The sequence below is a fragment of the Callospermophilus lateralis genome, chromosome 10, assembly GCF_048772815.1.
Source record: "Callospermophilus lateralis isolate mCalLat2 chromosome 10, mCalLat2.hap1, whole genome shotgun sequence".
Lineage (NCBI taxonomy): Eukaryota > Metazoa > Chordata > Mammalia > Rodentia > Sciuridae > Callospermophilus > Callospermophilus lateralis.
This window is the reverse complement of record NC_135314.1, coordinates 125,345,009-125,489,187: the sequence shown is the minus strand read 5'-3', so window position 1 is coordinate 125,489,187 and position 144,179 is coordinate 125,345,009. Positions and strand designations below refer to the sequence as shown.

The 144,179-nt window shown below is 40.9% G+C and overlaps 2 protein-coding genes across 11 annotated transcripts; one reads left to right on the top strand and one right to left on the bottom strand.

Moving 5' to 3' along the window:
• Positions 1-78,823: 78,823 nt before the first annotated feature.
• Positions 78,824-87,118, bottom strand: Anapc13 (anaphase promoting complex subunit 13). Of its 4 annotated transcripts, none has more exons than XM_076868924.2 (3): positions 86,873-87,118; positions 83,318-83,443; positions 78,824-79,004 (listed from the first exon to the last, which is right to left on the bottom strand). In XM_076868924.2, the coding sequence occupies exons 2-3, from the start codon at positions 83,414-83,416 to the stop codon at positions 78,879-78,881; spliced, it is 225 nt and encodes a 74-aa protein (XP_076725039.1). In that variant the 5' UTR covers positions 83,417-83,443; positions 86,873-87,118; the 3' UTR covers positions 78,824-78,878. The 4 variants fall into 4 exon arrangements, with proteins under 4 accessions (XP_076725039.1, XP_076725036.1, XP_076725038.1 ...); XM_076868921.2 differs by lacking the exon at positions 86,873-87,118 and adding an exon at positions 86,692-86,798; XM_076868923.2 differs by lacking the exon at positions 86,873-87,118 and adding an exon at positions 85,841-86,075.
• Positions 86,503-141,748, top strand: Cep63 (centrosomal protein 63). 7 transcript variants are annotated; one of them, XM_076868914.2, is made up of 16 exons: positions 86,503-86,930; positions 89,911-89,948; positions 95,103-95,171; positions 96,277-96,454; positions 112,993-113,088; positions 113,895-114,017; positions 118,295-118,408; positions 126,074-126,307; positions 126,548-126,687; positions 127,425-127,562; positions 130,353-130,467; positions 132,585-132,782; positions 134,382-134,468; positions 138,289-138,491; positions 139,237-139,510; positions 141,372-141,748. In XM_076868914.2, the coding sequence occupies exons 2-16, from the start codon at positions 89,920-89,922 to the stop codon at positions 141,528-141,530; spliced, it is 2,157 nt and encodes a 718-aa protein (XP_076725029.1). In that variant the 5' UTR covers positions 86,503-86,930; positions 89,911-89,919; the 3' UTR covers positions 141,531-141,748. The 7 variants fall into 7 exon arrangements, with proteins under 7 accessions (XP_076725029.1, XP_076725033.1, XP_076725034.1 ...); XM_076868917.1 differs by lacking the exon at positions 86,503-86,930 and adding an exon at positions 86,992-87,215; XM_076868915.1 differs by lacking the exon at positions 86,503-86,930 and adding an exon at positions 87,133-87,237.
• Positions 141,749-144,179: the final 2,431 nt, after the last annotated feature.

Sequence of the window (144,179 nt, the reverse complement as noted above, 5' to 3'; positions counted from 1 at the left end):
ATTGATCCGCTCACCAGGGCTGCACCCTCGTGACTCTGCACCTCTCATTAGGATCCTCTCCCAGTGCCACACGGCTTGTGGGATTAAGCTTTCAACACATGCCCTTGGAGGACACATCCAAACCCTAGCAATCTGTTTCCAAACTCATGTGCTGTTGGCAGGATTCGGTTTCTTGCAGGCTGTTTGGACTGAGCACCTCGGTTCCTTGCTGGCCGTTGGCAGATTCTGCACTGCAGGTTGGCACTCGGGGTTCTTCATGGCGCAGCTCACAACATGGCAGCTGACTGCATAGAAGAAGGTAGGCAAGAGAGAGAGTGTGCACGAGAAGGAAGGGGATGTCTCTGGACTCAATGTTGGCCATGGCATTCCAGCACTTTCATATGAGGTCTGTTCACAGAAGCCAGTTAAGTAGGTCCATGCAAACTCAAGGTGGAAGCCCCAGGAAATGGGGCTGCAATTGCAGTTAAGGCTGCAACTGCATTTAACCTTCAGTTGGTGTTTGTTGAGCTTGTTACATGCTTCATTTTCAAGATTGGTCAACTTCCACATCCTCCTCCTTCACCCCCAAACGCATGTGTGCACACCATGTAGAAATGGAGGAGACAACTCACTCCCTTAGGGAGGTGAAGAAACTGGCGAGCACACACACTGGGCTCAGAGGTTTGTGCACTGCTTTGGGAGGAAAGGCTGGGGAATTTTTTAATTTTTTGGAAAAGCACATTTTTTTTCCCACTTGCACAACTCAAATAAGGCCGAATACTCCCATGCTGGAATTTTCCAAACCTTTTTCAAGTCTCAAATGGAAAGGAAGAAATCTGGACAAAGCAAGGCTTTGTTCTTAGGGGTGGAATGAGCTGGATCTGTGGTGCACCTTTTGTGTGCTCAGCGCGAGGCTTGGATTTCAAGGGTACAGAAGGAAAAAGGACATGGGAGGAACCTCGAAGATGGCTCGAGGGACCAGGTCAACCGTCAGGAGACAACAGTGGCACAGAGACACCACTCAGTCATGAGGTGCAGACCTCATCTGCTGTTGGAGATGGAGAAAAGGCGTTGGGGGGGGGGGTTCCTAGGCCTAATGTGGGCAGGGGAAGGACTTTAGACGTAGGTGGGTGAGAACTTCACCTTTGAGCATGAAAGACCGTGGGACCTGGAGGAAGGCATTCTAGGTGAGGAGCGTCTAGGGGAAGAGGCCATGAGAATTGGAACAGGAAGGAAATGGGAATCGGTGCCACATGCTCATGGTGGAGAAACAGCCCAGAATAAATGGAAGGTGCATGGCAGCAATAATGAGAGACTGTGGGGCAGGAACTTCCTAAGTGTAGGTGGTGAGATTAGGGGGTTCTTAGTAGGGACAGGAGGAAAGGACGCAAATCTGGGGGTAATTAGCTCTTTCTTGGTCCCAGGGATAAGCAGCCTGAAACAGTGGGTTGTTAGCGGGCCAGGGTGGGCCTGACTAGGAAGCTACTGAGAATGTGAGGGGGGTCTCAATACAGCATGGAGGGTGGGGGGGGTGCAACAAAGTTAACCCTGATTCTCTGCGATCTGCTGTAAGATCAGGGGTAGGTGGACCATCCTAGGGGATGAAAGAGGCCAGGTCTCCTTAGAAAGGTGGGATGCCATCTCCTCCCCCTCCCAGCTCTGCCCACACCCTATCCCCTGTCCTTGTCCCTGCTCCTCCTCTGACACATTGTACCTTCCCTTTTTCCGTCCTGTTTGTGGGCTGTTTTCCCTCTGGAATGCAAAGTCAGGATTCCCAGAGACTACAAGGGTGCCTGGCATACAGTAGTAGGCGGCTCAATATCGGACACAGAAAAAAGGGCTAGAGAATATCAAGGCCAAGTTACAAATTGACAGACTCTGCTGATAGAGTTCGATCTGGTGAGGAGAACAGCAGTAATCGTGACATTGGGCCGGGAGTGCCCACAGCCCAGCGGGGTAGCAGGGACGGTGTGTGTCAGGGTCCGGGGGTGTGTGAGGTGTGGGTGTGGCCTGCGGAGCAGAGCTTGCTAGGAACAGCCCTCAGCTCAGTCTGGCCACCGGGAAAGATTGCTGGTGACACAGGCCTCCTTCGGGTCACAGCTTCGAACGCCCCCCAACAGTCTAATTTCCTATGTCTCAGTTTGGGGCTTCGGCCAGCCTGTCCCTCACCTATTGGGATTGTCCATGGAGAATCTCCTGCCAGCCTCAGTGAGCACCGACCCTGACTGGAGAGGTCAGGTGGATCCGGAGCTTTCTCTTTCCAACACCCACCCCAGCCCAGGAGCACCAAGGAAAAGGCCTGGGGTGGGGGTGGGGGTGGGGGGGTGATGGCGCAGAGGTTCCTGGATTTCATCACAGACAGTTCATTTTTTTCTTTAGAAAATGAGCCACATTTTCCCTCTTCTATTTTCATATGGTGCCCAGAATCCCCTGGATTTCCTGGAATTTAGATGAAGAATTCCAGCTATTCCAGCCTTAATTTGCATCCACATAGCTCCTGCCAACAGACTCTGGCCATCTGGGGGTAGGGAGGCAGCCTGTGGGGGTGGCGAGGGCTTGTGCTCTGGTATTCTGGTGAGGGTCCTGACATTCCCTCTCACCCCTCGAGTGCTCCTGAGTATTTTCAGAAAAGGTTTTATTGGGTAAAAAGATTATTGGCATGCAATAAACAATTCAGGTTTTAATTTAATGCATACACCCACGAAGCCATTAGTACAGTTTGGATCCCGAATGTCCCTCAAAGGTTCATGTGTTAAAGGCTGGGTCCCCACAGTGGCGTTCTTGGGAGACTGTAAAGCCTAAAGAGACGTCTTCATGTCCTTCAAGGGGGAACTGTGGGACCCCGGTCTTTTCCTCACTCTCTTTTGCTTCTTGCCCACGAGGTGAGTGGTCTTTCTCCCTCTTGTGCTCCCACCACAATGTGCCATCTTGTCACAGTTTCAGAAAGTGGGGCCAAGTGTGAGCCAAAACAAACCTTTTGTCTTTATAAGTTGATTTGCTCATCTATTTATTATAGTAAAGGAAAGCTGACTAATAACAACAATCAAGGGAGTGAACATACCCATCACCTCCCAGTTTCTTTGTGCCTGGTTATGCTCCTTCCCTTACCCTCAACCCCTCATACCCAGATAACCACTGATATGCTTTCTGTTCCAAATTTATTTATGGTTTCTAAACCTTTACATAAGTGGAATCCAGTAGCACTCCTTTTTATCTATTTTTTCCCACCTAGCATAATTCTCTCTTTTTTAAAAAATATTTAGTTTTTTAGTTATAGGTGGAAACAATATCTTTATTTTATATTTATGTGGGGCTGAGGATCGAACCCAGTGCCTCACGCATGGTACATAGTAGGTCAGTGCTCTATCTCTGAGCCACAATCCCAGCCCCCAGGTCTTCAGCTTTGAACTTGGGATCCTCCTGCCTCAGCCTTCTGAAGACAGGCATGTACCACTGCACTTGGCTTTTGTGTGGGTGGGGTACTGGACTAGGATTGGAATCTATGCTCTAGTAGTATGCTCTACCACTGAGCTATATCATCTCTAGCCCTTTTCATTTTATTATGAGACAGGGTCACACTGAATTGCTGAGGCTGGCCTCAAACTTGTGATCTTCTTGCCTTAGTCTCCCAAGTAGCTGGGATCACAGGTGTGGGCCACTGAGGCCCGACTACAATAATTCTTTTTTTTTTTTTTAAAGAGAGAGTGAGAGAGGGAGAGAGAGAGAGAGAGAATTTTTTTAATATTTATTTTTTAGTTTTCGGCGGACACAACATCTTTGTTTGTATGTGGTGCTGAGGATCGAACCCGGGCCGCACGCATGCCAGGAGAGCGCGCTACAGCTTGAGCCACATCCCCAGCCCATACAATAATTCTTGAAATCAAGTGTTACTCCTCTCATTCCTAAGCACCTTTTGAAAGTTGTTTTGAGATTTCAGCCTTTCATATTTGCATAGGAACTTCAGAATCAGCTTGCCAGTTTATGTGTTAAAATGAAAAAAAAAAGAGAGTCAAGAAAGACCCTGCTGGGCTTGGGCAGGATTGCTTTGAGTCTGTAACTCTTGGGCATTTCCCTTCCCTGCCTTCCTGGGCTTCAGTTTCTCTTCTGTACTGTGAGCTGCTCTTCTGCAAGACCGTTGGGAGGGTCCCAGGGCAGACACTGAAACTTCTGGCATGGTGCCTGGAGCAAACTGTAGAAACTAAAAAGTGCTGACTCTTTTATAACTTCCCATATGGTGAGACCTCACATCTTGTTTGTTTTTGGGGGTACCAGGGGTTGAACTCAGGGGTACATCAACTACTGATCCTGGTCCCCAGCCCTATTTTGTATCTTATTTGGAGACAGGGTCTCACTGAGTTGCTGAGTGCCTTGCCATTGCTGAGGCTGGCTTTGAACTTGGGATCCTCCTGTCTCAGCCTCCCAAGCCGCTGGGGTTGCAGACATGTGCACCACCATGCCTGGCGGAGACCTCGCATCTTGTACCTTAACATTCTGTACAGGTTTCCTTGTCGCTTTTGGAAAACCCACCATCACATCCCAATCAGCAGAGGAAGTGACCTTTTGTGCCTTCTCATAAGTCATCTCACAAGTCGTGTCTTCGGGATCTGTTTAGTTTTCAGTTGCCATAACAAGATCTGGGCTTTCGTTCCAGTCCTGACACTGCTGCAGTTTCATGGTCACAACCTCCAGGCGGAATTCTTCCTCTCTAGGCTTGCTTCTCTTTTGAACTTATCTGAATCCCCTTCTACCAATTCAAATTGTGTTCTGCTGCAAGTGACTACAAATTTGGCTTAAACAAATAGGCCCTTATTTCATTCATGCAACAGAAAGATAGGAGGTCGATGGTTGCCTGTTGTCGATTCAACTGTTTAACCACGTGACCATAATATTCAAGCACTTCTTTCTTTCTGGTTTGTCATACTTAGATGGATTTTCTCCTTGGGCTTGGTTTTTCATGGTCACAAGATGGCTGCCATGGTTCCAGACAACACACCACTTTAAGGTAGAAAGAAAATGTGAGATGAGCAGAAGTATTCTCAGAATACCTCCACCTCCAACAGACTCCACTTCATTCACACTGTCCAGAAATGGCTCAAACAGTCACCCTGAGCTGCAAGGGAGTCCGGAAATACTTTGCTCCATCACCTAGGGCTGAGTACATTCAGAATCCTGTTAGTAGGGATGTGGAAAATGGATATTAGATAAACAACAGATAGCATTACTTACGCTTAGTTCTCTCACCTGAAAATAGAGATAATAAGAAGGTTATTGTGAAGATTCAATAGAAGGTGCTTAGCACCAGGCCCTGCCCATGTTAAATGCCAAATAAAAGATATATATGTTGTTTTTATTGCCAATAGTATCTCCCTTGACAAGGTTCAAGGAAATCCTCCTTCCATTGTTCAAAGAGCCCATTTGGTCTACAGTAAAATTAACGACTCCTCTCCCTGTGCATGAAATCCTTCCGACTCTCCCTTCTCCCTTCCTGACCACAAAACATTGCTTTAGCAGATACCGAAGAGCACCCGCGGTGGTGTAGGCTGGGATTGTGGTAGAAAAGAGGCAGACGTGGCTCCTGTGATTATGGGCAGCAAATAATAAACAAAGACACACGTTAGTGAAGAGTGGTGGGCCGGAAATCAACAGGCTGAGGGGCTGGAGCACTGGCCAGAAGCCTCTTGGAAGAGTGGCATGGAAAGGGTCTATGGAGGATATCATCTGAACTGAAACTCAGAGGAAGAGCAGGAGCCTTTAAGGAAAGTCAAGGAAAGAGTGAGAACAAAAACTAGAGGTATGAGAATGATGGGCGGAAGGGGTCAGGGGGCCCAGACTCAGTGAGAGTCAGGCTGGGGAGGCAGGCTTCAGAGACCAGGTGAGGAGTTTGGATTTTGTCTTAAGTACAATGTAGAGTGTTTTAGTCATCTCTTGTCACCATGACCAAAAGATTTTTTTTTTTTTTTTTAACAGAGAAGGAGGGAGAGAGAGAGAGAGAGAGAGAGAGAGAGAGAATTTTAATATTTATTTTTTAGTTTTCGGCGGACACAACATCTTTGTTTGTATGTGGTGCTGAGGATCGAACCCCAGGCCGCATGCATGCCAGGCGAGCGCGCTACCGCTTGAGCCACATCCCCAGCCCCAGACCAAAAGATTTGACAAGAAAAACTTAGAAGAGAAGAAGTTTATTTTGGCTCACGGTTTCAGAAGTTCCATCCAAGGCCGGCTGACTCCACAGCTCTGGGCCCAAGGTGAGGCAGACAGACCATCATGGTGGAAAGACATGGTGGAAGGAATTTATTTATTCAGTTCTCGACAGACAGTAAGGAATCAGAGAGAGAGAAAGAGAGAGAGAGACAGAGAGAGAGAGAGAGAGACCAGAAACACAAATAAATGCCAAAGGCTTCCTCCAGCCACACCCTACCTGCTTACAGTCACCACCCAGTTAATCCACTCAAGTGGATCAATCCACTTGGTTACAGTTCTCATAAACCCCGTTGCTTTGAACACACCTGCATTGTCTCCCACATGAACTTCTGGGGGACATCTCATATCCAAACAGTAACTTGGAGCCACTGAACAATTTTTAGCATAGCAGGGATATGTTCTGATTTACAATGGTTAGATGATTGTTCTAACTGTTCATTCATTCATTCATTCAACCACTACTTACTGAGTGCCAGTAAGCACCAGGGATAAGTGTAGAATAGTGACCAAAACAGAAAAATCTCTGCCTTCTTGATTACCAGCCATCCCAGGTTTCCAGAGATTTCTTAGGACATGGTCATTTCGGATTGCTCCTATACATGGAAAGGGCTCTATCCACACTAGACTCAGAAAATAAGGAAAAGAAGTTAACAAATTGTATCATGTGTTTGATGGTGATAAGAAAGGGGGTCTGGAAGTTTGGGTTGGGTGAGGTTTTGGATAATAAGGTGGCTCCAGAAGATTTTCCTGAGGAAGTGAAGCAAGGACACTGGCACTACAGATACTTGAGGAAGAGAATTCCAGGTAGAAGGAATGGTTAAAGCAAAGGCCCTGGGGTCAGGGGCACATGGTGGTGTTTGCAGAGTAGTAAGGGAGGCAGCAAGACTGGAACAGAGTGTGTGAGGACTGAGAACTAAGGAATGACATCCAAGTCGGGGGCAATTCAGGGTCTTCTAGCTGCATTATAAGGAATCTGGCTTTTCTCTGAGATGGGAGCTGTCAGAGGATTGGAGCTGAGGAGGTACATGATCTGACCTATAACTTATGAGTAGTCAGTGTGGTTGGGTGAGAAGAGACTGAAGGGAGTAGGGCAGAAGCAGGGGGCATGGATATGAAAAACGGAAGTTATTCAGGTGTGACATGCTGGAGGCTTGGACCAGGGAGAGGCACAATTTGGAGGAAGTGACCCTCTGCCTCTACTTTGAACAAGAAGGTAGAAGGAGGGACCACTGCTGAGATCAGACTTGGGTTAGGGCCAGGAAATCAAGACTTCTATCTAGAGAAGTCTGAGATGTGCAAATGGAGCTATTGGGGGGAGAGGGAATTGTGGGGTATTTGCAACTTCCAGGTTAGCTATAGGCTGGAATGTACATTAGGGAATCTTAGCAAGTAGGTGTGTTAGCTTTTCTCCACTATAACAAAATACCTGAGAAAATTAACTTACAAAGACAAAAGGTGTTTTGGGCTCATGGTTGTAGAATTTTCCAGTCCACGATGGGCTGACCCACTGCTTTTCCACCTGGCAGGTATGTGGTGGAGTAAAACTGCTTGCCTCATTATCCAGAAGCAAAAGAATGCACTAGGAGAGGTTGAAGTCTCACAGTCTCCTTCAAGGGCACATCCCCAATTATACCTCTCAATAGGCCTTACCTCCCAACAGAGCCAGCTTTGGAGATCAAGCCTTTAACATATGGGCCTTTGTGGGACATTCAAGAACCAAGCTATAACAATAGTATTTAAGGATGTAGAGATGAATGACATCATTTGAGAAGATAATATAAAGAGACTGAAATATTGCTTCCGAATCTTTGTTCCCTGGTAATATACAACTTTGCCACCATTTCATGGCAGGTGGACTGATCCCCTCTGGCTTTGGATTGGGTCGTATGACTTATTTGACCTGTAGAACATTAGGCAAATATCATGCTTGTATAGTACAGCTTGTCTTGGCCTCTCACACTTCAGTTCAGAAAATCCCCTAGAGAGCTGAGCCTCTTATTCCAGCTCCCAAATAAGACACAGGGGACAGAACCACCCCAGCCACCTCACAGACCCATAACCTGCAGCAGCCTGCAAAGGCAGAGCAAGAGAGAAGTGCTTGTTACTGTGCATGTTTTGCGGCTGTGCATGTTATAAAGCATAACCCAACTGACATTCCTCCAGAGCTCCATCTCTATCTCCCCCCTCAACTCCAGCTTGCCACTACTTACTTTCTTTCCTCTTTTCTTTTTGTACTGGGGATTAAACTCAGGGGGACTCAGTGAATGAGCCACATCCTTACCCCTTTTTATTTTGAGACAGGATCTTGCTAAGTCACCAGGCTGGCCTCAAACTTGCTATCCTCATTCCTCAGCCTCCTGAGTAGCTAGGATTAGGAGTAGGCACTTTCTAAGAACCTGTCACCTGTCAAACCTTTCCTTTCTTTACCCAAAACCTTTCAATCCCATCTCCTCAAACCCTGCCAGACAAGAGGAGGGGACAGATAAGAGTACTCTGGCTCACAGAGTGGTAACAGCACTTCCGTGGGCCTGGAACACATTTAACACTTTCTCAGTCCTAAAGCCTCAGCAGCAGACTCTTACCCTCACTTTACTGTGGAGGGCAAGTGGTGAGTGCTGATGAGGCTCCCACAGCTGGAGGCAATAATAAAGGAGCGCAGCATCTGAGATGGAAGTGTAAGGCCCCAGGAACAGAAAAGAAAAAAAAAAAATGACACCCAGGCAGGAGAGAGACTTGCTTGTTCACTGAATCGTTATGCTCCTTTTAATTCAGCTGTGTGTGTGTGTATGTTATCTACATGCACTACCGTGCGTGCACACACACACACTAGTGGTATGAACACACCATTTGTGAATTGAAGGCTATGGGAAGAGGGATGCAAAGATGCACTTCTATTTTTCCTTGTTTTCCCCAACTCTGTCCAAGAGGGATTTGCTACACTGTAATAGGGACTCAAAGCTTCCTGCATTCCTGGTTCTGAGTTCCAGAGCCATGACGACCCTTGCAGGACTTTCCCCAGCAGAGAATTGTAAACTGGAATCCAGTCCAAGAGGCAGAGGGCCCCAGTCTGTCTGGCAGAGCCCAGCAGTTCCTAGAACCACTGGGGTCTCACCCTCCCCTCTCAGGGCAGCCATCAAGAGACAACAGGAAGGGAGCTACAGCTGCATTGGGGTGTCACCCCAGAAAGACCAGCTTCAAATCTTCCCCCACTAGACTGCCTGACACCTGTCGTAGCTGGGAAATGCTAGTGGGTGATAGCAATCCAAATTGAGTGTGGATTGCTTTTGTTTTACAAGCACAAAGAGATAAGGTTCACATCTGCCCCTGGGCGCCTCCGGTATTGGGGTATTTGACCCTTTGTTTTCCCACCGGAGAGTTGATGTCCCTGTTGTGCCTGGGGGCAGCGGGCAGTGGGAACCCATGCCAGTCTTAAACTGGGATGGGAGATGCCTAGGAGGGGGAGGTGCCTGGGAGGGAGGTCGGAGTAGAATCCTGGAGGCGCACGGCTATGGTCGGTAAAGGCAAGCTCACCGCGACCTCACGACGACAAAGCCATTGCTTTGTCAGAATATGGCCAAGCGCTTGACAGGAAGGATGTGAGAGAGTAAACAAATATGGGCAAAATGCAGACTGCTGAGGCCGCAGACTGGCTCGGGGGTGGGGGGGTGGGGGGGTGGAGGGCTTGAAAGGGCTGCATTTGCAACTGCAGGAAAGAGAAGCTCCCCTTTCAGCCCAGCATCCTCAGAGGCGCGGACAATCGGGATGAACCCAGAGGATCAGGCTCCCGGGAGACAAAACCCACATCTGCATTCGAAACGGGCTCCCTCCCGGGGGGCGCCTCTTCGGGAAGCCAAGTGGCGCGATCTGCCCGCTGCAGGGCTCCTCCCGGAAAGAATAACACCCCAGACGTCCTCAACTGGGAGGATCCGGCTCAGATGGCCGACCCCCGGGTCCCCGTGCAGGAGAAGGTCCTAAAGAAACCCCGGAGGGCGGGAGCGGGCGGATGCTCCCGGCTTGGCTATTTTGTTCAAGGTCACCTCCAAATGGGGACTAGAATAAACCCTCCTTGTTTGCCTCCGGTCGGGCCTAAGCTCCGGGTCCCCTTGGGTGTCGTCCAGGACGCCAGGCGCGGCTGCTTACAATGGCGCTCAGACGACAGATGGCGGGCGGGCGGGCGGGTGGGGGCGCCGGGCAGGTGCGCGGGACGCCGGGCAGCCGGGTGAATGGATCTGCAGCCCGCCGGCCGCAGGCGGCGGCCACCGAGACTCGCGAACAATAAGAGAATTCTGCAAAACGACTGAAACCCCCCCGGGCTCGGCCACGCGCCAACCGCGGAGAGCCGGCCATTGTGCTGCTCTGGCCAAATGTGCCCGGCGTCCCCAGGAGCTAGGGGCGAGAGAGTGCTGGGCCAAAGCCGCGTGCGTGCTGGGACACACACACACACACACTCAACACACACTCACGCGGGGCCCTGGGCCAGTGAGCCCAAGTGCCCAGGGCACAGTGGCTTTCTTCAATGGCACACAGCTGACTTCAGTGCCCCCGGGTAGGGCAGGGACCCAAATCCCTGAATCAGAAGTGGACCACGGCTCAGCCACTTGGTGGAGGAGAGGGAATGCCCCCTCCCCTTCCCAGCACGGAAAGATGACCTGTTCCCCTACCTGTGCATTAGGTTCCAACTTCAGCAAAATGAACCTGAACCTGGTTGAGGCAGGTGACCTGAAAGCAGAGCTCTCAGGACAGAAAATTTCCTGAGGCCAGGAAGGCATTTTTGGGAGCCCCCAGCTAAGTGTCAACGTTGAAGCCAGATTTACAGGTAGGTAGTTAGCGTTGTTAGGTAAATCGGATCTAATTATTCAAGTAAGATAAAGAAAATGGAGGCCATTATAGAGAATGGAGTCCAGGAAACCAGAGCAGCCCTTGGGGAAATTGAAATGTTAATGTCCCCAAGGCCTGGAACCCATCCTAAGGAACTGTTAATGAAACAGCTCCCAGCAAACAGGGAAGTGCTAATCAAAAGCTGCTCCAGGCCCTTCCTGACCACATTACTCCTCCAGCCCACTTATCTCCCACCTTTTGGGCCTTCCCACCTGCATTTTATCATTGAAAGATAAAGGGAAACAAAAGACAGGAATGTGGGAAAGCTGAAAGAAGACCTTAGCTATAAAAAAGGGAAGACCTCCCCCTTCCACGGATTCTGCCTTTGGGGTCCTCTTCTTCCTGGAGGAAAAGTCTTTTCTGCTGTCCTTTAGTTAAAGCTTCTACTTTCCACTCTACACTTACCTTAGTGTGCTTCTCTGGTGTTATACTTCAGCATTCGGGGAAGTAAGGACTCAACAGTGAACAGTGGTAACAACATTTAGTCTTTTGGGAAGGTATAAAGCAACTGGGTGGGTCCAGGCCAGACTCACCAACATCAAGGGTCAGGACCCATTTGTTGCGGTAGAGATAATGGCAGCAGGAGTGACCTGGGGTTGCAAGTGCTTAAGGTACTTGTGTGTCTGTGGCTTTGAGAGATGTGTGTGTGCCAGCCGGGCCTTTAGAAGGTGCCACGCCTGGCATGCGTGAAGCACTGGGTTCGATTCTCAGCATCACATAAAAATAAAGATATTTAAAAAAATGAAAGAAAAATCTCCTTTATAGTAACCCAGACTCTCATGGAGAAGGAACCCTATGAGAGGATGTCCCTTAGAACAGTCAGAACTTCTCTCCTGCCTTTCCCTAGTAGTCCCAGGGTTCTGTGTCCTTGCTGCCATCACTCAACTGGACAGTTTCTAGAACATGACAATTCCTGCTTCCTTGCTTTCTTTAATTATCTACCTCTATTTTGAGGTCTGCCTATGCATGTGGTGCTCCTATGATAGAACTGTATGGTTTGTCCAGCCATGAAGAAAATCATTAAACTAGTTATTTGGCTAGCTTGATCATGATTGTGAGCCCTCTTTTTTTTTTTTTCCTTTTATTTTTCAGCCATAAACCCAACACACACCATTAGAACATTCTGGAAACTCTGTGTGAAGAGTAATCAAACACTAGAGGGGGAAGGGAAGCTGGACATTGTTCTGGTGTAGTCTTTCTCAAACTTTACTGTTTACATACCATCTTCGTGATTTCCGTCACAAAGTATTTTTTACAAATCTTTTTAAACTTAAATTTATTTTTTAAAATCTTTTTTTTTTTTTTTTTTTTTTTTTTTTTAGATATTTCATTGTCAGTGGTCCTTTATTTTATATGTTTGTACATGGTGCTGAGAATCGAACCCAGTCCCTCACACGTGCTAGGCAGGTGCTCTACCACTGAACTACAACCCCAGTCTGGGGATGTGGTAACCTGGATGTGCTTTCTTTTTTCTCCGTTTCCCTCTTGAGTCAAACAGTTGTAGAGACCAGTGAACTACCCCAGCAGCACACCCAGCACCTTCCAAGCCCCATTCACAGGGGGCCTGTGTGTGGCCTGGTCTCTAGCTCTTCACCATTAGTTCAACAAATACTGGGGAGGCTTGAAACAAGGGCTGAGAAGTGGATCCCAGGGAGCGCTTGGACCTCAAAGACTGAGATCCCCAAAGGGAGGATGACATTGCACTACATGAAGACACCGGGTCCCCTGTGCCTTATCTCAGGACTAAGAAGCCGTTGAACAAGTGGACCAGGTTTCCTTGTTTCTGATGTTGGGATACTTTCAGAACCCAGACCAGGGAGGCATTTTCCAGATGCTTCTGTGGGAGATAGGGAGCATGCCTGCAGCTGCCACGATTAGGACAGTCTTTCCTTGCTTTCTTTTTTTTTTTTTTTAAAGAGAGAGTGAGGGAGAGAGAGAGAGAGAGAGAAGTTTTAATATTTATTTATTTATTTTTAGTTATTGGCGGACACAACATCTTTGTCTGTATGTGGTGCTGAGGATGGAACCCGGCCCGCACGCATGCCAGGCGAGCGCGCTGCGCTACCGCTTGAGCCACATCCCCAGCCCCTTCCTTGCTTTCTCTACCAATAGAAAACTCATCCCTTCATCCCTTCGGGTTCCTCCGGGCTTAGACCTGAGCCCCAGTGAGCTGGCAGAGAGAGGGAGGTCAGGAGGGACAAACAACACACACACCCAATGACATAAAACTACTGAAAGAGAAAGATGACCACATAAATCTTAAAACAAAATGAAACAAAAAAAAAAACAACCCAGAAATTTAAATAGAGCAAAATGAGTACAGAGCTAAAAATATATGATTTTCCAACTAAATGGCTCATCGGATGAACTGAAGGAGAGAATGGTCATTATAGGGATTCAGATAAATAACAGAGAAAACTAAGGTTAAAAAATCCAGGTCCAGGGATGTAGCTCAGTGTAGAGCACTTGCCTCGCATGCACAAGGCCCTGAGTTCCATCCCCAGCACCACCAAAACACAACAACCCAGCAACAACAACAAAAAATACAGTCCACTGAAAGCAAAAAATATAGAGATAGAAATTAGAAGAAAAAATCAGTTTGGGAGGATAGATCTACGGCCTAAGGTGTGAATGAGACTTCCAGAAGCAAAAAAGGGTAGATAAAAAAGACACTTTTTTTGTGGGGAATTCTTTCACCATCAACAACTAAAAAAAAATTTTAAAAATAATAATATTGATTTAAAAAAAATTTTAAAAAGTAATAGTATTGATAAAGAGGTACTAAAAAAGATGAATACTATACTGGACAATACTAATTAATTAGCTATATTAATCAGACAAATTGGAATTTAAGGTTAAAAGTTTAGATAGAATAAGGAGGGAAATAAAGCACAATTAATGTAAACTTGCATGCTGGTTAACAACACAGTAGCTAGATATATCAAAATGCTTAGAAATGTGATTTAAAAAATATACTTCTTGGGGCTGGGGAGGTGGCTCAGTGGTAAAGCGCTTGTCTGGCAAGTGTGAGGCACTGGGTTCAATTCTCAGCACTGCATAAAAATAAATAAAATAAAGATCCAAGGGTGAGCAATAAAAAAAAAAATATATATATATATATATATATATATATATATATATATATATTTTTTTTTTTTTTTTTTTTTTAAACTAACAAATAAGCAAACACTTCTTGCGGGGTGTGGTGGTTCAAGCCTGTAATCCCAGATACTCAGGACATGAGGCATAATTATAAGAAATAATCATTTCTTATATTTTCCCCCACTTTTTTTGGCACTACTGGGGCTGTTATGGTGGGTAGGGTGTTAATACATATTCTTTGACCTATACAGATAAGATAGAAAAAAATTTAAAATGGCATTGTGTTATGCTCGAATTTGGGACTCCCAAAAGACCACCAGAGACCAAGATCGATGTAAGCAGCAAAGAGGTGTTTATTGCGAGCTAGCTGGGTCCTCTGTGCACACAACAACTGGTGACGCTGAGAGGCCCCGAGCCCAGGGTTTGCAGCAGTTTTATACATTCTTTGGAGAAGGCAGGGACTTCACATACATCATAGCATCTCTTAGCAAATCATCACACACCGCGGGAAAATCATAAAACAACTCTAAAACATGATTAGCACATTCACTGGTGGGAACAAGTGGGATTTGTTTGAACTGATTGATTTAAGCCAAGAGGGGTGTTCGTGCTGAACTACATGGTTTCCCAACACCATAAACTACTGGGGGGTCACCTGGCATCCCAGGTATTTCCCTGTCTCATGCTGTTGGTGGCTGCTAGGGGGTTGCTATGGGTCCCCACCTAGCCTGACTGAGTCAGGGACACCTGGCCCAGTAGATCTCTCCTGCTATTTGTAGATAAACCACTTAGCAAGGTGGGAATGTGCCTAGGAGTGCTCTGTGGGTCTTTCCAAGGACAAAGGTCACGCCCCCTTCCTTGGACAGGCTTTGCTCTGAAGTAGAGGCTGCTTTTTCAATTGTTTAAAAATTATTTTAAAAATTGGAAATAAAGTGGAAATTTGGTTATCATGTCTTTCTAAAGTCTTGTGGGGCACAAAATCATCTAAAGATCTTTTGATTAGAGGAGGAATGTACTGAGTCAAGTAGGGCTGTTGATTGACAATTCCACACATAGTATGACTTCATGTTCTCTTGTAGAATTTTTTTTTTTAAATAAATACCTTTATTTTACTTTTTTTTTTTTTTTTTAATGTGGTGCTGATGATCAAACCCTGGACCTCACCCATGCTAGGTGAGCACTCTACCGCTGAGCCACAACCCAGCCCCCACTTGTAGAATTTTTGTCCAGTAAACATGCCAATAATTTCTGAGTTTTAGAAAAGATAGCTCCCAAGTGTCCCCAGGTGGCAAAGATACTGGGACATAAAGCTCACTGCTCCAGAAACATTCAATTGGCAGGAAAACAGGTTTTATGCAAAGCCCACTTTGAAGGAAGTGGAAGAAATTTCATTGTTTTAAAAGTTCCACTTTAGAAAAGCTCTGGGACTAGGAAAGCTTTTATGAGGGGAAGGGACTTCGCAGGACAAAGGCCAGGAGCTTCACAGGTTCCGCCTCTTTCCAAGAGAGGATGTCACAGGTGTTTCACAGGTGGGAGGCCCTGGAGCCTCCTTATCATATCAAAAGTTGTCTCCACTTCTGAGGCCTCCATCTGTAGTTCCTTTTAAAGCAAACATTTGGTCTTTTTATGCTTTTTCTTTTTGGTACCGGGGATTGAGCTCAGGGGCACTGGACCATGAGCCACATCCCCAGCCCTATTTTGTATTTTGAGACAGGGTCTCACTGAGTTGCTTAGCCCTCGCTGAGTTGCTGGGCTGGTTTCGAAATCATGACTCTCCTGCCTCAGTCTCCACAGCTTCGCACCACCATGCCTGGCCAAACATTTTATCTTTTTAACTGCGGGGAAGAAAGGGTACCACAGGGGGCTTGCTGTAGAACTTAGAACACCAAGAGAGAGGATGTTAGGGTTGGAGGAATAGATTGGAGAAACAGTTGGGAAGAGGGTTGCAGCCTCTGCCGTCTTGGCTCTCAGCATGAGGAAGCCATTCCCAATTTCAAATTGGGGACAAATTCAGTCTGTTCCAAAAGGTTATGATTCACTGCCTCATAGGACGTTAACCAATTTTACCATCTAATCTGGCAATATTATTCTAACATGGATGGATCAAATTTCCTATACAAATCCAGCCTTCAAATTCCCTTTGAGTCATTTACCTATTTTGCCAATTACTAGTTAATCTGTTGAATAAAATCTTCCAGAGGTATTTATTCTGTGTTCCTATGAGTCATACTTTTAACTTGCTTCTTGACTTACGACGATGGGGTTATGTCACAATACACCCATTCTAATTGAAAGTGCATTTAATGCACCTGACTACTGAATGTCACAGCTCAGCACGTGGTCCACCACACAGAGCTTGTCGTTTGCCCTGTGATTGAGTGGATGACAGGGAGCTGCAGATCACTTGGCTACCCAATGTCACAAAAAGAGTCACCATCCTGTGTATTGCTAACCTGGGAAAAGATCAAAATTCAAAATTTGAAGTGCAGTTTTTATTGAATGAATATCACTTTCAAAACAAATCAAGTGAAAAAATGTACATCAAACCATTTTTAAATTGTTTATGTTTATTAATGTAGAGGAATCAACTAATATATTCAATAACCCTAATTTAATAGCCCAATGAACCCCCCCCCACACACACACACACTTTTTTTTTTGGTGCTGGGGATCAAATCCAAGGGCACTTTACCACTGAGTTATATATCCCTAGCCCCTGCCCACTTTTTTAAAATTTTGAGACAGGGTTTCACTAAGTTGCTGAGGCTGGCCTTGAACTTGTGATCTTCTTGCCTCAGCCTCCCAAGTGGCTGGGATGATTGTGCCATTGTGCCTGGTGAATCTTCCTTTCTTGAGTAAAGCATATCCATCTTCATAGAACAGGTGCAAAAACTTGTCATGTGCTTAATGAAAATCTTAACACATTTTAATAAGTAGTGGCCTTACCAACTATTCTTGATCATAATTATTTAAATCAGTGACCAATAATTATGAGGTGACCCCCCCCCCAGAAAATCGAACCCACTTGAAAGTTAGGAAGCATGCTCTTTGAAAATGCTTGTTTGTCACTGAGGATTTGCCAGTTGAAACCGCGAGGAAACACCACGGATGATGTACTATTCCAAATGGCTGGAATGCTGGCTTCACCGAACGCTAGCAGGGACTTGGAGCAAGGAACTCTCTTATTCCTTTCTGGGGAATGAAAAATGGCACAGCCACTTTGAAAGACGGTCTGGCAGTTTCATAGAAAAATTAAACACACTCTTGCCATACAATTCAGTGATCATGTTCCCTGGTATTTACACAAACGAGTTGAGAACTTCCTTCCACACAAAGACCTGCCTGTGGATGTTTCTAGTAGCTTTATGCAGCGTTGCCAAAATTTGAGAGCAACCCAGATGTCCCTCAGTATGTGAATGGTTAAGTAAACTGTGGAACATCGAGATGTACAATATGTATAGTACTATTCAGTGCTAAAAAGAAATGAGCCATCCAGCCATGAAAAGATATGGAGGAAACAATGCATATTTCTAAATGAAGAAGCCCATCTGAAGAGACTTCATCCGGGATTCTGGGGAGGGAGAGGGGAACAGGCAGTGCACAGAGGATTTTTAGGATTGTGAAACTACTCTAATATTAATAGTGGTTGACACATGTCAGTTATGCATTTGCCAAAACCCATAGAGCCTACAATACCCATGTGAACCCTGGTGTAAATGATGGACTTCAGGTGATAGTGATGTGTTGGCATGGGTTCTGCCATTACCCAAGGTAGCATGTGGGGTGGGAGATGATAGCAGGGGAGGCCATGTGACTAGGGTGGCTTGCAGGGGTGGCACATGTGAGAACTCTGTAATCTTCTCTCAATTTTTATCTAAATTATTTATTTATTTATTTATTTATTTTTAAAAATTTTTATTTATTTATTTTTTAGTCATACGTAACAGTAGAATGCATTTTGACATATAATACATACATGGAATGTACATACATCAATCATATTGTATTGTAATGAGAAAAATAAAAAAAAAGTGTGTCACATTAGATTGGATAGAGAGAAAGGATGGAAGAGGAGGGGAGGAGTAGGGAGGATAGGAAGGACAGCAGAATAGAATAGACAATATGATTCTAAATTTTTTTAGATGTAGTTGGACACAATACCTTTATTTTATTTATTTTTATGTGGTGCTGAGGATCGAACCCAGTAATTCACACGTGCTAGGCGAGCGCTCTATCACTGAGCCACAACCCCAGCCTTATTTTCCCAATTTTGCTGTGAACCTACAATTGCTCTACCATATCCCCCACCCCTTGGATAAAACCATGCAAAGGTATCTCACATACAATCCAGAAAGCAATAACCTATTTAGGTCACACCAAAGGCCGTGGGCACTGTGGATGCCACACTTAGAGGAAATTGTATAGCTTAAACTATCTTCATTATTTAAGAATAAAAGTAAAGAAACTAAAAACTAAAGGAATTAAATCTTCATCTTACAAGTTAGAAAAACAAAATAAATCAAAAGAAATAATAATAATAATAATAATAAAAACCCGGATCCTCCTTTTAAATAAAGAAATCGGGCAAGGGGGATTTGAAAGGAAATGAAAACTGAAATTAGTGAAATAGAAACAACAATAAAAGTGGTCAAAGGAGGAATAAATTTTAGAATGAGCCTTTTAAAAGGCAAAAGAGCCATGTATGTGGTACACATCTATAATCCCAGTGGCTCAGGAAGCTGAGACAGGAGAATTGCAAGTTCAAAGCCAGCCTCAGCATCTTAGCGAGGCACTAAGCAACTCAGTGAGACCCTGTCTCTAAATAAAATACAAAATAGGGCTGGAGATGTGGGTTAGTGTTTGAGTGCCCATGAGTTCAATTCCCATTAGCAAAAAAAAAGAAAGAAAAAGAAAAGAAAATGAGCCATGTGTGGTTGTGCACATCTATAATTCCAGCGATTTCGGAGGCTGAGGCAGGAGGATCACGGGTTCAAAGCCAGCCTCAGCAACTTAGGAAAACCCTAGACAACTTAGTGGGAAACTATCTCAAAGACAAACAAGCAAACAAAAGGGGTTGAGGGAGCTGGGGTTGTGGCTCAGTGGTAGAGCACTTGCCTAGCAGGAGTGAAGCACTGGGTTCAATTCTCAGCACCACATGAAAATAAGTAAATAAAATAAAGGTATTTTGTCCATCTACAACACACACACACACACACACACACACACACACACACACACATTTTTTTTAAGAGGTGGGGATGTACTCCTGGGTAAAGTGCTTATGGGTTCAAATCTCCAGTAACAAATAAGTAAATAACAAATAAATAAAAAGACAAATGAAATGGATAAATCATTTACAAACTTAATCCTTCAATCAAAGGGAGAGAGAACAGGCAAAAACATGATTAGGAATGAGAAAGGAAACCTAACTGCAAATGAAATTAGAATATTTGTCAAAAATACTAAATTCAAAAACTTAAAATGACTGATTCTCTACAAATATAAACTTTGGAAATTAGTCCTCAAAGAAATAGAACATTTGAAAGGAACCATTACCACAAATGACTGCAAAGGTGATGAAAGGTCTCCTGATATCAGCTGGGTAAACATCTGAGTTTTCTTCTGAACTTTAAAGAAAATCAGGAAAAAAAGATGGGATTTTTCTGGTTAATCAAGTTAGCTATATGAGTGAGGTTCTGCTGCTGTAATGCTGCATAGCAACTCAGAGCCAAACAAAATTTCAAATGGCCTTCATGACAAGCTGAAGATCTGGGGGTCAGCTTTGGGTTGATGGGCTTGGTTAAGATTGCCTGAAGGCTGTGTGTTGCTATGGGTGGGGGTTTGTTCTGCCCACATTTGCTACAATTTGGATCTTGAATGAACAGTCCCAAAGCAACAGAGCCAAGTGACCAGGAACTGAAATCTCGGAAACCATGAGACAAAATAAACCTTTTCTCCTTTATAAGGTGATTATCTCAGGTGTTTTGTCATAGTGACAGAAAGCCAATCAACTCAGCATGTCTTCTCTAGGGAAATGGATGCCACTGGATTAGGACAACAATGTAAAAAGTCAAGCCAAGCCTGAGTGAATGTGATATCTGATGTGTTTGCTCACATTTCATTGGCCAAAGTAACTCACATGACCCAGAGTAAGTGGAATGGGGGCACATACTCCATCCTCAACGTAGCCATAGCAAGGCAGGGGTGGTGTGGGGGGTAATGAAGGAACTGTAACTGTGCACAGATAATTGTATTTACTAGCCTGTATAACTTGTGCACCAAACTTTACTTTTTAATATAAATGCTAAACCCTGAAAATAATTAGCAAATAATAAAATATTCTCTACCTTGACTTGACTGATGGTTTCACAGTTCACTTACGATTTGTGGTTTTTCTGTGTTATAATCTTCCATTAAAAGCCTAAAAATGTATGCAAGAAAGTTAAATGGGGGCTGGGAATGTGGCTCAAGCTGTAACACGCTCGCCTGGCATGTGCGGGGCGCTGGGTTCGATCCTTAGCACCACATAAAAATAAAAAAATAAAGATGTTGTGTCCACTGAAAACTAAAAAATAAATATTAAAAAAAATTCTCTCTCTCTCTTTAAAAAAACAAAAAAGAAAGTTAAATGCAATTCCAGATAACCCACAGGTGACTCTCAGACCTGTGAGCAAGAAAGAAACTCTTTTTTTTTTTTGTTTGAAGTCACTTTTTTTTTTTTTTTTGCACTGGGGATTGAACTCGAGGATACTCCAATCACTGAGCCACACCTCAGCCCTATATTGTATTTATTCAGAGACAGGGTCTCACTGAATTGCTTAGTGCCTCGACATTACTAAATCTGTCTTTGAACTCGCAATCCTCCTGCCTCAGCCTCCCCAGCTGCTGGGATTACAGGTGTGCACCACCATGCCCCACTTTAAAGTCACTTTATTTTTGTTTATTTATTTATTTATTTATTTATTTTTTGGTGGTGCTGAGGATTGAACCCAGGGCGGTGTGCATGCAAGGCAAGCCCTCTTCCAACTGAGCCATATTCCCAGCCCTAAAGTCACTTTATTTTTTAATGGCTTGCTAAAAAGTAAGCTTCATGAGGTTAAGGACTTCGTACTTTTCATTCACTACTACGGATCTAAACAATGCCTATAACACAGTAAGCCGTGTATAAATATTTGTTTCTATTAAATAAAAAGATACCAAGCTGGGGATATAGCTCAATTAGTAGACAGCTTGCCTCGCATGCACAAGGCCATGGGTTCAATCCCCAGTACCACAAAAAAAAAAAAGAAAAAAATATATATATGTGTGTGTGTGTGTGTAAAAGATACCAAGTAGATCACAGTAAAATATGAACAAGTAGAATTTTGTCTAGGAATAAATATCAGGAACTCCATTCAACATAATTTGTTAAATTTTTTAATTAATTATTTTTATTTATATATGACAGTTGAGTGCATTATAATTCTTATTACACAAATAGAGCACAATTTTTCATATCTCTGGTTGTAAAAAAGTATATTCACTTCAATTAGTGTCTTCATACCTGTACTTTGGATAGTAAAGTCCATCACATTCCACCATCATTTCTAACCCAATGCCCCCTCACATCCCCTCCCACCCTTTTGCCCCATATAGAGTTCGTCTATTCCTCCCATGGTCCCCCTCCCTACCCGACTATGAATCAGCCTCCTTATATATCAGAATTTGTTATATTTTTAAGTTAAGGGTGGAAAATCACATGATTATATTAATAGATTGCTATGATTTGAACGTGGCCCCCTAAAGCTCATGGAAATCAGGATGGAGGATACTCAAAAGACTACTCATGGAACCACCATACAACCCAACTATATCACTCCTCAGTATTTATCTAAAGAATTAAAGTCAGGAGCTGGGTTTGTGGCTCAGTGGTAGAGCAATTGCCTAGCATGTGTGAGACACTGGGTTCGATTCTCAGCACCACATATACATAAATAAAATAATAAAGGTCCATTGACAACTAAAAAATATTTTAAAAAAAGAATTAAAGTCATTGCACTATGGTGAAATATGCATAAATCCATGTTTATATCAGCACAATTCACAATAGTCAAACTATGGAACCAACCTAGGTGTCCATCAACAGATAAATGGATAAGAAAATGTGGTGTGTATACACAATGGAGTTTTGTTCAGCCATAAGAAAAATAAAATTATGTTATTTTTTGGAAAATGGATAGGACTTGAGACCATTCAGTTAAGCTAAATAAGCCAGACTCAGAAAGTCAAGGGTTGTATGTTTTTTCTCATATAGAAACTAGAGAGGAAAAGGATAAGAAAGGTGGAAGGGGGGAATCTCATGAAAATCAAAGGGAGACCAGTAGAGGAAAGAGACCAGGGGGTAAAAAGATGGGAGGGAGGAGGTGGGAAATGCTGGGGAGCCATATTGGCCAAATTATATTGCTATATTATATGCATGCACCAATATGTAACTGTAATGCCAGATTCGTGGGACACCAGGAGATCTCCAGGAGCTGAATCCCATGCAATCACACAAGAGTCTTTATTGCAAGCTCGAGCCTGGACTCACAACCATTTCCGATGCAGCGGTCCCAGGGAGTGAGTCCCGGTCCATTGTTCAGTGAGATTTTATAGGTTTTGGGGGGATACTTTATGCATCACAACATCACACAGCAAATCATTCCATACCTCGGGAAAATCAAATAACAACTCTTAACATTGATTAGCACATTCACTGGTGGGAACAAGTTGGGTAGGGGTGATTGGTTAGTACAAGAGGGGGTTCCTTTGAACTGATTGGTTTAGGCCACGAGGGGTGTATGTGCTAAACTATATGGTTTCTCAGCATATTACCAACCACCACAAACTACTGGGGGGTCATCTGGCATCCCAGGTATTTTCCCTGTCTCATGCTGATTGGTAGTTGCTAGGGGGTTGCTATGGGTCCTCACCCAGCCTAACTGAGTCAGGGACACCTGGGGCAGCAGACCTCTCCTGTTATTTGCAGGCAAACAACTCAGCAGAGTGGGTCTGTGCTTAGGAGTGCTCTGTGGGTCTTCCCAAGGACAAGGGTCACGCCCCCTTCCTTGGACAGGCTTTGAGGTAGAAGCTGTTTTAAAAAATGGAGTCACATCAGTTTCTCATAACAATAGATCCCACCATTACGTACAACTATAATGCACCAATAAAAAATGTGGAAAGAGATAATAAAATTAAATAAATTGATTAATATTCTGAAGTCTATACTCTTTTTTTTTTGAACCAGGGGTTGAACCCAGGGGTGCTTAACCACTGAGCCACATCTCCAGCCCTTTTTATTTTTTTTGTTTGAGACAGGGTCTCCCTAAGTCACTTAGGGCCTTTCTAAATTGTAGAGGCTGGCCTTGAACTTGCAGTGTTCCTACTTCAGCATCCCAAATTGCTGGAATTACAGGTATATGTCACCGTGTCCGGGCCCAAGCTATGCTCTTTATCATATATGACTATTGAGGTCCGTACTTAGTTTATTTGTAAAATAATAATTATTGTTATTATTAAAAATAAATAATGTTTTATACAAATGGAATCAATAAATTTCCTAATATTTTGGGGGGAACAAGAAAAAGTTCATGTGTTGGCATCTTAATTCCCAATGTGACAGGGTTGGCAGTGCTCACTGAAGGTGTTTGGGTGATAAGGGCTCCACTCTCATGAACGGATTGAGGCCATTCTCTCTGGAGTGGGTGATTTATCCTAGGAGTGGCTTTGTTATGAAAGCAAGTCCCACTTATTTGGCTTTTTCTTTCTCTTGGCCTCTTGCCACGTGATCCCTTCGACCTTTGGGCCATGTTATGATGTGGCATGAGGCCCTTAGCAGAAGCCAAGCAGATGCAGGTGCCAGGCTGATGGGCTTTCCAGCTTCCAGAACCTTCAGCCAAAATAAATCTCCTTTCTTCGTAAATAACCCAGTCTGTGGTATTTTGTTATAGCAACACAAAACAGTCTTAGAGATGGAGACTGCAGACTTGCATTCCTGAAAGAATATTCCACAGTGGAGCCAGGTGCAGTGGCACATGCCTGTGATCCAGCAGCTCTGGAGACTGAGACAGGATTGTGAGTTCAAAGCCAGCCTCAGCAACATTGAGGTGCTAAGCAACTCAGTGAGACCCTTTCTCTAAATAAAATACAAAATAGGGCTGGGGATAGGGCTCAGTGGCCAGGTGCCCTTGAGTTCAATCCCTGGTACCAAAAAATAAAAAAATAAAAAAGAAGAAGAAGAAGAAGAAAAAAGAAAGAAATATTCCACAGTGAAACAGGAGTAGAAAGAAAACCACTGAAATATTAAAAAACATGAAAAAATCCAATAGCAAAGAGCATTCTAAATAGTGAAACACTGAAATAATTTCAATTAAAATTAGGAAATTGAAAAAAATGACTGCTCTCACTACTGCTTTCTAACTCAAAAAATACAATAATGCAAACAAACAAACCAACCTAAGTGGGCCTGGGGATGTGGCTCAAGCGGTAGCGCGCTCGCCTGGCATGCGTGCGGCCCACGTTCGATCCTCAGCACCACATACAAAGATGTTGTGCCTGCCGAAAAACTAAAAAATAAATGTTAAAAAATTCTCTCTCTCTCCCCACTCTCTAAAAAAAAAAAAACCAAAAACCTCAGTAATTGCTATAACATTGAGAAGGATAATTAAAACTTTTAATTTTCTGATTATATTATAGTTCACCTTATAAAAAATATTTTTTTTATAAAATAAAAAATAAAATCCAAAAAACTTTAGGGAAAAAATCCTGCTGCAATTAATAAGATAATTTAGAAGGTGGCTTGAGAGACGATACATATCTCCAAATAGTGTCTTCCTATTTTAGCAATGAGCATCTAGAAATAGAAGTAGGAAAAGTTTTTTTCATTACTAGGATGGCAAAAGTTACATGGTGCCTAGAATAAATTGACAATGAAAACCACAGGATCTATTTGTAGAAAACTATGAAGTCATATTGAAAGATATAACATATTCACATTTGGGATGGCAATACCATAAGCTATTAATTCTCCCCAAATTAATATATACATGTGATGCACTAAATTTCCTCAGGAATACTTGAATAGGATTAAATGATTATAGTGATTATAGATAAGGTTAAAAATGCATAAAAACTGGCAAGAAAACTATACATAGGAAAAAATAGGAATAGACAAAGAGAAAAGTAAAAGAGTCAGGATAGCATACACCTGTAATCCCAAACACTCAGGTTGAGGCAGGAGAATGGCAAGTTCAAGGTCACTCTGGCCAACCTAGTGAGACCTTGACTCAGAATAAAATATAAACAAGGCAGGGACTATAGCCCAGTAGTTGAGGACTCCTAGGTTCAATCCCCAGTAAACTGTAAAACTTTAGTGTGGTTAAAGATGATTGGCCGGGTGTGGTGGTGTATGCCTGTAATCCCAGCAGCTCGGGAGGCTGAGGCAGGAGGATAGCAGGTTCAAAGCCAGGCCAACAACTCAGCGAGGCACTAAGCAACCTGTCTCTAAATAAAATACAAAATAGGGCTGGGGATGTGGCTCAGTGGCCGAGCACCTGAGTTCAATCCCCAGTACCAAAAAAAAAAAAAAAAAAAAAAAAAAAAAGATGCTTCCAATGACAGATTCCGCCAACGTATTTGTAAAAAACTTTTATAATATATTTGCCAAAGGGTATTATATGCTACAAATTCATAAGATGACCCTGTGGAAAGAAAAAATGGGCAAGAGATATGAAGGTGAAATTTAAAATGGCCAAGAAACCAAAGATATTCAAATACTCCATCCATCTGTTAAGAAAATGAAAATTCAACCTAAAAAGTGAAATATCACTTTTTGCTCATTTAACTAGCAAAATTTAAAGAGATATGGCACCATATGCTAGAGAAGAATTTGGAAAGAATTACTCTCATGTTGCCCTAGAGGAAATTTGACTTGCTTCAGTTTTTCTGGAATGTAGTCTATGAACTTCTATTGAAATAGCAATTTAGTTCCCCTTGGATCAGTAATCCCATTCCCAAGAATCCTTCTAGCAATTAAACCATGAATGTGTAAAAATATGCATGTGGGCATGTTTATAGCGGTTTGGATTAGCAAGGGCAAGACTCAGAATGGGTGTGAATGACAGATCAGTAGGGGGACGGTTGGACAAACTGAGACATATCCACACTATGGTATATGCGAGGGATGGGTAGCATCTCAAGATGAATTAGAACAATAGCAATGGACTTAGAGGAATTTCTGAGGTATTTTTGAATGACTAAAGCAAAATGTGAGACAGTGTGTCCAAAAGAATTACTCTATTTTTTGTGGAGCAGTGCCAGAGCTCCCGTATGTAAAAATTTCTTTTAAGGAAAAGAAAAACCCAATGTGTGGTGATTGGGTGTGTGTGGGGGGCACACTAGGATAACAAAACAGTGGTCGAGTATTGGGCATTTACTGTGGGTTGTGCCTAAGGTTGGGTGTTATAAACCCCATCATTTCATCCTCCTGGCAACCCTGTAACCTGGTACATCTCCTTCTCTAACTCTACAAAATGAGGGAAATGAGAATCAGAGGTGAAAAGATTTCCCTGAGGACTCACAACTAAGAGGGAGTACAGCAGAGATTTAAATTCTGTTGTTTTTTAAAAAATTATTATTTGTTTAAATTCAGGTTTGGCTATAAAGCAACTTTGAATATTAAAAAGAAAAGAAAAGAAAAGAAAAACCCATCGAATTTTCAAATAAACCAAAACAGGAAAAAAACGAGAAAAAAAAAAAAAAAGAAATAAAGAAAACCCTTTGATTCCCTGTTAATAGTTAGAGGTGTTTATTTGTACTTAAGGTTCTTTCCGCCAAGTATCTGGACAGATAACCAAGCAGTTGAAGTCCAAGTTCAATTGCAGGTGCCTGAGTTTTTCTTGGTCTGACTCTTCTCATATCTGGAACAGTTAATCTAGACCTGTGTACTTAAAGGTTTCTCCCACCCCAACTCCTACTTTTTGACCTCAGTGCCAAAATGGAAGTCCTTTGTAATGAAAAACTAGATACTAAGAAAGAAACTACATTTTCACCATCAACAGGAAACCAAGTATACACTAAATAAATAGAAGGAAAGAAATAATAAGAAGTCAACGTTTGGGTATTCAATTCCAGCTCCTGTGCCAGCAGATGGCGTGGACCAAAGATGGCATGCTCTTTGATAAAGGGGGTCTGGACAATCATTAGAAAGGTGTTCAAGGCCACCCAGCGCCAAACTGACTTTCTCCCCTACAATATTAAAGGATAGAAAGCCATTTGCAAAAGAAATAGTTTTTCTTTTTTTGCTACCACACATCCCCTGCTGGCAGAGCTCCAGCCCTTGGGCAGATACTGCTTAAGTCCAATCCCTGTTTCTCTAGTTGGTCAACCACCTCCTGGAAAGGTGTGTTACCTCCTGTCAGGTCAAACATCTGGATGGTGACATGTTCTCTGCCACACCAGGTTGGCTCTTCCTGAAAATGCTAAGTTCTCTTTTAGACATTTTGAAGGAACAAAACCAGGCAATGCCACTTGGTTCTATTCTCGGCTGGCTGTGGAAAATATGTCCTTCCTCCTTTCTTTGGACTCCCTTAGAAAAACGATCTCACTTATAGGAAAGTTAAAATAGGTGTTCCGGGGACAACATGGAATATGAAAGGTCCGGGGAAAGAGAAAACTGTCCATCAAGAAATCATTTAAAGTGCTTTGTCTTCCTCTCAAGGTGGGGAAGGAATGTAAGAATAGAACTCAGGAGGAAGTAAGAATTCCAAATGGAAGAGCGGGTGACCGGGGGTAATTATAACGTGATGGGCGATTGCGGTTTTCCAGGAAGTGCCCAAATTACAGGGCAAATGTCATTTCCATGTTAGTTCCACCTGAGAAAAACAATGCAGCCATTTGACACCTGGACACATCTGGGCACCTCTTCCAAGATGAGGGCAGTTCTGTTGCACGGTTGTCTTCCTTCAGCCCCTTGTCACCTGGTGTGAGGGTGGCCTTAGTCACTCATCTTTCCCTTCCCATAGTGAAATGGCGCTGGTCACCAGTCTGTGCCTTCTCTCTGACTCCAAAGAGATGAAATGGTGAGCAAGTCAATGTGGATGAGGTCCTGGAGGACAGGCTGCCGTGAATAGCAGATCCTCATTCCCTCTCCTCTGTACAAAGACGACCTTTCATTCCCTTGGAAAAACCCATCCCAGGGCCCTCGTGAAGAAATGGCCGTCCCCAGGACTCCTGTTTACTTAGCTCTCGCCTGGGAGGCCAGGGCTGGCTAACATAAATGCCACCCTTTTAAAGCCACACTGACCTCAAGTTGGCAGTGGAGAAATAAGAGTTTGTGTGAGGGGCTCCTGCAGGGAAGGCCCATGGAATTTTCCTGCAGCCATTCTGACTGCAACCAGAGCCACTATTTCACACACAGTTGTTTTGATGTGGGGACAATTTGACTCAGCCTAAAACCTAACCATTAAACTTTAGGCTTAAAAAAAAATAATAATAAAATAAAGAGCATATACATAGAGAACCTTATCCTATTCCTGAGGCTCACTCCTGGAAAGGGTGAAAGTCAGGCATGGACTAGGAGTTTTGAAAAATCTGTTTTGTACATTAACTGATAGTCTTTAAGAAACAGAATTCTTGGGGATGGGGACATAGCTCAGTTGGTAGAATGCTTGCCTCGCATGCACAAGGCCCTGGGTTCAATCCCCAGCACCCTAATGAAAAAAACAAAACAACAACAAAAGCAGAAACAATTCTTGCTGCGCCTGTAATCCCAGCAGCTCAGGAGGCTGAGGCAGGAGGATCCCAGCAGTATAAGATTGCTAAACAATTCAGTGATAATCTATCTCTAAATAAAATACAAAATAGGGCTAGGGAGAGTCTGGGGTTCTGGCTCAGTAACAGAATGCTTGCTTCTCACATGTGAGGCACTGGGTTTGATCTTCAGCACCACATGAAAATAAATAAACAAAGATATTGTATCCATGTATACATTTAAAAAAAATGTTAAAAATAGGGCTGGGGATGTGGCTCCGTGGTTGAGTACCCAATTCAATTCCCAGTACCAAAAAAAAAAAAAAGAAAAGAAAGAAAGAAACATTTTGATGTAACCTGTCAACAGGCCATGAAGATGGTATCCAAATGGCCACATCAAAACATCCAGCCCTGGACTGGGGCCGTAGCTCAGTGGCAGAGCACTGGCCTAGCATGTGTGAGGCACTGGGTTCAATCCTCAGCACCACATAAAAATAAACAAATAAAATAAAGGCATTCTGTCCATCTACAACTACAAAAAAAAAAACCAAAAAAAACAAAAAAAAAACAAATAAACAAACAAAAAAACCCAGGCATGTGCCACCGTGCCCATCAACAATTACAATTTTATGCTTCCATATAACATGATGCAGCTATACTTATGACAACCAAAGATGCTCTCAGCCACCATCAAAGTGAGGTTACAAAACATGCCCCTGATTCTGGTAGCCGTCTCTGGGCAATGGTTGTGGGAAATGTTAGTTATTCCTGTCATTCAGTCCTTGTCCCATCTGTTTATTTTGTAATCTTTAACCAAACCAAATTTTACAGGTAACTACCAACAGCAATCCTTACATAAAATAAAATGGGAAGAAGAATGGAGGAACACACACACACACACACACACACACACACACACACACAGCTACAGTACAAGCATAGCTGTTACAGTCCTCATTTCCGTAGCTGATGATGAGGTTGTAGTTAAATGCAGTACTTCTCTCTTCTTTGACGAGCTGATGTTTTCAGATGGCTGGAGTTCTGACTTTTTTTTTTTTTTTTCTGGTTGCTGTAATTTTCCATGAACTTTTACTATTGAGCATAGGCATACTAATGACACTCTAGAGAGTCCTCTGGATTCCACATGGGGAGCACCTCCCCACCATTGTGTCCGATAACTCAATCTCCCCTGGGTTCTCAGGATCAGTCATCCCCCTTTGGGCCTGCTGGTTCCGTGGCACAGGACCCAGGTTGCAGTCTCATGGTTCATTTTGATGGAATCACTGCTTTTGCTCCCTGGTGAAGACATTCTCTCTTTGGGGGCTAAGACCTCCAAAGGATCAGAGCTCTAAGTTAATATGGGAAGCAAAATTCCTGAGTAGGTTATTAGCTGTAATAGTGAGAGCAGCCACTCCCCATTCCACCCCTTGATTCCCAGATCTGTGTATCCCGGTTATGGGAAAAACAGCTTCATACATTGGTTGCTGAGTCAAAGCCTAGGTTGCATCTTGAAGGACACAACCCTGTCATTTAGGGTGTTGTCTCCCAATTGCAGTTGGAACTGGGTCTTCAGAAGGCTTTTCCACGGATCCATCAGGAATGTTGCTTCTGGGTTCTGGGGCATGTGGTGAAACCAGTGGATTCCATGGGCGCCAAGCCATGGTTGCGTGTCTTTTGCTGTGAAATGGGTTTTTGCTATGCCTGCATTTCTCAAGAGGATGGGATAGAAAGGCTGAAGGGATGGGTGGGAGTCAGGAGGTCATGCCCCACTTCCAGAAAGAAGTCCACACCACTACACCCCACATTTAAGGTCTTCTCCTCCCTCAGACAGGCCCTGCTTTCCAGCGCTGGCCCGTCTCTGTGCACTAACTAGCCTCCCTGTTAATTAGCTATCTGTGAACCCCTCCACTTTTAGGACCGTCGTCTCCTGGACCCTGCTGTCTCTGACTGTCTCTGTGTGAAGCCCTTCCCAGATTGTACAAGCCCTTCTCCTCCAGGGCAGCACACCTGAGGTTCTGCTGCTTCTTTCCAGCCAATGGGCCTTTCTTAAGCTCCAGAGCCCTGACCTGACCTGTCCTCCAGAGTCTAGTTTCTGGAAGACTTACGGCTGCCATTTGGATCTGGGTTACCCCTGGGGAGACCAGACAGCTAGTCCCTTCAGGAAGACTAGTTGCTGCTCAGCGTGGTTGCCCACGTTGAAAACCCCAGAGACTTGGGAGGCCGAGGTCGAGGATGGAGAGTTCAAGGCCATTCTGGGCAACTTAGCAAGACCCTGACTCAAAATAAATAGAAACAAAAAGAGCTGAGGATGTAGTTCAGTGGTAGAGTACCCCTGGGTTCAATCTCTGGTTCTAAAAAGAAGAAAAAAAGGGGGGGGGACTTATTCCGGGCAGGGACAGAGCTGGCAGAGTGCCAACTATGTGAGTATGGGGTGTCCAGTCTGGCTCTGCTTGCTCAAGATGAGGCCCATTGGCCTGGCTGGGAGCTGGCCCCATGGAGGGTGCCTTGTGTGGACGGATAGGGGGAATGTCCACAGGCCAGGCTTGGGGCAGCATCTGACCTCCCATGGGGGTGTTGAGTGCTGGGTGACTGCCACAGCAGATGGTATTGGCTCAGCTCATGTGGACCTCAGAGCACAACGCAGGCCTCTGGATTCTGAGCAAAAACCAAGGCTCATCAAGATGGTGAGGATGAGGCAAGGGTGAGGGGCAGCCAGGGTGCCAACCTAGGTTGCACCCACAGGGTGGGGGTGAGAGGGGAAGGTGCCTTCACCTTGAGTACTCTGGCGGGGACAGTCTCTTCACATAGCCCTGTTGACAGGGGCCTTAGACACCAGGGATCCAGCTGAGGATATATTTCCCTGCCACAAACCCTGACCTGAGGGGAAAAGTCAGACCCATTGGCAGAAGAATATGGGAAGAAAGGGAGCTTGAAAGTAAAACCTAGAAGCCGGATGTGGTGGCGCACGCGCCTGTAATCCCTCCCAGTGGCTTGGGAGGCTGAAATAGGAGGATCCCAAGTTCAAAGCCAGCCTCAGCAATTTAGTGAGGCCCTAAGCAACTCAGTGAGGCCCTGTCTCTAAATAAAATACAAAAAGGGGCTGGGGATGGGGTTCAGTGGTTAATTGCCCCTGGATTCAATCTCCAATACCAAAAAAAAAAGTAGAAGCAACTCACTTCTGAAATAGAAAAGACAAACAGCCTTGTAAATAAAACCAAGAAATGCTCTCAGCTCTTTATTCTGTCCAGTGCATGCATTGGAGGGACAGAGAACCGGAAGGGGAGGAAGGCATTACCTGTTGGGAGGCTGAGATGGGAGGATTGCAACTTGGGCAATGTAGCAAGACTCTCAGGAACTTTGTGAGGCTCTGTATCAAAATTAAAAATAAAAAAGTCTGGGGATGTGGTGGAGTACTCCCTCTATGCACCGCCCTTTCACCTGCCTCCTTCTTTCAGTGGTACTGCAACATAAATAAATAAAAACAAGGAAAGAAAATTTAAGTCTAACCTGTTTTTTTTTTTTTTTTTTTTCACATGAAAATGTGTTCTCTGTCCCACTGTGCCCTCTCACTTAATCATGCAAAGCTCCAGGTGTGAGTTGCTTCTCCGGTCTGTTAAGTATTCAGGCTAGGAATGTGCTAATTAGCTCTTGCTCAGGGTTTCAAAGGAACACCTTACTTTGTCCTGCAGTGCAGAGCCCAAACATCCTTCCTTCTTAGGGCAAAGCCTCCCCCTCTCCCTTTTCCTTCTTTTGGAACTCGAATCTGGACCCTCTCAGGCAGGGCAAGGCACCTGTGACCTCTCTCACATACTTTGGGATACAGGCCTGCTTGCCACAGCTCACCCTTTCACTGCCAGTGTGACTTCAGTTTCCCCCTCTGTGGGATGCAGGACTGGCTCAGATCAGCATTTCCCTGGGTACTATCCATGGACAGTAGTCAGTCCTGTATGATGCTCTGGGGATAGTGATACTTTGGAGGATGAGTTTGCAAGCTGCTGACACTTGTAGGAGCATCCTAGGTGGTGGGTTGCATGCCCCACAGCCCAAAGCAGTGGCCACTCACCCTGTCTGGAGCATGGGGTCCTTTCCTCCTGGGCCCCTCCAGGCAGCTTTAGGGGAAACTAGATTGGAAAGGCCTTCCCATTTTGAGTTGCCTGGGGCAGGAGGAAAACAAGACAGGGTTAGGAAAATGCCATCCTGGGGACATGAGGGATGGAACACACGCTCTTGGACCCCAGACCTGGGGTCACTTCTCTGCCTGCACAGAGCTGCTCCGGCTGCAGTGGCCCTGACTTCGCAGGCTGGGGGTTAAGTGGGCAGATCTGTCTGGACACACAGTCATGGTTGATGAGCGATGAGCAAGCAGCTTTCCACTCTCAGGGGCTCAGCTGGGCCTTGCTCACGCCCTTGCTCAGTTTCCCCAAGGTTCCCTGGGGCAGTGAGACTCACAGTGACGCTCAGCCTGTCCCATGGGGCTGCGGGGAGACCTGCCTGCCTATGGGTCTCCCTTCCTGTCAGGGTCACAGAGGGCCTCCACCAAAGAGGAGGGCTGGGGGTAGAGCTCAGTTGGTAGCAGGCTTGCCTTGCATGCACAAGGCCCTGGGTTCAATCCCCAGCACCACACACACACACACACACACACACACACAACCAAAGAGGAGCAGCCTGGTTAAAGTAGTCTCTCCCTCTCTAGGCAAGAGTTGCCGCCTCCAAGAAAGAGGTGACAAGCTAGGTGCATTGAACCTCCGTAGTCCCAGCCCTCCAGAGGCTGAGGCAGGAGGATCAGTTAAGCCCAAGAGCTCAAGACCAGCCTGCAATATAGCAAGGCCCCATCTCAAAAAACAAAAAAAAAAAGGGACAAATTAGCCATTTTGGTGAAGGAGAGAAAGTTCCCAGTGGCTGAGACTGGAGGGCAGGACTGAGGTGCTGGTGTGGAGATGGTGACCTCAGCCCTCCATGGATGCAGTACTGAGGCCTTGGAGCCCAGTTGGCACGGTGGCAGGAGACAGCAGGAGGTCTGGCTGGAGCATAGACTGAGTCATCTCAGCCGCCAGAGGCTGGGGTAGTCTCGCCTATGAGTGATGAGCAGCTTGACGGAGGACAACGTCACTGCCACGTCTGGAAGGTGAGTCAGGGGCCCACAGAATAAAAGTCTCTACATTCCTGGGAATGGCTTCCTTTTCCTGTTTTGCCTCCCCCCTCCCCCAAGTGACCTCAAAGGAATGCCAGCTTTGGAATTGACATTTGCCATAGCAGAAGGAGCTGGCCCATGTGCTGGAGTGCAAAGGGCATGGTGGCCACTTCCAACCCCCAAACTCCCATGAGATGTCACAGAGTGATAATCCCTCCCTCCCTCTCCCCATCCCATCACGCCTGCATTCATCTTTCTCATACTTATTGAATACCTACTATGTGTCGGGCACCATGGGCTGGGGTCACAGTGATCACAGGACACACGATCGCTACTCTTAGGCGGGCGGACTCTACCATTGACACAAACAATTACCTGCATCTTGCTATGAACTATGAACCAATAGTCCAGGGGCTCTGAAGGCATCTAACAGGGGACCCGTGGGCTAGGGAGGGCTTCTTTGAAGAAGCTCATGTACGAGGAGATGATCAGGTGGAGAGTTCTCCAGGGAGGAGTGGACTATGCCGAGGGTGCAGAGGGAGCTGAGAGCACCGTGAATTCATTTTCAGAAGCAGCACGGTGGGCGTGGCCAGGGAGAGTGGATGGGGTGAGGGGCACAGGACCTGGAATGGAAGCTGCACTGAGGGTTTGAGGTTAACCCTCAAACATTTCATGGAAAACCTCTGATGTCTCCCCCACCCCCCCCCCCCCCCCCCCCCCGCCACCGCCCCCTGCCCAGGACCTCAGGAGGAAAGTTTTTGAGATTCTGCTTGTGGAGCGCTTGGACTCTGATCTCCTAACCATCAGCTGTACTGACTGTTGTTGGGAGGCTCAGGACACGGAGGTTCTAAGAGTCTGGCTTCCAGGTATTGTCCCACTCAGGCCCACTGCAGGGGACTGTGGGCAGGTGATTCAGTTTTCCTGCCTGTAAAATGGGTAGAATAAGTCTTGGATTAGTGTGTCGGGGGTTATAAATATTTACAATAATGGTGGATAGAAGGGAGATTGTGCTTTTTGGTGGGCTACTCAGGCCCAGGTGGACTCTGCTCATCTCTCCAAGCAAGCAAACCCTGGGATCACAGAAATATATTAGCCTTTCCATGGTGATAAAGCAAAAAAATGCCCCAAAAAGTCATCAAATAGCTCACAGATACTTTGATATTGTAGAAGGAGTCTGGGCTTTGGGGCCAGAAATACTTGAACCTATATTATGGATCTGTATAGCCTTGGGAAAGTCCCCTAAGCTCTCTGAGCCTCATTTCCTCATCTGTGGCCAGAGGACAATTGCAACAATCCACTTATTCAGCTGTTTGAAGGATTACAGATGGTGTTTATAAGACGTTTGGCAATAGTGGAAGTACTTGGAAAGCCGTAGGAAAATATTCAAACTACCTGAGAGAGGTGGGCTCTCACCTGTGCTCTGAACAAGGAGAAGCCCCATCTTCCAGCAATGTCCTAGAGTGGTCTTTATCAGCCAGCTTTTACTACTGGGCCTTGTGTCTAACCTGCACACCTTTCCTCATGGTAGCTGGAGCCCATCTCCCCGGCTCTGCCCTAAGTGGAGCATCTGAGAACACAGTGTAATGCCAAATTCATGGGACCCCAATAGACCTCCAGGAGCCGAATCCGATGCAGTCACACAAGAGTCTTTATGGCAAGCTGGAGCCTGGACTCACAACCGTTCCCAACGTAGCAATCCCAGGGAGTGAGTCCCGGTCCTTTGTTCAGTGAGATCTTATAGGTTTTGGGGGGATACTCTATGCGTCACGACATCACACAGCAAATCACTCCATACCGCAGGAAAACCAAACAACAACTCTGAACGTTGATTAGCACATTCACTGGAGAGAACAAGTTGGGTAGGGGTGATTGGTTAGTACAAGAAGGGGATTCGTTTGAACTGATTGGTTTAGGCCACGAGGGGGTGTACGTGCTAAACTACATGGTTTCCCAACATGTTATCAACCACATAAACTACTGGGGGGTCATCTGGCATCCCAGGTATTTTCCCTGTCTCATGCTGATTGGAGGTTGCTAGTGGGTTGCTATGGGTCCTCACCTAGCCTAACTGAATCAGGGACACGTGGGGCCACAGATCTCTCCTGTTATTTGTAGACAAACAACTCAGCAGGGTGGGTAGGTGCTTAAGAGTGCTCTGTGGGTTTTTCCCAGCACAAGGGTCATGCCCCCTTCCTTAGGACAGGCTTTGCTCTGAGGTAGAGGCTGGTTTCTCAAAAATGGAGTCACAGCAGTTTCTCAACAGGAGAGATGGACCAAGCTCCAACACCTGTGGGAAGCCACTCATGAGCTACGTGAGGAGTCTTTACTCCATACTGAGCCATGGAGACTTAGATTTCTTCTTTGAGAACGATCCCAGCTTTCCCGTGCATATCAGACCACCCAAGGCATGAGATCTCTCTCTGCTCTACTAGTGAGACAGCCCTAATAGCTCCAGAGTTGGGCGCAACCCACTGGGAACTGGACAGGCTACCCCCTATCTTATTTGGTAAAGAACATTTCATGGAAAACCTTTGATGTCCCCCATCCCCCCATATAAATAAAGCAAGTGTGGGCTCCATCATCTGTCTCTCTTTCCAGTGTGGCAGCTCAATCCCTAAGATCAGAGAGCCATTCACCCCACTCACCCCACTTTTAAAAAGTATTTCCTGTGTACTCTGGTGGTTTTTTTTTGGGGGGGGGCGTTTTCTCTTTATTAGCTTTTATTTTGCAGCCAGCCCACCTCATACAGAGGAACCCCAATTCCGTCGCCTGCATGGGATGTGGGTGAGAACCACCCACAGGGCTTCTCCCACCAACGTCCACAGAAAAGTGTCCAGAAGACCTGGGACCTCAGTCCTCCTGGGACAACATGAGCCGCCTGGCTTGATTGTGCCAGAAACACAGGTGCCAACAGCATCTTCCCCCATCACTGACTGGGGGCCATGCACCAAGACCTATCCCCTTCAACACTGTACCTTCCTAGATGCAGGCAGAGAGGACCGTGAGGTGAGCAAGGGGCCAGGATGAGGAAGTGGGTGTCTGGTGCTGTAGACACGCACATGCACATAGGGGTCATGATGCATGTAATTGGGTAACACAAAGAGATGTGTGTGAGAGGCCAAATCCACAGCCACCAGGCACTGGGTACATGGTGAAGTTATTTAGTTTCTCTCTATCTCAGGTCACTTTTCTGTAAAAAATAGAGATATAAAGCCATGGAAATATTGCAAGGATTATATAAAAGGTACTTGGGCACAGCCTGGCCCACCATGGGCGCTTGGAGTTTGTTTGCTAATGAACATCATTACACAGCCTGAAACCCTCACAGGACACATACAGGATACAGAAGCACACACCAATCTGTTGACTCAGCACAGCCACGTCACAAGCACACATATGCCCGAATCTGACCACTGCAAAGTACAGGTGCTCAAGCCGGGCCCAGCACCTGGCTGGGGGGTTCATGTGCTGTGACCTTGGCCAGATTAGGCCTGCTCAGTCAGTCAAACAAAGAGAATAAAATTGCTCTGCAAATTCTAATGGGCAGAATTTTTAAGATGGTGTTGTGGTTTAGATGTGAGGTGTCCCCCCAAAAGCTCATGGGGGAGACAATGCAAGAAAACTTAGATGTGAAAGGATTGGGTTATGAGAGCCTTAACTTAATCAGTGCATTGATCCTCTCATAGGGATTACTAGGTGGTACCTGGAGGCAGGTTGGGTGTGGCTGGAGGAGGTGGGTCACTGGTGTCATGTCTTTGGGTGAGGGTGATGTCCTGAGGTGGTATCCTCCTCCACATCCTTCCACCATCTCACCTAAGACCCCAGAGCAAGGAGCCTGCCATCTATGGACTGAGACCTCTGAAACCATAGATGCCAAAAATACCTTTTCTCTAAAGTTGTTCTTGACAGGTCTTTTGATCTCAGCAGTGAAAAAAACGATTAAAACAGATGGGTGTGTGAAGGGAGGCCCCGGACAGGGAAAGGGGACTGGAACTGCAAGTTCAAAGCCTCTTTTTAAGCAGTCAGTCACTTTTAAGCTACCTAAAGGCTGGTCCTGCATATGGCCCCCATTCCACCTGCTGAATATCCAACAGATGGTGCGTGGCTCCCAGTCTCTGATGTCACAAATACGTGGAGACGATCAAAGATCAGGGGCTGTGGTCCACATCTCAACTGGTCATGCTCGGAGGCAAGAGGGAAGAGATGTGGAACTCATTTGGAGCAGGAAATGAGAGCCAGCTGGTCAGGGGGAAGGGACGCCCCCCGGGGGCACTCCAAGATAGCATCATGGTGGACATGCTAATTACCCCTGATTTGATCATTACACATTGGAAACTGGTAGGGAAGTGTCTCACTGTTATCCTGACAATACGGTCAATGATGTGAATTTTTTAAAAGATAGTGTTGAGATGGGGAGGGAAGGCATAACAATGTCTAGTTATAAAAAGAGCAGAAATCTGAGCACCTATGTTCCCATTATCACCACCTTCTAAAAAAGACTAGAGGGTGGGGTTTGGGACTCCTATAGCATTGGTCAGGCCATGTGAAAATTGGGTGGTGGGTAGAGGAAAAGCTGTGTGTGTCTGGTGATCAACCTGAAGCAGGGGAGGGTTATATCTTGGACCTTCTCTAAGGAACTTTCTCTGCAATTCATCCAGTTTTCGGTGGCCCCCACCCTGATTATTGTGAAGAGGACGCTGTGAATGGCCCTGGGACAATCGGTCCCTGTCACTTTTCTCTGCAGGATGAAACCTTCTCTACCTCTGTGATTAACACTGGACGTCAGGGGAGATGAAAGGAGGGGATTGGGGGAGCCTTGGAAGAAAAGGTGGCCACCTGAATAGAGCAGGTGCAAGTGGGTAAGGCCAGAAGGTGGCAGATGGCTAGGAAGACAGAAGATGACAGACAGGCAGGTGCCGGGTCATTGTCAAAGGGATTTTCCCAGGTGAAACAAAGATCGCTGTTTTCTATTGAAGTTTGGGTTGAGCATGAGGATTTCATCGCTCTTTATTAGCCGCCTTTCAAACTTTGCCCACCAATGCCATAGGAATGTCTTTATGGCAGTTTGGGAAATAAGGTAAAACAGCTCTGACAACAGTTTTCCCCAAAAAATTTCTCAAAAAAAACTCCTTCGACACATTAAGGTGACCTGAACTGACCCGGAGATCTTTGTCTTCAGACCATCTGAGGTGGACATGTGGGTGTGTTTGTACTGCCCAGGCCACTGAGCTCTACAGAACCCAGGGAACAGGCTCTGTATTGCTCTTTTAAAATTAAAAAAAAATTCTGGACCCTGTGGTTTGTAGGCATATCCTACCTACCTCCAGGGACAGAGGGCCAGGAATGCTGAGCAGGCTGCCTGGAGACCTCAGCAAGGGGTGCGTGGTCAGGTGTCTTGGAGTGGAAGAGGCTCTTTCTTGTGTACAGGTGTTGGGGGGGCAGGGGCTGGGTCGTACCTGTTCAGGCCAGATTCACCTAAATCTGGATGTGAAATTAACAAAGGGAAAGAGAAAGACCTTAGGAAAGTCCTCTTCCTGGGTGAAATGGCTATTCACTGTGATACGATGCTAAGAAGTAAAACATTTTTATGGCATGAAAACAAAACAAAAAAATCCCCCCACGCCCCCAAAAAGAAAAAAAAAAAAAAAAAAAAACCCAACAGCCAGGCATGGTGGTGCACACCTGTAATCCTAACCACTCTGGCCTTATCCACTTGCACCTGCTCTATTCAGATGGTCACCTTTTCTTCAAAAGCTCCCCAATCCTCTCCTTTCATCTCCCCTGACATCCAGCCTCAGCAACTTACCAAGGCCCTAAGCAACTTAGCAAGACCCTGTCTCTAAATAAAATATAAAAAGGGCTGGGGATGTGGCTTAGTGGTTGAGTGCCCCTGGTCCAATCCCTGATATATATATAGAAGCAAACAACAACCCTCCCCCCTCCAAAAACAAACAAACAAAAACAAAAAAGCACACCCCAAACAGATCCCTTCAATGAGGCCCTCTCCTTTTAAAACACATTTCAGAAATCAGGGCTGTGAGTTTGCTGTCCCTGACTCTCCTTCCTCCTCTCCACCCGGTGGGTCCCCAGTCCCGCAGCCCTGCTCTCTGCAGGCCTCACGAGGACCCAGAGGAGGGAAGCTGTGGGCGGAAGGGAAGGGAGCAGGAGGGTGACCATAAATGGACTCTGCCCTTCCCCCATCCTAGTCAGAAAGCTGCTCCTGAGTTTCCCAAAACACCCACAGCAGCATTGCCACTAGGGCCACAGAAGCGCTGTTGTCACCAGGACACAGCATCAGGTAAAAGAAGGGAGGTGACTGAGAAATCAGAAATCTGGCTCTGAGTTTCAGACTCCCCCAGGCGAGAAAGGTGAGATAAGCAAATGAATATGTACCCAGAGAGATCTCATAATAAAGGGGAAACATCAGTTCACTGGGCTATTTTAAAAAACTAGAGCTGAGTTTTAAAAAGAGGTGCCTTCTGTGGAGTCTATCCTGCAGGGGTCATTTTTTTTTTTTTTTGATAATTTCTTTCACTGATGTCACTGTCAATAGAAGACTTTAAACGAGACTCCAAACCAGAGATTGACCACGATCATTCTCGCAGAAGCACTTCCTATTATGAAAGGGACAGGCTAGGAAGGCGATCTGGGGTCTCCTACCTGGGACACAGGAAGAGATGCTGATGGGGCGGGGACTTACAGGTGAGAAAGGAGAAAGCTCAGGGTCATCAGAGAGCCAAGACCATTGGACGGGGTCTTCACTGTCACCTTCTTTCTTATTTTATTGAAGGAAGATTGCTACCCAGTGGTGGATGGACCGGGGTGGGAAGTAATGCCTTCCTCAGCACCTCAGGTGGCTCAGAGGCTGGGAACTCTGTGCCAGGGACTCATGCATCAGATGGGGAAAGACACAGGAGAGAGTGTTTCTGAATCCTGGGGTGGAAGGAGGCAGCGATGACCTCTGTCTTTTGGAGCCACTGAATGTGCCCCTTCCTCAGATCTTGGCTAGCATGTCATGGCAGCTGGTGACCAAGCATTGGGCTCCTCAGGCTGTTGGGGAGGCGGGGTGAGGACCTCTGGGATAATGTTTTCTCCTGGGGGTACCTGAAGCCACAAGTCCTTGGGGGAACTGTAATGAACCAGAGAAAGACTCAGTAAGAGCGTCTAAGGAGGGTTGAGTCCAGAAAGGTGACTGAGCCCACGTTTGACTAAAGGCAGACTTTCCAAGGTTGATTGTTTCTTCCCACGCAGGCAGGACCTTGTACCGCATGGCATCCACCTGTCTGTCTGACTTCTGGTTTACATGTGATGGTATATGAAAGACTTTGGTGTTGCCAAGTATTTAAAACCAGAAAACGGGGCTGGGGATGTGGTTCAAGTGGTAGCGTGCTCGCCTGGCATGCGTGAGGCACTGGGTTCGATCCTCAGCACCACATAAAAATAAAATAAAGATGTTGTATCCACCTAAAACTAAAAAATAAACATTAAAAAATAAATAAATAAAACCAGAAAATGTGTTGAACTATCTCATTCAAGCGTATCTCACACTGCCTGTGTCCAAATTGCGATGGAACTATTCTGGGCTCTCCAACATTCTAGTTGTGAGCCACCTGTGGCTATGGGGGACTTGCAATGTGAATGAGGAACTGAAATTTTTGTATAATGCCGTTTTTGTGGATTTAAATGTTACATAGCCAATTGTAGCTAGCAGCTACCATGTTGGGCAACAGAGAACTGAACTATTCCTTCTTCCAAAGTAGGAATTGTATTTTCTTTAAAAAATCCTTTGTATCTCAGCTTCTTGTATAATGCCCATAAGTCAATATTCAATGAATAAACAATGCATGACTGTGAGGATGCTCTGGGTATTTGCTGGAGAGGGGATGAAGGAAATCTGAAGGCAAAGGACTGTTCTAAGTAGATTAATGGAGACTGCAAATGACCAGAGGTTGCTGGGCGGTGTGTCTGCAGTTTCATTCTTAAGAAGGAGGCCTAGGAGATTCTTCCAAGAAGAAGGCCTAGGAAGCCTGGCATGATGGCACAGGCCTGTAATCCCAGTGGCTTGGGATGCTGAGGCAGGAGGATCACAAGTTCAAAGCCAGCCTCTGCAAAAAGCACGGCACTAAGCAATTCAGTGAGACCCTGTCTCTAAATAAAATACAAAATAGGGCTGAGGATGGGGCTCAGGGATCGAGTGCCCCTGAGTTCAGTCCCTGGTATCAAAAAAAAAAAAAAAAAAATGAAGGCGGTCTAGAAAATTCCTGCCATTCCAACCATAGTTCCCTGTGTTTTTGACAAATGTGTAACCAACCACTCCTCAAATCAAGATATAGACCATTTCCATCATCACAGATATTTTCTTGTGCCCAGTGTGGGTTCCATGGATGTAACCTGTCTTCTCATACCCGTTCAGAGGGCCCCGTGCTTGGTTTGATGCTATTACCACTGCTTTGACATTCTTTTTTGGGGAGGAGGGCAGGTACTGGGGATTGAACCCAGGGCACTTTACCACTGAGTTATATCCTTAACCCTTTTTTATTTTGAGACAGGGTCTAGCTAAGTTGTTGAGGCTGGCTTTGAATTTGCAATCCTCCTGCCTCAGCCTTCCAAACCACTGGGATTACAGGCCTGCACCTCTGTGCCCGGCAATACTTTGACATTTTAATGTGTTCTTAGCAAGGGACCTTGCATTTTCATTTTGTACCAGGCCCCACAAATTATGTAGCTGATACTTCTTGTACCCTTAGAAATTGACCTCCTTCCACCACCCCAGCCTCTGACAGCTATCGATCTGCTTTTGTTACTATAGGTTAAATGTCTTTTTTTTTTTTTCTTTTGCAGTAATGGTGATGAACCCAGGGACTTGAGCAAGCTAGGCAAGGGCTCCACCACTGAACTAGCAACCCCTCACCCATTTTTGAGATGAGTCTCTATTAGTTGCCCAGGCTGGCCTCAAACTTGTGATATTTATACCTCAGTCTTCCAGGTAGTAGGAATTACAGGTATGCACCATCACCCAGCTCTAGTCCCCTTTTTTATAATTTCATATAAATGAAATCATAAAGTCTGTACTCCTTCATGTCTGGCTTCTTTTACTCAGAATAATGCCCTTGAGATTAATTTATTTGTATGTATGAGTGCGTGGTTAGCAATAGTCTATTCCTTTTTATTGTTTAGTAGTATTCCACTATGTGGGACACCATGATGGGGTTATCCATTCATTTGTTGATGGACATTTGGGTTGCTTATAGTATTTATTGCTTCTAAATAAACTTATCATAAGCTTTTGCATACAAGTGTTTGTGTGGATGCTGTTTCCACATCTTTTGTGCAAATACCTGGGAATAGGTTTACTAAATTTTAAGATACATTGATTTTTTTTTTTACTTCTCAGAAGTTGCAGAATTATTTCCCAAAGTGTTTGGATCACTTAACATTCCCTCAGCAGTGTCTGAGGGTTCCAGTTGTTCTGCCTTTTTTGCTAGCATTTTATGTTGTCTGTCTTAAATTTTAGCCGTCCTAATGAGGAGGCTGTATACCTCATGATTTTACTTGACATTTCTCAGTTACTAAAGATGTTGAGTAACATTTCATGTGGTTTCCGTCATTTGTATATCTTCTTTTGTAGTGTCTGTTCAAATCTTTGCCCATATTTGTTTGTTTTCTTATTACTGAGTTCTTTATATAGTGTGGATACTAGTCTTTGGTCAGGTGTGTGTGTGTGTGTGTGTGTGTGTGTGTGTTAAACCAATATATGTTGTCCTATTCTGGCTTATCTTGGTCATTTTCTTAATAGTGTCTTTCAAAAAGTAGAAGTATTTTTTAACTTTGATGAAGTCTAATTTATTAATTTTATCATTAATATGTGCTTTTTGGTGTCTAAGATATTTTGCCAACTCCAAGGTTATAGATATTTTTTATCAAATTTGGAGACACTTCAAACATTCCTTCAAGTATTTTTCTAACCTCTACCTTTTTATACATATGTTCAACCACTTGATATGTTTCCATAGCTCATAAACTCGATTAATTTTTTTTTTGCCTTTTCTTGTGTCCACTTGGAGAGTTTCTATTATGTTTTCAAATTCACTTGAATTCACTTTTTTTTCTTCTGCATTATTTAAGTTGTTGGCAATTCTTCCAATTTTTTTTTCATTTTATGTATCACATTTTTAATCCCAAGAGTTTCTGTTTGTTCTTTTTATATATTCCCATTTTATGGCATTGTTAGCATATTTGTAATAATGGTTTCAAGAGGCTGGGGATGTGGCTCAAGCGGTAGCGCGCTCGCCTGGCATGCGTGCAGCCGGGGTTCGATCCTCAGCACCACATACAAACAAAGATGTTGTGTCTGCCGAAAACTAAAAAATAAATATTAAAAAAAAATTCTCTCTCTCTCTCTTTAAAAAAAAATAAGAAGAATGATTTTAAGTCCTATTTTTGCCAAATCCAAAGTCTCTGTCTTTTATGGTATGTTTCTCTTGACTGTTTTTTTTTTTCTTTGGTACTGGGGATTGATCTCAAGAGCACTCGACCCCTGAGCCACATCCTCAGCCCTATTTTGTATTTCACTTAGAGACAGGGTCTCACGGAGTTGCTCAGTGCCTTGCTTTTTGCAGAGGCTGGCTTTGAACTCTCGATCCTCCTGCCTCAGCTTCCCGAGCTGCTGGGATTACAGTGTGTGCCACCATGCCCGGCTCTTTGTTTTTTTTTTCTTTCTTATAGTTATATGTCACATTCTCCTGCTTCCTTGAATGTCTTGTGATTTTTATTGTGTTGGACCTCATTAAAGTTACTTATTTGAGAGCTTTTTTTAAGTTCTAGCAGGGGAGCATAACTCCCTGTAGATCCTTGACTGAAGACCAGTCCTCCTTTAGAAGGGAAGATTTCCTCTTCCACCAAGCATGCAGCACACCTACTGGCCAGACCAGCCAAAAATCCCTGGAGAACAGCGGGGTGGCAGATGTCACAGTCTGATGGCCCTCACATCCAATTGTTACCTATTTGATTGAATAACTTTCATTTTTTTAAAAAAAATTTGTTCTTTTTAGATTTACATGACAGTAGAGTGTATTTGGACATATTATACATTCATGAGTATAACTTATTCTAATTAGGATCCCATTTTTGTGGTTGTATATGATGTGGAGTTACATTTGTCGTGTATTCATATATGGACATGGGAAAATCATATCTGATTTGATCTACTGTCTTTCCTATTTCCATCCCTCCTTCCTTCCCTTCATTCCTCTTTGTCTAATTCAGTGAACTTCTGTTCTTCCCTCCCCCACTGTCATGTGTTAGCATCCACATATCAGAACATTCGGCCTTTGGTTTTTTGGAATTGGCTTATTTTGCTTAGCATGATAGTCTCCAGTTCCATCCATTTACCGGCAAATACCATAATTTCATTCTTCTTTAAGGTTGAGTAATATTCCGTAGTGTACATGTACCACATTTTCTTTATCCATTCATTTGTTGAATGTCACCGAGATGGTTCCATAGCTTAGCTACTGTGATTTGAGCTGCTACAAACACTGATGTGGTTGTGTCACTGTGGTATGCTGATTTAAGTCTTTTGGGTATATATGGAGGAGTGGGATAACTGGGTCAAATGGTGGTTCTATTCCAAGTTTTCTAAGTAGTCTCCATACTGCTTTCCATAGTGGTTGCATCAACTTGCATTCCCATCAGCAATGTTTAAGTGAGCCTTTTTCCCCACATTCTCAACATTTATTGTTACTTATATTCTTGGTCATTGCCATTCTGACCAGAGTGAGATGAAATCTCAGTGTAGTTTTAATTTGCATTTCTCTAATTGCTAGAGATGTTGAATTTTTAAAACATATTTATTGATTAATCATATTTATTCTTCTGCAAAGTGGCTGCTCAGTTCCTTTGCCCCATTTATTGATTTGTGTGTGTTTGTGTGTGTGTGTATGTGTGTGTGTGTTAAGCTTTTTGAGTTCTTTGTGTTGCTTGAGATGTAATGCTCTATCTGAGGTGCAGGTGGCAAAGATTTTCTCCCATTCTGTAGGCTCTCTCTTCACATTCTTGATTGTTTCCTTTGCTGTGAAGAAACTTTTTAGTTTGATACCATCCCAATTATTGATTCTTGACTTTACTTCTTATGCTTTAGGGGTCTTGTTGAGGAAGTCAGTTCCTATGCTGACATGATGGAGAGTTGGGCCTACATTTTCTTCTAGTAGGCACAGGGTCTCTGGTCTCATGCCTAGGTCCTTGATCCACTTTGAGTTTTGTGCACAATGAGAGTTAGGGGTTAAATTTCGTTCTGCTACATATGTATTTCAGCACCATTTGTTGAAAGGCTATCTTTTTTCCAATGTATGTTTATGGCACCTTTGTCTAGTATGAGATATCTGTATTTATATAGATTTGTCTCTGTATCTTCAATTCTGTTCCATTGGTCTTCACGTCTGTTTTTGTGCCAATACCATGCTGTTTTTGTTACTATAGCTCTATAGTATCATTTAAGCTCTGGTATTATGATGTCTCCTGTGAATCACTTTTATTTATTTATTTTTTTTTAAGAGAGAGTGAGAGAGGAGAGAGAGAGAGAAAGAGAGAGAATTTTTTAATATTTATTTTTTAGTTATCGGCGGACACAACATCTTTGTACGTGGTGCTGAGAATCGAACCCGGGCCGCATGCATGCCAGGCGAGCGCGCTACCACTTGAGCCACATCCCCAGCCCCCACTTTTATTTTTTTTGTCTTAAAAGAGAACCAGCTTTCATTTTGACATGCAAGTAAGAAACTTTGGATCCGCTTATTTATTTATTTATTTTTTCCAGTTTACTTTTAGGTTTAGCTAAGGTAGGTCTAGAGTAGCCTTTGCTACTTTGCTATTTTATTTAGTCTTCTAGGATGAAACACTTCTACAATCTCCACTGAATCCCATGGACATTCAATGGCATCCCTTCTTTCTGACTGAATCTCTGCTATTCCACAGCCTACCTTAACTCTGAAGATGGTTCAGCATACAAACTCCAAGTGCATATAGATTCCAAGTACTTCTTTGCATAGATTTGTGGATTTTCATTCTTAAGTATCCACAGCTTAACTTTCAATAATACACTGGAGGGGAACTTGATGCAGATTCCTGGCTTTTTATCCACATGGTTCTATCTGTTCCATAAGCTCCAGCTTCTTTAGTCTCCTGAAACTCAGATCTCTACTTAACTTGGCAAGACTGCAAGGCTGGGCTTCTGTTTTCTTTCTTTCTTTATTTATTTTCCTTCTTCTTCTCTGCTACTATGTGAAAAGTAGCTCCTTGAAGAAATCCTGGGCAATTTAAGGATCAGTGTGTTGATTTCCTGACTCACCTTGACCATAGTCTTCCACTGCCCAGAATCTGGAATAACAAACTGTTTCCTACATATTGACTGCTTTTCTCTTCGTTTTAGAGCAGGATAACAAGTTTGGGAAAGATGGACTTTAAAAGAGAACACTTGACAACAATGGTCATTCTAAATTGTTTTTACAGAGCCCCACACCAAGGACTCTATGGAGAGCTGGAAAGGACTTTGGAGAATGTGAGGTCTGGAGACTTGACAGTGGAAGCAGAGGTCCACGATGCCAGGAAAGGGATCACAACAGGAAATCGGACAGATCAGACTGGAACAATTGGGATTTCTGGCGTGTGGGCTGGGAATAGGATGGGAACAGTATTTGTCTATTTTTTCTTCAACGATTCATGATTTGCGCTTCTTACTGAAGCAGAAAACCAATAGGAGATAAACTAGGACCTCCTCTTCTTAGAAGCGATGTCAACCTTGGCTAGATGAGAATCATCTATGGCGTTTTTATAAACCCTGATGCTTGGGTTGTACTGAAAAAATAAACTAGACTGAGGGGCCAGCCCAGTCATTTGTATTTTAAAGCTCCTTGGGTCATCTCAGCTTGCCAACAAAGATGAGGACCCCCCGTTCTGAGGTCCTCTGTGGCCTGCCTGGGGACTATAGAGCTTTCTCCCTGAGGACCTGTGTCAGGTTCTCTGTGTATCTTACCTCCTTCCCCGAGCGTCTTCTCCCCCTGCCCTGTTCTCAGAAGGAGACCCAGGTGACCCGACATTGGGGAAGGCCAGGCAGGAGGTGTTGTAGGGGGAAGAGGGGTTCGTGATTGCAGGAAGGGGAGGGTGGTGGGGACGGAGAGGGGAGGCTGCAGAGGCCCGGGCTGGGGAGTCCCCGTTGCCTTCTCTCTCTTCCTGCTCTCCCACTTCCTTCCTGCGCCGCAGGCCCAAACACGTCTGGAGTTAGCCAGTTCAGCTGGGGACTGTCCAAGATGTCCTGCTCACATTTCCTGGCCACAGTCCTCCTTTGGGGGTGAAGAAAAGGTCCTGGAAGTCCCTTCCTATCTATCAGGGATGTGTGGGCTTGTCTCCTGGGAACAGAGTCCACAGGTTTTCTGTGATGGAAAGTGCCACCGGCCACTGCTGACACTGTGCTGCCGACGTGCAGACTGACCCCAGGTGAAGATGCTTCTCTCCATCTTCCCCACCTGGAAAATGAGAGGATCGAACCCCTGGCTTCCTGGACACCTCTGGTGTGTGTGTGTGTGTGTGTGTGTGTGTGTGTGTGTGTGTGCAGGCAGCAGGTGTCCCATTGAGTAGGGCTGCTGCTGCAGTGGGCTTGGAGGACACTTTTGTCCCCAGAAGCAGGTGACATCTGGTGGATGTCGAGTCTTGCCCTCCCTCCTGAGCGAACCCAGCTATGACAGGTTGGAAATGGAGATGGCTTTGGTAGCTGAGAAGATGGCAGATGGGTTGGTTGTAGCTGAGAAGATGGCAAAGGGTTCACAGTGCCCTTTACGTCTTTGCTTTTTTGCCCCTAATGATGAGAAAAATGACCATTTCAAAAGGGTCATGTTGGAGGCAGATGGCATGGTTTTTTTTTTTTTTTTTTTGAAAGGTACCACTCAGCACTCCCTTGGTGGTGTGGGAAGGGAAAGGACTGCCCTCCGTGGGCTCAGCATGTGCCGTGGAGTTTCCTGGAGGCTGGGTGGGGTGAGGGTGGACAGCCGGATGGAGGAGGTCGGGGAGGAGCCTGTCGTGAGAGGATGTCTGGGAGCTGGGTGGACCTGGTACAGCAGGGGACTCTACAGAGTCCCGGAGGCTCTGTGAGGAGGTTCTTGGAGCAGTAGTGGGTGGGTAGGGGAATTTCTGTTTATGGACAGCAGGCCAAGTCCCCAGACTGGGCCCCAGAGCAGAGCCCAGTCTGTCATCAGCAGAGATGTCCTCGCAAGAACTCTGGGCAGAAGGGACAGTAGAAGGACCAGGGACAATTGTGGAGGTGGTCTGGGAGAGTGTTTGAGGCCTCCCTTTAGAGACCGCGTGGGATGGAGCCTGGAACCCTCTGGAAGCTTCTGAGAAGCAGACCTTCAGAGAGCTCAGAGTCTCTGAACTAGGATGAGGTTTTGGGGTAGAACAAGGAGTTGTTCTTCTTTAACAATGAGAGCCGCTGAGGTCTGGGGCTTGGAAGCTGCTCTTCACTGTGCTCGGCCTGCAGCCCACAGAGGCTTTTCAAGGACCAGGGCAAAGGCAGATTACAAGAGCAAAGTGTGCAGGACCCAGGGCCTTCCCGGTGTGCCGCTGTGACTGTCATCATTGCTAAAGATCCACAGGGGGATGCTTTCATGAATTGTGGCCTAATTGGCATTGAGCCTTTTATTGACTTCTGCTTGGTAACCAGGGTACTATGGTCCGGGCCCATCCCTAACATTTGTGGGGCTCAGGCTGAGAGTGCTGATGGAGGTCCATATTCTTTAACAGGATCAATTCAATTTACATCCAAATTTAAGAGCCTTGTGTATGGGCCGGGCCGCTGCGTCAGCGGTAGAGTGCTCACCTTGCATGTGCGAGGCCCTGGGTTCGATCCTCAGCACCACATAAAAATACAGAAATAAAATAAAGGTATTATGTCCAACTACAACTAAAAAAATTTTTTTAAAAAAGAGCAATGTGGCTTACTTAATATTGCAAAATATCACTTGGCCACCATATTCAAGTGCTAAGAATATAGCACTGATGAATGAGAGCCTGTCAAAACACACACTGGAACAGAAAGAGAAACAAGAAGGTAGGTGCTTGGCAGGGTTGGGAGAGCCCACTCTGCTGGATAAGTTATGTAACTTATTCCACTCGTGCTATCAGTGTGGAAGGACTGGGCAAGTGCATTTGCTTTTTCTTGGTTTAGACAGTTTTATCTCCAACTAAAAACACGGGTCCGTTTCCAAACCGTCCCCTTCCCAGCATTCACGTAGGCACCTTCGTCTGGAGAATACAAAGCCAAAACTCAGAAGACAGGGTTTCCTTGGTGCTAATCAAGAGGATGGGTATTTCAGTTTTGTGTCTGTCATATGTGAGGTGCTTGAGAGCATGGGGCCCTTCTTGCCGGGTCGTCATTATTTTATTTCATTTCATCTTTGGACACTAGATACAGAAACGCTAGCTCAGCATATTCTTCAGTGCATGACACGGTATGATCTTTGATATGTCCTAGGGCCTCTTAATAATGGATCTAGAATTCAGGATGAGATTTCGGAGCGATGAAGGGAACTATTCCATCAGACTAAATGTATTGCTACAGTGATGTTCCTCATCTATTTTGAGGAATGCAGCTTAAAACGAGTTTAAGTTAGTTTCAGCTTCATATCTTGATTTTTCACGAAAGGTGATTTCCAAATCTTCTTTCTCTAACCCCAGTTAATAACCTCTCGAAGATCAGAGGCATGAACATCATGGGGTGTAGATGAGTGTTTGTAGAGACAGGTGTCTAGATTTTACAGACACCTGTCTCTACAATATAGGGAATTATATAGGTCTGCTATGGTTGGGATCCCTAAGGCTCAAGTGCTGGGGGCTTTGTCCCCAGTGTGCTGATGTTTGGGTGGCAGAACCATTAAGAGATGGGGCACAGTGGAAGGTGCTCAGGTCACGGGGGCACTGACCTCAGAAGGGATTAATGCTGGTCTCACAGAATGAATTAGAGCCCCAAAGAGCAGGTTGATATAAAAAAAGTTAGCATGGCCCCTCCCTGGTCTCTTTCTTTCTGCCTCACCATGTGATCTCTTTTGAATGAACTTCCACCTAGGATGACACTATTCATCTGGCTCTCATCAGAGTCAAGCAAATGCTGGCACTGTGCTCTTGAACCGCTAGGACTATGAGCTAAATAAACTCCATTTCTTTAGAAAGTACCAGGGTTCAGATATGTTGTTATAGCGACTGAAAGCTGACTAAGACAAACTGCTAAACATGTAGGCAGGGCTATCTATAAGTGAGGAACAGGGGGTCCAGCTCAACCTACATCATCTTATCAACACTGAAGGCTTGTCCACTGAGGTGGTCCCTGGCAGTCAGTCCTTTTCTTTTTCCCTGGTCAGCACTCTCTGGGTTGGGCTCACTGGGCTTCCAATCCCTGTTTCCTGCCCTCAGCTGTCCATTCAGCCATAGCTGGTGCTGCTGGAATCTTGACAACATTTCTTGTTTCTTCAACCTCACCCCTACTCACTTCTCAGAGGCCAGAGGCTGTGCTGCTGGACACCCTCAGTTTGGCATAGGTCCTGGTGATGGAGAAGACTGAGTGCATAAGCACAAGTGGGCAGGTGTAGCAGCCATGGAAGTGTACCACTCTGCTCTCCCTCAAGAGGGCGCCAGTCAGCGAAAGCTAATGTGCCCACAGCCTGCAGGATCTGCTCCCCGGTAGCCAATGGCTGCTTACAGCAGAGGTACCAGGGTCTGAGAGCTCCTGTCCTGTCCTGTCCTGTGAAGGACTTCTCTAATAGGATCTGGATACACACAACTTGTGGGAAAGTGTCAGATGCCTGTAATCCCAGCAACCTGGGAGGCTGAGGCAGGAGGATCTCAAGTTCAAGGCCAGTCTCAGCATGGCTGGAGCAGGAAGTGGAGTAAGACAAAGGTGTGGGCCCTTGGTGGCTGTGCTTCTCAGTCTGTAAAGAGTACAGCTAGCCTGGGGATCCAGGCTCACCCATGAGCTCCATCACTGGCAACAGGAAAACATGGAGGTGAGGTCTCTTTCCATTTTCCTACACTAAATTCACGACTGTTGTTAACCCACTTGTACAAATATCTCTTCAATGTTTGTCTTCACCTCAAGAATGTAAGTCCTGTGAGTAAGAGGACCCTGTCTGCCCAGGTCAAAGTTGATTCTCTGGAAGCAAAATATGGTGTCTAAAACTTGACAGGTACTCAGTCTTATGAGTTGGTGAATAAATGAGCAAGGGAGAGAACATGCTGGACCACATTCTTATTCTCCCAGCAGCTATAAAAGCAAACCAAGAAATAAAAAGCATTCCAACCATTCCGTGTTCCAGCCAGAAATATACTTCCCATGAGCCCTGTGGTCCCTGCCTTAGAGATGGCATTCCTGTACGCAGGATGGTTCTTCTCTTTTCACCATAGGAAACCTGTTTCCACAACCCCTCCCCCAGACTTCCCCGGCCCTATCTGTTTCCCCTAAATCCAGTTCTATCCATGTTGGGCAACATATTTAGGGTGTCTGAGGTGGACTCCTAACTCCAGGAAAGCCTGTGAGATGACATTCCAAAGAGTATCCTCCCCTGTCTTCTTTTCATTTAAATAATTACAGGTTTCTTCCTGTCAGGTTCTGAAAGAAACTTCCCCACGGGGCAAAGTCGTTTGGAAGGTGGTTCAAGCCCAACTTTAATGATACGCACTTGGAACTTAAAAGTCCTCCTCTATCAATTATCTCAGGCACTGGGCAAGTTAGCAAGTTATTATTTGTCAATACTGGGAGGAAGAACCAATGGACATACTGTGTCAAGTTCAACTCAGGATTTCAAGATTTGCTGGGCTTTCATAGATTGGAGCAGGCCACCCTTGGGCTGGTTGTCACTGAACCATGGGCCACAGCTTTCTGTTTATTTATTTATTTTTTATTGGTGGTGCTGAGGAGGGAACCCAGGGCCTTGGTCATGCTAGGCAGGCACTTTACCACCCAGCCACATTCCCAGCTCCCATTGCATGTTTAAAAAATTAGATTAGCTGTTCATTGCAGAATGTATTAGACGTGCTTACAAAGGGGGTCGGGCTCCGAATAAAATCCTGGGTTCCCTTCCTTGTTGGTTTCTTGAGGACACAGAGACCATTGAAGGGCAAGTTGCCATACCAAGGATGAATTTTCAACAAGAGTCTCTTTCTCCATCTCTGAGTTTCACTCATTTACTCATTTTCTGTCTCCTCAAAAACATTATAGAAGAGTACATTTTTCCAAGGTTATATATTCAATCAATTATCGATTCATTCACAAACATACATGGCATATATACCAAATACCATTTGAAGAACTGAGGATGTGACAATGGACAGGCACAGTCCCTGCTCTCTCGTGGAGCTTCTGTTTAATGAAGGAGTGAGACAAGTATGATAAGTGACAAATGAATGGGAAAAATAATTTCTGACAGTGACGAGTTCCAGGAAGACAATAAGACAGGAATGTGAATGTGGAGGATGGGCTCTTTTTGAGTGCAGACCTGGGTTGCAGAGAGGGTTGCTAATCCAGTTTGATAGTCAGGAAAGAACACGCCAAGGAAATATTTGAGCGAATGCCTGAGCAACACCAAGAATCCAGCCATGAAAAGAGGTAGGGGCAGAACTTTCTGGAAAGCAGGATCCATCGTGGTAAAAATTCCTCATTTATTAATGAGGTGAATTTGAGGAATCAAAAGAAGGTCCAAGTGACCGAAATTCAAAGAACTGAGAGTGGGGAAAAGGACAAAGTCAAAGAAGAAGGGACAGATGAAGAGAACTTTTCAGTTTATGGAATCACCTCTGCTCATTGTCCCTAGTGATTGTTTCTTCCATTTTCTGTTGACTTTACATTCAGAAGCTTCATTCAGGATTCACACTTTCTACCCAGTTAAGGAATCTCAGACCTTTGCCTGGAATCTTGAGGGCCACCATATTGGAATCTAGAATCTATTGAAATCTACTCTTTCCACCAAGGGGTTTTAACCATCTTCTGAATAAATTGGTTCCTTTGTTGGACACTTTAGTTATTAAAAAAAAAAAAAATCAGAGGGCTGGGGTTGTGGCTCAGTGACAGAGCGCTTGCCTCGATCATCCACATAAAAATAAACAAAATAAGAATATTATATCTATGTATAACCAAAAAATATTTTAAAAAAATATTAGCTTATGGAGTTTATCTTCCAGTCTCATTCATCAAAATGATGTTTGAAGAGAATCATGGTCTTAGAGTCTTCTCTTTCCCAGGACAACATCACCAGTTCCTAAGCTATTCTCCTTGGTTTCTAGATTCTTAGAAGCCCTCAGATGCACTTGTATTAGTTAGAATTCTTTTGGTAAGAAATGATTGAAAAGTCCAAAGTGAATTTCTATAAGCCAAAAAAGAGATATATTGGCTCATGTAATTGAAAAGTTCCAGGGAATCCTACAGAAGTCTTGATTCAGAGGCGGGTTTCTCCGTGTCTTTGGTTCTTCCTTCGTTTGTGTTGGGTCCATTCTAGATTCCAATATGGTGGCCCTCAAGATTCCAGACTTGCATCAGAGTTTGTGATGCTGTGATGAGTTCCAGGAAGACAATAAGACGGGAATGTGAATGTGGAGGATGGGCCCTGATGGTACTCCTGCTGTTGGGGTTGGGAGAAGAGATTTACAGCATCAGGAACAGATATACTTGGTGTGGAGGAGAAGTGATTCTCTAACGGAAGAGTCTGGTACAGCTATTTGGAGGAAGAAGCAAGCAAAAATTTTAGGGAGCCAAACAATAGCACTCTAAGTGAACCACACATTTGAAAGTGACCAATCTATCTCACTCATCTGCTTGGGGGTACAATCCAGGTCTATTTCTTCATGCAGTATTTTAATTAAAGACCCCAACTCCCTGATCACAGCTCATCTTTTCTTTCTTTCTGGGTTCTACCCTGGAATCAAAGGAAGAGCCAAGAAGTATCCAAAGCGTTCATTTGTATTTATTTGTGGTTCATCTTTGGTGGAAACACTGCATGGTGTTTGGGGTGGAAGTTGAACTTGGACCTGTTCTGGGACTATCCAGAGCCGATGGATGCCTCTAAGGTTCATGGAGGTTTTCAGTGTGGCTACTGGTATTGCTGCTGCAGGGTGTCACATCACTGCTCATGGGCAGAAACCTGTGACCACCTGTCACTGGGCCTTTTGTTCAGGTTGCTGCATCTGGCAGAGACAGGAGTTCCTCTGGTTGGGCTGGAGGTGGATTTCCTGCTCCCTCCCTTCCCCCAACTAGCGCTCAGCCACTGGGGTCCTAACAAAGCATAGCCCAGGCTCCAGGCATGTGCTTGAACAAATCTTTAAAGTTTGAGAGCTTTTTGAGGATGGAGGAGGATGACTTTTTTTTTTTTTTTTTGAGAGAGAGAGAGAGAGAGAGAGAGAGAGAGAGAGAGAGAGAATTTTAATATTTATTTTTTATTTTTTGGCGGACACAACATCTTTGTTTGTATGTGGTGCTGAGGATCGAACCCGGGCCGCACGCGTGCCAGGCAAGCATGCTACCGCTTGAGCCACATCCCCAGCCTAGGATGACTCTTTCTTGTACTCTGTTTAATGATTCACTCATTAATGGTCTGAAGTTATCAAATGATTAACATTCTGTTAACTTTAAATGCGCCTTACCTCTCTACTTATTCATACAATTTACACAATCGTAAATCAAAACTTATTGACCTAAGTTTCTCCAATCGTTTTCCTGTTATTGAAAATTATTTAATCTTCTAAACATTTATGATGTTCTAAAATTATGAATCTATCACATCAGGTTTTCTTAAATGCTTTAAATATTTTAAGAAACAAAACACCCCAAATATCACAGTGACTTTAAAGCTGATTATTCAACTTATTTTAAAGCATTTGTGAAAGTACCAGCACCTGAATTTATTTTATCTGCTTTTTTTCCTCATTTGTACTTTCATTCTAATTATCTCATTTAAGTTATTTTTCATAGAATTTTAGCCCCCCCCCCCCAAAAAAAAGAGTAGCCAAGATTGTGCAAAGTGAGTTGAACGCAGTGGTGCCCATCTGTAATCCCAGTGGCTTGGGAGGCTGAGGCAGGAGGATCACGAGTTCAAAACCAGCCTCAGCAACGGCGAGGCGCTAAGCAACTCAGTGAGATCCTATCTCTAAATAAAATACAAAATAGGGCTGGGGATGTGGCTTAGTGGTTGAGTGTCCCTGAGTTCAATCATCAATACCCCCTCCCCCGGAAAAAAAAAAGATTGTGCAAAGTGAGCTGTGAATTCTGTATGTGTGTGTGTGTGTGTCACAGGAGATTAAGCCAGTGCTTTACCACTGAGCTATATATCCAGATCAATTTATTTATTTATTTTATTTTTAATTTTTTTAAAAATTTTTTTATTTTTTAAAAAATTTTTTAATAATTATTTTTTAGTTTGTTTTCGGCGGACACAACATCTTTGTCTGTATGTGGTGCTGAGGATCGAACCCAGGCTGTACACATGCCAGGCTAGTGCGCTACCACTTGAGCCACATCCCCAGCCCCTATTTATTTATTTTAAAAGTTGTTCTTTTTAGAGACACATGACAGTAGAGTGTAGTTTGACGTACTGCACATAGATAGAGCATAACTTATTCTAATTAGGATCCCATACCTGTGGTTGTACATGAGGTTTTGATTTTGAGAAAGGATTATGCTGAGTTGCCTCAGCCTCCCTGGGATCACGGGCATGCCCAACCACACCTGGATGTGACCTGTGAATTCTTAAACAGGATTAGGAATCGGGCCACAAATCCCAGTCCCTGAGGGTCAGACTGAAGCTCTGGGATGATCGACTTTTGATTTGAATTCCCTGGAATTGAGGCTTATTTTTACTTTCTGAAGGAAGGTGTCTTTTTCCAGAAGTGACGGAGCCTTAAATAATTTTGCCCACTGGCTCACCTGATCCTCTGCTCTGCACCCCACCCTTGTCTGATTGGGTTAGAATCCCTAAAGATTCGTCCTTATGGTAAACTCAGCCACCTGAGGGCAAGAGGTCGAGTATGGGCAGGGAGCATCACCTTTGGGACACTTGGTTCCATTGTTATATTGGAATCCACAGTGACCTCTTTGCAAATAGTCACTGTGAATGACCCTCAAGCCTGGTGAGTTTCAGGTGGCGTCTGGTCCTGGTGAGCTGGTCCTGCTCTTGATATAGCAACTTCTTTTTGTCCAGCTTTGCTTGGCTTAATCACAGTTTCTGTGTTTTAAAAAAATTTGTATTTGAAATACATAAACATCTGTTTAATAAAAGTAGGGAAATAACCCCATGCGTGTTTGTGGATGCATCCGTATGTGTGGCTGTGCATATGTCTGTGCATAGGTTCTCTCTCTCTCTTCCATAGCTGTTAAATCATTAAAAACACAATCCATTACATGACTTTCATTTTAAAAATTTGATGATTCTATTTGTGCACTCTATAGTAAGTTTTTCTTGAGTATGATTTCATCCTGGCCTTTCACGAGTCCAAACTGATCCCATCAGCTGTATTTATCCCTTTGCATTTGGTGCTCAGAGTCACAGCTCAGCCCACTGTGAGCCGGTCAAGCCAGCTCCTGTTCTCCCAGCACTGCCTCCAACATCTGTGAAAGTATCCTTGCTTTCTGGCAGCAGCTAGAGGATGTTCTAGATCCTTCCTGATTTTCTTTTTTTTTTAAGAGAGAGAGAGAGAGAGAGAGAGAGAATATATATATATATATATATATATATTTTTTTTTTAAAGAAAGAGTGAGAAAGAGGGAGAGAGAGAGAGAGAATTTTATATTTATTTTTCAGTTTTTGGCGGACACAACATCTTTGTCTGTATGTGGTGCTGAGGATCGAACCCGGGCCACACGCATGCCAGGCGAGCGCACTACTGCTTGAGCCACATCCCCAGCCCCCCCCCCTTTTTTTTTTTGTAGATGGACACAACACAATGCCTTTATTTTTATGTGGTGCTAAGAATCAAACCTGGGTCCTGCCCATCCTAGGCGAGCACTCTATCGCTGAGCCACAATTCCAGTCCCCTGATTTTTCCTCATTGTTCAGGATGGAAGTCTGGGCCCAGGGAATACATAGAAGATTTGGGAAATGACAAAAATATGGCTGTTATTTCATTTTTGGAAAAAAGTTTTTATTATTATTTTAAAGAATGTGCCTGCACTGGTTTTCCCAGTATGACATGTCATGTTATATTCTTGTCATAGTTTGTGTTCTCCTGTCACTGCCTGTGGTCTTGTCAGACACTAACTTGACAGGTTATAGCTCCTTTGGTTCACTCCTCCACCCACTGGCCCGTGACATAGGCCTATGCCTGCAAGGACTAGACCAGGACATACACCAGCATCCCTCACACTGCAGACCTCCGACTCCCTCCCTCTTTGGCCAGTTAACCCACTGCAGAAACCAGGCTACAGGTCCCATCTCTACCTATCTACAATGAGGGCAGTTTGGTTTCTTGATTCTGCATCATTAGAAATGTGCTCCATAGACATGTCATCTAAAAAAATGCATGTTTGGTGTAAGTAATTTGGAAAAGTCATTAAGTTACATACAGAAAACAAGAACCAAGTATGTTTCTAGCTTTCTCTTTAAAGACTACCTGAAACAAAGGATGCCTCTGGCTGGGTGTGGTGGTGCATGCCCATAATCCCAGTGAATGCAGAGGGTGAGGCAGGAGGATTGAGCAATTTAGCAAGGCCCCAAGCAACTCAGTGAGGCCCTGTCTAAATAAAATAGGAAAAAGGGCTGGGGTTGTGGTTCAGGGGTTAAGTGCCCCTGGATTCAAACTCCAGTGCCAACAACAACAACAACAACAACAAAACACAGGGTGCCAGAAAATTCAGCTTCAAACCTGGTAAAGTCTGAATTATTTCACAACATTAATAGAGGATATATCTGGGGACTGGCACTGGAAGTGAGAGAGGAGAAACTTTTTTTTTTTTTTAATATGCATTTTTTTTTTTTTTAGTTGTAAATGGACCCAATACCTTTTTTAAAAATTATGCGTTTATTTTTATGTGGTGCTGGGAACGAACCCAGTGCCTCATGCGTGCTAGGCAAGCACTGGGGCCACAACCAACCTTGGCCCGAGAGAGGAGAAACGTTGATTCTTACTGTTTATATTTGTGTATTGTTGGAGTTTTTAAAACCAAGCATTAACTTCCTTTGTAATAATAAATACAATTTTAAATACTTTAAATAATAATAAAAAAAAATAAACTCCCCCGTAAGCATGGTTAACACTTTGTGCTTCCTGTTAGTCTTATGTTTCCTCCTAGCACCTTTCTTTTTGCATATTTAGTGTCATAGCTGTACTTAATTCCTCCCCCCCCCCCCCGACACACACACTTTTTATTTTAACTTACATCATGTAGCAAGCGCTTTGTCATATTATCAAGTATTCTTGGGAAACACAGGACTTGTAACAGCTGCATGATATTTTATCATCAGGATGCCCCTTAATTTATTGGATCCTGCTATTGTTGGCAAAAAAATATATTGTTTTAAATCTGGAAAGTACATGGAAAGATCATTTCTGGAAGAAAAAATGGCAGTCCAACGATACTAGTCATTTGTTCAAGTGTGGCCAGCTGGCCGGAGGCTTGGCTGGGCGGGAACCTGGTTCTCCCCAGACCCAGGCTTGGGCTCTCTGACTACTGCTATCTGCCTCCCGGGCCTCTGCAAGGGCACTTTGGAATCCAGCTGTAGGACACTGCCTACATTCTTTCTAAATTACATTTTGTAATTTGGGGCACATTACTCCTGCCTGTCGAGATTTTTTTTTTTTTTAATCTTCTGCCATTAACCATTAGCTAATGAAAGACAACACAGCCAACTGTCAGAAGTCGTGACTTTTTCCTCTATCAAGATGTGCATCCTAAATCATCTATGTGCCGAGGAAGGGGAAATGTCATAACTTTGATCAGATAATTCCAATTGTCACCAGCAATTACAGGGAAAGGTGCTAATTAGCAGATCTCAGTCCTTGGGTCTCAGGGATCCCCTGGGTTCTGACATTCTGTTATCAGCACTCCAGCAGGATGCCTGCACTCTGCCCAAGGGCCGGTGCTCACAGGATGGAAGAGGGATAATTATTGGGTGGGGGAAATAAAGGAGAGGAGGGAACTAGCACTTGTGGCTAACTCTGTGCCCAGCTTGGGGTGCCAGGGCAGGCACGGATGCCAGAGCTCTGTAGGAGGTGGATCTTGGAGAATAGGATTGATGTGTTTTTGAGGAAGTTCAGGGGAATGTCCCTTTTACTTGGGTTATAGAATATCGTCTTGCCCTGAAGCTGTATTCAACTCTAAGCAGATATGGAGGAATTTTTATGATCACTCTCAAAAACTCGTTTATGGAGTTTTTTTTTTTTTTTTCTTTAACCAATGAGTCTTTAACATCTGTGTCTGTCATCACTACAACCACTTTTTTTTTTGAGTCATCTAATGTCATTTTTTTCCAGAGTATGTCATGTTTGCCCCCACCTAAGTTATGTGAAGTATAATCCCCTTTAAAATCTGGTCTTTAAAAATACTGTGGCTCAGGTTTACTCTGCATTGACTTTTTTCGTGTATGGGCTTTCAGAAACGACCTCATTCCTATGGATGTGATGGGCAGGCACCAGAGAATGTGATGGTTACTATTTATGGTTAATGTTAATCCATCCACCATATGGTAGTGTAAATTTCTAGTACAAATTCCATTTGCGTGATGTTACAGCTCATTCTTGGACGGCTATGATTGTGTAATTTATCATTGTGAAGAATGAACTTTGAAATGTAATAGTCCAGAGCTAAGATGGCCAGCAGCCTAAGTGTGTTTGGAGAGCACCTGTTTCCATGGGAACTAAATCTTTCAAGGAAGGCCCCTGGATCCCTGGCTGTGTGGGTGTGTGAGTCAAGCGTCCAGGTGATGCAGCCTGGGTTCCAAAGGCTCAGCTCCGACATGACTTGCCAGGTGCCATGGGCAAGTCCCTCAACCTCTTTGAGACTTAGCACTCTTCTCTACAAATTGAAGAAATCAGACTGGTTCTATGGTTAGTAGAGTTTGAAGTATCAATGATGAGTAATGTATTAAAATGTGTTTTTTAAAAAATTTTAGACTCACAGAGTTGGATGGGTAACTTCCCCTAATATTATACTTCACTAAGTTTCCCCTACATCTTGCAGAAGCATCGTGTATTTGTCAAAACTAAGAAATTAGTGCAGACTTTATTTGGATTTCACCAGTTTTTTTTTCATTAAGATCCTTTCTCTATTCCAGGATCTAAACCAAGGAACATTTAGTTATCCTGTCTCTTTAGTTTCCTTCAGTCTGTGAACATTTCTCAGTCTTTCTTTCCTTCCTTATTATGACCTCAATTAGTTTTAAAGACTACTGGTCAAGTATATTGTAAAAATGTCCCAATCGGAATTGGTGCAGAGGTGCATGTTTGTAATCCTTGCAGCTCGGAAGGCTAAAGCAGGAAGCTTGCAAGTTTGAGGTCAGCCTCACTTAGTGAGTCCTTTGGCAAAACTTAGTGAGACCCTTATATCTGTCTCAAAAAATAAAAAAGGTAGAGATACAGCACAGTAGTGAAGTGCCCCTGGGTACCAGAAAAAGAAGGAGGAGAAGAAGGAGGAGGAGGAGGAGGAGGAGGAGGAGGAGGAGGAGGAGGAGGAGAAGAAGAAGAAAAAAGTCCTAATTAGTATTTTTTTTTTTTTAAAAAAAAGCAAACAAGTAAATAAAATTGGATTCTACGGTTGGAAAATTTTTATTTTGACAAGTAAAGAGTATGAGTAAATTCCCAGGATCGCACATGACAGAAAACATGTTCAAAGAGGAAATTTATTAGCTCATGTCAATAAAATGTCCAGAGGCAGTTGTGGGTTCAGAATGCCATTCTTGTTCAGTTTCACCCTGTCTCTTGGCTTGGTTCTTATTTCTTCCAAACAGCTGGATCCTTGGATATGCATTCACCACCGAGTCACAAGATGGTTGCCAACAGCCCATAAGGCTGTATCCATCCTGGTGTGTGTGTGTGTGTGTGTGTGTATACACATGCTTGCCTCTGTTTCCTTGGCCCAACTAAGCTTTCATTCGTTCTGACTCAGCTGTTTGCCCAAACCCGAACCAACGGGGGATGATGATCCCTTTTCTCCTGCGATCTTGCCCAGAGATATGGCTTCCATCCTGTCCCCGTGAAGGGAACCAGCCCAGTGCTGAGAAGAATGCCCGAGCCCTTAAAGAGGACAAGAACCTGGATGCTGAATGCTGTCAGTCAGCTGCTGAACTAACCAGCCCTGGAGCTGGGTCATCACACAAAATAGCAATGTTCCTATTGTTTCAGCTACTTTCAGTTGGGCTTGATGTTACCTGCCACCAGAAGCACCCTAAGGGATACAACAATATCGTATTGCCCTTGTACCACATATCATACTGTTACTGTATACAGATATCATACTGAGCCTGTTTCCCTTGGCCGAGGCTTCTTTGTTGGGCATCTAGAATGGATGGCAGGACAGAGCGGAACTCCACAGATTCTGGTTCATAGATTTCATCCGGCTGCTCGTTGAAAACTTCAGCTCTGCCCAGGCATTTTTGGAAGCGAGACTCTTGAGTTTCATGCAACATGGAACATCCGAGCAATAGGGCCACTCTTTCCAATTGCTTCTTCTCGGGGTTGAGCCAGCGAGGGGAAGTGAAGGGGTCTCACCCAGAATGTATGTGCCCAGGCTTCTGCTCAACAGTTCCGGGATTGTTCAGAAAGGGACACCCGTGCCTGGAGAACACTTTCTCATGACATGCATGTGGGCAACCTGGGCTGAGGTGACCTGGTCTCCATGGCCCCTTTTATCTTAGGTGGGTATTGCGTGATGGACAGACTTGGCCATCCCCAGCTGCAGGAACCTTCCTCTCAGCCCAATGACCAGCCTGTGGCTTCCCATCAAGGAGCAACGCTTATAAGGACTAAAGGAAAGACAATTTGAAAATACATATCCTTCATTCCTCCTTACACCTGTCCACTCCCTTTTCTCCATGATGTATGTGATAGTTGGTGCTTATGCTTCCAACTTTTTAAAATGAAAACAGTCTTCTCCTCTATCCTTCCCTCCCACACACACTTTCTCACGAGCAGATACATACTTACACGAATATTCTCAGACCTCTTGCAGAACCACATATTTTGGGCATGTGCATAAAGCCATTTATAGGGATTTAATCATGAATCATAGACAGAAGATTCTCATTAGGCCTAAGCAGTGGCCTCTTGAAGCTTGTACAGTGCTTACAATATCTCAAGGTGGGAAACTGAACCTCTTAAGGGAGACCTACATTCATAGCACACTCTCTGCATCTTAGTACTAAAAACTCAGATAGAATCTCAAGCCCAATAATCTGACACAATAGCAGCATTCTGTTTAGGGCCTGGCAAATTGTGGGTTGTCAAAAAACATTTGCTGAGAAAATGAATGACACTCTCCCACCCTTGGGGTTTTCAGGATAAAAATGTACAAAGGAGGACTTTAGGGAAAAAATCAGTTATTTCAGGATGACTACTAGCAAGTATTCCTGGATCGCTAAGTGCTGAAACAAATTGAAAATTTTTCCACAGTTAAGCTTCAACAGGGCTGCGGACAATCGCTTGCAGATTTGCTATTTTTCTGTGACCGAAGTTGGGTCGTTAGTGTAAAATTGGCTCCATTTCTTGAGCCAGTTTTTAGGGGTTGGTGTTTGTCTTCTGCAGCCCACACAAAGCCCTCAGGGCCTGGGCACTCACACCACTACTTTTCCAAGGTCGCTCTTGGTCTCAAATTAGTTTTTACTGAAACTCTATCTTTATGTGGGTCAGGGCTTCCTTTTTCCTTAAAAAACGTTTCCCCCCACCACCAATTTTAGAAACAAACAAGGACAGCATCAACAACAAAAAAAAAAAACCCATCCTCCGGTTTCCAGAAATTCCTGCATTTCTTATTTCCGGTTGACTTATTTAGAAGCTTTTTTTTTTTTTTTTTTTTTTTTGCTAATGAAGTTTCAAGATGATTTCTTGAAACCACTCTACGCTTATGTAACTTTGCTGATTTAAAACTATCTCCTTTGCTAAATTCTAAACTGTCAAGTCTCTTTCTCCCTCCAGAACAGTGGAGGGTCATGGTGGTGAAGCTGGAGTGAATTTTACACCATGTTGATCGCAGGTTCAAAGAATGCCAATCCACTTTGCGTTTTTGTTTTCATCCTCTGACCCCAAATTTAACAATCTTCTGCTTTGTAGCAGTTGTTACTACCTCCAATTTTGATCCTTTGGATTCGCACTGTATCTTCAAGCTGCACTCTTAGACTCCAAGGCATGGACCTATGGGCTTGTTTCTGGGCTCCTGGGACACCCTGTCAAGAAAAGCACCTTGTACCAGTGGCTGCAACTTGAGGTTCCAGTCCACACTCTGCCCTGTCTCCCCATCTGGAGAACAAGGAGTCTCTAGGCTCCTTTATGTCTCTTTCAAGTCCTAGACCCTGGTCTGTTCTGGCATCCAAACAGATGATGCCTCCTTCACTAGGCTGTGGAGAAGAAAATTCTGAAGTCTATGCCTCTTTCTCTTAATATTTCTACTAGTAACTGTGGGGAAAAAAATGTCCTTCTATCACTATAGTCTTTCCCATTCATGCAAGGCCATGTCCCTGCTGTGGGGACACAAGCCTAATTCTGCAGCCGTGTGGATGTCGGCATTTGTGTGGTGATCAGTGTAGAATGTTTTGCTCTTCTTCAATCTCGGCTGCCTTATTATTCAGTTATTTCCTCTAGAGTAAAGATCGCAGGTTTTGACGACGTGTTTTGAGGAAGCCTCACTTACTTCTTCTTGGTACTCCTGGCTCTCTGAATTTTCTTCACCGCTCTGTGAGATGGGGACCTGGCCACCTGGGCTGCAGGGCTGTGGCCAGGATGAATTGAGATGATGTTCTGAAGTCCTGCAGAGAGTGGCTGTCACAATAAGTAACTCTGTAGCGTTTTTGTTGCAGGTCTGAGGACAGGGATTTGGTTCTGAAGTGAGACCCCCCATGGAATCTTGGGACGGATTGTGATGGACTATGAATAAATGAAGAAAATAAAATGATGACAGAAACTTCTAGAGGTTGCTTCCTGGGACTGGGTTGAGGTACTGGGAAGAGAGCACTTATTCCGAACTTTGAGGTTCTCTCCTTGTACCTTCCCCTGTTTCCAAGGAGGGTTAAAAAAGAAAAGAAAGAACTTTCCCCGAACTTTCCCATTCCTCCGTGGCCAGGCTGCAAAAGCTGAAATTCCATCCTGTGTTTGTTGTTGCCCTCAGGCCCGTTTCCATAGTTACCCGGATTCCAGGCACTGGCCCTGGGCCCACCACAACCCATCCCTCAAAGTCTCCCTGGCAGAGGAGAAGCGTTCCTTCTCCTTGTGACGCGTCAGAGCCAAGGGTGGGGGACTGCTCTCCTTCCCTCAAAGCCCCTGCCCCAGCCCCACTCACGTGGGACCTGCTTGGTCTAGGTGGTTCTGTTTGGTCTCATCTTGGAGGGTTAAACACAATATAACAGTGATTCTTACTTCTCCTGTCCTCCCTGGAGCTGAGGAATCGCTTTCTTGTACCAAACATGACACCCTTGGAAAACACTCCAGATGGTTCTCATTAAAATTCCAGTTTTTTTTTTTTTTTTTTTCTCCCCAGTTCCATTCTCCTCAAACTGCTATCTCAGAAGTCAATCCCAATGAATAGGGTCTTTCAGAGACCCTGGTGTGGCCCTCCAGGTCCAAGTCCTCTTGCCAGTGGCCACCTGGTCCTTCCCAGGGCTGCTGGAGGGAGCAGTCCCATGAGATGCTTTCTGTGTACAGGAGAATTCAAACACACCTGGGGAGCTTCAAGGGGCAGAAGTCCCTTCCTAAAGGGTTCTGGCCCTGATGGTGCCTGCAGAGGGACTGTCCCCAGGGTGTCAGTGCACATTATAGCCTCTGCAGGTACTGAAGACACTGGCTGCAGCTGGAGGGGGTACTTACTCCAAGAAGCTGGGTGGGGGTGGGGAGGAGGGCTGCCAATCCTTTGGCCATAATTGCAGCTGAGCAAGCCACAGACTGTGCTCCCACATCTGGAAAAATCTGCTTGTGCAGGAAAAGCATGCGTGTCCCAGGATGTGTCTTTAATGTGCTTTTATTTTCAACTTCATATTATGAAAAGAGAGTTTTAATGCAGAAAGGTTGGAATAAGACACAGTGAATAGTTTTACCCTGCTGCCTGGATTCAATAAGTGTCACATTTTTGTCACGTGTGCCTTCTCCCCCTGCCACCTTTGTTTCTCTTTCTAGACAGATACTTGTATATCTTTTCTTAGGTATTTGAAAGTTGGAATCTTGCTTCTATAATGTTCTCTAAATATTTAATATATATATATGTGTGTGTGTATGTGTGTGTGTGTGTGTGTGTGTGTGAGAGAGAGAGAGAGAGAGAGAGAGAGAGAGAATATATATCATTATACTATACATGCTGTTTTGTAATTTGCTTTCCACTTGGAAGTACATCTAAGATCTTTCCATACTATTACTAGCTCTGCCTCATTCTTTGATTACTGCAGAGTATTCCAAAGAATGGCTGTAAAATAATTAATTATACCCTCTTGATGAACATTTCAGCACTTTATTATTATTTTTCCATTACTCACAGTAGTGCAATTAATATCCTTGGGAAATATTTCCTTGAGAACATGTACCAGTAATTCTCTTTGACAGAAATCTTGGAATGAAATTGCTGGGTTGGATGTGATACACATTTTACATTTGGATAGATATTGCCAAATTGCTTTTTGTTTTGTTTTGTTTTTCTTTTTCCTTGGTACTGGGGAATGAACCCAGAGGCACTTTACCACTGATCTTTATCCCCAGCCCTTTTTATTTTTTATTTTGAGACAGGAACTCGTGAAGTTCGTAGGCTGGCCTCAAACTTGTGATTCTCCTGCTCAGCCTCCTGAGCCACTGTAATTACAGGTGTTTGCCACCACGTTAGGCTCAAACTGCCCCTGATAATGGCAGTTATGAGATATATTACCTCCAAGACAGCATTTTCTCTCACCCTCACCAATGCCAAAATTTTTTCCCCTTTTTTAGGTGTTAACATTCTGATGAATGAGAAATAATAACATTGATGCTGTAATTTGCCTTTCTTTGATTATTCATAATGTGTCAGAATTTAGCTACAGATGACAGAAGCCACTCCAGTTAGTTTAAGTAGAAAAAGACTTACTGCAGGGACTTGTGTTTTTAAAATTTTGCCAGATGAGGTAGAATGGAGTCAGGTGCCAGGGCACTTGCCTGTAATTCCAGCAACTTGGGAGGCTGAGGCAGGAGAATCACAAATTCAAGGCCAGCTTCAGCATCAGCAAAGCCCTAAGCAAAGTAAAAAAAGTATAGGGGCTGGGGAATATAGCTCAGTGGTAAAGCACCCCTAGGTTCTATCCCCAGTACAAAAAAAAAAAAAAAAAAAAGTGGAATGGAAGATTCCAGGTCTGACTCCTAGAACTCCAGCTTAGAACTGACCCACCAAGAAAGCTCCTCCTCCCCAGCAGCAGGACCTGGAATCTGGGGAGGAAGCTGGGACCCAGTTATAGACTTGGCAGCCAGGAAGTCTCAGTCATACCTGGTTTCCAGAACCACAGTGTCTCAGCTGCAGAATGGTTTCCCACATCCTGTCCATGACACCCACAAAGCTGGAGACAAGCTAGACACTGAGGTCATTACTATTGTTGGTGCAGGGAAAAGAGCTAAACCAAAACACTAATCAAGGACCCTCTCAATCCTGTTTGCCAACAGAGTTGTAGACCTTTGGAGAGTACGTCTAACTAGAAGCCAGGTCGCACGCAGAAACTCAGCTCAAAGGGAACTTGGAAATTCTAGGCTTTGGCTTTCCAGGCTCCAGCAGGCATCAAGGTCAAGTACGAGGTCAGCATGGAGCTTAGGAAGTCAGTCCGAAACCTAAACCATGATCATGTCTTTATGCTTTGAATCTTTTTTTGGCATGAACTTTCTGATTATCTCCATTGTCTATTTTTCTGTTGGGTTACATTTTTCCTGTTAATTGATAGAAATTTGCATGGGTTACTTGAAGAATAATTTTTTTGTTGTCTTCTATATATATTACGATCACCTTCTATTTTAATTTTATATATTTTTTTGTCATGTGCAAATTTATAATTTATTTTTATACTTTTGGGTTTTGTAGCTTACTTAAGAATTCTTTTCTACCTGAGTTTTCTAAAGCACTCAACTACTTTTTCTTATAATGTTCTTCTAAATTTTTTTATGGTTAATTCTTGAAACCATCTCTAATGTTTGGTGTGAGGTAGGGATCCAACTTTGTTTCCCACCACACAAATGGAAAACCAATCATCTCAGTACAAGCAGGCAGTGTTTTTTTTTTAACATATTTTAAATTTGGAAAATTTAAAAATAGAATGATCTCTTTCCTTTTTCTGAAGCAAACACAGGATTAAACTTTAAAAAGTGTTATTTCATATTTTTTTTTTTTTTTTTTTTTTGCTATCTAAAACCTTCAGAAAATAGGTGCTTGGCATTTCTCGCAGCACATATGCAATATAATCCCTAATCACAAACTTTGGGTCCCCTTCCCCTTGAGACCAAGGTTCAATTGCTGACTAGCTCTCTGCTCAGCACTCTGCCCCCCGAAGCCCCCTCCCGGGTTTGTGCAATCTTACTTCCCTGCTCCTTTGCTTAGAAGGGAGGTCACATCATTGGAATTAGCTGACAAAAGCAGAAAACATATGCCGATGTCTGTGTCAGCAATTTCTTTATGACATTGTAAATCTATTATGATGCTTCTCTCACCTACTGGTATTTCTCCTTGTGGTCACTATTAGTATTTGGATAGAATAATTCTTTGCTGCAGTGTATTTAATGATGTTGGCCAGGAGTCCACTAAATGCAGTAGTGTTCTCTGTCACCCACCCCCTAGTCCAGTCATTGTGATGACCAAAATAAATAAATAAATAAAAGGAAAAAAAAAAAAGAAAAGAAAAGCTTCCACTTATTTCCAAACATACCAGCCTTCCATCCCCATCATTAGTTGAGTGGAAGAAAGAGATCAAAGTAAAAACTGGAATTGAATCACAAGTGACACAATGCCATCAACTTAAAACACCTTCTCAACTCCCCTTCTAATCTCTAGATGTCCAAATCTAGCCTTTCAAAGGCTACTGTTTCCACAAGGCTTTCCTAAATTCCCTCAGCTGTATGTAGTAGATCCATTCCTTTTCTGACTCTGTCTTCCATCAATCCATCCATCGATCCATCCATCCAGTCGTCTATTTATCCAGTACACATTTGTTGAGCATTTATTGTGCATTAGACACATTGACTGCTTTCTTACAGCTTTTTACATGAGCATTTTATCTGCCTTAACACCTTGTGATCTTAGGCAGACTCTCATGTCTGATTCCACCTTCTCACCTCCCAAAATGCTTCGCCCAGAGCTGGTGCTCACTGCTGAGTAGTAGTGGAATGAAAATTATTGAAGGCAGGGGCCATCATTGATTGCAGTGCACCATGGCACTGTAATCCCTGCAGTTTGGGAGGCTGAGACAGGATGATCACGAATTCAAAGCCAACTTCAGCAATTTGGTAACACCCTAAGCAACTCAGCCAGACCTTGTCTCTAATAAAATATAAAACGGGCTAGGGATGTGGCTCATTGGTTAAGTCTCCCTGGGTTCCATCCTTGGTACCAAAAAAAGAAAAAAAGTTACTGGATGCAAACACAAGTTTTGACACACATCCCAGATCTTTACTCAAAGGGCGTAGAAGCTGGGTACAGTGGTGCATACTTGTAATCCCAGGTACTCAGGAGGTTGAGGTAGGAGGATCATGAGTTCAAGGCCAGCCTTGGCAACTTAGTAAGACCCTGTGTCAAAATAAAAATAAAAATGGCTATGGCTGTGGCTGTGGACCAGTGGTAGAGCTCCCTTGGGTTCAATCTCGGTGTACAAATAATTAAATAAATAAATAAATAAATAAATAAAATAATGAGAATGTTTCTTTTAAAACAATGGCTGGGTATGGTGGCACATGTTTATAATCCCAGGGATTCTGGAAGCTGAGGCAGGAGGATCACAAGTTCAAGTCCAGCCTCTGGTAAGTTAGGGAGACCCTAGGCAATTTAGTGAGAACGTCTCAAAATAAAAAATAAAAAGGGCTGGGGAGGTAGCACAGTGATAAAGTGTTTCTGGGTTCAATCCCCAGTACCAAAGGAATAGATAATAATAATAAACAGCAAGGTGTGGTGGTGCACACCTGTAATCCCAGCAATTTAGGAGGCTGAGGCAGGAGGATTGTGAGTTCAAAGCCAGACTCAGCAAAAACGAGGCTCTAAATAAAATACAAAATAGGGCTGGGGATCTTGCTTGGTGGTCGAGTGTCCCTGAGTTCAATCCTTGGTAACCTCCCAAAATAATAATAATAAACAATGTTTTTCTGATTTTCACAATATTTACATTATTATCTGAAAAAATTACCCACAATCTCACCACCTTTTTAGGACCTAAGTAAAAGGTGACATTTCTTTCCTCAGTCAGTCAAATCTTGTCCCAGATAATTACTGTCAACAATCTGTTGTCTTTCTTTGTAGACTTCATAAACATGTTTATGCGAATTCACAGATACCTATGCCCACATATATGTTTACCTAATTAGCACATATACTAAGAACCATATGAAACATGAATTTAAGAATAAAATTATTAACTTATGAAGTAAATATATTATGACATTTAACTAAAATGCATGTAGTCTTTAAAACTACAAAACATTTTTTTCACACATTTTTATCCCCCAACACTGGGAGGAAGGCTCAGAGAAGTTGGCAGACAGTTTCCTGGTCCCACAGTCATTCAGGGGTGGAACAGAACTTGAACCAAGGTCTTCTGTTTCTGAATTCCATGCTGTTTCTACCTTGAAAAGTAATTCTTGAAGGTTATTTGGGAATGTTCATTTAAATAATGAAATTATTCTTCGTTTGACTTCAGCATGTCAATGCAGAATTCCTTTGAAACACTCAAATATTTTATTTGATAACAAACAATAACTAATCTTTATAAAGTGCTTATGATGAGATAGATTTTGAACCCAGGCCTTACTGCCTTCAAGGTCCCTATATTTAACCATTGTACTTTTCAGCAGTTGAAAAATATATATATGTGTGTGTACATGTATGTATATGTGTCTATACATATATACACACATATGTATACATGTGTATATAGACACATATATACACATATGCACATATCATATATACATGATATATATGTATATATTACATAAAACATGTAATTTTAAATAAATGACTATTAGGTGAAACAAAACAAGGTGTGAATTTGACATGAATCCTACTTTAGAGATGTTTGTGATGGGAAAGGGAAACAAGTGTGATGTGTAGACTAAGATATTTAGATATATGCTTGAATATAAGAAAGGAAAAAAACCTTCAAGCAAGACAAATAGGAAGGTACAGTAAAATTGATTGGGAGAAAGAGAAGACAAGAACAGAGTCCGTGGGGAAGAGAGCGACCAGAGCTTTGGATTTCTCCACTTCCTTTCTCTTCCCGGGTACCAGGGATTGAATTTAGGGGTACTTTATGGGTACTCGACCACGGAGCCACACCCCAGCCTTATTTTGTATTTTATTTAGAGACAGGGTCTCACTGAGTTAGTTGCTTAGCGCTTTGCCATTGCTGAGGCTAACTTTGAACTTGTGAACCTCCTGCCTCAGCCTCCCCAGCGCCTGGAATTGCAGGAGTGCCCCATCGTGCCCAGCTGGCCTTCTCCAGGACTCTCTAATCCAGACCCGGTCTCTTTTTTTCTTGTCCTCTCCTAGGCTAAGAACTCAGACTCTTGATCCTGTCACCTCTGCAGTCAGAGGGCAGCCCTGGGCCAGCAGGAGCGCACGTGGAGTCTCTGTGAACCGCCACATAGCCCCGAGCGGAGGGGCTGGATGGAGAGAGCCAGACGCAAAAGCCAGGAAGGAATCCTCCCAGTGAGACTGGGCACCATTCTGTGGGCTTGGGGGTGGGGGCGGGGACCACTGGAGACCCAGACCAGAGGGAGCACGGGCAGAGACCTGGGGAGCAGACCCCAGCGCCGGCTAGAGAGACCTCTCTGCCCTTGGGTGGAAGCATCATTAGGAAGGGGGTCTGAGTAGTCACCAGGGAGGGTCAGGGAGAGCTGGGATGGGTTTGTACATCAACCTCTCTCACTTCCTCTGGAGTCATTTGGTTGTTTTCAAATTCTCCACCCTTGGCCTTCTTCCCCTCTCCCCAACAAATCTGGTCCACCGTGTATTGTGTTCGTGCATATTTATGTGTATATATGCACCATTGACCCTAGGTGAGAATCAGCTGAAAACACAGGAAATCGCAATTACCTGGCTATTTTTGACCTACAAAACCAGGCTTTTTGTGTGTGTGTGTGTGTGTGTGTGTGGTTCGACACAATTGGTACACTAGAATAAAAACCCAGGTAGAATCCTTTAAACTAACGAATACGACTAATGATATGAGTTGACCATTGTTCCCAGTTCTGCAACTGTGCTTCTTAACACTTTCTTTCCATCAGAGGCTCTATTCTGAGACGGGGATGTATAAATGTTGACTAAGAGCCAGATGAAATTGAGGTGAGGACATGCCCTGGGGCTGGGTAATAATCCTGCCTCAAGGACTCTTAGCTGTCGCAAAGCCTGTCTCAATGCACTTCCTGCATCTCTGCCCCTTGCCCTGTGGTCAGTTAGGCCAGCTTCCAGGAGGCAAGAACAATAGAGAGCCCTGGTCAAGGTGAGAAAAGGACCCAGCAGCTTGCCAGGAACTGGAACCCCCGTCCAGACGCCCGGCTTTCTCTTGCTGCATGCCCAGGCCCTGTCTGCCTTCTATCACCCTGAAGGCAGACACTCAGTGCCTTGAGCTGTGTCACTCGAGTTAGTCACTGGCCAATGTGGAATCCCGACAGATGGCTGCCATAGATTTGGGAGGACTGGCTGCATAATTCATGGGGCCCCATGCAAAATGAACATGTGGGCCCTTTGTTCAGAAATTCCTAAGGGTCTTGAGGCAGCAGCAGCAGAGCATTGTACCAAATGTGGCGCGGGTGTGCGAGTCATGCACTCACCAAGGCAGCCCTGGTGGGCGAGCGGCACAGGCCAGGGCCATCCATCATCTGGGCAGAGAAGGTTACAAGATCTGGCTGTCGCCAGCCCTTTCAGTCCAGACCCTGCACACCTTGCTGTTTCCCACAGAGCACACTGATGGCACAGCGGGAGACTGGGGCAGGAATTTTAACGTGGGTGAAACAGGATTAAAGAAAAGAAGCGTTAGAACACAGTCTTTCTAGAGCCTGATAGATCCTTTCAAGATGATGCCTAAATTATTCAAATGATTTCACCCCAAAAGCTGGAAAACAGCTAAATGAAAGCACCCCAGGTGTGAGTGTAAGTTGGGGTCACAAGCAGGCAAAAAAGGTGATCCTAATTGTAACCATCTTTTTCTGCAACCAGAGTTCTGACCCCATGGGCCCTTACCTGGTTCTCCTCAAGGCATGAATAATGGGCCCACAAGGTGGGCTGCCCAGTCCCAGGGAGACAGCACTTTCTTCACATAAATCCTCACCCAACATCCTTACCCAGATATGCAGAATCTCTTGCAAGTAAAAAACTGTGTTGATTGAGGATGCTTGGTTTTTTAGAGCTAACCAAAGATCCACTGGCGAGTCAACTTTCTAAAAGGAATTGAGCGCCCCCTGCTGGGAATTTATTGGCATTGACAATAAACTCTTAAAAATGCACCAATATCGGAAAATATACTTTAGGGATTTAATCTTGTGTAAAAACCAGTGACAACAATATGAGTTGTGTCGACGGAGTTCTATGACTTTGGTAATAGGTTGAACTTTTGAATGATTCATGTCTCCCAATTTCCTAATAAAAATTCTTTGGGTTCTCTGTCTCCATTATAGAGACAAATATTTGGAAATTCTGAGTGTTCTGATAGGATTTTCTTCCCATTTCAGAAAGAGGTGTCCACAGAGTCTTGCTAGAGGAGGTGACGTGGTACCGGGAGAGAGCACAGATTTTGAGACACAACAACCTATATTGGAATGCATTTGTGGCTTGAGTGACTTGGAATACAGAAGTCCTTTAACTTGAACAAGCCATTTAAATCACATCTCCTGATCCAGGAGGACAATGATATCTACCTCACAAGTGAATTCAAGGGCTTAGAGATCCTCAGCACTTAGAGGTGCCAGATTAATCATGGCACCTCTGCTATGTGTGGGTCTGAGTTGGGCTTCAAAGAATGGGTAGCTCCTGAACTCAGAATCAGTCTGGCCAACACAGGTTGTATCTGTTGTCCTATGTACAGCTCAGCAACTCCAGCCCTGGGTCATGAAGGAGTACTCGCCCTGAGCATATGAGTCTCTTCAGAGTTATTGGCTTCATGAAACTCCTTACAATGGGCAAAATGGGCATGTCTACCACTAAGGGACAACCCAAGTCCTTCTATACCCACCTCCATCTAGCTGGTCCAAGCTATCATCATCTCTCTCTTAAATCAATGCAAAGCTCTTTGTTTCCTGCCCAAATCCATCTTCCAGAACAACACCCACATTTAGAAATGTGTATATACGTGTGTGTGTGTGTGTGTGTGTGTGTGTGTGTGTGTGTTTCCTCTGTACTGGGAACTTAACCCAGGTCCTTGCACATGCTAGGCAAGCACTCTGCCTCTGAGCTGCATCCCCAACCCTTTTTTAAAAATTTTATTTTGAGACAGTGTCTAAAAAAGTTACCAAGACTGGCCTCAATCTTAAAATCATCCTGTTTTGGCCTCCAGAACAGCTGAGATCATAGGCATGTGCTACCATGTCCAGCTAGAGTGACTTGTACTTTTTAAAAAATTTGATTGGGCCATTCACCCATCACGGGTTAAACTCTTTTGATGACTAAGGAAAAGTTTTAACAAGATCCTTGTCTCCTCAGTCACCTTTCTTGTGATGCCAGTCCCACTTCTGGACTTCATGGGACTTTTCTTTCTGTGTAATCAGTTCTCACCTCCTGACACTTCTCCTGTCTACCCTTACTCATCTGTTACGCACACTAGAAGGGTGCAAAGAATATTTCAGCTGGGCTCATGGCATGTGCCTATAAACCCAGCCACTCTGGAGGCTGAGACAGGAGAATCATGAATTCAAAGCCAGCCTCAGTAAAGGCGAGGTGCTAAGCAACTCAGTGAGACCCTGTCTCTAAATAGAATACAAAATAGGGTTGGGGATGTGGCTCAATGGTCAAGTGCCCTGAGTTCAATCCCCAGTATTAAAAAAAAAAAAAAAAAAGAAGAATATGATATTTTTCTATTTTCTTCAAAGCAAATAAATCTATTTGGCGCTACTTTGCTACACTGAGGATTTAGGAGACACTGTCAAGGGAAAGAGTGTGTCTTTCAGAGAGAAGGATGGCATGTTCCTTGTGCCCTCCAGTTTTATTGGGGCTCCAGAGAAGTTTCCAGAGAGTCCCTCCCAAGTTCACCTCTTGACTTTTGAGTGACATCAAACTTTTGAGCCCCCTCACCCCTGTACAGAACAACTGTAGGTCATTTTAACCCACACTGACCAGTTCTAATTGGAACTTGTTCTTACAGATTTTATGGTTACGGAGAATTATCCTTATCTCTCTGAGTTCTGGAATCTGGTCTGTGTAAGGATCACAAAAATCTCCCTACACCCCCCAGGGTAACTTGTGTTGTTCCTACAGGCATCTTAGGCCTGCATTTCTCCTATAGATAACAGGTTGCTTGCTGAGGAATGTAATATTTTCTATTGAGTTAAGCCAGGCAGGGCTCTTGCTAAATTGCTTTTTTAATGAAAGCATGTGGTGGTCAGTATAGTGGGCCCGGTTTACAGAGTTACCCCCTTAACCTCATATTCCCACAGCTCACCTCTGACTCCTACCTACCCCCACCAGCAAGGGGACACACCTGGTGCTACTCCTGGCTTCAGATCCCCTTCCCTCCTACTCTCCCCTGCTTCCCAAACAAGATGTGGGGGTGTGTTCGAACATCTCTGCTTCCTGCTCTGCACAGGAAGCATAAAGGACTTGACCACTTCTTGGGATAGTGGAAAAAATTCAGAAACTAAATTAGTATATTAAATTTATGTGCCATAAAAGCTATTGATCACCAGGTCTCCCCTTGATTATAAATCAATATAAATATAAATCAGGTTCCCCCGGTCATACACTCCATACACTCAGCCGTGGGCACTGTTGGTACCCATTCCCCAGCTATTGAGTTGGCTGCCCAAAGACACCTAGCTCTATGTCCTCTAGAGAGGACAAAGAGTTATGCTGTTTCCTGGGGATGGCAGGAAGGGCGGACGAATGGCTGAGCATTTATACGATGAGTGCACTTGGCTTGTTTCCTCAATGTGGGGAAAACCTTGAGCTGAAACCATTTCTTTGCTCAACTTCTTTCCCACCTCCATCCTGCATTCCTCACATGGTCCTCCAGAGAGCACAACTTCCCTTGCACAAGAAAGCCCGTCTTAGGCTTTATCTCTAGGATTCCACACAAAGTCACATCCTCTATTTCTCTTTCTTAGCATGTCACGATCTGAAATCACAAATTCGTCTGGCTATTGGTTTAATACTTATGTCTCCCCACTGAGGAAAATCTAGATCTAGAATTGCAGAGGGTAGTTTATTGGGGGAACTTATTGACAGAAGTGTGGTCCTAGCAACAGCAAGACCAGCTGGATTCCTTCAATTCCAATCAGAAAGAGGCCTCATGCTTACAGGTTAGGACAGAAGTGACTCTGTCCTGGAGGGAATAAACCTGGTTTACCTTAGGATAATATCAGTCAGGTGCATGCCAGGAGCCAGGGGCTGGTTGTAAAGCTCCACACAGGACTCTAATGGGTATCTATTTACAGTTTGCTGGGGAATGTGTGGGGAAGACCAGCTAAGGTTATTCAGTGGCAATCACAGTAGTTATGCTCAGGATGGCTCAGTCATGTCAAGCTGAATTCATACAACATGCTGTTAACTGGGAAGCTGGCAGGAACCAGGTGCCTACATAGCCCTTTGACCTCCCTCTGCACCCACTTTCCTCTGGGTATTTTGGTAAGCACAGTTGAAGAAAGCCACTCTAGACCACAAGCTGGGCCTCTTGTGAGTCCATCATCCCCAAGCCAGTCCTATATGGACAGACTCCAAAGCTCCAGTTGACAGAATCTGAGTGGCCCAAGCTTAGGTGACTGAATTCCTGATACAATGAGCCACCCTTTTGATGCCACATTGCAGGTTACCACCTTAACTCATGAAATCATTCCTGGGCATGGAGGCAATTTATCAGGGTCTTAAGCAGAAAGAATAAGCGCTCTTATAGGCCTCATATTCCTTTTCAGATTCGGTCAAGACAGCTTTGTTTATCTGTTCCAAGGAAAGGCTTGGCTGGACTCATAATTCACCAAATTCCTAGATGTTAGTATGTTAACTATTACCACAGAGAAGTTGGAGGAAAGGTATCATTTAATGAGAATGTGAAAGAACTGTGGCTTTCTGGGTACTTTCATTTTTTGAAAGGCTTAGTTTTCTCTTGGTATAAAATCTTTTCCCTATGAGGTTGCATTTTTTTAGTTATTGAAGGAACTGGTGTCTTGAGAGGTCTTTCTGCTGAAGATAAGTGGCTTCTAGGTTGGGCTATGAATGGAGCAGACCAACCTGCTGTGTGGGTTGGTGGAGAGCTGCTAGGACCATGTTTCTGGTTGAAATCCTAAAAGCAACTCATTGTGATGTACTTCTTCCTCTTAAAAGCTGGGTAAAGCGGGGCTGAGGATGTAGGTCAGTGGCAGAGGGCTTGTCTAGCATGCATGATGAGGCCCCGGGGTTCAATCCCTAGCACCATACACACACACACACACACACACACACACACACACACACAAGGACACACAAAAAAATGAAATGAAATTGGGTAAACAAAAAGGACAAGATGAACTAATCCCAGGAGACAAACATATATCAATGTGTTTTGCAAATTATATCTTCTTTATAAAAATGTATGGCTAAATACTGACTTTGTGGTGTTTTGGTTCTATATGAAAGGGCTTTGGGAAATAAGAAATGCCACTATTGGATAAAACTAGTGGCCTATCTAGCCAGATGGTTTCCAGTTGTACCAAAGGCAGCTATAGGAGAGCAGAGGTAATGATCAGATAACTTTTTAATCTGTAAGTTTATTTGTAGTTTGAAAATGGCATGGAAAATCCCAGGAATCTCAGTAATGAGTAAATAGCACAGCCTCTGTGGAGCATATGCGCCCATAGGCCCAAAGCTCAGAAGGCTTCTCAAGGTGGGGAACTACGAGAAGGCATGGATCCTATGTCTGGCTTCCTGTTTCTTTGCTTTTCCCTCTCATATTTTCAACCACTTAAGTCACAGTACATATGTAAGTAGTTTCAAAGTGTTAAACTTTGATAGTAAAGCAAAACTGGAGTTAAAAGCAAATGTTTAATCAGTCACGCTCAAACACAAGTGAGTAAATGAAGAATTTAAGGTTTAAAGAGCCAAATATTCTGCATTCCTGAGAAATCTGTTTCCCATTCTGAATATTTTCACATTGCTCTTTGCTGCCTCACATTAAGAGGGTATACACTTTGTTGATTTATTACTCAAAGATCTGAATAAAGAGACTAAAAGAAAACATTTTATCTCTCTGTATTTTTGAAAATCCATCCATGAGAAAGGAGCCAAGAGTCAGTTTCCAACAGGGGGCACATTCTCATGGAGGTACTGCAAGGCCAAGTCTGTCCACTTCATTTCTTGTTCTTTCACGGATTCTGTGGTACCACCGTTGTCTTGTTCAGGTTCAGGAAGTTCATTCTGAAAAGGTACAGTGACATTCAGAACAATACTCTGCATTAATATCGTAAAACTCAAGAGTACTTAGAATTAAAACCTATGAGTTCCTAGGAATGTGTGGCACAATTGCTAGGTATATTCTAAGGAAAGAGCCAAAATAAATAGATTGGAGGAAAACATCGGAAGCGCTGCTCAAACGTGGCCAAGTCCATGGGAACAATGAAGGGAACAATGGAGGGAATAGCAGGCACCGTGACTCTGGCATTTGTGCAGCAGGCAGTGTGGCAAGGGGTGAGGGCAGAGCTTCTAGAAGTCAACCAGGACCTACGCTAGGATGCTACCATTTGCTGGGTTACCTGGGCAAGGTATTCAAACCTTCAGGGCCTTTGCTTCCTTTCTGGAAAATGGGAGGAAAAGGTCACCATAATGTCCTAGGACTTGGGTAAGTTAAATGAGATGATTTAGATCAAGTGCTCAGGACTGTTCAGGGCCTCCGTTGCTCCAGAGCCTTCGCTTGTATTATGAGTGGCCAGGACCACTGAAAGAGGAACACTAATCTTTTTTTGGGGGAGTATGTTTTAAAAGAACACTGGATTGGGCTGGGGATATAGCTCAGTTGGTAAAGTGCTTGCCTTGCATGCACAAGGCCCTGAGTTCAATCCCCAGCACCACATACACACACACACACACACACACACACACACACACACACACAAATAATACTGATACTGGATTTGCTGGCATATTCTGTAAATATAGGAAATTATCCCCAAACTATGCTGTTCTGAACATCTTATGTTAAAATGATGGCAGAGGCAGTGATGAGGGACACTGAAAATGTAACAGGAGGCCTTGGTTCAGTCCCCAGTGACTCAGGAGGCTGAGGCAGGAGGATAGCAAGTTTGAGAACCAGCCTGAGCAACTCAGGGAGACCCTGTTTCAAATAAAAAATTAGAAGTGCTGGGGATGTGGCTCACTGGTAGAGTGCCCTGAGTTCAATCTCTCTCATTGCAAAAACAAAAGAAAAAAATAACAAAAAATGCCTCACAGAGATCTCCCCCTAGTGGTGAAGTCGGGCAACGTAAAACACAGAAAGACAACAGTGAGCCATGGTGGGGTAGGTTTGGAGAAGAATCTGGAATTACTTTCTTAGACTTTATAGTTAAATTTATAGAGGTCTCTGATAACAATGTATTTCTTTTTCTTTTCTCCTCTTTGGTACCGTGAGAATTTAACCACTGAGCCACATCCCCAGTTCTTTTAATTTCTTTATTTGAAGTCATAGTTTCGCCAAGTTTCTGAGGCTATTTTGAACTTTTGATCCTCTTGCCTCAGATTCCCAAGTTTTTGGGATTACAGGCCATGTACCACTGCACCTGGCAACATATTTCTTTGTAATTACCTGAATTTAAGCTGTTTTAGGGTCAGCAAACTATTATGTACTATTCACACTTAACAATTTCTTGCTGAATTCCAATTTGTAATGCATGTTTTTCCCCATTAAGATTACATTTGATATTTATTAAATATTAACTTATAATGTATACAAGTGTTTTGGAATCACATCCATCTTGCTCTACAAATATAATACTGAGATTCAAACATACTTGCACAGATTGGAAAGTACGTACGATTAAGAGACTAGATTAAGAATATTTGGCCCTACTAACTAATAGCTGACAAAGAATAAAAAGGTCCTTGGTCATTGAAGTACTTAAGTCAGAGGCAGGTAATTCTGCTTAATTTCATCCCATCTGATACGCTTGTGTCTCCTTTGGTGACTATTGTCTCTGGTAATGAACACCAACACATAAAATTGCACAACTGCCTAGAAAACAGAAAGTATCATAAACACAACCATCCATGATGGTATACTGGAAAAATGGCTGGAGCTATTTTGCAACTATTTCTATCAAAAGGAGGTGTTTATTTCCCTAATCCGGGACTTGGACTGGCCATATGACTTGCTTTGGCCAGCAGAATGCAGCTGTGGAGCCTGTGGGTAAGTTCTTAGCCTAAGCTCTATAAGGCTCTGCAGTTCCCTCTGATGTTGCTCTTGGAACCTGAGTTTGAGGTATCTGGGCTGGCCTGCTGAATCATGAGAGACCAAGGCCCGGGTGCCCATCATCCAGGGACATCCTGCTAACTGCTGGATGTGTAAGACTGTCCTAGATTATTCAGTCTACTGGCTGTCAATCTACTGGCTGACCGTGCATCATAAGGAAGCCTAGCATTGATGAGCTGAGCTGGTGCAGCCAGAAGATCAGCCCAAATGAGTTTTAAAATCATGAGATAAATAGTTGTTTTAAGTCACTAAATTTTGGGGTGATGTGTTACGTAGCAAAAGCCAACTATACACACTGCTTTAGAATCACAAGACAAGGGGAAACATATAAATTAGCAACAGTGCAGGCTGTCACCTGCAAGTTGGCAGGGAAATTTCCCTTTCCTTCATCCCTTTCACATAAGATGGTCCCCAAATCTTGTCATTAACAATTCCAAAATTTGGGCTGGGGATGTGGCTCAAGTGGTAGTGTGCTCGCCTGGCATGCCTGCGGCCTGGGTTCGATCCTCAGCACCACATACAAACAAAGATGTTGTGTCCGCCAAAAACTAAGAAATAAATATTAAAAAATTCTCTCTCTCTTTCTAAGAAAAAAAAAATTCCAAAATTTGAGAAGTCTCCAATATTTTCGTGGTATACCGGGGGCCAGCCTTTTAAAATATTTTATTCTGAGATAGGGTCTCACTAAATTGCTTCAATGGGCAATCTTTCTGCCTCAGTCTCCCCAAACAGCTAGGATGACAGGTGTGCTCCGTTGCACCTGGCTCCGCTGTTTTCTCCACTCTGCTTCAGCCTACCTCCCTTATCTAGGTAACTGCAGTAGCTTCCTAATTGGTCTTGCCTGTCCTCTTCTTTGTATGGGGCCATCTCTAACAATGCGCTGTAATGATTTTCTGAAACCCAAATCTGAGCATGGCACGGAATGAAGATCATTCATTCCTAGGTCTCCAGAGTGGAAGACTTATGTGTGGCAAGAGATAATCTGTCAAAATTGATGTCCAGCTTTTCTGCCTACTTAAATGACAAGTGTCGTCTCCACGCACCCTGCACGTCAAGCCGTCTCGCGGAGTCTTTCAAGACTCTGGGCCTGCACACTTCTCTCCCCTCTGCTGCAGGGCCTTTTGGCCACTCTGAGTAAAATTCTGTTCTTTCCTAATAACCTATCTTAATCATGACAGCCCCTTTGACACCTTTCTGCTGCTTGCCAGGCAATCAGCCTTCTCTATGCTACATGGCTAGTCATGTGCCTACTTAGAACACTTTTATTACACTATTTACCTGCTGCCTCTCTAGCCCTCCCAGGGGTATGAACTGTATCTTACATTCAGAGTCTTAGGGCACAGAGTGGGCAAAAAGAAATGCTTGTTGAATGAATGAACGAACAAAATTTACAGGCCAGGATTTGGAGCTTTACAGACCAAGGTATGAAGTCCGACTTATCAGCTGCCAGATTCTGGACAAGTTCCCCCTCTCTGATTCTACTCTTTCCTGCAAAATGAAGATGTTATAAGAAGTTCCTTTCAGGGGAATTTTCCAGAGATTAGGAAAGGACAGTATTCTAGGAACCTATTGGCCTAAATGCAAATGAAGAAAAAGAAGAAAAGCCAGGTACCACCTGAATATTTTCCAGGGAACCTAGGGTAGGTGTATGTTCCAAGAACATGAGTTTCTCAAAACGTCAGCCGACTGACAAGCCCAAGGCAGGGAAGGAAGGAGCACCATGCTGCGGCTCCTATTCCTACCTCAGGCCCTAAACTGTTAGCTTAGTTCACATCTGGCTTTGGTGTGGTGGACAAAGGATGGTCCAGAAAAATCTGGATTCCTGTTTTGGTATGATCCCTAACAGAGCAGGGCATGTCAGCTCTCTGAACCACATTTCTTCTCAAATAAAGAGTTGGGTTATGGTGTGGTGATGCATGCCTGCAATCCCAGCGACTCAGGAGGCTGAGACAGGACGATTGCAAGTCCAAGGCTAGCCTTAGAAATTTAATGAGACCCTAAGCAATTTTGCAAGACCCTGTTCTGAAATAAAATTTTTTTAAAGAGGCTGGGGATGTGACCCAGTGGTAAAATCCCTTTGGGTTCAATGCCCATTTCCCCCCAAACAACAATAATAACTACAATGAGTTGGGCTAGATACCCTCCAGAGGCTTTGAGAGTTGAGAGAACGCTGATTTTCTCTGTCCTACTAGTTAATTTTAATATCTCACTGTCACTAAGTTTGCCAGCTAACTTTAACCCATCATGCTCAGCGCACATCACAACCTACCAGTGGTATTGCAACATCCTCATAAGGCAGCTTGTCTTCTCGCCAAGCATCGTCAATCAAATCCAAGATCCTTCCATCTCTCTGGACCTCACTGTCCATTTTCCCGTAGCTTTGATTTTGTCAGATCTATAAACCAAAGAGGTTATTTCTTCAACACGAAGACTGAGGCGCTGGTATAATTCAGTACTAGAATTCGTCAGGCTTTTTAGCCTGGACCTGTTTCTGGGCATGACATCACCCCAAGAAAGGCTCATTTGTATGGATCAGGTGACAACTTATTTATAAGATCACGGTTCTTTCCCCACCTCAGCTGACAATTGTTTTATAGTGAATATAGGGCGGACATAGCCCAGTGTCCCAGAGTCTGACAGGAGGCCAACACATTTCTAGAGAAAGCCCTTAAATACAATGTACCCAAATATAGCTTTTCTTTAACTTTCACATTCATCTTTCCCTGTTCGTGATGTCTTTGGTGAGTCTCTGATTCCTGCCTGCCAAGTCTCCTCTCAGCAGCTCTAGCTCTTCCTGTACTGTTTTTATACAAGTGCCTACCAGCCTTGGCTCAAACCTTGGCATTCTTGGGCACAGAGGCTAAATGAACATGAGTTAACACTGAGCTGGGCTAAGCAAAGTGACCAGCCAGAGGCCTGACAAAATTCCTCATAAGAACAATGAGGGTAGGTGAGGGTTTGAAAATAAAAGTACTCCCAGGCTGAGTTCCTGGTGAATAACAGTGGTTATTCATGATGCTCCAGTTCCTGCTTCCCTTTAGCATTCCTTATCTGATTCTTTTTTTTTTTTTTTCTTGGTACTGGGGATTTAACCCAGCGGTGCTTTACCACTGAGTTATAACCCTAGCTCCTTTTTTTAAGTTATCAATGGATCTTTTGTTTCATTTATTTATATGTGGTGCTGAGGATCGAACCCAGGGCTTCACACATGCCCGGTAAGTGCCACAAAGTGTCAATCTTGAGGTCCTGGAAACCCTTTGCACCAACAGCACCCTCAGTTACTCTTAGTTTCTGAGACTATGAACTCATGTGAAAAACAATCTTTTTTTTTTTTAAATATATATTTTTTATTTTAGTTTTAGGTGGACACAATATCTTTATTTTACATTTATGTGGTGCTAAGGATCGAACCCAGTGCCTTTTGCATGCTAGGTGAGCACTCTACCACTGAGCCCCGCCCCAGACCTACTCTTTGTGAGTAGAATTCAACTGTGTCATACTGTACTTCTGTACTTCTCTCCAATAGAACAAAAGTAAGATGCTTCTAATGCCTGGTAATAACTATACCCAAGTTAGAGTGGGGAAGGGTTTTTACTCTCAAGATAAGGATTCAGGTAAAATTTAAGCAAAAGATACCCACTACTTCTGCCACCAGTGAACCAAATGAGATCTTATTACTTCTCAGAATTAACCCAGAGTCCCAAGTTTTCAATTCCACAAGTATTTCAACAAAACTGGCACAGGTGCATTAAAATGGGTTGGAAATCATAATCTAGAGCTTGTATATTTACATGTATATAAATCTCTTATATATTCCATGTTGGGAAAACATAACAGCGGCAGCACCCCGGAAAAAAAACCCCAACATGGCGTCTAACTGACCCTCTTTCCCCTCTTTGTTTCTTTCACTGGTGCCAATGTTCAAACTCTGCTGGTGGGAAGCCTTAGCCCCAATTAGAATTAACTTCTTGGGCTCCGGAACTGACATATGGAAGAGCTTGCCAATAAAGGGGCAACCTGTTATCTACCTCAGCCCCTGCTACCTCTCCTAGACCTATATAAACACACAGCCTTTTGTAATAAAGTGGAAACCTCTTTGGTGATCTGTGTGGTGTGGTGCGGTGTCTGTTCCAGTCTTACATTCCATATTTATTTTCTAATGCTCTAATCATTCACCTATTACTTTATCAAAAGAACAGAACTCTAGAGACGTATTATTTCAAAAGTCGCCCAAAGTGTTGTATTTTTTTGTGCAATTTAAATTTTTATAGGTATCCTATATCTGGGATTATGGCATTTAATGGGTTAACCCACTACTACCCAGTGACTATTTCAATAGTAGCTGAGGGATCCTTTGTGTAGGAAATTTACAAACAGTCTCTACCTGTCAGCTTAGTTATCCTTTTGGAGTCTCTGTTTTACGAAAGCTCTCCATTACCTAATCTACTCCCATGTCCTTTCTGCTTTGTACCCCGGGATCCCCTTCACAATTTCCTCTGCTGATCCTTCCTGGTCCACAGAGATATCACCTTTATTTAAAATGTGTTCTCCAATCGCTCCAGCTTCAGCAGGGTTTCTATCCTGAATGGGATCCATTAAAGAAGTCTTGTTCCAATGGGATCCATTAAAGAAGTCAGCTCCGTGGCCAAGTAGTTTCACCTCTGATTGTTATGTCTGTTTCACACAGATGATTCCTTAACAGATATTCCCACAATTTGGCCTCAATCCCTTTTCACCTGTTCCTCTTCATGACACCTCCAACCCTGTCACTATTTCCAGCTTCTGCACTTACCCTTACCCCCGCGCCCCGCCCTTCCATCTCTTCCAAATTCAACGCAGGCCTAAGCTCTTTGGGGGTTAGGCCCATTTCCAGGGTCAGACACCAAAATGCTTTGCCTTTAACGGGCTGGAAAAGCAGGAAGCATTAAACAGGCAATGCCCGGCTCACGGCCGCTGTCCCTAGCACTTGCCATACAGTATGGTCATTCCCAGTTTTCTGAACAAACTTTTATTACACTTGTGAGTCTCAACGTCTGCCATAATACCCCCCGCCCCGTGTTTCCGGCTAACATCACTGTCGAAATCATTTCAGAGGTTGCCTTCTTCAGGAGGCGTTCTCCAAACCTCAGGGTGAGCGGGGTGCCAGAACCTAGTTCTCCACTGGTCCCACAGATCCCTGGGCGCAATGCACGGTACCAATTGGGGAAATAGTCACACTGTTCAGACGTCTTTCCAAACATGCAACGGGAGCGTTCCCAGGATCAGGGGCTCACTTTGTCCTGCTCTGTGTTTTACATGATTGTAAACATGTATTTCTACGACCCAAACAGGCAAAGCCGTTCGGTTTCTAGAATTGATCCTCGCAGGTTACCACCGTCGGTACGAGCGCGTAAAGCCGCCCACCGGCTCCACCCCTTCCGGTCCGGGGACTGGATATACCAAATGTGGAAGCAAAAAGGGGGAGGCTAGCATCGCCACTGGAAGTCCCTTTCCACCCGACACAGCGTGCAGCAAGGAAAATGGCTCAAAGGGTGAATGAGGGCCTCGGCCTCGTCCACCGGGACTGAGGAAAAGTCCGAAGCTAAGGAACCAAGGCGTTCCTGCTTCTCCAAGGAACAGGCTGGGGACGCGAGGATCCCTTACCGTAGGCGGGCCGCGGCAGCACCCTCTACTCTCAGACCACGCCCTCTGACCACGTGATCCACGAGCTCTTCTCTTAGATCCCCGGATGTGGGTGAACCCATTTGCTGGCGCGGAGGGGAAGTCAGGAAGAAGACATTTTTTTCAATTACAAGTGAGGAGGCAGTGGGCGGAACGAACGTACCGACGCCGAGGCTGGACGTAAGGTTGGCGGCGACGCACGTGCGCGCCTCCGGCCCGAGGTAACGGCGGGAAGGCTCGGGGGCGAGCTTCCTGCGGCCCTGTAACCGCTTGTGTGCACCGAGGGCCAGCGAGGGGCGGGCGACTCCTGGTCCGTAGGCGACGGCTACGCTGGCCGCCGTGGTGCCGCTGACCTCCCTACAGCATGGCTCGCGGCTGGATCCCGCAGCAGCCCGCAAGCCGCCAGGCTCGCTGCTGCTGGCCCGAATCCACGCCGGCGCTCCGCCCCTTGGCCTCTCCGCCGCCGCTGCTCCGCGGCTCCATCTAGACGGGCCTGGCCCCGCGCGGTGCGCCGCTCGGTCCCGCCAGGTGCCGGGCCGGCGGGAGGGCCAGCACAGGGTGCGGGGTGGGCGAGCTGCTTCTAGGCCCCCTCGTCCCCATCGGAGTCAGCCCCTAAAAGGTCGGGGCCTGCTGCAACCCCATTGCCTAGGCTGCAGGCAGCGTCTAGCTAGATCTCTGGCTCTCTGGGGACTTTTTCCATTTACCGCAAGTGATATTAGCTCCTTTCTGATGGGGCTTTAAAGTTAGTAACTTTTTTAAAAAAAAGAATGGAGTGGTTTAAGCGTAAATATTAGTACAGAAGATGCGGAAATATGGCAGAATTGAAGAGCTTTGATACCTCCTTGCATACAAAATGAGGGATGGGAAAAAATGATAAGTGAAGGTTTAAAGGGCAGTTTCTTGATAAACCGTGAATCATGAAGATGCTTGAGGACAGTTAATCTAGGCTCAGAATCTAGTTTTTCTTACATCCCTTACAGCATCAGGGGAGTAAAGATGAGTCTGATAGTCTAGCTTTCTTTTATAGTTGCATTGCAGTACACTAACTTTTAAAAAAAAAAAAAAAAAAAAAAATATATATATATATATATATATATATATATATATATATTTTAGTTATAGATGAGCACATTTCCTTTATTTTATTTATTTTTTATGTGGTTCTGAGGATTGAACCCAGTGCTTCTTAACATGTATGAAGCAGGCGCTTTACCACTGAGGCACAGCCCCAGCTTGCATTACAATACATTTATTTACAGATTTTTCTGAGCCTGGTCTGATTACTTATACCGACAACCTACCAACCCCACCCTACCAACCCCACCCGCCAGGGTTGATACCAGGAGTCCTCTCCCAAGGAACTACATATCCAGCCCTCCACTTATTATTTATTTATTTATTTTTTGGTGGTTGTTTGCTTTGTTTTGAGACAGAGTCTTGCTAAGTTGCCCTGGCTGGCATCCAACCTGGGATCCTCCTGCCTTAGCCTCCTGAATTCGCTGGAATCCCTGCAAGACACCACATTTTATGTCTTTAATAGAGCAGTATACGATGCCCTATATTTATAGTTAGATGCCCTGTATGTATACAGTTGCTTATATACTTGGGTTTTGTTTTATTTTTATATGAAGAGGAGACCAAGGATCATCGACTTCACATTGCCTTCAGATATTTACATTTATATTTAAGCTGTAGCTTAATGACACAATAAAGTGTATATTTCCTTATTTGGAATGAAGTACCATCTTGAGACTGATTTTTATCCTGGACTCCTTGCTTTTTGACTCTCATTATCAGTAATCAGTTAAAAGAGACTGTGAAACTTAAGTGGGTTAGATAGTTATAAACATTCAGTCACAGTGTCCTTCACAAGATATGTAGATTCAAGTTTTAAAAATTATTTGTAAAAATTGTACTGATGTCATTTTCTTCCTATTGAAAAGACCTTTGCTTAGTTGTCATTCCTGTCCTCATGCATGTTGTGGCAGGTGAGGACAACAACATCTGTGGTCCATTCTATCATAGCCAAGTTTCTCCTACTTCCAGCTAGGTTTGAATTTTTTTTTTTCAATTTTAAAATCACCGTAGTACTATCATTATACAAATTAGTGAACATTCTGTCAATATCCAGTCACGGGACAGATTTTTCTCAACTGGCCTGAAAGTGCTTTTACATTAGATTGTTCTAAAGAAAATCCGTCTGCTGTGTTAGGGTTTATACAACCTTTACCTGGGCATGGTGGCACAGGCCTGTAATCCCAGCAGTTTGGGAGGCCTCTGAGGCAGGGGGAAATTGCAAGGTCAAAGCCAGCTTCAGCAATTTAGGGAGGCCCTGTCTCAAAAAATAAAGGGCTGGGGATGTGGCTCAGTAGTTAAGCACCCCTGGGTTCAGACCCTGGTTACAGAACAAAACAAAAACATCCTTTAAATCTTTCAATCTGCAGCAGTTTCTTCAGCTCCCTTTTAACCCCTTACCATTTTAAATTTAACTGATTGTACCACATAATATTTTTTAATATGTAACTATTCCCTTTGTGTCCTCTCTGCCAGTGGTTAGATCTAGAATTGCACTGTTCAATATTGTAGCCATCAGCTAGTTGTAACTATTTAAGTTAATAAAATGAAACAGAAGTTTGGCTTTCTAGTTACATTACCCATATTTATTAGTTTGTCTAGTGGTTTACTGTTTGAACTGTGCAGATATAAAATAAGTCTATGATTTCAGAAAGTTCTGTTGAACCACTATAATTCGAATCTTGATGAGATCCAACTTTGATTTTTTTTTTTTTTTTTTTTTGATGGGGGCAGTGTAGGAACATTTCATATTATGAAAATTACTATCTTTTGCATTATCAGGGAGGCACATAATGTCTGAGTTTTCTCCTTTTGTGATGTTAAGATTTGAGCTGTGTAGTGGGTTCTGGTATTGCAAGCTAAATCCATCCACCATGAAATTATCAAAGAGACTGTCACTTAATGGGAAAATTCTTTCATTGATTTAGATTCCCTGAATCCATTAGATTGCCTAATCCATTGTATTAGGAGTGGCAAAGTGGTGATCTTCTAATTCTGTCATTCCCTCAGTATCTATTAGCTGGGAATCTTTTATGAAGAACTTGCCCTCATTAGCAATTTGCCTGAAATATAGTTTGTTTAGGAAAGGCCAGAAAAAATTCTTAATTTTTTTCCATCTATTTTCAGACTACAGTAATGAGTTGGTGGCCTAGCAACCTCCAAAGGTAACCATGCCTTCTTAAATTATTATCATGAACTTATAGACTAATAAAATAATATATTTTATTTCAGCATATATATATTTTTAATACTCACATTGTTTCCTTATTGACTAATGGGAGCACTTTTAAGTTGGCTCCTATTCCTTTTGGTATGACCAGTAGTTTTTATGATTTGCTTTTTGGTAAAATATGTTTCTGTCTCATAAATCTCTGGCTTCCTGAAAGCCCTGAAATAGGAAATGTATTTTTTTTTTTTTTAAAAAGGAGAAATATATGGAGTTCACACTATTTTCAACTTAACTTTAGTTTTGTGGATTCTTAAAACATTTTGTAATTTTGTTCCTCTTTTGTTGAGAATCTTATGCCTAATGCCATTAATATAATCACTTTTTCCCCTTATCCTATATATAATGATTTAAAATGAATGATACCAATTTTATTATTAATAATGATTCCTAATAGTACTTAGAATTTCTTTGCAGTTCCTTTTTATCCTTAATGTATATGCCACTAAGGATATATATGTAGTAAAATTATTGTACTTTAAAGGCATATGAAGTTATTCATTATGTGGTTTAACTGTCAACTTGATTATCTAATTGATTTATTTTATTTTGTTTATAGTTTTTCAGTACTACTTTTTAATTCTTGTTTTATTATGTGTAAAATATCAGCATAGCAGTTCCTATAAAACAAGTACCTAAAACAAAGTTTTTGCAGAGAAGTTCAGTTTTCATCCTAGTTTTTCTACCTCAACTACTTTCTCTCTTTATAGGTCTCATTTTTACTATCCTTCCATTAAAAAAAAAATGTACATAAGAGCAAAATGTGCGTGTGCACACACGCACAGGCGCACATACACTTCATCCTTCCTTAGTTACAAGGTATATTTAAATATGCTGTTTTGTGTCTTGCTTTTCCTACCCAATAGCATTGTAGCTCACTTCATAGAAGTATTATCCCTTTTTTCACTTCCATGATATTTTATTAATGGGATGGATATTCATTTGGTTTCTCTTGATAAGCATGTGTATTTCCTATTACAAATAGAAGTGCATGGATATCGTTCTCTGTATGTTAATTTGGATTTTGCCAGTGTATCTTTGGGATATAATTCTAGAGGCAGTATTGTTGGATATAGGGTAAATATATATCAGTTAATATTGCCAAAATCTGCCCTGTAGTAATTATACAATTTGCTTTCCTCCCTACAATGTATACAAGTACCTGTTTTCCTTGTCATTAACGTATATTGTCAAACTTGCAATTTTGGTTAATTTAATCTGAAGAAAAGGTAAGTTAGTAAAGTTTTAATTTATACTTCACTTATATATCTTTTTATATATTTAAGGCCATTTTTATGTACTATTTCTTCATATCTCTTGCCCATTTTTCTGTAGATTTATAGGTAACCACGTTATAATTTCATGTTAGTGGTATAAATTTTTTCATACATTTTTTAAGCTATTTATATAATTGCGTAATTAATCCTTTGTGATAAAATTTTTAAATACTGTTATCATTTCTCTTTTAACTTTGCTTATTTTTTTCCATGTAGAAGTTTATTTTTATATATTTCTATTTTTGAAACTTAATTCTTTTTTTTTTTTTTGGTGAGAAATTTCTCTGACATCTTAGCTACTATTTTTTCGCACTTCATTTTAAGTAGGAACCTTTCTGGGAAATGGCAGATACTATTGATTGTTCATTGGAGCAGCTATAGTTTATTAGCCATAGTCCTTCTGACATAGCCATAGGCCTTTGTAATTCAAGGGACACCAAGGCAGATAAGGATAGAGCCTCCTTTAAGCTAGGCTATGTCCTTTCTCTATGAGTATTCATAATTCTAGCCATAGCTTTTTCTTCCTGTGTTCCATTTTTGTAAGTAATTTAATTTTAGACATACTCTGGATGTTTTTTCTGATTTGTAAAATGAAGAGGTTAAATTAGAGGCCTGAAGTGCTTTCTGGTTCCTAAATTCCAGTATGTTAATGAGTTCCAAAGATCTGCTTATTATCAGACATCCTATTTATATTTTGTTTCTCTAAGATTTAAAGTGTTTTTCCTCCTGCCTAGACTTGATTTAAAAAAAAAAATCTGTATTTCCTTAAAAGCATTTAATTCCAGATTTTACTGATTTATAATAGCCTTCATTCCAAAGGCAAGTTGAAATTAATAAATTCTGCTTGTTTGTATCCTGTTCTAACAGCAGGCATAAGTATAGTTGTATCAGTTGTAGTGCAACACGGTTTCTATTTTACTACATCAGCATTTCAGGCTACTAGCAAGGAGTAGCAGATTAGGAAACAGTTTTTACTTACATTTGTATTTAGTATTATGAACACAGAATATATAGTTTTACATAATTCTATATGACATGGCATAGGCAAAGAAGAAATCAGTGTGTAGAGTTTAATGAGGTTAGATTGGTTAGGAAATCAGCTATGGAAACTTAGATCATAAAGGTCTGCAGAAAATCTGAGTCCTTGCTGTTTACCTGACCCTAAGGAAGAGAACCGGTCATGTTTGATGGTGTCTCAAGTAGAAGTTGAAGGTATTGACAAGGAAACACATCACATATTAGCAAGTTTATTTTCTTCAGAGGATGTTTTTGATTCCCTGTCTCCTTTCTTTAAAACAGGGATGTCTTTGTCTATTTCTTAGGCCATTTATTTTCATTTCTGCAATGGCAGTTTTCCTTATGAGTACTGTTACTTGATTGTACTGCTGCCACCTGGTGATCTTGAGGTGACGTCATGCCTAAGTTTAATTTGATTTCTCACCAAGAAGACACCATTAAAGTAAAAGAAGTTATGTTGATGTATTCTAAAATCTGGAATGTTGTAAAATATAAAAAGATTGTACATGAGTTGGGACTTGAGAGTCTATTGTCCAGGACTAGAATTTGCAGTTTTATCATGCTCAGGTTATTTAACCCTCCAAGCCTCAGTTTCCTCAAAGTAATAGTATCTATCTGAGTAATGTGAGGATTGAGTTAGACAAAGTGTAGAAGGCTGCTAGGATGTGAGCATTCAGTTACTTTAAGCATCTATTATTATTAAGTAATAATGTTATCCATAAAACATATTAATGTATAATGTATTGCTAAATATATTACTGTTTAACTGACTTGAGAAAGTATAATTTTAGTAGCAATAAGTTTAATAGCTGTAGTAGCACCTCCCTTCGGAATAACACTTTTCCTATATATTTACTAAATATCCATGTGTGGTTGTTAGAAGCACGTTCCTTACAGTGAACACTTAGTTGGCTTTTAGATTCTCCATGAAGTAGCTGGAAGAAACCTTGAAGATTATTGTTCATGCCTTTCATTTCACTGATGTAAAAACTGAATTCTCATTTCACAAAGCTAGTTGCAGAACTCTGTAATGCCTCCTAGTTCTCTTAGAATAGACCAAGGGGGCATCTGAGTTGCACTGTAATTTGACTCTTACCATAGTTTGAAAGTAGAATAGAACATGGGAACTTTCTGAGGTTTTTTTTTTTTTTTTTTTTTTTTTTTTTTTGTGTGTGTGTGTGTGTGTGTAATGTTGGTGAAATGTTTAATAAACCAACTAGAAGAAAAAAACTCCCATGTCATATTTGTGTATGAATAGTTAATTTCCTTTGTTAGTACCTTTAGATACAAATAAGGTACAGTGGCTATATTTTCCAATTTTCTCATCCCTTCTGTGTCTCTGGTACACTGGTGCATCCTCTGCTACTACATATATCATAGTGGGGAACATTTTTGGTTACTTTTTTTGGTCCCATACTGAACTATTAATTCCTTGGGAAGGTTCTTGTCTTTAATTACTATATATAGAGTATTTGTTATAACACTGAATTATTTGTTGAGTAAAGGAATCTACTTCTTGAAGCAGTGTAATTTTTAGGTGAGGCATTAGGACAAAGGGCAGAACTTCCACATCACAGCATTTGGTCGTTGTCTAATGGCTGTAATTTAGGGTCGAGGTTTTGAAGGCTTAAGGAAAGAAAATAGCTTCTAAGGAGTAAAAAGTGATTTGACTTTGAACCTTCTAAAAGATTTGTGATAAGAGGTGAGAAAGGTACAGGACATTAGCACTTCTGAATTTAAGGATCCTTCCTTTTTTGCTCTCAACTATCTTTTTCTTTTTTCTTTTTTTTTTGTACCAGCCATTGAACTCAGGGGCACTCGACCACTGAGCCACATCCCCAGCCCTATTTTGTACTTTATTTAGAGGCAGGGTCTCACTGAATTGCTTAGTGGCTTGCTGAATTGCTGAGGCTTGCTTTGAGCTCAAATCCTTCTGCCTCAGCCTCCTGAGCTGCTGAGATTACAGGTGTATGTCACCATGTGGCTTCACCTATCTTTTTCATGTTATGATTTCCCTTTTTACAGCAATCTCTTCTGCCTCCCTTCCCTTTTCTGTAATCCTCCAGCTAAGGTCTCTAGTTTGCATGAGGTAGGTAGGAAAAGGGAAAGGAGATCAGCCTTACACCAGCATATACTATGTGGAAATGCTACCCTGGACTTGAACTGCATAATAAAACTAGTTTTCTGCCCTTAACGGACGGTCTAGCAAGGAAAAAGGACATGTGAAACATTTATTTTCAACTTTTCTATAATTTGTAACTCCTGTGGGAAAAAAATGGTACGGCCAAGAGGAAATGCAAAGGAAGGAGAGCCCCTGAGGTTGTTTTCAGGGGAGGTGCTCTGAGCCTGTCTTCTCCAGAGTAAGGCTCTCAAAGGTGGACTGGGAGTTTCACCTCAGTGCATTTTACCTTTTTAGTGATTTTTTTTTTTTTTAAAAAGAAAAACTATACTTTTCCTCTGATGCATATGACCCCACTTATTTTATAAGGTGGTTTGTGACAGTGTCCTGCTGGAAAGACTTTCCTCTTATGATTAGAACCTGGCATAGAACAATGAGGGAGAGTATCAACAGCAATTAGGATAAGTTTTTTTTTTTTTTTTAATCAATAGTGTGTTTATTCCTAAAAAATAAAAGTGTGATGTTCTTTGCTTCTACAGTCATCTTAAAAGGTACTGAATTTTCTCATCATGCTGTCAATTCACATTCTTAAGTTGAAGTTGGAATGTTAGAACTTAAAATGATGAATTTTCTCATCACTTTCTTCTTTTAATTTTTTTTTTTTTTTTTGCCTTTCCAGTTGCCAGAACAAAGGGGATTTGGTGATGGAGGCTTTGTTGGAAGGAATACAAAATCGGGGACATGGTGGGTAAGTTTGCTTTTGACCTTGAGCTTCTCACTACAGTTACTAAGCCATGCCTCTGACCATATTGTGCCTTGGGTACAGAAGCAAAAGTGTTTAGCACAAGCTAAGCTGATCCATGTCGTGTTTGCAGCATATCTCTTTAGGAGGTTTGTCTCATCTCAGCCGTGTGAAGCTAGGCTCTTGCTTTCATTCCAGCAAAAGTAGGAAGTACAGAGGTTTTGGGACCCTAAGATCATATGCTTTTTTAAAAAGCATCAAACACTTAGTGGTTAGAGCTCTCAGTGAACTTTCCTGGAAATATCTTTGAATCTAATACATTTATGTCTACTACCTCTGTTTCACCTCTGCAATGTCTGTCATTTCTTGAAATTTGGAAGGATATCAATGAGTTTACAATAATAAGGTAGGTTTCAGTAAGTTTCTAAATAATAAGGTGGGAAGAAATAGTTGAAATAAATCTGGCTCAATGATGAATTTCTTGAAATAGCTCTTAAACTCATATTATCACTTTTCTGCACAATAGCCTGCTTACTTCAAAAGCTTTTTATTTGGTTAGATGAGAATGTGGATAGACTAGTCTGGGTTCTTCCTGAAAGCTTCCCTAAAATATCACAAAATAGTTGTGGAAGTCTCATTTCACAGCCCAAATTAAAACAGCAATCTTTTGTTTGGCCAAATGATTTAGGCTTTAGGTTGCTTATTACAGGAAGGCAAAATGTTTTATGGAATAAACCATCCTAAAATGAACATTAAAAGCAAAAGTTCAGAAATCCTGTTCTTCTGGTAGTTTGCTGAGTGACATTCTTCTACCTCAGGTAGATTTAATCTGATATATATATATATATATATATATATAATTTTTTTTTTTTTTTAAAGAGAGAGAGGAGAGAGAGAGAGAGAATTTTAATATTTATTTTTTCGTTTTCGGCAGACACAACATCTTTGTTTGTATGTGGTGCTAAGGATCGAACCCGGGCCGCGCGCATGCCAGGCGAGCGTGCTACCGCTTGAGTCACATCCCCAGCCCTCTGTTATATTTTTATATGCGGAAAGAAGGAAAACCACTTGAACGTATGACTGTGTTCTTAATGTTTTTTCTTATTTAAAGGGCATTCTTGACATCCTGTGAAGCAGAACTACAAGAGCTCATGAAACAGATTGACATAATGGTGGCTCATAAAAAATCTGAATGGGAGGGGCAGACACATGCTCTAGAAACTTGCTTGGACATCCGTGAACAGGAACTTAAGACTCTCAGGAGTCAGTTGGATATAAAACAAAAAGAGGTAAAACAATTGATTCTCTTATTTTGATAATTTGACTTTGCTTTGTTTATTAAACTAATTGTTTATTTAACTATTTCTTAAAGAAAGCATTTGTGTATCAAGTTAGATTTTTATTCTAATTCTGATGGTATGTTTTAAAAGAAAAACTCATTGTGAAATTGTATAAGAATATTAATAGTTATTTCAAGGATCATTTTGATCCTGTTTACATATGTACTTAATATGTATATAATTTATTTAAGAAAATATAAAAGAATATCACATGATCATTGTATAATTGTCATCATTAAAATTATTACATGTTCATATTAACATTCACTGAATTGAATGAAGTTGTTTTGGACTTCATTGTATGACTAGTTTAAAAAAAATTAAAAGTTGATCCCAGGTTCACTAGTTTGCCTCTTGTAGTCTTAAAAGAAAATTCTTTAAAAAATTATGCTTACCTTTAATTTTTTTTTTTTTTTTTAGCTGTAGGTGGATTCAATACCTTTATTTATTTATTTATTTTTATGTGGTGCTGAAGATTGAACCCAGTGCCTCATATATCCTAGCAAGCACCCCACTACTGAGCCATGACTCCAGCCCCCCAAAATTATATTTATCTTTTTTGGAAATTAAGAGAAAAGAAGGAAAATAAAAATTACTTACAGTCCTACTATCTACTGATACTGGTAATTTTGGGGGAAAGTTTAATAATATTTGCTGATTTATTTCTCATAATTTAATGGGTACAGTAGGAAGAAGTACACTGAGTATTAGAAGGAAAACCAGAAGCATTTATAAGTCCAAATATTATCTCTGAGTTTCTGGCATGAATGTCAGTCTCAAAATGACTGAGAGAGTTGTAGGCAAGCAGTAATCCCAAGCCCCATTCTGTTGACCTATGGTAGCTACTATAGGGTCACTACTCGTCAAGGCTATTGTCAGCTTACTCAGGTACACTTCCATGAATGGCACACATTGAGTTGTGATTTGGGTGATGACACTTACCAAGAGGGGCTAGGGTTGTGGCTCTGTGGTAGAGTGCTTGCCTAGCATGTGTGAGGCACTGGGTTCAATTCTCAGCACCACATATAAATTAAAAAAAAGTCCATTGACAAACTAAAAAATATTAAAAAAAAAGTAATTTAGAAATGCTTCATGTAAAATGGAAAGGGCTATGCTTGATAAAAATATTTCATACTTTTCAAGAGAATCTTTAATAGTTGGCTGGCACTTTGGTTCAAAGCAATACATAAGTTGTTTATTTGTTAGAAACCCATTAAAGAAATTCCTGTATTTGTGATTATGAGACTATTTATTCACTCTGAGGCTAAGTTTGAACTTGTTCACTTGGCTTGGTTTGATGGATATTAGTGTCATTGTTTACTGATTTGTAGAGTAGTTAAAGGACTGTATAGATAGATTAGATGGTAAGTGTTTGAAGATTACAAATTGGCATGGGGACATATTAAGAAATTTAGAATTGCAGCTTTCTGGTCAATTTCTTCATTGATTGGAATGCTTAAAATTGATAAAATTTCTAGAAGTAATGAACTGTTATCAAATGCTAATAACAATGGACATCTATTCTGTGGAGTTTGTGAAATTATGTTGTGTTAAAACACTTCTTTCAAATGTATCATAAACAGATTTGAGCAGTACATGATATAAGAACTACAAATTAAAACTTAAGTTTTTGTCATTTCATTTGCTGGAAAGGTACAGGGCTAGGAACAGTCTTATGGTAAAAACTAGTGCTACTCAAATCACAGATCCATGAGATAAAAAGCTTGCATAAGATGTAAATCAATCCATTGCATCCTTCACGGAGAATTCTAGTTTTGCTTTATAAGAATGTCAGTTGCACTAAGCTGTGTGCTTCATGACAAAGCTGCCTTAATCTTCTATCGTGGATTGCTGTCCAACGAGAGCTCTAGCCACCTGCAGAACATACTTGGAAGAGCATTTAGTACAGGCAATTGAAAGTGAATGCTTTATGAGTTTTATGATTATGGTGTTGGGATTGGGTTGGTTTTAAAGGATGTTTTTGCTGCTGTTTTCTTCTAACTTCCTACAGAACAAATTAAGGAATTTGGAGTTCTGGCTCTGCCTCTTTTTAGCTGACTGGGTTTAGACAAGTCATTTAACCTTTTTGAGCCTGTTTTATTGTGTGCAAAATTTTGATTTAATCCTTACCTTACAGTATTGTTGTAAAGATTGAGTTATTGTATATGAAATGGCTTTGAAAAAGGGGCTGGGGATGTGGCTCAAGCGGTAGTGTGCTCGCCTGGCATGCGTGTGGCTCGGGTTCAATCCTCAGCACCACATACAAACAAAGATGTTGTGTCTGCCGAAAACTAAAAAATAAATATTAAAAAATTCTCTCTCTCTCTCTCTCTCTCACTCTCTCTCTCTCTCACTCTCTCTTTAAAAAAAGAAAAAAAAATGGCTTTGAAAAATATGAATCATATAAATAAAATGATCAGTTAGGATTGAGGATCAAGGATGTAGCTCAGTGGTAGAATGAATGCTTGCCTAGCACATGTGATACCTGAGTTTGATCTCAAGCATTGTCCCCGTGTACTTGTGCATGTGTACACACACACACACACACACACACAGCCCCTTTTCCTATCATCTATGCAAAACTTGACTCCCATTTCTCTAAATTCTTCCTCTATCAGCATTTAACTTTTTTCCCCCTCTTCTTTTTCTTTAAGAAATTTAAATACTGTTGAGTGGCCATTATCAATCAGACACTGCTATATAAGTAAAATTAAATCTTCACATTTAATGTTTACATTTATAGTAAATTAAAAAAAAAAAAAAAACTCTTTCTGTAAGGCTCATAAGAGAAAAACAGTAATGTTCTGCCCCACTCTTCTGAACCTAGAATTCTTGCTTCTGAGACAGTCATTTTAATACCTTTAGTTCTTTCTTTTGATATTTTCTTTGTTTCCAAGTAACATTTTATGTTATTCTTTTTTTAAAAAACATTTATTTATTTATGTATTTTTAGTTTTAGGTGGATACATTAGTTTGTTTTTTTGTGGTGCCGAGGATCGAACCCAGTGCCTCATGCATGCTCGATGTGCACTCTACCACTGAGCTACCGCTCCAGCCCCTATTCTTTTTTTTTTTTTTTAAATATTTATTTCTTAGCTTTAGGTGGACACAATATATTTCTTTTATTTTTATGTGGTGCTGAGGATCGAACCCAGTGCCTCACGCATGCCAGGCAAGCGTGCTACTACTTGAGCCATATCCCCAGCCCCAATTTTATGCTATTCTTCCTTGATTTTTAGTTTTATCTATTTGTCTAATGACTTGCTATTATGAAAGGTGAGGGGTTTGCACTGTTAGATTTTGATACCACCTCTTCATCCTGTCAGGATTTTGTGTCTTAATTTTTTGTTAGATGAGTATTCAGTGTTTGCATTATTAAGAAGGTAACTGTTATTCTCAGCTGAGTCAGATAGTATAACTATAATCAAACTTACCTCTTACGCTGTTTTCTTTGCTTTTCTGGAATTAGTAAATGTCTCATTTCCATTTGCTTTTCTTAAACATACATACATTGATTATTGAATTCTCTTACACAAATGTAAGTCTTCTCTCTGTGTCCAGACATATCAGGTTATCGATCAGTTTTCTGTTTTTCTTCCCTGTGAAGCCCTCTTCCCTTGAGTTTGTCATTCTCAAATGTGGGTAGGTTACTTTTGAGGCTAGCTAAGTAGCTGTCATCTTGGGAACTATGTTCACCATTTTAGAGGCTTCTATACGCCTCTCTTTTGCTTCATTATATTTTCTGTCATTTGCCATTTTGGTAGGGCATACTTTTGAGATCTAATCTGTCTGAAAATATCTTTATTCACATTTTAGGCCCAATTTAAAGTTTGGTTGGTTATCAAATTCTAGTTTAGTTAGATGTGAATCTTTTAAAACTGGGCAGCATGAGAAGCCCAGAGAGGTAATCCCAGTGTTTGGAGCCATTGTTAGCTGAAACTAGAGAGGGCAGCTGAGAGGAAGAAAAACTGAATGGGAATTTTAGTAGATTCAAGGGGAAAAAGAAATCGAGCATTTGATGTATCGTGGTGGATCTGAACCCCTTCTTAGTTTAGTTATGGGCCCAAAATGGACCAGATTCAGAATAGATCCTTTTAAAAATACCATTCAGCTTCAGACATTTAAATCACTGAAATCAGTTTAAGGTGATCTTAGAGTGCTGTTCTCCCTGGGCATCTCTAAAGTGCTAGGGCTTCCAGGAACCTGGAAGAAGCAAACTCAAATTTTCTCCAAAGAAGAAAACACCATTCTAGGTTTCAACTTAATTCTTCAAATAATTGTGCAAATACAATTCATAGTACACACTCAGAAACTAACTCCAGATGCACAAGGACACAAGACAACAAGAATGACAAACAGTAGAAACAATAGAAAATTGAAACAGACTTAAGACAAATCTAGATATTGGCATTATCCTGCTCAGAGTTTATAATAGTAGTGTTACTAAAATTGAGGGTTTCAAGAAAGAATTGAAAACTATACAAAAAGTGAAATGAGGCTTAAAGATGAGATCATGGTGAACTGGAAGCTATGACAAGAAGAAAATGTCTGGAATGAAGCACAAAACATAGAAAGTGTATATGAAAGCATAAGAGAAAGAGGATGCTATGAGAAGGTGTAACGTAAGTATTTTTAGAATCCTTGAAGGAGAAAGAAGAATGAGAATGGGCACAAGTGGTATTTGAAGAGATATTGGCCAATTTTGCCAAAAGTGAATGTTTTGATTGGGTGTGGAATGTTCCCCAAAGTTTCGTGTTTGAAGACGTGGTTCCCCATACAGCAGTGTTCAGAGATAGGGCTTTCTGGATATGATTGAATCACGAGAACTCTTAACTTCACCAGTGAATTAATTCATTTTATGGATTAACAATTTGAATGGACTACTGGGAGGTGGTGAGAACTGTGGGCAGATGGAACATCACTGGAGGCATGCCCTTGGGACTACCTCTCGTCCCTGGCCCGTTCTTGGCTCTCTCTGTGCTTTGTGGCTATCTTGAGTTGAGCAGCTTTCCTCTGCCAGGCCCTTTTGCCATGAAGGACTGCCTCACCTCAGGTCCAGAGCACCAAAGCTGGCCAACCATGGACTGAAATTGCTAAAACTGAGCCAAAATAAATCTCTTCTCCTCTAAGTTGTTTTTCTCATGGTGTATGTCACAGCGATGAAAAGCTGACGAACCCACCACACAAGAAGGGCAAGCATCTTAAGCAAGATAAATAAAAAGAAATGTTTATTTGTGTTGAAAATTAAAGACAAAGACAAAATCTGAAAAGCAGTGAAAGAAAAATGATCTGTAAACAGTCTGAACAGCTGACTTGTCAGCCAAAACAGTGAAACCTGAACACAATGGAATAATATCAAAAAGGAGAGAAAATGACCTTTCCTCCCTGCCAAATCAGAATTCTATATCCAAAATAAAGATGAAACAGACATTTTCAGAATTTGTCACAAAGCATATATATTAAAGAATGTTCTTCAGGTAGAAGGAGAATATCCCTTATGGAAGGTCAGAGTTGTAGGAAGAAAGACAAAACAACAGTAAACATGTGGGTAAATTTAAATGAATATTGACTTTATACAACAGCATTAGACTTTTGAGTTTAACGTATATATGGAATTATGGTGGCAGTGATGGTATATTTGATTCAAGTTAGGAACAAATGGAATTTAAGTCTTTCTGTAGTACTTAGATTGCCTGGGAATTGATAAAACTGCTAATTAACCTTCGGATTGTGTGATGGTTCAGACACGAGGTGTACCCCAAAAGTTCCTGTCAATGCAGGAACATTCAGAGGTGAAATGATTTGAGTGTGAGAGCTGCAATCTAATCAGTCTATCTAGTTTGAGTGGATTGACTGTAGGTAGGTGTGGCGAGGTGGAAGAGGTGGTTCACTAGGGCATGCCCTGCATCCCATCTCCCTCCTCTCTGCTTTCTGAATCCCCCAGGAGCTGGGCAGCTTTCCTCTTTAGGCCCCTCTGCTGTGATGTGCTGCCTCATCTTGGGCTCAAAGCTGTGGAGTTGGCCATCTATGGACCAGAGACCTCTGAAACCATGAGTCCTAAATAAACTTCCTTTTCTAACTTGGTCTTGTCTGGTGTTTTCTTCACATTGATGGAAAGGCTAACTAAAACAACTTGTTATGTGATAAAACCATAGTTTAACTTTGTGTAAACCATTGAAAGTATGTACTATGTAGAGTATATCTTCCAAACTAATAGAAGGAGAAAAATGGAATGATAAAAAATAATTAGTCTCAAAGAAGGTACATCAGGAGGGAGGAAAGTATACAGCTTATTAAGTACAAATTTAAATGTACTAAGATGATAGATTTAATTCTAAACAGGTCTGCTGTAGCTGGCCTTATTAAAAGATAAAATGGGTAAACCGAGTTAAAATAATTAATCACTATTTTTGATAATTATAAAGGCATAATAAGGTTGGAAGTAAGAGGTAAAATAAAATTATATCCCTTGAAAACACTTGATGTAAAAAGGTGGTGTAGTGATATTCAAATCAGAAAAAAGGATATTTGAAGCAGAAGCAAAGAATATTATTATAGGTGAAAAGAAGCACTTCATAATGACGAATTTTGAAATTTCAGGGTGTGTAATTATTATGGACATTCTTTGTGCCCCGTATCACATCCTTTTTGCTCCTGCTTTTATTTTAGCTGCTGTGTGCAGCTTCCTGTGCATAGCCAGCATTCCACCACACTATGCTTCTCTCTCTGGGTCCTTGGAAGCTGCTCAGGTGAAATCCAGAAGTGTAGGGAAGTTAGCACTGCAGGGCAAGCCAAGGAGTGGAGGCACTGAAATAAGTGGATAAAATCTCCAGCTTTCCATCGCTCAGAGGGACAGTTCTGAAACATTCTGTAAGTATGTATAAATAGTTTTTAAAATAAAATTCTTTCTTTTCCTCTGTCCCTCATATGTATACAGAAAGTGTCATAACTACAAGGAGAAATAGATGAAGCTACAATCTTAGTTGGGGATTTTGACATTTTTCTTAGTGACTGATGGAAGAAGAGACAAACATCAGTAAGAATACAGATTTGAGCAGCATGATCAGCAAACTTGACCCAATTTATAGAATATTACACAACAGAACTGCGAGTACACATTCTTTTCTAACACAAACAGATCTCTTAACAAAATTGACCATATCCTGGGCCATAAAGTAAATTTCAATGCAATTCAAAGCCTTGAAATCATAGATATGTTCCCTTTGAACATAGCAGAGACAAGTTAGAAAAAGATAACTTGAGAGATCTGTATATATTTGAAAATTAAGACAAAGTTCTGAATAATTCATGGATCAAAGAAGCAGTCACAATGGAAATTAGAAAATACTTTTAATGGAAAGATAGTGAAAATACTCTACAGCAAACTTGTAGGATATGGTTGAAATGTCTCAGAGGGAAATTTTTACCCATAAAAAGCATATATGAAAAAATAGGGAAGACTGTGAAAGTCAGTGAGGTAATGTTTCATCTAGAGAGATTAGGGAAAGAGCTTGCTAAGACTCTAAAATAATTTAGGAAGAAGGAAATTAAAAACAACGTTTGAAAATAAAAATTTGGAAATGATGTTCCATGAAAGAATTCCAAAAGAAAACTGACCATGAGACATTAGGGCCAATAGCAAGGCTAGAGATCTAGGGACATTTTAAAATCATGAAGGAATCAGTTCATTTGGTTTGGTTGTTTCAATTTTCTAAGAACTTAATAACATAGCCTTAAAATATACAAAGTAAAAATGGACAGAATTTAGGGAAAAATTAAATTCGTGGTGATAATCTATAATCTATGATTATAGAAGACTTTAATACAACTCTCAAAAATAGATTTAATCAAGATTAATAAACTTGACCTAATTAGTCTAAATGGAGGATTGTACCTAATTGCTGCCAAGTGCACATTCTTTTCAAGAAAATATTTACCACTACAACCATGCGGCAGTTCACAACATATTTCAAAGAATTGATTTATATTTTTGAATAAAAAAAATCAAAACAACAAAACACAACCAGAAAATTCTCAAATGTTTGATTATTCATGAGTTAAGAAGACATCACAGTGAAAATTAGAAAATAATTTTAGATTGAATGAAAGCCAACTTTCTGTGTATCAAAACTTATGGAGGCTGGGAGTGTATGTAGTTCACTGGTAGAGCATATGCTTAGCATCGCAAAGCCCTGGGTTCAATCTCCAGTTCCAGCAACACAAAAACAAAAGTGTGTGTGTGTGTATGTATGTATGTGTATGTATACACACGTTATATATAGAGAGATTAGAAATATTGAAAAGCAGTGATCTAAAGTTAGAAAAAATTGGCTGGGGATATAACTCAGTGATAGAGCGCTTATGTAGTATGCACAAAGCCCTGTGTTCAGGCTGGGGGTGGGGTGGGGCAGATAGAGAGATAGAGATAGATATTAGGGAAAAAAATAACAGCATATAAAGGCCAAGAAAGAAGAAGAAAAGATACAGTGGAGATAGGAATAGAAACTAATGAAATAGAAATGTATAAGAGAGGATGAACAAAAGCAGTGGTTGGTTCTTCGGAAACAATAAACCTGATAAGACTAATGAAGAAAGAAAATGATAACTAATGTTTGCATTTAAAAAGAAAACCCACTATAGAGCCTATTTAGTGTAAATGCTATAAGAGGATAATGTGAATGACAATATGCCCCTAATAGAAAATTTAGATGTAATAGAAAAATTCCTAGAAAAATATAGCACACAAGAAAAGTTGAAACATGTGAATAGTATCCCACTTACTAAATCTGTCATTGAAAACTCTGATGGAGAAATTTTTCAGTCCCAATTGGCTTCAGTGGTGAATTCTACTAGACATTATAAGGAGTAAGTAACACTAGTTATGGTTTAGATGTGAGGTGTCCTTCAAAAGCTCATGTCTGAGAAAGAAAATGCAAGAAAATTTAGAGGTAAAATGCTTGGGTTAAAATTTCTTTAACATAATCAGCGCATTAACCCTCTGATAGGTATTAAATAGGTGATAACTTTTGGCTGTACAGTGTGGCTGGAAGAAGTGAGCCATTGGGGCGTGTCTTTTGGGGATATATTTTGTGAGCTGAGAATAGATTTTGTGAGCTGAAGTCTCTCTCTACTTCTTGGTGGCCAAGTTCTGAGCTGCTTTCCTCCTCATGTCCTTCTACCATGATGTCCTGTATCTCCTTGGGTCTAGAGCTTGAGTGTTGACTGGCTGTGGATTGAGACCTCTGTAAGTGTGAGCCTTAAATAAGCATTTACTCCTCTAAATATTTTTCTTGTCAGATCTTTTGGTCGCAGCAGTGAAAAAAGCTGATTGAGACACCAGTTGTATAAAAATTTTTCAGAGAGCAGAAAAAAGGAAAGATTTTCCTAACTCCTTTTATAAAACAGCATAATCTTGATTTTAAAACCTAATAAGGACGTAACAGGCCAATTTCATATGAACGTGGGTTTAAAACTGAAAGAAAATATTAGCAAACTTAATGTAGCAATATATGAGAAAGGTATCATATCGTGATCAAGTTAGGTTTGGCCTAGAAATTCAAGGTTGGTTTATCATTTGTAATCAGTATAACTCAGCAAACTAGAACTAAAGCTTCCTTAATCTGATAAAAGATTATAAAAGAAACATGTAGCAAGTAACTATAAAATATCAAAAGCTTTACTTCAGAGATTGTATATGAATCAAGGATGCCTAGTATCACTACTTTGTTTTTCCATCATTATAATTAGTGGAGGTTTAGACAGTGCAGTAAAGTCAGAAAAAATAAATAAAAACTGTAAGGATTAGGGAGGAAGAAATGCCATTGTTATAATTAGTACCTAACTTATTTGTATACATAGAAAATCCAAAGAATCTACAAACTTTTAGAATAAATGAATATAGCAGATTGCTTAATTCAAGGTTACCCTTTAAAAATTAATTGAATTCTCTTTATCAGCAAAAAGCAGTTAGAAAGATGTTTAAAAAGATATCATTGATAAGGGTAATGTAACAGAAAAAGCACCAAATATAGTAAATCTGAGAGATAAAAGTCAGATAGAAGTTCGGCACTGTGGCATCTGCCTGTAATCCCAGAAGCTAGGAGGCTGAGGCAGGAGGACCACAAGTTCAAAGACAGCCTTAGCAAAAGCAAGGCACTAAGTAACTCAGTGAGACCATGTCTATAAATAAAATACAAAATAGGGCTGAGGATGTGGCTCAGTGGTTGAGTGCTCCCGAGTTCAATCCTGGTCAGTGCCCCCTCCCCCCCCTCAAAAAAAAAGTCATAAAGAAAGCTCTAAATTTTGGGGAGAAGCTAAGCTGAAATAAATGAAAGAACTAGAGTATATTATTGAACTCAGTATTTTAAAGGTATTGGTTTTACCAAAATTGATATATAGATATATTTAGTTGTTATTCTAATCAAATCCCAATGTATTTTTAAATGAAAACTGACAAGGGTAATTCCAAAATGTGTATAGAAGTAACCAAGACATTTTGATGAGGAATTAAGTTGGAAGACTTAGTATGAGACAGTATGATTATTTAGATGAATATTTAAAAAATTTAGTGCATTATCCTAATAGTAGGGTTCATTTTGACATTCATAAATGCATGTAACATAGTTTTCTCCGTTTCAGTCTCCAGTAGTACCCCTTTCCCTCCCTCCTCCTTCCCCCTCCCCCTCTTCCTTTACTCTATTGGTCTTCCTTCTTTCTATCTATATTTATTTTAAATTAATGCATTATAGTTTTATTTAAAGTTAGAAGGTATTGTGGTATATTCATGATATGTACCTAGTATAATTTGGTCAACTTTATTCCCTAGTTCTTCCCCTTTTTCTCCACCCCCTCATTGATCTCCTGCTTCAACTTTACTGATCTCCCTTTTGTTTTCACGAGATCTAAGTTCCTTTTTTCTCTTTAGCTTTCACTTTTGAGAAAAACCCTTGACTTTCTGAGTCTGGTTTATTTTACTTACCATAATGCTCTCCAGTTCCATTCATTTACCAGCAAATGACATAATTTCATTCTTCTTTATGCCTGTGTTGAACTCCATTGTGTATACACAGTATGTACCACAGTTCCTTTATTCATTCAGCCTTATTCACCTAGGCTGATTCCATATCTTGGCTATTGTGAGTTGTGCTGCTATAAACATTGGTATGCATGTATGCTGATTTTAGTTCTTCTGGATAAATACTAAGGAGTGGGTTTGAGATCAGTCTGGGTAACTTAGCAAGACTCAAACTGGCTCATATGGTGGTTCCTTTGTAGTATAATCTTGTGTTATTATTGCAAGGATAGAAAAACACACAGTTTGACAGAATAGGGTTCCATAATAGAGAGACCTCACATGTGAACATTTGATTAATGACAATACTGAAGGGTAGTAGGGATTCTTTTCCATAAATGGCACAACAATAGTAAAATGGGGTAAAAAAGAAAGATTTTTTACTTTTACTTTGTATCATACACCAAATTCAGTTGTAGATGGATTATAGATTTTAATATGAAATGCTTAAAAAATATTCTAGAAGATGATTTTAGAAAATATGTTAGAAATATGTGATGAGGGGATAGGGAAAAGATTTCTTAAACAATAATTGTAAAGGAAAAGGTTAATGGTTTGATTTTGGACTATGTTAAAATCAGGAAACTTTTTACAATGCATAGCAACAAAGAATAGATAAAGTTATTATTTATTTATTTTTTGTGTGTGGTACTGGGGATGAAACCAAGGGTACCTTGAGCTACATCTCCAGTCCTTTTGAAATTATTTTTTATTTTGAGACAGGGTCTTGCTAAGTTACCCAGACTGATCTCAAACTTGTGATCCTCAAGCTTCAGCCTCCCTAGTGACTGGAATTCCAGGCATGCGCCAAGGTGCCCAGCTAACCCAGCTAAAACTTCTTTAGTTTAATAAGAGGTTAACTGCATGGCAGAATAGGAAAAAAAATTTTCATAGCCATTTCATAAAGGAAGATATTGAAATGGCTAATAAGCATGTAAAAAAGTGCTCCATTTCACTGGTTATGAGAAAAATGCAAATTAAAACTGCAAGATGCCACTAGATATTCACCAGAATGACTAAAAGTTAAAAAACTATGAATAATGAGTTATCATAAGAACATGAAGTAGCTGGAATTTACATTATTGGTGGTAATGTAAATTAGTACAATCCCTTTTGAAAACTGCCAGTTATCTACTGAAGTTACACTACAATGTGGCAGTTCCACTCCTAATACAAATATGTGGTGCTTCTGTTCCTAACAGCACTATTCTTAGTAACTTGAAGCTGAATATAGCTCACATGTCCACAAATGATAAAAAAGATTTTTTAAGTTATATATCCATACAGTAGAAGACAATATAGCATTGAAAAAGAATGAGCTTTTGCTCCAGGCAGCAGTATGGATGACTCTTAAAAACATCATGTTGAGTGAAAGCACCAGCCCCGGAGAACATACCATATGTATGGAATCATTATTCTGTGTGTATGATGGCATCATTTATATAAAGTAAAAAAAGAGACAAAGCAAAACTGACTGAGAATATTCAAAGTCAGAGTAGTGGTTACCTGTGGAGAAAGAGGCAGTGACAATGCAGAGGAGGAGGCAGTCTGCTTGGAATGGTGGCCATGATTGAGAGGATTATTCTTTACTGTACTTTTCTGTGTATTTATTTTCTTTCAGTTAAAGTTTATTTAAAAATAAACCAGTAGCCAGTTCCTATTTGAGTGGTTGAAAACATACATTTTCCCCCCCTCCATTTGGGCATGGAAAAGTTTGGAAATTACTAGTAGCAATGGTAACTTCTGAGAATTACATGATTTATCATGCTTCCTTTCCCCCTTACCTACTAAAATTCTTGCCAATTTTTGTATTTATCTTTTTATATTTATACAAAGTATGTTTGTCCTTGTTTACTTAGTTTATTGTTTTTTATATTAATAAATTTTATAATTTTTTTTAACTTCTTTTACTCTAGAAAGTAGTAAAAACAGAGTAGTGTGAAGGACTAGAAGTTCTGTGACTATCTTGGTCATGTTATCTTCATTAACAGTTGATATTCTCACTTCTGTTATTGATCAATGATTTAGTGTTACATTATAATTAATAAGACAATGAACTGGAAATTGAAGGTCTCATTTTTTCCTTTTCAGTGTCAATATGATTTTCTGGAAGAGGGGAGCAAATTCTACATGTTGCTTTTGGTGTGTTTTTTCAGAATAAGTTTTCCAGATTTTACACACACACACACACACACACACACACACACACTCATACACACACACACACACACATTCATATTCTCTCTCTCTCTCTCTCTGTCTCTCTCTCTCTCTCTCTCTCTCTCTCATACTCTCTAGTACGGTTTTGGGATGGACTTGCTATTAACTTTAACTGTATAGTGTATTGAAAAGAGATTTCAGTTGGAGTTGGAGGGTTTGTTCTGGCATTTTAGTTTGCAAATCTAACATGTACTCATTGGTTAGTATCTTTGTATTTTTTCTCCGAGTTTCTTTAGACTTTGTCACTTTGTCATCTGCATTTCCTTATTTATTAGGATAGTTACCTGGAGATTCTCTATTGCTGTTTTGTCTTGAAAATATTTTGTCTTTCTGCCTTTCTTTATTTGATAGGTAGGCTATATGTAATTTAGGTATTTATTTAACCTGTTAGTGGTGGATGAAGAGATCCAATTGCTAAGAGGTCAGAGAAACTGAGATTGAACTAGAACCTCTTCTGTGCTTCGGGATTCCACATGTCACATTATGCCAAGAATCTGAGGAAGGAGAGACTCTCAAGGCCAGGCTTCTTCAAATGGGTTGTAAGGTCATGCCAGCAAACCTTTCTCTTTGGGATTTGAGTTCTCTTGGGACATAGATGAAGAGCCAAATAAGAGAGATCATAAAATATTGTAGAGTGGAAAGTGATGGGTTATTTTGTTTTGTTTTGTTTTGTTTTTTTATCTCTTCGCCTTTGACTTTAAAAACCTTGGTCAAAGAATTTTTGCTGGGTTTGAGGATTCCATGGTCAGTTAATAGGTCTTATAAAATCATTCAAAGCTTTGAAGGTTCTGTAGGCCTGTCCTATCTTAAATGTGACAGAGGGCCAAAGGGTCATAGCTATTGAAAGTCTAAGGAAGTTTATGTGTGTGTGTGTGTGGTTTTTTTGGTGGTGAGTTATGTGTTTTAGTAGATAGATACCACAGGTCTACTATAATGGTAATCTGATTCTTTCTTTTCTTCTGTTCGTGCTAAAAAATCTTGTACGTTTCTACTGATCATTGTACTTACCTCTTGTTCCTTCACTTGCTAATTTTGTATCCTCAAGCAGATATGAGCTAGGAAATATGAATAATTAAGGCTTTTCAATTTGTGTTGAACAGATGAATGCTTACTATTTCTATGAATATTAATATAGAAAGGTTTCTAGAAAGGTTTTTGTACTTTGCATTTTTCTAAACACTCTGTGGGTACTTGATTCTAAATAACTGGCTTACGTAAATCATATTTTATGAGATCTTTACAATTTGATAGACATAAAATGCCCAATGGCATTTAAATATTTAAAAAAATTATTAGCACATATTGTTTATACAAATTAATGCATTTCATTGTGACATTTCGTTGTGAATATAATGTGCTTTGATTGTATCCATTGATTTTTATAATTTTCTTTTAGGTTTTGTAGGAATCATTTTTCTTATGTTATTACTCTATTGAAAGCTTAGTAATTTCCTAAATTTGATTTGTAAAAGTTTATTTATATACTAAAAGTTTAAAGCCCTTTGATTAGTATATAAGAATAAGTTTAACTTACTCTTGTAATTTTATTACTTGGATTTTTTAAAATGTGGAAGTTTTACATTTTTACACAGTCATATCCATCATTTTAAAATGACTTTTACATTTGCTTTAAGCTAGAAAATTTCCTCTTATCCAGAAACTTGGTAAATATTCACTTAGTAGTTTTTTCTTCCATTTTTATTGAGTACATTTAATATTCTTTAGTTTGAATTTTAGAATACTGTCTCAAGTTCAAAAAATACTAGGATTTTTTTTATTGAAATTGTATTAATTTCTTAGTCTTATAAATTTATTTTTAGTTTTTTGTTTGTTTATTTGGTTTTGAATTACTATTCTGTATTTTGATTGAGATTACTATCTCCAGGCCCCTGTTCTCCAGCTCCTTTTGTCTGTAACTGAAATTCTAATTGGTTGTCAAGAGAAGTACTGCTGGATACACCATAGTGAATCTCCACATCATGTACATACACAAGACTGGGATCCTAATTAGAATATGATGCATTCATGTTTGTATAGATAGGTCAAAATTGACTCTACTGTCATGTGTCACTAAAAAGAACAAAAACAACAACAAAAGAAATCAACTAATCTAACTTATTTACTAATAAAGCTGAGGAAAAAGTCATGTTATCATCTCCATAGATGCTGAAAGGATATTTATTAAAATCTTTGATCTGTTTTTGATTAGATTCTCTTCATTAAATAGGACCTGATAGAAATTTTAAAAGGTAGGTGGGGGGCACGGAGAGAAGTACAGCTGGATACTTACATAGGTGAGGTCTGGGCAGAAAATAATCATGACTGGTATCAAATCATTGGTAATTGAGTTAGGATGACTTCCTTTGGTTAGTGAAACCATTTTCTATAAAGTAGGGTGAATTTATAAAGCAAGTACAATTCTCCTGCTGTCTTTCTTTCTGACATTATTAATCTGCACTTGGATTTATAGAAGTTATTCTTGAAGTCTTATAGATTTTTAAAAAATTTATTTATTTAGTTGTAGTTGGACATAATACGTTTATTTTATTTATTTATCTTTATGTGGTGCTGAGGATTGAACTCAGGGCCTTGCATGTATGAGGCGAGTGCTCTACCGCTGAGCCATAACCCCAGACCCTTATAGACTTTTTAATGTAAAACATTCTTGGTTTCTAAAATTTAAAAAGCTTTATATTTTTAAAATTGTTTTCATCAGTTTTTTTTTAAGAGAGAGGGAGAGAGAGAGAGAGAATTTTTTAATATTTATTTTTTAGTTTTCAGCGGACACAACATCTTTGTTTGTATGTGGTGCTGAGGATCGAACCCGGGCCGCACGCATGCCAGGCGAGCGTGCTACCGCTTGAGCCACATCCCCAGCCCCTTGTTTTCATCAGTTTTTCTTATGAAAAAGATTGGGGAGAATAAATCAAATAGACAATGTGAATTTTTATTTAAACCTGGAAATTCTAGAACAGTTGTTTGTTCTTCATTTTTGGGGGAGTGTGCTATGAATTATTGAATATAGCTAGATATTTGAAAATATATACAATATATATAAACATACATGGAGCTTATGTACGTTCTATACATTTGAAACTTGTTTAAAAGTAAATACAAAGGTTATTTCCTACTTTTATGTTCAGGGCTATTGTTTCAAGGCTAATAATAAAAAGTACTATCATCTGTCTCCTTTTAGGTTGGATTGTTGAAGCAGCAGTTAGAAGACCATGAAAAAATCAAGCAAGAGATGGCCATGGAGTACAAGCAAGAGTTAAAGAAACTACACGAAGAAGTGAGATTTTAGTTCTAATATATGTTGTTTAGTTGTCTCTTTAGTCCTTGAGAATTTTGTTAATGAGAGTCAGTTTCTACCATAAAATTGAAAGTACCTATTCCATGGGAGGTACAGGGCTAGAGATCTATTTCCTTGTTCTTAAATCCAGGCAAAAAATCCTGCCTGATTATTTGTTCAATATTGCCTAGAACAAGAATTATAAAATATGTTTCTTGTTTGAGTATATGAAGATAATAGAATATTTTTTATATAATTCTGTGAAATATTGCAAAAAATTTTAATATTTTGATTTTTTGAGTTAAATCACTTGATAGATTTTAAATAATGGAGGATCAAAAGCAGAATTTTAGGAATAAGAAAATTCTATCCATTAATTCAATTTTACTTAGATTTGGGAAAAACTGCTTTTATTTTGGTTTATTATTCCTGATTATCAGTGCCCCACAGCACTTTGGCTTGAGAACCATAGACCTAGAGAAAAGAAAAATAATTTCTAATTGCTGTTTTTATGGTGGAAGTGGGTGGTAGGGTCTTTAAGTGCAAGCTTAATGTTATAAAGCCTAATATTTTCTTTAAAATTATTTTTCTCTTATTTTTCTATTTTTATTAGAGTTTATTTTTCATATGTAAGTTTCAGTTTTGTATTTCAATTGCAAATCGAATATGTTCTCAGTCTATTTTCAGTTGTATTGGTTAGCACTGCTCTTGCTTTCATAATACCAATTTGTGGCCTTGCCACTGTATACTAATTCTTAAATTTTAAATAAATTTGAATAAATAATTTTAAATAACTATGTCTACAGTTAGGCAGACTGAAAAGAAGCTATGAGAAGCTGCAGAAAAAACAAATAAGGGAATTCAGAGGAAATACCAAAAATCACAGGGAAGATCGGACTGAGATTGAAAGGTTAACTGGAAAAATAGAGGTACGTAATAATCACAATAGTGATTTCAGCCTTCATGTAGGAAAATGCTGTTTCTAATGGTGCTGTTTCCTGAAACCAATTTTCTGCCATCTCCAGGACTGCCACTGAGCTATTTCAATGGTGGGAGGGTGAGCCACTCCACCTCCTATCATCACCTGGTTCCCTGTGGTTAATGGGGTTACTGGTGATCAGTAATTCTCAACAGTGCAGTAGTACCCTTACAGGGCTTTTGGAATGTATAGAGACATTTTTTTGTTTGGTTGTCAAAATGATGGAGCATGAAACTAGCATTTAAGCAACAGGGACCAGAGATCGCAACCATGTCTGAGACTATATCCTAGAAAGGAGTATTGTACCCAGTATCTCCACTATCTAGTGGTCCTCCATTAGCAGCGTCCTTGTCTCACTTACTGTACCTCAAGCTAGTAAAGAAGGGGCTTAGTAAATACTGAAAGTACGTTTTTTGTTGTTGTTTTTCTGCATAGTGCTCTGTATATCAGATTGTTTATTCTCAGTTCCCATTTAGATAGAGCAAGGTATTCACCTCCACTTTTCCTGATTTTGTTTTTACTGAGTAACTCCATGGCTATTGTGTTTGTTGGCTCCAGAGGACCTAAGAGGAGGTGGTGAGTCAACACTGCTGAGAATGGAAAGAGCAGCACAGGACTGCCCCTCTTTGTACATCTGTCTTCCCATTAGTTCTTCACTGTATCTAAGAATCACTCAGTCTTTCAGGCTTTCTAAAATTCCCTTTAGGAGTATGGCACAGGATCTAGGGATCTGCATTTTGTCCAGCTTCCCTAGCTGATTCTAATTTTAGAACAGTTCAACACAAATATTGCTCTCCCCCAGCCCTTTTCATTGATACTTTCTCCCCCCAATTCCTATATCCTTCTTGTTCCTCATTGCTACTTCCTGACCTTTCTGTTCTTTTTCTACCTCCGAAACCCCACTTTTAACGTTCATGTCATCAACCCATACCACCCACCAGTGTACGTATAATATAACCTAAGTGACCAGCTTCTGAGTCTAGGTTACATATCAGGCTCATAGATTTCAGCTCCCGGTGCATTATTTTTCTCCCTAACATTATTACTCTTATCATAGCTCTTGAGGATTTCACTGTCTACAAGGATGATGCTTCTAATACCCTGATCTTGGGTTTCTTGGCATCCTATTCTTTCTTTCTTGTTTACTTTTTTTGTAACTAGGGATTGAACCCAGTATCTATCTATCTATAATCTCTCTCTCTCTCTCTCTCTCTCTCTCTCTCTCTCTCTTTTTTCTCCAGACAGGGTCTCATTAAGTTGCTAAAGGTCTCTTTTAAGTCGCTGAGGCTGGCCTTGAACTTGTGACCCTCCTGCTTTAACCTTCCAAGTTTCTTAGATTCTAAGTGTTTGCCATTGCTCCCAGTCTTCATACATATATTGATATCTTCCTTGTCTCATTCATTTTTTTCCTCTTGTCATTCCTTGTCTTTACCAGTGTTTGCAATCTCTTTAGAATCTTATTTTTAGCCACCATCTCTATCCTTTCAACTCATTTCCTTTAATCCTTTGATACTTAATAATCATTACCCATTCCTTAAAATGATTGAATTATGGTATATTTCACTGCTCTGTGTCTACTGTGCTCTCACTTAAGAGTCCTTATCCAGTGTGAAGTTCATGGTTGTATTCCTTATATTCCCCTTCATCTTCTATGACCCTCTCTCACTTCATTCCTTTTGCCTGTCAAAACCACAGCTCTAGTTAATTCTGCCTTTCTGCCCACTCTGCCTGCCACAAGTGGCTGAACATAACCATGCTGGAGGACCTTATTTTAAATTCATAGTCATTGACCTCAAATGACTCCTACCATTACCTGGAATCATACTGTATTTCCTCTTTCTCTCCAAAGTTTCCATAGTGACTCTTTCATACTTCTTTTCTCTTTAGTCTTTCCACACTTGTTCCCATGTCCTCACCTTCAAGTGTTAGCTTCCTTTCTGTTCAGACTTTTAACACTGTGTCTACCCACCTACTCGTGTCAGTGCCCAGGTGCCCTGCCTTCCCTCCCTACTGGAGGAACTGGCTGTGCCTTCCCTCTCCTCCACCCAAGACATCCTCTAGCAATTTTCCTTCTCTCTTCTGAATCTGCCTTATTGGATCTTTTCCACGAGCATCCAGATTTCTCTCAAATAACCTCTCTTGACCCCTCCCTCCCTCCCTCCTCTGTCTCATCTTTCTTTTTCATTTCACAGCTAAATCACTTCAGGCACCTAATCTTGTCTCCAGTTCTTTTCTCCCACTTTTTCTTTCTTTTTTTTTTTTTGGAGGCGGGGGGTATTTAAAGTTATATTCCAAATATGTATGTTAAAATACACCCTACTGTCAAGTATATATAAAAAGAACAAATAAAAAATAATAATCTGCCAACTTTCTTGCACATACCCAGTAAAGCTTTTTTCTCCTCGTGTTTTAGAAGCTATTTGCATGGAGGTCACCAGTAGCCTCCACATTCCTAAAGCCTATGGCCACTCCTCAGCATCCTCATTATCTTTGCAGCATTAGACTCAGCTGGTCTTTCCCTCTTCCTCAAAACACTTTCTTGACTTGACTTTGAGAAACATCACATTTTCTTCTGTATGTCACACTCATCTTCTGACACACTCATCTGTCTGTCTGTCTCTATCTATGTTCACTCCCCTGGTGGTTTCCTTCAGTCTTATAGCTTTAACATTGTGTATGTTGACAATTCCCAAATACCTGGCTGTGATCTCTCCTCGTTGTTACAGAGTAACATTAAACTACCTGTTTTACATATCCACTACAATGTCTAGAACTGTGTCAATCTTAGCATGTCCAAAGTAAAGGTCTTGACTTTTTTTCTTCATCTCCCCAACACCATTTGCCATTTCAGGTGATGGTAGCTCCATTTCTAAGTTTCCCAGTTCTTTCTCTTGTAGCTTTCTTTTCTACCTTTCTTTTTCTACCTTTCTTTTCTCAGCACAATAACCAGAGTGATTCTGTTGTAGTGAAAGTCAAATCATGTCCTATACAAAAACTTGGAGTAGCTTCTTTTAAAAGCCAGTTATAGTTCTGTACATGCCTCATTTCTTGTTAATTCTCTTATCTTGTATGCTACTTTCTCTTTCAGTCATTCCTTTCCAACCATACCAGCCTCCTTAAACACATCAGGATGTTCCCACTTCAAGGCTGTTCCCTCTGCCTGGAATAGTACAGCTTCCTCTTCATGGCCCTAGATGTTTACTTAAATATTATTTACTCGGTTTGGCTAGCCCCTTTAAAAAATTACAACCCCCATCTCTGAACATTTTATACTCTGTTTTCTCCAAAAAACAAATTGCCATATAATGTACTGTATGATGAATGTGTTATATGTTGCCCTTCAATTGAGTTGGCTAGGATTTTGTTTATTAAACATTGTATCCCCAGCACCCACATGAGTACTGGTATGTATAATAGAATGATTGTGTGGATATAAAAAATCTGATTATCAATAATTATCCTAAGGAGTATGAGATGTCTAGAGTTGAGGTCCTAAAGGACCCTCATAGAAGGGACCCTGATAGTTTTTTTTTCCCTTTGATGTACCCCATTTAAGATTGGGTTTATTTTTTTTTTGATCTTGCAATCTGGAGTTGCTGCTGATCCATCATTAATTTTGAACTCTTCAGTTTTGGGTTATAAATAAAATTTTAGTCAGAATTCCCATGTTATTCAAGATCTTCTGTTGAGGTAATAAAAATTTGTCTATTAAGGATATTGTGTTATCTGAATCTACTTGGTTCCTAAGACTTATATACTGAGAAGGATTGGGCTACCAATGTACTTACCCATAAATGTACTTGAATCTGTTCAGTTCCTGGGTCTGGAAATCAAGAATTTGAATAAGGAGGGTGTATGTAGTCATATTTTGAAATTTTAGTTATCTTAGTATCAGTCTTCTGAAAAATCACTAGAAAATGATAACAACCCTTAGGTGGCAGCAAATCTGTGAAGATGGTTATGGACCCTCTGTTCAGCATCTGTGTTTCATACTTTTCACCATTAGGGTGTTAAATTTAGAAAGACAGATATCCAAAGGCACAGTATGAGAGGAATTCAGTATTGCTCTGCAGTTCTGTCAGCTAAGTGAGTAATGGGGCTCCTGCTGTGGAGAAAGGTGCAAGTGTATCCAGGGAAGTGGGGAAAAATTAAAGCAAAAGTGAATCTGGGAAGTAGTGACAGCAAGGGGAAGCACTTAAAAGTTAAGTACCTTAATTGGCTCCTCAGGAATTTCGTCAGAAATCACTGGACTGGGAGAAGCAGCGCTTGATTTATCAGCAACAGGTATCTTCTCTGGAGGCACAAAGGAAGGCCCTAGCTGAACAATCAGAGATAATTCAGGTAAGTTAAGACATTTTAACATAATGAGAGGCAGATAGGTTTTGATTAAATCTGACCTATGGTAATACAACTTCCTTCTTTCTCAGCTTCTCTCTGCTAAGCCTGCTTTCTTTCTTGTGTAGTAAATCCACTCTCCTCTCCTTATGGGCCTATCCTTTTCAACAACCAGACATGCTCAGGACACCTTCCCCTCCCTCCTGCAGAGCAGCAGTCACTCCTTCAGGCTCACTCTTCTAACCATACTGGGTCCTCCTGCCTGCCTGCTCCTTTGCTCTCTCAGGTGCACTCTCCTAATCTTGGTCTCTCTATCCTTCCCTTCTCTCTTCCACTCTTCTCTCTTTTCTCCTTTTCATTGGTCTCCTGGCTTTCTCTACTTCTGTCTATGCCTGGATTTATCTTTCTGATAATTAGATACCTCCACTGAGGTGCCTAAGCTCAGCTGGTCTACTTGTTTGGAAACAAAAGCTGAGAGAGTCACACTGCATTGCTGTGTACCATAACTAAAAGTAATATCTTTTTGGTTGCAGAAACACTTAGAACAGTGGTAGAAATTTTTATGAAGAACTAGTAGCTTAAACAAAAATAATGGCCTGCCCTGTAATCCTAGTGGCTTGAAAGGCTAAGGCAGTAGGATTTCAAATTCAAAGCCAGCCTCAGCACTTAGTGAGATCCTATCTCAAAATGAAAAATAAAAAAGGGCTGGGGATGTGGCTGAGTGCTTAACTGCCTCTGGGTTCAACCTCTGGCATCAATAAACAAACAGACACGCACCCATATAGATACCTAATTTAGGTATTTTGTCTTCTTAGGATATTTGTAGCTCCTTTTTTTCGGGGGTAGGGGAGGTACCAGGGATTGAACCTAAGAGTGCTTAATACACATCCTAGCCCCCCACCCCCCCTTTTTGACACAGGATCTCAATAGGTTGCTTTCAGTCTTGCTAAATTGCTGAGGCTGGCTTTGAACTTATGATACTCTTGTCTCAGCCTCTCAAGCCACTGGGACTTACAAGCATGCGCCACCACACCTGACTTACTTTTTTAATTAAAAAATGAGAACATAGAGGGAAATGAATATTTGTGACCATCTGTTATGTTCTAGACACCACCTCTGCTTCTCTGCTTCCTACATGCAGTTTATATATTATTTGTTTAATATGACAATCTGACAAGGTTGGTAGTTATTTCAGTTTATAGAATGAGAGAAGACTGGTTAAGAGAGCTAGACAGAAGTTTTGTTTTTGTTTTTAAACAGGCTATTTGTTGTTTTAAGTCTTCATACTATGTTAACATTTTGTTCATTTTCCTGAAATGTCAGCTGTCAGGTAAACTATCAAGAATAGCTCTGCTGTATGTGACTCTACTCAGAATGACAGGAGAGGACCCATAGCAATTCCAAGGAAAAAAATATATTTTAAGGTACAGGAAGCTACTGAGCCTGTACAGGACAACAAAATTCAACAGGATTTTTTGATCTGAGTGCTAAAACACTATGCAAACTTAATTGCTATAAGACATTGTTGTATTCTAAATATAGCCTTCAGATTGCAAAAAAAGCAAATTGTGTCTTAATTTTTTCAGTTTGCGATTATTTATCCATGGTGTTATTACTGATTGTAGATCCTTTTTTTAAATTGCTGTTTTCCAATTTCAAATTATTATTGTGATTATTAGCTGTCTAATTAAAACTTCATTGTTAGTAAAATGGGATTTTTATTTACCATAATTCAACTAGAGCTAGAATAAGCAGCCTTCAGAGAGCCAACATCTGTTTTCCCTACTAAGAATATGTGAACTATTCTTCTGATAGTTTTGTTTAAACTAAAACTGAATGTTTAACTAAATTGTCACTTATAAATGTGTGTCTCTGTCTCTCTTGGCAAACTAAATAAAATTAAATCTTTCTGTGACTCACTATGTATGATGATGTATATTAAGTTTATTTCGGGGCTGGGGATGTGACTCAAGCGGTAGTGCGCTCGCCTGGCATGCGTGCGGCCCGGGTTCGATCCTCAGCACCACGTACAAACAAAGATGTTGTGTCCGCCAAAAACTGAAAAATAAATATTAAAAAAAAAGTTTATTTAAACATTTAAATAAACTTCTGTGTACTTGTTACCCAGCACTAATAGCTACCATCGTGTTGCCAGTTTTTTTGTTTTTGTTTTTAAATCGTGATTAAAACATAGCAAAATTTGTCACCTAAGCAATTTTTAAGTGTACACTGCACTCATATTAACTGTATGCACATGGTTGTACCATAGATCTCGAGGACTTTTTCATCTTGCAAAACTAAAACTGTGTTCCCTTCCTCACATTTTTTGTTTGGCTAGGATGTAACAAAGCAAATCATAGACATTATCATCTTTCCCAACAGATAAGGACTTAAAAAAAACCTACAGTAATTACAGTATTACATTAACAAAATAATATCTTCTTAATATGATTTTAATGTCCAGTCTGTTCAAATTCTCCAGTATCTAAAAACTGTCCTTTTATTGTTGGATGTAACTTTTATAGTCAGGAGTCTAGTCAAGATCGATTCATTACACTTGGTTGATGTATAGGTCACCGTTGAACAATAACAGTAGAAAAGCCAGGAATTTCCGTGGGTAGATATCAACACATCACCACTCCCGTTTAAAAAAATTCTTGGTATAATTTATTTCTTGCATATTGTTAGCATCTAAAAATAGAGTTCAGAAGTAGCTTCTTTTTGTGTTACATATTTCCTTGAATTCTTTTTAGTCAGCTATTAAAATTACATATATGTTCATCTTATAAGAATGAGAAAATATAGATAAAATGAGAAATAATATCATCCATCATTTCATCCTAGAAATTCATCATGATTAACATTTTGATGCAAAATTTTTCTGGGCTTATATAATGCAGACTGTTACATTCCTGCACATTTATTAGAAATTAAGTTGAATGCTCTGATTTGGGATGGGAGGAGTCATTTTATACTTAAAAAAATAACAATAGCAAATTGTTGTAAGTTTTGAAGGTAAGTGATGAGTATATGGAGGATCATCATCTTATATCTCTGAATCTTTGTGTGTTTGAACTTTTCCATGAAACATAATTTAAAACTGTGTAGAGTGTTTATTGTGACAGTCACTATGCTAAGTACTTTATAATACAGTGTTGTAATTTTCAATGCTTTAAGATGTTTCCTATTTAAAGATGACATGTGAGCAAATGTGAAGTTATCATGATTGCAAGAAGTTCATTTTCCCATTAAATGTATTATGATTTGTGTAACCAATTCCTTATTATAGAAATTTAGTTTTAAATTTTTCAGTCTTATAAATTGTGCTTCGATGAACATCCTTCTATGAACATTTAGGAGTGTCTACCCATTTATCTTTTTAATGGCCCTAGAATGAAATTGCTGCATCAGAGTAGTTGTACTTTCTTAAAAGATTTTAATGTATCTTTCCAAGTGCTCTGCAAGATGGATTGATAGGGATGTCTTTCAGCAATGTGTGAGAATGACCATTTCCTTACACTTCCCCCAAACAGGGCACTATTATTATATTTTTTTAGTTATTCCACCTTTAGGCTTATCTTTTCTAATCTTAAAAGTAAAAAAATACTAAATAATTTTTTAAATGTTTTTAAATTTTTTAATTGGTTTTTATTTGTTGTACATGATAGTGGAATGCACTTTGACATATTGTACACAAATGAATTGTGTACATTGATCTGGCTGTACATGGTGCAGAGTTACACTGGTAGTGTAATCATACATGTATATAGGGTGATATTGTCTGTCTCATTCTACCATCCTTCCCATCCTCATCCCACTGTACCTCCCCCAGCCTCCTCTCATTCCCCTATACACAATCCAAAGTTCCTTCATTCCTTCCTACCCCCACCCCACCATTATGGATCAGCATATGCTTATCAGAGAAAATATTGGGGTTTTTGAGTTTGCCTTATTTCACTTAGCATGATATTCTCCAGCTCTATCCATTTACCTACACGTGCCATAATTTCATTCTTCTGTAAGGCTGAGTAATATCCCATTGTCCATTCATTTGTCTGAGGGCATCTAGGTTGGCTCCATAGTTTAGCTATTGTGAATTAAGTTGCTATAAACATTGATGTGGCTGTGTCACTATAGTATGCTATATGTGTATAAACCAAGGAGTGGGATAGCTGGGTCAAATGATAGTTCCATTCCAAGTTCTCTGAGGAATCTCCATACTGCTTTCCACAGTGGTTGCACCAATTTGCAGTCCCACCAGCAATATATGAGTGTACTTTTTCCCCACATCCTTGCCAACTACCATTGTATTCTTGATAATTGCCATTCTGACTGGAATGAGATAAAATCTTAGCGTAGTTTTGATTTGTATTTCTCTAATTGCTAAAGATGATGAACATTTTTTCATGTTTATTAATTGATTGTGTTTCTTCTTCTATGAAGTGTCTGTTCAGTTCCTTATCCCATTTATTTATTGGGTTATTTGTTTATTATTTGGTGTTAAGTTTTTTGAGTTCTTTATATATCCTGGAGATTAGTGCTCTATCTGAAGTGTGTGTGGTAAAGATTTTCTCCCAATCTATAGGCTCTCTCTTCACATTATTATTGTTTCCTTTGCTGAGAAGAAGCTTTTTAGTTTGAATCCAGCCTATTTCTTTAAAAAAAAATTTTTTTTTGGTTGTAGATGGACATAATACCTTTATTTTTATTTATTTTTATGTGATGCTGAGGATTGAACCCAGTGTCTTGCACGTGCTAGGTGAATGCTCTACCACTGAGCCACAACCCCAGCCCCTCCATCTCATTTCTTGATTCTTAATTTTATTTCTTGTGCTTTAGGAATCTTGTTAAGGAAGTCAGGTTCCAAGCCACCATGGTGGAGATTTGGGCCTAGTTTTTTTTTGTATTAGGTGCAGGGTCTCTGTTCTAGTGCCTAAGTCTTTGATCCACTTTGGGTTGTTTTTTGTGCAGGGTGGGGGTTTTAATTTCATTTTGCTACATATGGATTTCCAGTTTTCCCAACATCAGTTTTCCAGCCTATTTGTTGAATGGGCAATTTCTTCCAATAATACCATCTAATTATTTCTTTTGCTTATCATTTTTTAATTATGAGTGAAGTTGAGCAAGATATATAAAAAACAAAAAACTTTTCATGTTTCTGTTTTCATGATTTTCCAAATTATTTGCATGTTTTACTCATTTTTCTTTTAGGATGTGTGTGTTTTACTATTTTGAAAGAGCTTTTCATACATTAAGTATGAAGTATAAGCCCTTTGCTATTACATTTAGGTTGTGTGTGCTTTACCCAGTTTACTTTTAATTTTGCCAAGTAGTCTTTTTTTTTTTTTTTTTTTTTACAGAAATATAGTTGTTTATAAGCAATATTAGAATTGCTTACCACTATATACGTTTTTTCTTTAGGGTTTCTTTCATGTCATAAAATCTTCCCAGGGACAAGATTTCTTCTAATGATTTCTGATTTTTTAAAATACATTTAATATAAAATTTATTGTGGTATCAGTTATTTGATAGAGGTCTCAATTTTTTCAAATGTTTGTCTATATCATAAGGATTTGACAGAATTATTCTAAAATTCAGGGAATGATAACTGTTATTAGAGTGGGCAGCTAAAGTGATAGGGAAGGGTTTGGGATGGGGGTTGAATTGAAATCTTTTTCTGATTTGTGATAATATTTCCTGGTTCATCGAGAAAACTTCTCCATATTGTGAGATTACTGAGAACAACAGGTTAAGGAGCAACAAGAGCTTTTCATTTTTTTAGGGAGTCCTAGTATGAAGGCATTACCATTGTAGACATCAGACCCTTAGCAAACTCCCCATCGTGTCAATTCCAGATGTATCAGTGCAGGCTCAGCTCTGCAGCAGCACACCAGGCTGCAGCCTGAGTAGCCTGGGAAACTTCCAGCATTGCTGTGTCTGTCACCATAAACTTGGCTCTTTCCTCGTTAGTTATTTTCACTGTGATTCATGTTATTGAAATAACTCCAGTAGATAACTTAAGTAGACTAGTTAAAGAACTGAATCTTAGAACACTAAGAGATGTTTCTGGTTTCTGGTTAATTAGTGGCAGTACTCAGTGCAAAAAAAAAAAAAAAAAAAAAATCTAAAAATATATTAACCTTAAAATGTGTCTCAAAAGGCAGATATTTAAGAAATAAATGATCATTGTTTTATAAGTGGCTTACTTGAATTTTTCTGACTTTTCTTAGTATTGGAAGAGGTATTCTTGAGATTAGTACAATGCAGTGCTAATTGAAATATGTAATTAAAAAATTTCTAGTGGTCACATTAAAAAACTTGAAATTAATTTTAATAATATCTTATTTAATCTGGTATGTCAATAATATTATCATCATATTTACATTCTTTTTAAAATGTTTTCTGAGGGGTACTTTACCACTGAGCTACATCTACAAGCCTTTTGATTTTTTTTTTTTGAGACAGGGTTTCCCTAAGTTGTCTCGGGCCTCATCAAGTTGCTGATGCTGGCTTGAACTTGGGATCCTCCTGTCTCAGTCTCCTGAGTCGATGGGACTATAGGTGTGTATCACCACACCTGACTCCAGTCTTTGTTTTTTTTTTTTTTAAACCGAACCTTTGAAATTCCATGTATATTTTACATCTGAAACATATATCAGTTCAATCTAGTCACAAATTTAGATGCTTAATAGCCACATATGACGAGTGACTACCATATTAGACAGTATCTAGCCTAGTATATTAATTCTAGTTAATGAAAATTTAGAATTTTTACTTAAGATGATGTATTTTTCACTGTGCTTTTAAAAAAACCTATGTATTTTTGCACGACTGAAATAGTAAATCAATAAAAGAATGCTATTTACTGTGTTGATTTTTCAAAACTAGAAAGTTGTTTAGATTTGAAGTTGCCAATCTAGATGAACTGGTTTGCTTAGATAAATTAGCCATAACTTCAGCAATGTAGTGAGTCTCTAAACAAACTTATCAAGACCCCATCTCAAAATAAAATAAAAATTAAAAGGATTTGAGATGTAGCTCATTAATAAAGTGCCCCTGGGTATAATTTCCAGTACTAATAAGAAAGAAAGAAACTAATTTCAAATATGTTATATTTGGTTAAATCTTATAGCTTAGGAAATGTCCAAAAACTGATGATAGGTATAATCTCCCCCTTTCCTTCAAGTACTTTTCCTCAGTAAATACAATTCTTCAGTCTTCCTACCAGATTTAGATAGAATTTTCTGGTCATTTTGAATAATCTGAATTCAAGTCTTTGTATGTATCTGAAAAGAATGTTAAAACAGAATATGTAAACTACATACAACATAAACATACTTTGGGGGTGGGTAGAGAGTGAAAATTTAAGAAGTTTGGTGATTTTTACAATTTTAATATCTGAATTTCTATCGGAAATAGGATAATGTATTATAGTTCTAATTTCCTATGTGTAGGTGGAATAATGCAACTGTGGTCTTTTTAGTTAGTTGGGCAGCATCTTTTCTGAAGAATCCCCTTATTTTCTCAATTTTTTTCTACACCTTCCTAAGGTACTTATATTTTTTAGTGAGTTAATGCTTTCTATTTTTCAGTTTTATTTTATTCTTCCTTATTCATTGTTTGTTCTTTCATCATTTCCCTTTTACCCATTGATAATCTGTGTGTTTGTAGGCTCAGCTCAGCAATCGGAAACAGAAATTAGAGTCTGTAGAGCTGTCCAGCCAATCGGAAATTCAGCACCTGAGCAGTAAACTTGAGCGAGCCAAGGACACCATCTGTGCCAATGAGTTGGAAATTGAGCGCCTTAACATGAGGGTTAATGACTTGGTTGGAACCAATATGACTATTCTGCAGGAGCAGCGTCAAAAAGAAGAAAAACTGAGGGAATCTGAGAAACTATTAGAGGTGTGTTTTAAAATTACTAGACTTGAGAGAAACGTGTGTATGAGTATTCTAAGAGAATAATTAACCTAGAACTAGGTTCCAAAATCTATGGTTCTTCCCTACTCTATAACTGATGGCTCAGATATAGATGGCTGTAATAGTGCCTGTTATGTACAGTTTGATTCCTTGGCTTCCTTTTCTGATGAAATAGAAGAATTGTAATACTGTATAATTCCCCCCTCCCCCCTGAGTACTTTGCAGGCTCTGCAAGATGAAAAGAGAGAATTGAAGGCAAATCTTCAGACTCAAGAAAATTTCATCCGTGAGGCAAAAATGCAAAAGGAGAAGCTACAAGCAAAATTAAAAGTAACTGGCACTCAACACACACCAGAGGCCATAAGGTGTGTTTAATCTTAACTATTATTCATTTTACCTACTTGGTGGTTTGACTTTAAGCATTGATACTGCATGCTCACAATTTTGTGTTTGATTATATTGTGGATTTTCTTATTCAGTTTTGATTTCTAAGTTAGATTTTATAGGGTTATAAAAGTTTGAATGGTTAGTTTTTTATGCTTTCATTTTGGGTTCCTAACCAAGGCTAACATTTAGAAAGTTAGAAATCCTTATTCCACACTCTTGGTAAAATCCAGATCCGAAGGGAATTGTAGTCCCTTCCTGGAAGACCTCCCTTCCTTGGTATAGAGTAGGTAATGATCAAGCTAACCCTTTTAAAAATATTCCTAAAACTAATTTTAGTTTTTCATATGAATTAGTAGGGTTTTTAGTGGAAAGTAATAGAGTGAGCTATTTTTCTTTTGTTTAACTCTAGAATACTTTTATTCTTTCCAGAACTGTCCTGTATCTTATCTTTGATGTATGTGTCAAGAAGATGATTTTGCCATTTAATCTGGCTTTTCCCCAGGCCAAATCCCATTTAAGAAGGGAGTAAATTGCTGCTGACTCTTGGGAAGTAGCATCTCTTGACTCTGCTCTCCCAGTATTTTTTTCATAAAGCAGGAGACAAACTGATGAATTCTTAAGAGCTTAATTACTCAAAACAGTTGGGAATAGACTGTGCATTGTTTTTGTTTGCAATGATTAAAGGCTTGTAACAATCATTTGTGTCCTTCCATAGGCCACTGGAGGAGTCCCAGGCAGAAAGGAAGTACACCCCTCAAGGGCAGGAGGACATAGATAGTATGCTTTCCCATCTGGATTTCACCCATGCAAGTGAAGAACTTCTGCAGGCAGAGGTTACTCGTCTTGAAGGCAGGTAGATAATTATATACACATTTCAAAAACCGAAATTTTTTTTTTTAGTACTGGGGATTGAACTGAGCCACACCTCCAGCCCTATTTTGTATCTTATTTAGAGACAGGGTCTCACTGAGTTCCTTAGCACCTCGCCATTGGTAAGGCTAGCTTTGAACTTGTGATCCTCCTGCTTCAGCCTCCTGAGCTGCTGGGATTACAGGTGTGTGCCACTGTGCCCAGCTCAAAAACCTAATTTTTAAGATGAATTTTTGATCACCGTATTATCCAGTATGGTAATATAATAGTCTTCAGTGAAAAGTGTTTTTTTTTTTCCCTCTAGCATCTACAGATGACTTTTTATTTCTTTGAGAAAACGTAAACAATTAATTTTTCTGTCTAATCTTTCTACCACCAGATCTACTGGTCTGCTACATCTGTGCCCATAATCTGTGGATGAACAGCTAGATGTACTTCTGTGCTCCTAAGATTTACCCATCCATTTGTATCCTGTTTCTGAAGCTATTTCCTTTTTTCTTCTACTTCATGAAGTTCTTTGTCTCTGTTAGATCTTTTCCATTGATATAAAATAATCAGTGTAATATCTCTCATTTTGGAAAAAATTAGAACCTTCCTTTAATCCTATATCACCATCAAATTACTTTCACATTTTCCTGCTCTCTTTAAAAATAACATTCTTTAAGGAGTTGTCTGTACTGTTTCTACTTCTTTATCCTTAACTTGTTTAGAACCCCTTTAGTTTGGCTTGGAGAGTTCACAGAACACGCAGTGCTCCTCCTTTTTGTTCTGCCGCCATGTTGAGATTTCCTTGGATGTTAATTGAATCCTGACCAATGCCACACTATACCCAACTAACTCCTGTTGTCCTGCTTCCAATCTTTTTGACTGGGAAACAAGTTTTATGTTTGTTGTGACCATATTAATCACAATCATTAGTATACTAACATTTTCTATATATAGAAGATCAGAAATACTATTATCTTTCAGGGAAACAAAGAACATCAACAAAAAGTGCCATTCTACACTTTTTAGGTTAATTTTAAGTAATACATTTTTTTTGTCTTCAGTTTTATTTCTGAATTTGGAAACCACTCATATTTTCTGAGTGTTTTCTCTCCATGTTAAATACTGCAGCCCACCACCACACGCACATATTTTTGTTTCTTTTGGTATACACAACATATTCTTTGTGTGCATTTTTTGCATGTATACATGCTTTAGGTTAAATAAAATAAAGTTCATCATATTTTTGATATTGGAACTGAAGTTTATTACATTTTTTTGTTGATGGACTTTTTTGTTAATCTTTTATATGTATATTTATTTTACTGTCCTTTTCAGGCGTTGAAGCTGTCAGTGTTTCTGACCCGTAGCATTACTTTGGGCACTTGAGCCTCTATAGGCCCTGATTTTCCCATCAGCAGAGAGTACAAGATGGTTTTTGATTTTTCTTCTCTCTGAACTTCAGTATTTGGCACATTGCAATCATGTACCAAGTACTAAACAAATGAACATTTTAGGATTTTTAGAAATAGGTAAAATTAGAATAAATGGATACAAACACCAGTAATAAACATCAGTAATAAACCAGTGGCTTAAATTTTTTTTCTTTCAAAAAAATAAAATAAAATAAAAAGAGTACTATTTTAAATGGTTTGTATTGTTTAGTTCGAACAAAATATTTCCTAAAACAGGAAATGGGGAAATTTAATTAAGTCTTTTTGTGCTCTTATATTACAAAAATGATATTTTCAAATGATAGTTTATTTGGTAAGTTGGTTATGTTGATGAAAGAATGTAGATGAATATTAAGTGTTCATGAAACAGTTGAGAACCATATGATGTAAGGGCTGAGGGGATAATGGCTAAATTTGTAGGGAGATAAGCAGTGAAAGACTTATTCTAAGAGGAATTCAAACAAGCATATTTGAGGCGGAAAATCCAAGAAGAGTTTTACATTCAAACTATAAGAATTGAAAATAAATTGTATTTAAGGTCATTAGGGGAGTGAGGGTTAGGGTCCCTTTAATCTGGGAAATGCTGATTTGATTTTTGAAAGGGTGTTGGCCGTCCATTGCCAGGTGGGAGGGGAAGGAGGTACTTTGTAGTCCAGGAGGTGATACACTAAGAGACAAGAAGCCAGCATAGCAAATGATAAACCATGAGGTTTATCAGCTTAGGAGCAAAAAGATCATATTAATAGAAATGACCATGAGGTAAGAGAGAGACTATACCTCTCTTCTTAGGTTTTTATATCTGATGAAGTATTGATTCTTGAGTAAGGGTAATGAGTCAGGAACTCTCGAAAAGTTATCCTTGTGGCTATGCATAGGATTGTATGTAATTATGTGTTGTGAAAAGTGAGTCTATGGTAACAGCTCTGTTGGTGCTGTCTGGTATATTAGAGATAAAAAAAATAAATTTTTGTTAACTTTATGATTTTTTGTAGCTAGTTTAATTTTAAGCAGAGAGAAGTATAGGTAAATACGGAAATCAAAAGTATTGCCAAACATTTGGATGGTCCTAAAGACATTGGAATAAGTTTTAATTTGGGCTGTAGACCAATGTTTTAACATAGTGGGTGGATATTTTCTGGTCATCAAGAAGGATAATTGGAAGACTGAAGTGTGGCTTAGTGGTAAGTGCTTGCCTAGCATGTGTGAGGCCCTGGGTTCCATCCTCTGCACTGGGTGATTTAAAAAAAAAAAAAAAAGTAAATTAGATAATTTAACTTGTGGGTTTTAGGACTTTTATTTTGTTTTAAATATGTGACTATGTCTGTGTAATACAGTTTGGAATCTGTGAGTGCAACATGTAAACAGCTGAGCCAAGAGCTAATGGAGAAATATGAAGAACTAAAGAAGATGGAAGGACATAACAATGAGTACAGGGCAGAGATTAAGAAGGTAAAAACCTGTATGCCTGGGATCACAAAACTGGACATATTTTTAGATTGAGGTATGGATTGGGAGGTTAGAGAGATCTTTATTTATTTTTTCAGAATTATGAAGGGTTATGAAATGGATCTTGTGGATCATTTTTTTATTTTTATTTTTATTTAAAGCATAATAGTTTGGTTCATTTTGACAAAATCATACATGCATGGAATTTGATTTACTCTATTTCAGTCCCTGCTCTCCACATTCCCTTTCTTCCTCCCTCCCCCTATTCCTGTTTTCTACACTACTGAACTTCCTTTCACTATGTTATTTATTTTGATTTATACATAAAGGTAGAATTTTCTGTGGTAGATTTATATATGCATATAGCTTTATTTCATTAAATTCATTCCCTCTCCTGTTTTTCCTTCCCTCCCTCCCAGGCTCCTCCTCTGCTCCACTGATATTTTTATGATATTGGATTCTCCCTTTATCCCCTTATTTTGCTCTGGATTCTGCATATGAAAGAACACATGACCTTTGATTTTCTGAATCTGGCTTATTTCACTTAGCATGATGTTCTCTATTCCATCTATTTACTGGCAGATGCCATAATTTCATTCTTCTTTATGGCTGAGTAAAACTCCATTGTGTAATAAAGACCACATTTTCTTGATCCATTCGTATATTGACAGGCATTTGGGGGTGTGGTTCCATAATTTGGCTGTTGTGGTGAAGTGTGCTGCTATAAACATTGACTGTATCACTAGTAATATGCCAGTTTTAGTGTTTTGTTTTTGTTTTTTGATTAAAAATAGAGGAGTGGGATAATTAGGTCAGATGATGGTTTCAGTTCTGTTTTGGGGGGGGATTTTCTATATTGGTTTCTAGAGTGGTAGTATTAATTTTTAGTCCCACCAAAAGTGTATGAGTGTACCTCTTCCCCTACATCCTCACCACATTTATTATTATTTGTATTCTTGGTAATTGCTATTCTGACTAGAGCCAGATGAAACTTGGTGAAGTTTTTTGTTTGTTTGTTTGTTTGGTGCTGGGGATCGAACCCAGGGCCTTGTGCATGTGAGGCAAGCACTCTACCAACTGAGCTATATCCCCAGCCCAAAATCTTAATGTAATTTTGATTTGCATTTCCCTGATTGCTAGAGATGCTGAACATTTTATTTTCGTATATTTGTTGGTCTTTTGTGTTTCTTCTTTTGAAAAATGTATTTTAGGGTTTTTTTGTTTGTTTGTTTTTTTAACCTGTTTATTGATTGGAGTTGGCATTAAGCTTTTTGAATTCTTTATATATTCTGAATATAAATCTATAGGGGTTATTTTCAGTGGGAGAAAAAATGTAGTCCAAAGAACCACTTAATATTTTTTTTTTTCCAATTCCCATTTTTTTTTTTTTTTTTTATTGGTTGTTCAAAACATTACAAAGCTCATGGCATATCATCTTCCATACATTTGATTCAAGTGGGTTATCAGCTCCCATTTTTACCCCAAATACAAGTTGCAGAATCACATCGGTTACACATCCACATTTTTACATAATACCATATTAATGACTGTTGTATTCTGCTACCTTTCCTATCCCCTACTATCCCCCCTCCCCTTCCCTCTCCTCTTCCCTCTCTACCCCATCTGCTGTGGTTTAATTCTCTCCCTTTTTTTTCCCTTTCCCCTCAAGCGGTAACGCGCTCACCTGGCATGCACTAGGCACTGGGTTCGATCCTTAGCACCGCATAAAAAATAAAATAAAGATGTTGTGCCCACCGAAAACTGAACCACTTAATATTTAGGAGTAGAATGTGCTCAGGGCAAGTGCCTTCTTTCTTTTGGTATTTAATTATTGTCAAAATAATCAAAGCCTGCTCATTCTGAACTCTAAATATTATTTTAAACATGTCTCAATGAAAGCTTTCTCTTTTTGAGAAATAATAAATGATGATGGGTATAACCTCCTGACCTTCAGTGTAGATATGGAAATTGGTAAATTGCTAATTTTCTACAGAGTTAGTCCAGGAAAGATGTTGTCCTAAGATAAGGTAATGACACCTTTGTTTATTAACCATTAATATATTTTTCTGTCTAAATAATTTCTCTTAACTTTTGGTGTTTTACTTTCTCCTGTTTTGTAGTTGAAAGAACAGATTTTACAGGCTGACCAGAGTTATAGCTCTGCACTAGAAGGAATGAAGGTAGAAATCTCTCAGTTAACTCGGGAGCTGCATCAGCGAGATATCACTATTGCCTCTGCCAAGTGTTCTTCCTCAGACATGGAGAAGCAACTCAAAGCAGAGATGCAGAAGGCAGAAGAAAAAGCAGTGGAGCACAAGGTTGAGCCTGAACAAATATTCTATGTGTTGTTCGTTTTTGAAGGTTGAATTTATTAAAGATATAATTTCCATGGTATTTAGTAAATTTTTATTAGATACCTACTTTGGTTTCAGGGTATGCTACTTAGCAAGCAGCCTAGTAAGAATTTTGGGAAGGTGACAGTGGGTGCAGACTTTTGTCAGTGGTGTATGCAAAGTGTTAGGAATACCCAGGGAGCGTGGATCTAGATCACTCAATGAGGCTTCCCAGAGGGTATGGTGCCTAAGTTAAGACCTGAGGACTGAGTAGGGATGAGCTGGGTGAGAGGGGAGGAGGAGTGTGTCAGACAAGGGAAGGGAGCACAAAGAGGTCTCTAAGAGAATATAATATGCTAGCTGTGTTTGAAACTAGAATACAAGTGGGTTGAGTGGATGGGATGAGGCTAGAAATCAGGGATAGGCCCTGAAAGTTCCAGTGAGCTCTGTGAAGGCTTTCTAGTGTGATCTTTAGGTCAGTAGAGAGTGCTGTAGGCAGGAGTACAAGGTCCTATGGTCTCAAGTGGAAAAGGAACAAGGAAGCAAAGAGAGAACTCCCGTGCTGCAATAGCAGCAATATACAAAAATAAAATGGTCTGAGCAGTGGATACAGGATGTAGAGGGAAATGGATGCATTCTGGAGCTGGTAAAATTGCCTGGGCTTCATATTTGATTGGACAAAGTAGATGAGATAGATAGATTTAAGGAAAGATGCCATTCAGGATTTAAACTTAAGCAACTGGAAAGTGGTGCTCTGTAATGAAAATTTGGATAAGGATAATGAATTTGTGTGAGCAGTATACTTAGTAGGGAAGTTGGTGGAGGCAATTGATTTGGCTTGTTGAATTTGAGAGAAAGGCTGGATTTTTTGTGAAAATGTCTAATAATCAATGCCACAGAAAGCCTGGAGTTCAAGGTTAAAATCTGGGTTAGCTATGGTAGTCCTTCCTTACATGAAGCTGATGTTTGAAAACTTCTGAGAATCTTAGAGATTATAATGAAAAAGCATAGAATATATAGGGCAGTGACTTGTACCAATCTTAGGATACTTATACTTAAAGTAAAAATGATATTGGAACGGAGCTTAAAAAAAACTGTAGCATTGAGGAAGCTACCAGATAATTTTTGGTAAGGAAGAAGGAAGCCAAAGAAGGCACGGATCTTTTCAAGAGGAATAGTCAAGCAGAAAAACTAGGAGAGTTAGGATTGAAAACCGTTAGTATGTTGTTAAAGAAGTGCAATTGGATGTGATGTTGGATGTGGAAGTCAAGTTGGAGAAGACTAATGCAGGAAAGTGGTTAGAGGTTGGCCTGTGAACTGAAGCTTTGCTGCTTTATACCTTGTTCATTTTCATGGAATGATAATCACATATATGTTAATTCACCCAGTAAATGCCTTCAACACATCCTTTTGAAAAGCATGTGTGCTTGTTCATATTGCATGGATATGTGTATATGATCAAAGAATGCAATTTAGTGTGGTAAAAATGGCATGTGCAAAATTTTGTATAATGCATTTGATTATATATGTGTGTTTATATAAATATATACACATACACACACATTTTTTTTTTTCCTTTGTCAGGAGATTTTGAATCAGGTGGAATCATTAAAGTTAGAAAATCGTCAACTTTCTGAAATGGTGATGAAGTTGGAATTGGGTTTACATGAGGTAAAAAATAGAAGTTTTTCTTTTTTTTTAAAGCCTTTAAAAATCACTTTGTAAATGCTGATGGTATAAAGAATAAGTTAAGATTAAACTAGTGGATGCTCCTTCAGAAATTTTTTAAAATAAGATGAAAACAGTGATGGAAGTGAACAAAATGTGACTTTCCACTCCAGCAGTAGGAAGGCATATTTTATAACATGTATGTGATGATAAACATGTACAGCCTGTGTTCTTAGTAGGGAGTAAGTATATAAAGGACTTGGCATAGTACCTGGCATTGAGTAAATATACAATAAATGCTAAATGATGATTTTATTATTTAAAATTATTTATTATGTTCACAATATCTTTTCATTATGAAGTATATCATCTTTCAAGCAATTTAGTTTTGATTACTTTCTATAAGACATAATTCATTTAGTCAAATGTTTTAGAATCTTTTATGCTTAAAATATTTTAGTAGGTGCTGTGAAGAATACAGGGATGACTATAATAGGAGTCTTTAAGACATCAGAAGAATTTGGTAGGGAGTATAAAAAATGCATAAAATCTTCTGTGAAACCCCAGAGCATACCATTAGCAATAGTGAGTTATAAACAGTGTGATGCTCTTTTAACTATATTGTTACAAATTCCTGTACTTTTCAAAATGATACCTCTGTTCTGATCCATCTTTTCTTTGATGTAGGTCAGATATCCATAGATTGTGGAAATACAGAAAAAAAGAATTTCTACAGACTATCAGGCTTCCACAGTGCTCCCCATTTGCTCCCAAGTATTGCTAATTTCACAATCAGGAGGCTAAGATGGAAAAAAGTGAAAAAAGCTAGAAGAATACTTTATTTCAACTAGAAAAATGGGGGATTATTTTTTATAGTCTTTCATATGGTAAAATTCTCTAAGCATCAGGAAGTCACAAAGGATTTTAAAACATAAAAATGTAAAATTTTGGGGTTGGGAACAGCTCAGTGGTAAAAGGCCTGCTTCATTATTTGTGAGGCCCTGGGTTCAATCCCTAGTGCCTCCAAAAAAATAAAATAAAATTTTTAGATGACAGAAAGATTCCATTAAAAGACTAGTAGAAAAAAATCTGTAAATAGATGAAAGGTTAAGATAAAACATTAATATATAAGAATTTCCTACAAGGGTAATAAGAAAAAGATAATCAAATAAAAAAATTGGCAAATTGATATAAACAAACAATTCAGGGAAACAATGTAAATATCAAGTGAACAAAGAGAACTTTTCAACTTACCTAATAAGAATAAAAAAAAAAATATTCCTTTGGTAATTGGCTTTATGATAATTTTTAAAAACTATAGTCACTGTTAGCAAATATATAGGGAAATAGGCTTTCTTGTGTACTGTTAATGAAAAAGAGAATTAATATGGCCATTCAGAAGGACAATTTAGCAATCGCTGCCAAGCTTATAAGTATACATAGTCTCTAAACTTCTGGGTCATGTGCAATTCTGATTTTCATAGTCATTGCTGAATTGCTTTTCAGTGTGTTATCAATTTGTATCCCCAAAGAACCCATCCTGTAGGAGCACATGTGCAAAATGGTCATGTCAGTGTTGTGTGCAATATCCAGAATTTCAAAATCTACCAGAAGTATTTATTTAAATGGTTAGTTTGTGGCTGTCTATACTATAAAATATTATGCTGTCATTTAAGATAGCCGATGAAAACATTCATTTAAATCTTGTTTCCTTCTCAAATCTCTAATACTGTAATGAAAAGTTTGTGGGTTTTTTTGCTTTTGTTTTTTTTAAAGGACACACACACAAGGTGGGAGAAATAGAAGAGATAATAGCTAAACGTTTTGTCAGGTGGCTGGCTGAGTGGATGGGTAGTTTATGATGTTGGATGCCCTGATAAAGTCAGTACTAAGCTAGTCGGAAAGAAATCCAGGAATGAATCTGATTTACACTACAGAATCCTCAAAAGACTCAGATGTTGGCAGTATTTGATTGAGAGTACCTTATCTTATATAGTCATAAGGTATAAGTATACCTTACAAAGGATAAGGTTATACTTACACCTTACTTTCAAATTTAAGAGTTGAGAACACTAATGAGAACTTGAGTCAGACTATGACCAGAGATTCTGTTCAGCTGAATTTTTCCTGACACCTCCACTTAACTGGTCATACTTGTTTTTTCTTTGTAGTTAGGTGCGTGCTTGCTACTCTGTTTTTATATTACCTTTCACATTCATTTATCTATTTGTTTTTAATAAAGTAATAACTGAGAAATTTATGAAAGGTGCCAGGAAAAGACAAGTTTTATCTTTTTTTTTTTTTTTAAAGTATACTTAATGATACCTGACATCAAACTCTGGGTGTTAAAATCCTGTCAGCAGTTTAAGCTTTGTCTAGTTTTGAAGTTACACAGTATAAACATGTTATAAATGCCCTTAGAAATAATTGTTACAAAGTCCCCTTTTGTATTTCAACTTGTAAGAAGGCAGAATTAATTTTACAAATGAATGTTTGGGCTAAAAACATCTAATAAATTATCTCATTATCATTATTATCTTTTTGAACCCAGGGGCACATTTACCACTGAGCTATATGAGTTATATCCTTAGTCCTTTTTATTTTTATATTTTTAAAGTTTTGAGAGCATCTTGCTAAGTTGCTGAGACTGGCCTTAAACTTTTGATCCTGCCTCAGTCTCCCAAGTGGCTGGGATTATAGGCATGCACCTCCATTCTCAGTTCTAATTATCCTTAAAAAATAGCAGCTAATAAAATATTTCCATGTTTTTAAAAACTGGCAATAGTTTGCAGTTTAGCTTCTCTGTCCTGCAAATATTCTTCTCTAAGATTTTATCTTGCATGAAAAACTTGTTGAAAGATCTCGTAGCTCATTGTCACTGGAACAGAGGTAGTTACAGATATATTTTAAAGTTTATGTTTCTGTTAGGTAATTTCAGAAAATCTTTTATAGAAAAGACCAAGGTGTAGGTCCGGGGTTATGGCTCAGTGGTAGAGCACTTACCTAGCATGTATGAGGCACTAGGTTCGATCCCCAGCACCATATAAAAATAAAAACAAATAAATACAGGTATTGTGTCCATCTACAACTCAAAAACTATTTAAAAAATAAAGAGCAAGGTATAATCATCATTAGTAATGATTTCCTCCAAAGATCACTATAATTTTGCAAAATGCTAATTAAAATGTTGTTCTTAGGGAAAAAAAAAATGGTTCTGTATTACCAAGAAACATATAGAAGTGAAGAGAGAAAAAACTTATGATCAAGTGCTACTATGATCCCACCATTCTCACATCCTGCCTTATCCTGTCCAAGAGTACAAACCTAAATGCTAGTAAAGTAAAGATATTTAGGATGTGAGAATATTTGCTCAAAATTTGTCCTTGTAGAATTCTTTCTTAGTACTTTATGTTTAAATTTCTTTCCTTGAACTAGGTATGTAGATTTTCTTCCCTAGGTGTAATGGGGCTGTGCAGACTTTTCCTTCTTGCAGAACAAGATGGCTGCTGTTATTTACTTTTTTCATCACTGTTTTTGGCTCTCACAGCTTTCCTGCATCCTGTTTCTATCCTTTCCCAGCTCCTCTGATATTCCTGTCACATGAGGAATCCCATTGTGCTCTTTCTTTCCACTCCCATTTACTCTAAGAAACAGAATGCTTTTTCTTGTTAGTCTTAACTAAAGACAAACTTTTACTTTTTCCTGAAGAAAGCCACAACTTAACTAGTTACAACAACAAAAAATTTTATTTTTCAGCCAGCAGTGACATAGGTCACAAATATTCTTGTACAAATTAAGTGACTTTAGTATTCTTTTTTATTAGGCAAAAGAGATTTCACTAACAGACCTTCAGGAGAATTATATTGAGGCATTAAATAAATTAGTGTCTGAAAATCAACAACTACAGAAAGATTTGATGGATACCAAATCTCAACTGGAGATCGCTACTCAGATATGCCAAAAAAAAGACAATATCTTTAAGCCGACACTCTGCAGAACGACTGAGTTCAGGAATACAGAGTTTAAGTAAAGTTCCTTAAAAGATTATTTTAAATGTGTATCATGGAAATATAATTCTCATTTGTTTGAGAATTTATGACTTAGAGAAATTAAATCAAAGGGCTCTGTGTTTAATTCTGAAGTACAGCATACATAAGCAAAGCCACAGTCAGGTTAAAAAATGGAGGGGATGTTGTATGGTACTTTCATGAGAGCTTTAGTTTTCTGCTCTCTGGAAAGTCTTCAGGTTTACTCCCTTGAGCCTTTTCATGCTACCTGCAACCTCCTCACTCCACCTGTCCTGTAAGAAGCAGAACTTGGCATTTTATAAAAACTTCCTTTCTGTTTTTGATCAATTTATTTTAGGCTGTTACCATAAGGAATAAGCATTCAAGGACAAGCTGCCTGGCTTCAGCTCTTACAATATGGCTTATGTGTTTGCCTAACAAAAGCCTTTGTTGACACCCTCACCCCATCCTACTTCCCCTATCCTAGCAGGAACCACTCTAGGATACTCTACAGCTTGTTTTGTCTTCCTGGCCCTTGTATAAAAAGTAGGTGAGGGCCATGGCCTGGAGTAGGGGTTGGGTATTTGGGCTCTGAATGAGTAAAAAGGCACCTTGTCTGAATAGACTGCTCCTTTGGTAAACTATAGAGCCTTACTGATTGGCTTCTTTGTTTATGTCTAAGTGAACTTCCTACAGCATTTCTGTTGGAAAAAGAAGAGTTGGAACAGTTTTTCATTTGTTTTGTTTTCTAATCTGCTCTCCAGGCCAGCCCTTGGCCAGCACAGACCTGATGGAATAAAGACTGAGCACTACAAAACAGGTTTCCATCCTGTGAGAGGAAAAGCATCGGATGGTGTGGACCCCATGCCCAGGGTCCTCACCCCTTTGAGTCCTCAAGTCAGCCCCTGCAGCTCTGCAGTTTCTTTGCCTTCTTACTTTCTGTGTCAGACTAACTGTTCAGTGCTAGATGCGAATAATGCCAATTTTTCTGACACTACATCTGACAGTCTGAATGACCAAGAAGAATTTATATCTTCGGTATGGAAACTTTCTGATCTTACTAGCTCATTAGTTTATTTAGTTTGATTTCATTTTTTATTTTAAAGGTGAAGAGGGTGATTGTTTTTCTTACAGATTCTCTATCATAACTACCCTTTTCTATGTTCATGTATTTCTTAGAGTTTTGCTTGTGAAGACATTCAGCCAAGATTACTTTTCAGAATATATCCTAGTTCTGAAATATTAATTATAGGTATTCATTCATTTTTAACCCAAATTAGAAACTCCCTTCCTGTCTTTTTCAGAGAGGGCCAGTCCTGTACTGGAATGGTTGTTTCTAGAAGCATCTGTGAGCATCCCCACAGTCCTGCAGCAGCACAGGCAGTGAAGAAGGGAAGAGGAGCTGTAGGAAAGGGGTGGGTGGGCAGCGGTGGAGGAAGGTTGTGCATCTCAAGTGTGCAGAGGGTGGTTTGGGCATTGTGCAAGGGCCCTGGTGGCAGAGGCTGCCTTTGATCTGTCCCCTTATTCCCTCCCCTGCTGTGCAGACTGCACAGTCTTTTTGTTTCTGCACAGAAGCCTGTGCCTTGGGTTCTTCTTTCCCCACCACCTTATGATTGTATACATGTAAAAGTTGAGTTTTTTTTTACTTTGCAGGGTTGCAATAAATCTGGGGAAAGGTTTTCTTTTAGTGTTAAAATTTAAGTCCACATTTCCCTTATGTGTAATCATGAAATCCAAAAAGCCCTAAGTTTGGCAGCAAAACTTGATACCAAAGACTTCCCTGACTTAAATGGAATCCGCGTAGACTGTTTATTCTGTATTAGTGTGAGTATCCATGCATTTCGTTATAGAAATATCAGTGTATTTAGTTGTGGGACATAACCTCAGACTGTGGCAGGTACCCATCAAAGATGGTGTGTTTGCCTTCTCTCTACTCTCTGTTGTGGCACTTCCACAGTCATCTGTGGACATGCACAGTGGTGAGAAGTTGGAGTCATTGACTTCACATTCCCAGCTGAGGTCGCACAAGGCAGCACTCGGGCTTCCTGCCTCAGTGCTCTGGCAGAGATGGCCGGTGGGTGGCAGTGGAGGGTGGGGCAGCACAGCATAGTCCTGGAAGCCAGCTGCACAGGTTTGAGTCCCAGTTTCACCAGTGTGTGTGTGTGGGGCAACTTGGGAGAGTCATTTAATACCTCCAAGCCTTGTTTCTCTTTCATAAGTAGAGACTATATAGAATCTACCAGGCTGAGTGGTTTCTAGAGTTTAGGATCGTGATCTCTGTGAGGGGTGTATATGTTTTCTCCAGGGGCAGTGGTTCTGTGTTCACTAATCCAGTGTTCAGGGTGATTTCATAGAATATAACTACTGCAAATGAGGGTGGACTGCATATGGCATATTTCCTGTATTACCTTTCTAAAATCTGAACTCTGAAATATTGCTAGAATCATGAGCTTCATATAAAGGACTGTGAAGTAGAATTTTAGGGGTGGGGTAAAATATTGATTTCAACTGGCAGATTTTTGTTACTTTAAAATGAAAATAGCATTCAGAATTTTAAAGTGAGTTTGAAATAGTAGACATTAACTATATTCTCTTCTGGGGAAATAGAAGGATATATAAGTCAAAATTGATTTATTCTTTAGACCAGTGGCCAGTAATTTATTCTATTTATTTCATATTTTACACTGATACAACTTGAGTTAGAAGGGAGGGATCTGTGTTAATTTTTATAAAACTTACCAATTTTTACTTTTAGTGCTTTTGTCATTAGAATGAAAACAAATATCTTTTCAGGGGAAATCACTTTTTAATATTGTTAGTTAGAAAATATCATGAATCATGCCTTTTAGGAATGTAATTTGCTATGTACTCATACATATCACAATTTGTCCTCTCCTAGTGTTCCATACCTGTGTCTCCCCTGGGTTCCATAGCTACCAGGTTTTTGGAAGAGGAGGAACTGAGGTCTCATCATATTCTGGAACGCCTAGATGCCCACATTGAAGAATTGAAAAGAGAGAGTGAAAAGACAGTGAGACAGTTCACAACCCTAATGTAGCCACTTATAAGATCACAAACTTGGAAATAAAAGTAAACATCGAAGAGTTACTGTCATCTGAAGGAGCAGTTTAAAAACATGAACATTATCAAGATGATGCTTACTAAAGCAGTGGTAAAGAAACCTGAAAAATTGGTGCTTCTCTTAGACACTTTTACTGCACTGGTTTGTTTGAAGAACTTTCAGCAATAACTGAGAATAAATCACTTTGCAGACTTTCTCTCATATGAATATTTATTATCATAAAGTGACTTTTTTCTTGCTAACTTCAATGCGAATAGCTGTGCACTAATTAAAATAAAGATTTCATGATACATTTTGAAAATAAAGTAGCTCGAGGAACTTCCCTTAAGGGGAGTGTGTGGTAGAAGCATGGTTATTATTTGAATATGAGGTGTCCCCAAAACTCAGTAGACAGTATAGCAGTAGGTGAAATGCTTAGATTATGAGAACTATAATCAGTGGGCTGATCTAGCTGATGGATCAGTAATTTGAAAGAATAAGACTAGTCTTTTGTGTTCCACAGCATCAGAAAATACACACACACACACACACACACACACACACACACAAAATAATTGGAAGGACTACTGTATTGGATGGTATGTGTTGGCAGGTGGGACATGACTGGAAGAAGAAGGTCATAGGGGAATGTGTATTTGGGGTTTATATTTGTCCCTGGCACCTACGCTGTGACTGTTCTCTCTGCCTCCTGGCTGTCATCACCTTACATCATGATGTGCAGTCTCACCTTAGGCCCAGGGCAATGGAGTTGGCCGACCATAGACTGAACTCTGAAACCATGAGCCAAAATAAGCTTTTCTTCCTCTAAATTATTCTTGCCAGGTATTGGTCACAGGGATGAAAAGCTCACTAATACACAGTGGTTACAGAGTCACTGAATCTGGATCAGTAGATCACTTTGCCATGTGTATACAGAGTCTGGCTGGAAAAGTATGAAGGGAGTATAGCAAAGACCTTGGCAGGGAGCCAAGATTCTTGCTCCACCCTGAAACAGAAGAGAGGTTGGTGCAGGGGCAGGGGCTGCCTCTGCTGTGTGGAGCTCCCTGGGACGCCAGTGGGAACGTTCAGCATCTACAGGCTGGGGAAAGGTTCAGGTGAGAGGCAGAGGCCTGGATGTCAACACAGGAGCATATGAAACCTCGAGGGTTGATAGGAACCACCAAGGAGGGCACGGAGAGAAGAGCAGGGTCGGGGGAGGGCCCCCAAAGAGGCCAACAGTTGAGGATTACAGGAACTTCCATCCAGCACAGGAACTTACAGTCAGGGATGAGGAGAAGGGAAAGTGTGGTGTCCTTGCCGGCTTAAGGGCATAGCTCCTGCCATTCTCCCCTCTCCAGTGAATCTTTCCCATCAGACTGCAATCCTGGTGTTTCCTCCCTTTAAAAACAAAACTAAAAACCTCCATTACATGTGCTACTCTGAAGATTTGCTCTTCTTCTTGCAGACTGTCTCAGTGACTGTCCAGTTCTTCTCCATTCTCTCCTCAACCCTCTCCAATTCATGTCCATGCCAACCATGAAGCTACCTTCTTATCCTTCAGTCACTGGTGACCTAATGAGTGTGAGCATCATTCCACACCATGGCCTCTGCTGGCTTCTATACCACCTGATGCTCCGACCCCTTTCCCTCCCTGGCCACTCCCAACTAGCTCTACTTCCCTGCCTTTTCCTTTTCTAGCCTGAATGTCAGAGGACCCCCCTAGGGCTTTGATAGGGGTTTTCTCACTCACCATTCTCTTCTCTAGATTTTCCACTTTATTCTAAGTTCTTAAGACCATCTATAGACCAGTGACCCCAACATTCATAACTAATCTTGGTCTCCCCTCAGAGCTGCCCTCATTAGCTACCCACTTAAGAAATATCTTCTCTTGGATGTCTGACAAGCACCATATATTTACATCTTGCCCAAAGAGCTCTGGACTCTCTTTGCTAAAATTCTTCCCTGAGGACAAAGCCTCAAGTTTTCCAGTTCCTACAAGTTATTTGTAATTCCTTTCTTACCAACATCTCTAAATCCAATTTATTGGGAGCGCCTGTTGACTCTGTCTCCAAATATATCTCAGATCCCACCATTTCCCTCCTCCACTGTCATGACCCTGACCCCAACTACTCCCTGCTCTTGCCTAGATTCTGGCAGAAGCCTCCTAACTGGTGTTGCTCTAACACCTGACCCCAGTAATTCATTCTTCCCAGAGCCCCCAGTGCTATCCTTTAGGAATATAAATGAAACATTGTCACTGCTACAGTACTCCCTGGAAACCCAAGGCTTCTTTGGACTCAGAATTTATTCAAATTATGGTGTACAGGGCCTCAATAAACCGGACCCTCTTACATCACTCCCTGCATCCCCTCCAATGTGCTCCCCTACACCGGCCTCCTGTTTCTTCAGACAGTAAGCTTCAGTATGTTCAGGTCTTTCACCCTCTTTACCTGGAAGCTTTTCTTCTCTCCATACCCCTGACTAGCACTTCTTCCTCAGGCCTGTGAGCTCACGTCTCCTCTTGAGCAAACCTTCCCCAACTGCTGCTCCCCAAACCTACTTCTTCTGTTCTTTAGCTAGCTGCCCTGTTATTTTCTCCACAACACTCTCAGTTATCTGAAATGCTTTTGTGACTTCACTTAAACT

What these genes read in the sequence shown, in the direction of transcription:
- Anapc13 (XM_076868924.2), bottom strand. Translation starts at nt 83,416, where the DNA reads ATGGACAGTGAGGTCCAGAGAGATGGAAGGATCTTGGATTTGATTGAC. An exon ending in AGGATGTTGCAATACCACTG is followed by an intron (nt 79,005 to 83,317) that starts GTAGGTTGTGAT and finishes GTACCTTTTCAG; the next exon opens with AATGAACTTCCTGAACCTGA.
- Cep63 (XM_076868914.2), top strand. Translation starts at nt 89,920, where the DNA reads ATGAGTTGGTGGCCTAGCAACCTCCAAAG. An exon ending in TGGCCTAGCAACCTCCAAAG is followed by an intron (nt 89,949 to 95,102) that starts GTAACCATGCCT and finishes TTGCCTTTCCAG; the next exon opens with TTGCCAGAACAAAGGGGATT. An exon ending in ACAGGGCAGAGATTAAGAAG is followed by an intron (nt 130,468 to 132,584) that starts GTAAAAACCTGT and finishes CCTGTTTTGTAG; the next exon opens with TTGAAAGAACAGATTTTACA.